The sequence below is a fragment of the Leptosomus discolor genome, chromosome 5 (genome assembly GCF_034619465.1).
Source record: "Leptosomus discolor isolate bLepDis1 chromosome 5, bLepDis1.hap2, whole genome shotgun sequence".
NCBI lineage: Eukaryota > Metazoa > Chordata > Aves > Leptosomiformes > Leptosomidae > Leptosomus > Leptosomus discolor.
This window is the reverse complement of record NC_141395.1, coordinates 50,244,253-50,388,431: the sequence shown is the minus strand read 5'-3', so window position 1 is coordinate 50,388,431 and position 144,179 is coordinate 50,244,253. Positions and strand designations below refer to the sequence as shown.

The following is a 144,179-nucleotide window of genomic DNA, read 5'->3' as shown; positions in this document are numbered from 1 at the left end:
AAGTTTCATTACTTCTCAGTTATTCAAGATTTCTCTCTGAGGCTGGGGTTTACTAGTGACGCCCAAGTCCAGAGACGCCCATCTCTGAGTGCTGGACTGGCTGTACCCAATGCTCCTGTCCTCGCTGGAGAGGAAGGGAAGTAGCAGCTGGGGTCAGAGCATTCCCTTCTGCAACCCCACAGTTACTCTGTGTGCAGTTGTTGTTCTTGCTGAGTGGCAGAGATGGGTAGGAACGACTCATACTGGTCCAGTGACTAGTACATACCTGCTGTGATCTTTGCTAAATCATCCAACCTAAATCTCTAGCTGTTTTTTTTCCAAAACCTCCCATTTAAGCTTCATCCTAGCCAGTCTAGCTGTAGGCCAGACTCCAGTTACGAGCATCCTAATCCCAGTACCGTCCCGTACCCAGTCTCCCTCATTCCCAGCATCAGGCCAGCCACCTGCAGCTTCCAGTTGCCCTCCAGTTACCCTGTAAGTCCCTTCAGGCTCTTTTGATATTTTGGTCTTTTCTCTCTGCCCATCCTCATAGCATTCTTATTTTTCTGGTTGTCATGCAAGGACAAAAGACCAGGGATCTGAGCAAAGCCAGATGGTCCACTGAAGGGAGAAACAAAGTGAGGAACAGCGAGATTTGCTCCAAAAGATTGAGGGACAGCGAGATTTGCTCCAAAAGATTGCAAGAAATCTTGCAGAGAAGGTTGCGTGGCTGTTAGTATGGATTCGTACATTTGGTCAGCCTGAAAATGTGTTTAAACACACTTTTGACGTAAAGGCATGTTCATGGGCATTTGTAGAATTTATCATATGAAAAATGGACAATTAGGGTGAGATTCAGCTGCAGATTAAGACACTTGAATGTCTGTTTGACTAAGACACTTGTCTACATATATACGTGGTGGTTATGGTCCAGTTATGATCAATGGAGAGACCTCGCCAAGGCTCGCAGCGAAGCCTGGCAATGAATTCAGCCCCAGCAGACACCAAGTGGCTGGTCGGCTCCATAGCTGTAGGCTCCTAACCATGCAGGCTAAGTCATCTGTGAGGATGAGAGAGTTTAGACACCCAACTAGCGTCTTAATCTGGAGTTTAATCCTTCCTTCAAGGTACAAGTCATTTCGTTGTACGAAGATCCCGTTTGAACTATTTTAGCAGATTGCAGAATGTATTTGTTAATACAGATACGCTCGATGGCGTTTCATATGTACTTAACTGCTCTTGTTGAAATCCAGCCTTTTTTAGATCTATCTTTCGGGTTCTGCCACTGCTCCTTGTTATGTCTCCGGTGAATTCATCCAGTTGTGCAATGGGAAACAAAACAACTGAAATCCATGAGAAGTATAAGAATATACTAAGCCACGACATCGACGAGCTGGTAGGTAATAGCTCTTGGCCTTTCAAAAAGTGTTGATTATTTTCAGATGATAGCAAATAATAATGATAAAAAGGCTCTAATGTTAGCATACAATAAAAGACCAATTTAAAATCACCCGCTATCCTGGAATGGTGGCTTTATTTGAGGGAGTGCAACAACTCAGTCTCTCTAAGAACCTCTGAAATCTGTGGGTGCTGCCTATTTGCATGTACAAACACTGATACAGTTATTTGTGCCTGTGCACTGTGTAGTTAGACACATGTACCATTTAGCCCTAAATAGTGTAATACATTACATTAGAATGTACTCTTTTCTGAAGTAATTTCGTTACTACTTCTGTTTATATCTCCTTATCAAGATAAGAAAGCATTACACAACCTGTAATTTGTTCTACTAATTGTAGACTTCTTGACTCAAGTTTTATGTTGCCCATTGAATAAAAATGCAGAGAGGCACAAAATTCAGACAACAATAAATGTGCCTTTGTATTTTACCTATTAATATATCTTGTTTAGCCAACAAAGAATCAACTTTTCTAGATGGCAGCAGAGAAAAGCTTAACTTTCTGAGCTGTAAATCTCCTCCGTTATGGCTTTATCAGCCAGATTTATTACAGCTTTGTGAAATAGTATCATAACAGTTTACCGGTCCATGCTCAAAACCTACCTTCCAAGCCTTCATCGTGAATTATTAACAACTAAATTCATGTGTCGAGAACAGTTTCATGGGAGAAAACACTTTCCATAGTTGGATTAGCAGACATTTCTACAAAAATGTGGTGTTTTTTTTTTCTGACAGTTTGTCACTAAATGAGAGCTTTCCATGTTGTTGCAGTCTTAAATCAAGATCTATTGGCATGAAATACAAGTGATATACAGTGCTTTTCCAAGGGTGAAATCAGGAGCTGTTGTATTTCTTCACACTTAGTCACCACCACTCTTCAGAGCATGATGCCAGTGGTTTCCAGCCTTTCTCTACCAACACACATCAGCCCTCATCTGGAATCACAATGCCTTTAGGGTCAGGGAACAATGGTGTAATCGTCAACAACATTCTGATCATGTTGTGTTTGTTGAGGTGATCAAGAGAGAAAGGTAGTTCTCCATAAATAAATGACCTTGTCCTGAACAAGGCACCAAAGTTGGAGAAAATATTCATGGCCGTATTAGAGCAGATAAGTAGCCCTTTTAGTTTGTCATCTTTTTTCTGTCAAAGTGTTAAAATATGCCCTCTCGGTGAGCAGTTGTAAGGTAGCTGACCTATAAGAGAAAACAATATGACCGGAATAATAGCCTCTGGGAGGCAGGTCCTGCTGTCTTCCTCTGATGGAAAGCCATGAGACACATCCCAGCTCTGCTCAAGGCTGGGGAAGCTGGTGGGTGGCTGGGGCTGGAGGTGGCAATGCCTTGCCACTGCCCAATTGCAGGATCAAGCTTGATGCACTCAGTGCCCAGGGTGTCGTCAAGGATTTGAATGGAGCAATGCTGTTCTTCAGAGCGATAGAGTGAGCTTTTTAAGAGACTGTGGGAACTAAAACTGTTATCCAATTAAATAAATTAAAAAATAAATAAAACCTTAATGAATTAATGTGTGTGAGGTAATAGAAACATACTGAACTCTGAAGCTTTTACTTCCTAGAACAGGCATGCACAAGCAACTACTGTGCAAGTTTCTTCATCTTCCTGTCTTTATTTTTCACAGTTTAAGAGAGATTCTTTTGTCTTGTATGTAAAATAATCTTGTCAGTATAACTCAACAGCAGATATTACAGACAGTGCTGTTCAAGTGACAGCAACTGCCCACTGCTCCTGCAATTGCAGAGCCAAAGTCAACAGCTTTCAGTCCCTCAGCCTGATGTGTGGAGGGAGTTATGGAGAGGACTAGTGGGTTATGTACTAGACCTTTATAAGTTAACTTGATTTTCACTAATGCCTCTTCGGAGGTCAGGATTTCCCTTAGGTTGCTTTAGCCGCAGCCAACAAACTGCCTTCAGAAATGCTTGTTGTAGGTTATACTAAAGATAACTTGAGGGACTCACTGAGAATGGGTGATACAGGCTGAAGAAGAAAGCAAAGATATTTTGTTGAGTTGCATTCAGTTGTCATCTCAATGACAGGATGAAAGTAGAAGGAAAAAAACCACTCCAGAGATAAAGCATTGATAAAAGATTATGGTCACACAAAGGGAGCAAGTGATACTGCTTAGGACATCTTCTGTTAGTGCACATGCAAAGTGAGTGCTACAATCTGTTTAGATGCCTGGGGCATGTATTTATTGAGACAAACATTGACAAACACTGTATTTGGTGTCTGTGTTAGATTTAAGTTCTTTTGTATGTTTTAAAATGCCAAAGAATCAAGTAATTCTATAGAATATGAAGGTTTAAAATTAATAGATTTGTGTCCAGTTCTGGCTCTCCAGTATGAGGGAAATATGGAGCTACTGGAGAGAGTCCAGCAAAGGGCCATCAAGATGATGAAGGGACTGGAGCATCTCTCGAACGAGGAGAGGCTGAGAGAGTTGGGACTGTTCAGCCTGGAGAAGAGAAGACTCGGGGTGATCCCATCCACGTGCAGAAACACCTGAAGGGAGGGTGCAAAGAGGACAGAGCTGGGCTCTTTTCAGTGGTGCCCATGACAGGACCGGAGGCAATGGGCACACAGTGAAACACAGGAGGTTCCCTCTGAACATCAGGAAACACCTTTTCACCATGAGGGTGACCGAGCACTGGCACAGGCTGCCATGGGAGGCGGCGGAGTCTCCGTCCTTGGAGATACTCAAAGCCACCTGAACGTGGTCCTGGGCAGCCTGCTCTAGGTTGCCCTGCTTGAGCAGGGGGGTTGGACCAGATGAGCTCCAGAGGTCCCTTCCTACTTCAGCCATTCTGTGATTCTGTGAATACCTTTAGCAATTGTAGCTGGATGGGGGTTTTCTTTGCCTGCTTGAAAGCTCAGAATTGTACACTGACCGTGCTACTCCTGAGGAGGTGCTACAGAACGATTCAAGGTTGACATCACCAGCTCTTGGATCACTTGATTAAAATTACTGCCATGTTTAAACATAACGTGCTATTTTACAGGTAAATATGTCTGCAGAGTATCGTGACAGGTGCTGCAAGAATAAAAACCCTGAAAATGTCAAAGTGTTTTTCTGCAATGATACTCAGGTAAAATTTAAATTCTCAGAATTTACAAACTCAAGTGGGTTCTTTGTACAGTCTAGTCCCTGAATAACATATTGGGATGGAGAGTGAGTGGTATTACCTTTTAATAGTCAAATCATGATATTCAGGGTTGTTCATTTTTCCGAATTTGAAATCATGCAATTTGTGAAGTAAATTGATATTTTTAAAATTAAAATATTAAGCAATTCCATACCCAAGAAATGCACTTTTTCCCCCCTGCTATAAAGATTCTTATATGTTTTTATATGTTATTACTATTTTCAATATTCAAAATAGTACAGAAAACTTGCTTTATTTTGCCAGTGGAAGTAAACAGAAAAATTTTCCAACATCTGTTTTCGTTTTTCTACAGAACATGATATTAGCTAAGCTTTTCACTTCAGATGCGAAAGCTTTAAAAGTAATAGTTTGGGCAGATCTTGTATGACAGAAAGCACAATTGTCAGCTGTTGCCGCTAATTCTACAATGACTTGATAAAAGGACTGACTCCAAGAATCACTCACTGTTTTCCTAACTGCATCAGCTGATTTCATTATAGCTGTGATTTCTCCCTAACATCCCTGCGCTGTTATTGTTATTACTACTACAAATTGATATTTCAAATATTTGAAGGGATGGCAGGTAGATCAGATTAGTCATGTGTTTTATTGAAAAAGATTGGCACTATGAAAGCAAAAGAAACTAATGGTAACTGATGGAGCTTTTTTTAAAAAAAAAAGACAAACCAACATAAAGAATCAATGGTGCAGAGATTTTTCATGATCTATTTTTGTTACTCTCTTTACAGGAAATAGAATCACTGCAGAGTATGGCATGCAACATGCTCAGATTCTTTCATAAGCAAAAAATCAGCAAAGACTTTAGATGGAAAGCAGCATTAGTCTCATGTAGGACGTTGCAGGTTCTACAGTGCAAATGTGAAAGACATAAAAAAGAAAAGGTGAGTGGCAGTGATGGTCTAAGTTTATTGTCAGTATGTGACTTATTCCTTAGAACTCTCCAACACAGACTGTCCTACCTACCTCTCAAAGGTACAACTGTCACGCACATGTTATATGCATGATGAATTTTGCTCCGTATAGCGTATGTCTTGTAATAGACATTAAGCCCAGTGCAAAGACAATGTAAGACAATGATCTGGAAGTCTGTAGTGAAGATACATACTCTGGTTCAGTACTGAAATACCTGAGTTAATTCTTTGGTAAAAGACAAAAACCACACTCATGTGAAGAAGACCTTTAACTTCTCTAGTGTATAAAACCATAGATGTTATTTCTCATTGGGGTTCTACCCTAAGATGAATGTTTCATTTGGTTTGTCTCAACAATTAGTGGGAGTTTATCTCCTTTCCGTAATCCCTTTGATCTTTATTTTAAGCACAGTATCTCAGACTCGATAAGAACAGTTAGATACGAAAATATTTGCTTTTTGAGTCATTGGTGGAATCTGCTCTTTGGTGCTTCACTGAAATCTAGCGCAATGATCTACAGACTACCCTAGCAAAGGAACAGTGCTCTTGTAAGTGTGGCTCACAGTTACCTGTTGAACACAAAAATATTGACCAACATCAAAAAGACTCCCCATAGGCACCAAAGGATAGAATTCTCTATGATTTGCTTAAGTAGTTGGATTGAAAGCTGCATTTAACGCATTCTTTTTCTCTTTGAAATGGAGAAACTCTTCTAATCTAGGACCAGATCTTCAAAGTAGTGTTCGTGTCTGTATCTTGCTTAGCCACCTGTGGTGAAGCCAACATTTGCCTTACCGTAAACAGTATCCCAGTTAAGTCACAGCAGTAGAGTGTCACCCTAGAAACTCCTGGCTAACCTCATGGATTCATGACAAATTACTTTAATCGGTCTAAATAAAAAAGTAATTTGTCATGAACAGTCATTGAATGTGGACAAGAACCACGGCCTTCTTGTCTCTGGGTGAGATCCTGAGTGTTAGGCCACAGCACCAACCCCTGGGAACAGGTCTCTCCTGTGTCCGCCAGTCTCAAGGTACCACATATGTAGTCTCATCCTTTGAAAGTTTGGCTCACCATTTCATTGGCTTTATTTTTCCAGTCCTTCAAATCACAGAGGATCAATTTTAAGCCCCTGCCAGAGGACGTACGTGTTATCTGTTGCAGACGCTAGTTTCAGCCGTCCCAGTCTGCAGTGCGTTAGAGCCGTGTTCTCCCAGTCTGGTGGGCAGGGGTGGCAGCAGGGCTGTGCTGGGAGCGCAGACACCAGAGTGATGCAGGCCATGTCCCAGCACGGCATGGTTTGTGAGCGGCCCAGCTTTCTGTCTTAATTACCATATAAGGTACCTCCATTATTTGTTGAGATGGAGTGGAATCGGTTTGTTTTAAAAGACGTCTATATGAAAAGCGCTTCTCAATTAACAGTCCAAACTGTGCTTTTTCAGGTTTGCACACAGGTGAATACACATAATAAAGAAGAAAGCAAAAACAAATGTAACCAAGAATTTTGTGAACTGAAAGAAAATATATGTAGCCTTAGATCCTGCTGGAATAAATTCGAAAAAATAATTTCCAGGTGATTCCAGGAGAATCCTGCTCTTCTCTTGCAAAGTGGCATTACTTGGTATCTTTGCATTTTATATGCATCCTTCAAGTAACTCTGCTCACTTAGATGAACACTTTATGCCAGAATTCTGATGGAAAGCTACTGTACCTTGTTCCTGGAGATGGAATAAACAGAAACGACTAAACCGAGCTGCTCGAGTCCAAGAAGCAGAAATAAAAGACCAGCGTTTGAAACAAAGAACTCTGCAGAAGGCTGTGTCCCACCTTTGTGCTCTGGAAACTACTTTGAATTTTTCTGATTTTCTGAGTGATACCATCCTATGAAAGCAATCTTCTTACAGGTCTACTGCCATTTATAAAACCGTCTTAAAAGCTGTAGGTGAAGAAAACAGTACGGGAGAGTAGCTGGTTTCTTTATATAAAGTGCATCAAGGACTGAAAGGAACAATTTACTAAAGCAGCAGCTGATTTTGGGTCCGTTCTGCTGATGCAGTAATGTTTCCAGCGTGGGTATCTAATGGGTCTGCAAACTGATTTAGGTTTGGAAAACCAAGGAAAAGGTTAACTTTTTGAAAGGAAGGGTACTGATCTTGGAGACACGGAGCACACTTCTGTTGGCTGAAGTAGAAGCAATACAGTGAGACGACGGAAGGCAAAAAAAGAAGCCCGAATGTAAGTTTGTTCAGCTGACTGGAAACAGCGCTAGCCTTACGTATCTGGTTATCCTCAAGGTAGCTGCAGGAGGAGCTAAAATTTCTTGCCTTCAGATTGTGATTTCTTATATGCAATAATTTTACATAACGTGTTTAACATGTTAGACAAACGTGACTTAAAATGTATGAATGTTTTCAGAGAATAATATATTGGCATTTAACTAATGAAGTGTTCATATTTAATTTTGGATAAATACAAGTATTTTTATAACTCTTTTGCAGTTTCTTACTTTGATATTATAACTCCTTTGATAATAAAATTTGTCTTCGGTAGAATTGGGCTGTTGACTTTTTGGGTGTCGTTACTCCTTTTTTCAGCTTTTTTTTTCACAGCTAGTCATTAAAAGCACAGCTGGTAATGTAACCTCCAGTTGCTTGGCACTTGCCATTAGGAAAATACCTATTCCTTAGTTGCCTATAACCAGGCCAGTTCAGGCATACATTTCCATATCAGGTATCCACCTTGGACTAAATACTTTGGGAAATCTTTAGTTAAGTCAGGCTGTTGTTTCCTAGTTCACAGTAAGGTGAACTATCGGTGCTAAAGAAATTTTCTGTGGAACTACTCTGAAAAAATATTGGTATTCAGAACAAAGATCTGAAAAAACAGTGGGATGTGCTTCAAAGAACTCTACAGATCTTTGACTGGAAGAAGATCGCCGTCCTGAATCCCTGAAACCCGATGTGCCCTAACGGTGAGGGAGGAGGTAAAGAGCAGAGCAAACACAGGGTTATGCTTTCCTGGAATACACCCCCTCCCACCCCCCATCTATTTATGGTAGAGAGACTTCTTGAAGTAAGAGTAGTATCTTTGTAAGACTGTGATTGAGACTTGCACGTATTCTTTTTAGCTCTGGGTGCGAGAGATTGCAACTTGAACACCAAACACTGAAAAAACCCACCAACCAAACCCAACCCATAACTCACTTAAGTAATAGGAAAGGGAAACAGTTTCCCAATACCATACTGCAAATAAGAGAATGTAACCACTATTGTACGGACTTCTCTGGAAATCCCTTCTGCTGAAAGAAGTCCCAGGAGTCTTGAGAATTACATTTGTCTCTGAGACCGAGTAGCAGCTGCTTTTTTTTTTTTTTTTTTTTTTTAAATTCAGGAGCAGTTGAAGGCCAAGATTCATTTCCCAATAACCACATGGTACACATAGTAAGGAAAGGTCAGTGGGAATGAAAAGAAAAGTACACAGATGCGGTATTAGCTAGTACAAAATGGAAGTTCAGTCAGCTTAAATGATTTCAGCAGCAGCCCACAACTTACATCTTGAGGCAAATCAAGCGGTTTCAGGCTTATCCTGGGGAAAAGACTGAGGTTAGATCCAGAGCAGAAACTTACATTGAGAGATTATGATTTTTTTTTTTTTTTCCCCTGATTGCTTCCCTTAATATCCTGCCTGCCTAATTCTTGCTGCCAAATTTCCTGAGTCACCGCTTACGTGCAAAGACGAATGGCTGAACGTAGTGATTTGTGCTCTTTGATTTGTTCCTCCCATTTGAGAACTTTCTCCAGTCCCTCCCGAAATTACAAATGTGACAACAATAAACTGCTCTGCAGGAATGGGCGAAGGGATGAAAACATTGCAGGGTATCACCACGCCTGCCTCCCTGTCACTTCCAGTTATGTATTTACATAGTTCTTTGGAATAGGAGTCTGTCAAAACCATGATTTAGAAATACATGGCACTCACGGGAAGGTGCCAAGGGAAAGCAACATAGGTATTTAAATTAGTAAAAAGAATTTTAGCAATGTTGTTGCAAGGGATTATGAAAAAGCAGAAAGGGGCAACTAATCGCTGTGAGCAAGATAATGCTGCACATTTCTAACGGCAAGAGCTTTGTGGTTTATAAGGAGAAGGAAGAAGTTCTGGTGTTTAGGAGGCCAGATCAAGGAAGGCCACTGGAAGAGAATGTTCCAATCTCACGCTACACCATCAAACAGCTGTTTAGAGCTGTAGTTCTTTAGCTAAAGATGCAGGAGTAAACCTCTCCGGGCTGGTTATGTGTTTCCTTCCAGTTCAATCTCTTCAGCCTTGTGCTGAGCAAAAGAGATGTTAGCTTCAAGACAGGTTTCATTCAGCAGCTACTTAGGTTTTTGTTGGTTTTGTTTTGTTTTTGGTGTTGTTTGTTTTTGTTTTTTTCTCCTGCTACCCGATGGGAATGGTTCATGGTGAACTCAAATAAAGAGGAAGCCAGCATAAGGAATATCATGGAATGTCAGCAATGACAAGAGATTTTGCAGACTCTTAGCATATAAATGAACTTCATCCGGCATGAAGGGAAAATGTATCTGCCTTTCTCTGAAGAGGGTGTGGTGAAGTAAAGAGAGCCCAGTAGGAGGAACTTTACCCTAAAAAGAGGAAAGAAAAGAGGAAATTGTCTCTACTCATCTGTATTAGCAAAAAAAAAAAATCAGGAACCCAAACCCTTATTACGATTTCTGCTCACATACATGAACTTTACAGGAAAAATACAACTTCTGCTTTTTTTCCTGCTTTATCATTTCATCAACCAAACAGTGCTCTAACCTCACGAAGGAGAAAACCCAGATCAAGCTTAGGTCATATACCTTATAGCCTTCTTAAAAAAAAAGAAAAAGAAAAAAGAACAATTTACTATAGGTGTCACAGTGATAGGCTCCATACAAACGAAACTCCATATAGTTGGGAAAAAGAAGATACGGAGTTAACTTTCTATAAACAGATAACACTGATTTAAATATCTGGTATAGAGTATTTTTCAAGGTCACTAAGGAACCCAAATGTCAATTAAAAAATGCTATCCTTTGAAACGAGTAACACAGTGGTTCTCTCCCAACCACTAGCAGAAGATAGTGGACAGATCTCACATCAGGTCTGGTGTACTTGAGACCAAAGATATCACAATATTCAGAAGCTGAAACGATGTTACCTATCCCTATGCTATTTTACTGAAGACAATTTCATATTTGGCTACAAAAACGTGTGCATCACAAAGTTTTATTGGCATATTTGCTTTATTGTTAACAAGTGGTAAATTAGCATTAGGTGGTGATTTACATTTATTAATTAAAACAGAACTGAGACTTTAAAATATACGTATTATATCAAATAAGACGCAAAGAAACCCAGAAATTCTGAAAAAAACCACTGGGCGGTCATAAATGCAAATATTCAATGTACTGAGGGGCAAGGCAAACAATAAATGCAATGCTGACAAAATTAGTCACCTCAAACACATGAATGAACACTTCATTTAAAAACGTGGAACAACAATAAATAAACTTATGAAGAGTCATACTAAGTATCATAAGAAGGATGAACATCAAGAGTCAGAGCAATCATCTAAAGTAGGTATTGTAACAGTCGGAGAACACTCAGCACTTTACAGATCAGACCCAAATCCATTAACACTTCTGCCAGAAATCCAATTACTACAGTAAACCATCTACTACTGCTTTGAACTTGAGTTCAATATTCAGCTATATTAAACTGAATATTTGATTTGCTGACTCAAAAGCTAACATTCACATTGGAGAAATATGAATTCTCTACTGATTATTTTTGTAAAGAAGAAACAGTAATTAAGAAAAAATCCAAATGAGCTGTTTTCTGGCAACATGAAACAGAATGGGACAAAGTAAGATCCTCCAGAAATGTGTACTCTGGAATGACATAACAAAAAACCACACAAAACCCCACCGAACAGGTATGCAAGAGTAATCTCTTGTATTATGAATACTGGAAAGAAAATACCAACCAATTAACTGCTGAACACAGCTAGAGAATCTTTTACCTAACATTTCTTCCAACAACACAATCAGGTAACTCAAACCTTACTCAGCAAGTTGGAAAAAAACACAACAAAACACAGCAACAAAACCATCACAAGTTGGAATGACCTGTACTTGAAAGGCAATAAAACTATTTTCACCAGAGTCACCAAAACCAATTTCACCAAAGATGAAAATTCTACCCTGCCGTATATAACCCATGTAATTATTCCTAGCTTAGTCAAACTGAAAAGAATTAAAGTTGCAAAAAGTGCTCTTACAAAACAGAAATGTCAGCCAAGATTAAATGAAAACTTGTAACAAGTTTGTTCTTTGCACATATACAACAAGGTCGACATGACGGAAATCAGCACTTCTGAAGAACTTTGCAATACATAGATAACGCCATTCCATGGCGTGCCCATGACGCTTGAAGATGGCGTCAGGTCTTCAAACATGTTTTGAAGCCCCAGGCTGTGCCGCTGGTTGCCGCCGCACCCAGAGCTCCATGGAAAGCTCCCCCCTGTGCCAGAGCCCTGCCGCCCCTCGGCCCAGGCTTTCCAAAGCCACCCCACGGGCTTAATGACTCCTTGGGTCTCTTTAGCAAATTTAAAATACTACGCCCAATGTTCATTTCATAGGTACAAGCTGAAATGGTGGTAAAGCACCTCTCCATGCCCACTGCCCTGGAGTGGTGTGTAAGACTGAGGGTGTCATTACCTACACCACCATACACTGAAGTTGCTGTATATTTAAGGATTCCAGTTCTGACACTACCTCGGGTGTGAGTACCATGCACAAACCTGCGTAAGACACACCACATAAAGATTAAGCCTTATGCTATATTGTTTTCACTACTCAAGCTGCTATTTTTCATAACTCCGTTGCACTTGTATCAGCAGAATTCCAATGATCCTGCACTCCCTTCTGGCACAGGGATGGCCCCTGTATGGCAGATATTCCCAAAAGCAGAATGGGAATGCAAACACCCTCAGGCCAGACCTCAAACCCAGCCTTCTCCCCGCTTCTTTATATGGAATTTTACCTTTGATTTTTTTTTTTTCTTTCCTTTTTTTAATTGAATGGCAGAACCTTAGTAAGCACATCAGGCAGATACAGCAGCAGACAGTAAAATAAAGTCTGCCATAAGGTCAGACATTGGTATCGAAATCATTAAAACAATCACATCACTAAATTTCACTTTAAATGGACAGTAACTACATTAGTCTACTGGCTGAGGCTTCACAGCCCTCCTCAGCATTCGGTCCTGTTTTGTATCAACTCTGCTTTACTGAAACAACTTTTTACATTTGTATAACTTCTCACAAAATACATGTGTGCTCATACGCGCACCCTCCTATGCACACACAGAGAGTGGAAAGCCAGATGCTAAATGAAGTAATCGCATCAACCTAATTTTACACAAGAACTCTAAGGAATTTGGCTTTTAAGCTAAATAGCTGTCAATAAGGTATCCAGAGGATGACAGTAGCTAAGTTTAGACTCATCAGTGAAGTGCATCAGCAGTGCGTAGTTCTTCTAGGGGTTTTATCTTCACAATAATCAATATTTTGGTTCTTGAGACATTTTGGAACACTCCCCTTTCAGTATGTATATCCATGTTTTTTCCTCCCATGAAAACCAAGGCATAAGGCAGTGGGAAAGGCTAGGGCAAGAGAGTTTGGACCTAGGTCATTAATAAATTAAATTCAGGAACTTCCTGACACATGTAATGTACCTAAAGATTCAAAATTCAGAGTCCATCTCCCTTAACAGTTTATTTTTTCTTTAAATATTCAGTTCTGCAGGGTCATTATGGAAACTAATCTATTATTTCCTAACAAATGTTCCTTTGAGACAGAATTACAGCAATCTGTGCTGGTAACCTGTGTAATGCAGTCTACAGTCTGCACCAGCAGAGATTTTAGGAACCCATGCCACTCAGTAACAAAACCAGCTGATAAAAGTGGAAACATATTAGGCCTCTGATAGTCTCACTATACAGTAGTAAACTGCATAGTCAATTATATTTTCATTGCCTGCTTATATTTATTGTAGATTCAAACACATACACATTATCCAATGTTACTATCAACAGTAATTTATGTTTCACTAGACCTTCTTGTAAGGCCAAATTAAAAGTTCAGGAAATCTTTTTAAAATTCTTCTTTCATTTCAGGTTAATCCCTTATCTAGTCCTTGCTAGAAATCATAGATGTGTCAATGAAGTAAATGACATGTCACTTGAATGATGTACTAAATGGTGTAATGGAAGCAAAGAGGTACACAAACAGCTAAAAAAAGCAGAAATTATGGTAACTGTATGTGGATTGATTTGAAACTAGGAAACCTGCCACCTACAATTCAAAGGACAAACAGTCACTATGTTGTTTCTACAGTTACAGCAATCCTGGGGAACCCAGAAGGGATTTATTTCCTTACTAAACTTTCCCTTTGTAGAAAGCATTCTCAGTGAACGGTAAAATGCGTTTTTCCAGCAGAAAGAAGAATGGGAACTTCATCAAGTCAAAGGCATTGATTCCTTAGTAGATTCACTAACTGATCAAACCTATTCTGGACTTGTATCTTTGTTGACAGACGCTCAGCTTGTAGTAATTCAGCCTGCAGGCCTCCATGGCCCAAGTCCAGGGCAAATTTTCTAAAGCAGGCTTATCTATGCAAAGGATACAGGATTCCAATTTTTCCAAGTGCAGATACGAACGTGCCAAAATATGGATACTAGAACCTAAACTAGCTAGAAAATAATTTGGCTAAGATTTGTCAGTTCTATTATTACCAGTCATCCATCCTACCGCGCCCAGTAGCCAGCTTACGCAAATTATAATGAAACAAGCCTACACTGGATGAAGGACAATTTCTAAAAATAATTTTGTATAAAAATTGTAAGACAATTCCACACCATTGAACTAACCCTAAAGCATCAATAGTTTAGTCTCTTAAACTTCTCAACTTCCAAGCCTGGTACCTGCTTTGGAGATGCTTTTCTTCAATCATGCTTTCTTCAAAATTGGCCTCACTGATGGTAATCACAAGTTTTGAGAATTCAAACAATGACCATAATACTATCATGGAACACTACATTATATTTTGCATAAGCTGCAAAGAAATTATATGAATTGATACTAATGGTGTTTGTGAGCTGACAGTAAGCATTTCTGACAAAAAGAGTGTATTTATTGTGGGAAAGGCACAATTAAGTTTTTTCAGATTGTCCTTTCATGCATAACAAAGATGGTGCCGGTACTTCAAAGCAAAACTTCACAAAACAAATGACTACATTCAGATACGACTTAAGTGTTTTGGCTTGTGAATGATCCTGTGTAATTTACTAAAAAAAAAAAAAAGAAACAACAACTTCCAGGGCCTGACCTTTCTTCCCAATGAATTAAGGTGAAGCCTATTACTAACTTCAAGAGGCTGCTGTTCAGAGCCCAAGAACACACAAAATGGAAAAAACCACATAAGGTGTTAACATATAAAGCTATGGAGCACAGTCACTCCATTATGCACTCATATGGAAGCTGTGCTATCTGCACAAGAATAAGAATAAAAACCAGTCACTACTTATGTCAAGTTCTGCTGCTCTAATAACATACATTTTTATGAATTTTTTTTTTTTTTTGTATTGGATAGATCAAGAAGGCTGTTTTTGAAGTAAGAGTTCAACATTTAGGTAGGATAAAAGCACAGGCTTTGACTCGCCTTCAGGAAATGAGGGGAGAGAAAAAAGGAGCAGGACCTTTGGAAACCTTTAAAGACAAAAAGCACAAAACTTAAATATGCTAGCGACAGTGGAGCACAGGAGGAGGAAGACAAATATTTCTGAACAAAAGGAACTTAAAATGATGATACCATATTTGTCCTTATAAATACATAAAAATATTCATATGTTCTTATTGGAAAACAGAACATGGAAAGACACACAAAAAAATCTTGCTTTTCTTCTTATATGTGAACAGAATTCTCAGGTAGTTTTTCGGCTTTGTTTAAAAAAATCCTGGGAAGTAACTGCCAAGTCCAATTAGGATAATAAAGAGTTGAAAGGGATCCAGACTTTTTGCACCTTTAACTAGGAATTTGTAAGGAGTTGCTCATGTTGTTTTCACTTGGAATACAGCATCCAAGTTACTGTCACATATGAAGGAAAACCCCCACAGAGAAACTTTTGAAACCCAAGCTCTTCATGGCTAGTTCCCTGTGGGTAAGTATTACCCTACACAAGTCATTTAAATAATCCTTTATCTAGTAGGATTCACAAAAAAAATAACATTGAACCACTTCTGCTACCTAAGTTACTTAACACATTTTTACCTTAATTTTAAATATTTCTGACAGAGATTAAAGAGTATTTCCTTCAATGGCACAGTTTTAGGTACCTGCTGGTTTTATATACAGTATATATATTTGTTCATAAATAACTGTGTAACCAGAGGATTGCACTCAGAAAATTACAATATGATCTTTCAACATGTTTGCAGCATGAAGTCTAACTGGAAGGTGTGCTCTAGCTTTCCATGCAGCAGTACATAGCAGATGCTTGCGATTTCTCAATTTCTTTCTTTGCTTTGAAGAATGTGTTCACACAACCATTCTTCGAATTCCACACTCACAGCAAAACTTCGCCCATTCCACTGGATACCTTGTTCCACATTCATGGCAGAACTTTGACAACTGTACAGGTGAATTTCCTTCACTGCTTTTCGAACTTCCTCCATTGACTGAGGACGGGTAGTCTCCACTGTCATAACCAATTTTACCATCGTACCTGAAAATCCCCAGATAAAGAACATCCTCTGTAACTCAGTTCAGTATAACTTGATACAAAATTATTCTAATCCTTGCAGTGCATTATTACTGATACTGTTACTGTCATTTTCATACTTACACTTCCTATTTATTTACAGTGGTATACCTTACAACTCTACCCAGACTCCCCTACTTATCTCCAGATACCCACCTTCCCTGCAAGAAAGCAAAAAATGCCAAAATTTTAGCAGCATGAAAACTTAAGATGTAGCTTGTCAGAACAAGAAAGGCTGAAGCAGCAATACAATTTTCATCCTACTCTTAAGAGGGCAGATGACAGACAAGTTGTGTGCAAATTCACTCGATTCCAACAGAACCACTCACTTCCCATTTAGAAGGCTGTTCACTAATTTTTTCAGCAGCTCCTAAGAAGTTTTTGACACTTCTAACACTGTCTTTTGTGCACCTTTGAGACAACTGATGACAAAGGTTTTCTGTTAGGTGATAAATACGCAAAATACATTGAGTATCTTAAACATGCCAAATAATATTGACCAAAAGTTATGCATTAACTGCAGAGAACGATATTTTCCCCAACTTCTTTTGTAGTAAGTACTCCCCTTTAAAGAAGGTTCTATTGCTGACAAAATCCACAAAGTAAAAGCTACCTTGAGTAACCGTCTGAATTGCCAGTTTTTCTTTTGTTTGTTAGAGCACCTGTGCTCATGGTTCTTGCCACACTAGGAGGGGTTGATGTCCGTGTTTTTGTTGCACCTCTGAAACAGAATAAGTATCTGATGATTTATACAAGCAGAGAAATATACACAAGAATATGCATTTACAAATGATACAAAAAAATGAGTTCAAGAATCTACACATCAATTAATTGCATGAAAAATAGAACTTATTTCCTACCAAGAGCAGACAGAAGAGCTTTGGCATGCACTTGTCTGGTTTGGACTGAATATGACTTGACTCTTACAACGATGAGCTAAATGAAATAGTAAGTCCCTTACTGTTCATGTTTTTCACTTGCTGTCACACCAAAATACAGGTAGATCCTGCACTACTGGTTGTTTAGTGACTACCTTGACAGACTACAAGTCGCTTCTTAGGACTGGCAGGGCTTCCAGAGAAAATAGAGAGCAGCTGACTGCAGGTCTTCATAGTTTAAAAAAAATGTAGAAAGGATACCATAGCCTCAATATTTTGTGACAAACATCATGAAATCTCAGTATTTTGTGACCAACATGTGAGTCACAAGACTTTTTCCTTCATAGCCACAGACTTTACTTATGATGCATACTTCTCACATAATGCTGTAGATCCTCTTTCTTCAAAGCATAAATATATCTATAAATGTAAATAGAAGAGAGAAAAGAAAGTCTAACCAGCTAGGCATTAGGGCCTAATTTTCTTCTAGCTTGTCACAGTGTTCTTAAAGTTGGCTTCAATAGTATGAACACGTAGCTGTGAAAGCTGCTTTCCTCAAGGTTTGTGGGTTTTATGAGAAGCCAGTGTGCAAGGAACAGCACACCCTAAACACACAGAACATCTCACTGCTTGCTTTGATGAGCAGAGAAACATAAGAATCCCCTGAAAAATATGAGTAGCACCAAGAAAGAGATAGGAAACCCACCAAGTTTTTCTGTTCTTGGACACCGATGCATAAATGAAATTTAATTTGGGACTGGCTCACAGACATTAAAAAAAAAGAAAACAAGACTCCATTTAAAAAAAATTAGTCACCAAGAGCACAATCAGCAACAAACACTCAAAGTGATTTTTTTTTTTTTCCTTTCTTCCCTTCAAATGAACCTAACTGCTCCTTTCAGAATTATAAATAACTTAGCCTTGGTTTGGTTTTCAAACTATATATAAGGAAATGCATTCAACTCCAGTATCTTCAAATGTCAACACTGACACAACCAAGGAACAACGTAATAACTCGTAGACATGTTGCATAAAACATTTCTTCCTCCATGTTATGAGCGCAGGCTAAAGACAGCTTTTCAGCTCCTTCCATCACTTAAACACTTCAGTGGAAAAGTGATCAAATGATTAAGCATAGAATTGGAAATCGGGAACTAAATTTAAGATTAAATCAAGTGAAACTATATCTAACTAAAGCATTAAGATTAACAAGAATGGTTTCTACATGCAACAGTACTGTGGAAGCATCAACAGTACTTTGCATCATGTCAGCCTGCTCCATTAGTCTTCCTGTCTGCCCTCTTATTTAGCAAAATTATAAAGATGGTTTTACTTTTTAAGAAATGCTGTGCAGATTGAAAACCACTACATAAAGTTATATCAGACTCAAAACCTATTAAAAGTTATGTCAGTCTTTCAGAAGTCACAGAACTTCAGGATAAAAATTCTAAATGTAACCTAAATTACACCGTTTCAAGTATGCACAATAGTACAGATGTGAAATACTCTATCTTGTGTTACTTCCTCCAACTTGTTTTACACTGAAGAGAGACCTTTGCTTGTAACTGAGTAAAATTCATTAGAGCTCAACAGTGGAAAGAACATACTGGACTGTTTACTTGTAATGGAAGCTAGAAAAGCATATAAAGAAAAACTCAGTTCTAGACACAGATGGTATGGATCATCAGGGATGATCAGACAATGATGCAAAGAACAGAATTGTGTCTCAATTCCTGTTTAGACAACTCCAACTAATTTAAAACACACTTTTCAAAACTATTACTGCCCCATTCTTTTCCTGGAATTTCAGCTTGGGACCAACATACTACTATTTCAAAACTAACAGCATTAATTTCTTAAACAGAAATCTCTTCAGGTGTAATTTGAATCAATCATTTTTGAACACGATGCAAGGAGTCCTAGATATTTGAAACAAATTAACATGAAAAATTGTCCGCTGTTCTCTCAAGCATGTATCTCAACTGTTGAGTTCTCTCAAACATGTATCATATATGCTCATCTCACTACGTACTCGGAAAATTCACCTGATGCTTTAATACTAGGTGTACACTAGAGAAATTTCCCAGAAATCAGGGTCTTAAACATGATTTGTATGGTGTCTAGTACACCATAGAGACCACTGGTTGAACCTGGCGGGGGGGGGGGGGGGGGGGGGGGGGGGGCAGGGGGAAACCACTAAAAGACCCCGCCAAAGAAAACCCTGAAAAGCCACAGTGAAAGTGCACTGCCCACCCTGTCTATTGAGGGAGGCAGAGTCCCATGAACAGATAAAACATCATTTATTAAAGGTTTAACAGACCATCTTAATTCAGAAGAGTTTAAACATAGCTTTCTGCATTAATTCCTGCAGATCTTTTTCCCCAATTAGTCTTCTAAAAATACAGAAAAAACCAAATCTATTTTGAGACTAGAAACTTCAACATGAGTCTTATAATTAACTGGAATGACTTCTGCCATTTTTGATGAGTGAATCAACAGAAGTAGCAGGCTACCACTGTCTGCAACTTTATTCATCCCAGACACACAATTAGCATCATGTTTCATGTGTATTTGATGACAAATCTTGAAATCGCACCCTTAAGATGCAATCTGATCTCTAGAGACAGATATCTTCCAACAAAGTCAGTCTTGATTATCTCAACTTTTGCCACCACAGCTTGGTCTCTTCTGATCTGTCCAACCTCTGCCACTTCTATCTACTCGTCCAGTTCTACTGGATTTTTTCTGCTTGGTTGCATTGTTCTGTTTTGTTTTTGCAAAGCCATATAAATCCCTGTTTTAAGTTGTATCACGTGAAGTATTAATGGAGCCTGACAGCAGGTGAGGCTGTGTACCAATGTCGCCTTGAACTCTTAAAATCTGGACATACCTTTAAAGACATTTATTACCCATTCTCAGTTTCAAAAGAAATGAAGACTGAAGCGGACTTCCTTTCCTAAAGCAGCTCATGTTGTACATTTAGTTGAATTACCACTGCTTGCAATATGAAAAAATGAAAGAAATTTGTAAAAGCAGCTTGTTTTTTTTCTATTTACACATTCACAATTTGGTTGGATTTTGCCATAAAATACTGAAATATCAAGCTTGCTTTATAGACAGGGAGTTTTCAGATATTCTTGATAGCTATCACCATCACCCACAACAGCTCATAGTTCTGTGCAAAATCATAAGTTCCTTATGACTAATGGCATACACGCCAAAGTCCAGAAATCTTTGCCATAAACTGTGACTATCCGCGCTGCTATGCTGAATTTAGCAATGGCTAGTAGCCAGTCACACTTGTCAAATGCTGCTGGCACATAACATATTCAATAACCTCCCGCAGGGAAGGCAGATTTAATTCATTAACTCAGTGAACAACCGAAAAAACCCAGTGATGTTACAAAGAGCAGAATAAGTGCCTATACTCTTAAAGCTTTAAGTACTCTCAAGAAGAAAAACCAACTATCACTGCTTTAAGGACAGGGGCTATTGTAAGCATGTTTAGTAACTCATGAAGCCAAATTCTCAATCTTAGTATTGGTATTATAAAATGAAAAATTGACCTAATTTTTGATGGTTCACAGGATGTATAGCTCTAACCAAACACGCAAAGGAACAACAACAATTCTGTTTGTCTAAAAAGAGCTTCGTCTCTCTCTCCCCGCCCTTTCACCCCTTTTGCTTCTTCAAGTAGAAACCCAAGTTCAAATATACCAGCCCTGTCTCAAAGGTACTTTGGCTTTGGTTGCAACACTAAAACAGCATTAAGAGATTTAGACACATTTCCGCTATTTAAAGCATTACATTCCATGTCCATGGATAATTCATTACTAATTTCTCCTTTGCAATACACTTTAAGGCATTGTTTATGAAGAATCAGCCCATTTGAATTTGGCATCTTTTACGTTATGTCAAAGGCTTAACTACAATATAGTATCTATTTCATTTTTGAAAGATTGGAATACCCTTTCTTCAAAATTTGGATCTTAAATTTGCTGAATATTCAGAAGACTTTACATGAGACAAGCTGGACTCAATAGAAGACTTTACCTCTCATTAGAGAGCCTGCCTTGCTTACATTCTTGGACCACAGCTAACTGATAGAAGTAGGAGATACATAAATATTTGACTTTAAGAGAATTTTTATTTAAGAGACTATATTTAAGACAATAAAATCACTGTGTCATAAAACTTTTGCCTGTAAGGCAGGTATTTGTACAGTTAGCAGGCTCAAATGCTTACTTCAGCTTTACATCATGCAAATTCAGTTTCATCTCAGGTTTACAGAGATAGAAGTTCATGACTCTCAGTCCACAATCAGTGACAGAAGAAATCAAACCTGAGAAAAGTCTTCATCTTTCCCATCCTACTACAAAGCTGTGTACCTAGCATGAAACAGATACTTATACTAATTATATCATATACTCCAAACAGCATTTATATTGAAGACATACTGGGCAGTAGATGCCTGTCAAGGTCACACTGTTCCTATTCCAATGCTCTGGAGGAACCTTTCTGCAAAACAGATAAACCCCGCTGATTTGTAATAGTTACTTCTTTATAGGCAACAACTCATTTGGTCTTTTGATGGTACTGTCTGTTTTTGTGTCAGTGTCATAAAACCTTTGCACATCTCTTCCAGTTCGCAGTGGTGGGCCTAACTTCTCCATCTTACTACTAAAATATATAAAGGGGTACTCATAAGGAGGTTGCTAGATTGCTATTCAAATTATCGCAAAAACCATTAAAATACTCACAATTAAATACTTATATTCCCAAAGAATTCCCATTGACAAAAAAAAATAAATGTACAAATCAGACTTTAATAATCCAAACAGATGATTTCATAGACTTTTGTTTGGATTATGTGTCCAGTGCATTTTTTTTTTAATTCTTTTTTAAACAGAACAAAAAAACTAATGCCAGTTATCATCACAATCTGCACAATGCACTCACATTTGGCCTTTCTTCTTTTAAGAATAGCTTTTCTAATGTCAAACTTATATCTAGAAAAGGGAGCTCATAATTAAAAGTCATAGTAACTTTATTAAGGTATTAGAAAAATAACAGAGATGTAAGTACAAGCCTCCTTAACTTCAGAATTAGCAAAAAGGAAAATTTTTCCTTTTTCTTTCTTTTTTTTTTTTTTTTTTTTGTAAAGGCTGAACACTGTTCTCAGAGAAAATAACATGCCTTGCATTCTCTTTTCTTCTATGGAGATGAGAAAAGAACAGAGCAAAGCCTGAAAGAAAAACAACTTTGCTTTAATATCAAAAACCCCACCCACAATAGACAGTACTATACACACCAGCAATTCTTCAAGACTTTTTTTATTATTATGGATAACATTTGCAAACCAAAATGAATAAATCAAAAATAGTATTTAAAAAACATTAATTAAATAAAAAAACAAACCAACAACAAAACATAACACCATCCCTCCCACACATAAGCACAACTGTAGCCTTTGAGAAATCACAACTTACATTAGAAAAATTAGGTCTTCAAGTAAAGTTCTGCATTTTTATAATCTTAAATATTACAGTAAAACCTGCAAAAAGCCCATTATATATCCACTCCTAATGTAACAGAAGTTGTTTCTTCTCAAAATAAGCCTAGTAACTTCACCCTGACACTTAAAGAGTATTTTTAGTGATCTTTCTGAAATTAAAGAACTATAAAGAAACAAACCAAGCAAGATTGATGGAAATGTCTGGGTAGCTGAAGCTTAACTCTTCTGTAAGCCTCCCACCCCTAAACAGAAGTCATGAGGAAAAAACAAACAAGCAAAACCAAACACACCCTCACACTGAAATAATTTCATTAAGTTACTGTGCACTTTTCTGATTCTTGATTCTTGTCATACAACCCTAATAAACTACAATGCCAGGAAAATTACTAAACAGTAATTTACAACATAAAATAATATGTCAAGGAAACATTACTTTCAATATAGCTTTTAATATATTGAAACAAAAGGCGTTTGTGTATCTCTAACACCCATATCACACTACTTTTCATACTCTTCCTACAATAACATCGTATTAAAAGGCAGAACCTATGAAGCTGGCTACAGAATTTGTTTTTTGGGAAGCTTCCGGTGTGAACCTTGCAATCCATGTTACATCTTTAAAGCATCAAAGGAAATCTGCCCATAAGAAACCAAAATTCAACAATGCTAAATGATGTACATTCACTATCAAGTCAGCAGGGAACACAGATTTTAGTCTTGACAATTTAGCCTCAAATAATGCAGGCTGTCAAATAAGCTCCCCTAGAGTTCCTCTTCCCACTCCTCTTCCCAAACAGATGTTATAGTTCAAACTAATTAACTCAGGAAATGCTTAATCAATTCCTGTTTGACGAAATATACACTCTTGACATATTTCCCAAGGACTGAGAATCAAGACTGAGGTCTTTGACACTACAAGTCAAATACTCCAACCTATCATGACTTTCTTAGCTCTTTTCTGAGCCTTTATCAACGTAATCTGCGAACTCCAGGCACCTATAGCGTAGAATACTGAAGACAATAACCTAGAAGCAGTCATGATACTGCCAAAATAAAGCACTACAGCATTCTTCCACACTTCAAAAAACAAAAACCCCAAAGCTGACAGCCTTTTCATTTACTAATAGAAATAAGCACAACCATACAAATCTTCTGAAATGCAAAGACCACCAAGACAACTTGTTATTTACCTTGATTTCACTGAACAAAGCTGTGTAAGTAATAGTATTAACAAAAAGAGCAAGCTATTTTAAAAATATAATGTTTTTAAAGGCTACACATTCTGTATGGCAAATATGTAAGTGGAGTTTAAAAGGTACTGATACCGGTTAGGTGTGCCATTCATATTGGATTTCAGCTGCAAGACAGTACTGCATGTGTCATTAACAGACATGACTCCCAAAAGGCGTAACTTTGATCAGCTTAACATTAAATAGTATGCTTTATCCCCAAAATAAAATAACAAAGTAATTTCTAAGGGTTCATTTGCTATATTGAAAAACATCATGTAATTTTTCAAGTCCCAGTAAAAAAAAAATTTAAAAATACTGTTCATAAATGAAGCATGCATAGACCATTAATCTGTACATGCAAAAGATCCCTGGCTGGCCACAAGCAGTGGTGTCACGTTCTGCTAGGCAGAAGAGTTTGCATGTAGTGGTGGAGTTTTGCCTGTTTTCTTAGCCTTAGGATAGGAAAAACCACCTACTAATATTTTCTCCTGAAGATCTGACAGCTTACTAAAACTGCCCTACCCCTCAAGAAATGCACTCTTAGAAAATATATATATCAAACTTATGATCTTAACACGATTTACTATCAAAACATAAGCCTAACTACAACTTATATAGAATTAATTTTCCTTTTCCCAGTTTTTCAACATCAAGATGATGAAATCTGATTTTCATGCAAGTGAATGAAGGTTTTCCTACTAACTACATTACAGTCTCACACGCTACTCTTGCACTCTCGCTTAATTCTCTAGGACTCAGAAATGATGCCCTTACGCTTCGCTTCCATTAAGACGTATAAACCAGCTGTGCTCTTACTCCACCCAGGCAGGAAAAGAAAACTGCCACAGCAGAGCTCAGCTGACACATCCCGATCTAGGTGTACCAAGTCAGCCTCCCTAACGCTAACCTAGTTTACGTTGATGATGCTGTGGTATGCTCTCTCAGTAGTCCTTTACTAGGGGAGCAGAATAGGAGCATTCAAATTAAAAAAAAAGCAACAGCATAGCAAAAATGACTTAAAATAAGGGAGTTCCTAACATTCTGCTCATACAAAACAAGAATGTATACTGCAATATTGAAGTTGAACTTCATATGAAATGAATTTCAAGAGTCTTTCTTTTCCAGAACCAAACACCTTAGAGACCCAGTTCGGTTTCCCCTTTGCCTTTAACACAAACGCAGGAACAGCTTCACGTGCCTGTCACTATTAACAGTTTCAGGCAGCAGCAGTTCAAGAGTGCCACCTGAAGAGCAAGAGGGAAACTGCACGCCTGTGCATTTTAATCACTTCTGGCTGTTAACATTAGCCAGCAGAGTCATTTCTCGCCCCTTTGCACATCCATCAGAGAGAACCGGTACCATTATTCTACAGAAAGCAGTGTCTGATTAAATCGCCCCCCTCCAACATACATATAATTCATCCTTGATATTGCACAATATAATTGTAATTCTACTATTGAGCTTCACTACCTCTCTGTTAAACCTGGAATTACAGCCACCCAGACAAAAATATATGGTTTTACTTAATCAATATGTAAAAACGCCCAAAATTTAGAGTTTCCCTTTACTGAAAACTGCAGGAGCTTGTTTCTTACAGCAAAAACTGGGATGTAACCCAGCCAAAAAAGTATGTAGGCTTTGAAATATTTGCCAAGGAAAAAAAAAAAAACTAAAAAAAAAAAACAACAACAACAAAAAAAAAATCACAGGATTGCTTAACATTCCATTCGAAAGACTGCCCGTAAAACAATACACGTGAAACACTGTGCTCAGTAAACCACTTCACTGACCACTCCTAAGGAAGAGCATGACATCTTACAGCACAAGCTCTGCCTGACTTCGGTACAACAGAATCCCAGATCTCATGCTATGGCTTGTCATTTTACTGCCTAAATTGTAAATGTAGCAAAAGAAATACATCTTGTTCCACCCTAATGAAGATTATTTTTATAAAATTTTAAAAGCACTTTTATTCTATAAAATAATTCTATCTGCAATTAGCTATAGCCTAAATTATAAGATGTTTCAATGCTTAAAATCTGTGTTGCTACAGTATTAACTATTCTCACTCTCTGACTTAGGATGTTGACTGTCAGTGTCTCAATCCCTGCTCCGATATAATTTTGTAGGTATTTCAATGGAACCTTACTTATTTCCCCCTCACACTCCAATACGAAGGCTGAGATGATTAAGGCCTAAATTGTCACTAGTGACCCATTTGAGGCACCTAACTCTTCCATGTTGCAACTGCTCCTACTCCTCTTTGCTTCAACGTAACCCCTGGCAAACTCCTCAGAAGTGAACGCAAAGTAGCTAAAAGAAAGAATTGCCAGGTCTCAGGTACAACACTTGGCAAAGAGACACATCTAACAGCCATCTGTGAGAAAACTGGTTATTATGACCAGCAAGAAATCATAAGGACCGGTTAGCAAAGATGAGAACACAAATTTGTTTAGAGCAGAGAAGTGAGAAGGACTGCAGGCGGAAACGCATTCATCACATCCATACTCTTAAAAACTGGAAATCATGTAGGCAATTAAGTGAGGTTATAAGCCAAGCTAACATTCACTGCCTCTCAGCAGATCACCACCTCAAAGCTAGGCCAACCAGAAGTCGTCCATTTGCAGCTGCCAGCACGTGTGAACAGAGAGAACCTGTGGAAACATCTCTCAACAGATCAAGTGCTTGTGGTACTATGATTCCGCGCCCCTTGGTACTTGATGTGATGTCCCCTCCCTGGGCCGCATACCAATCCGGGGCAAGTCAGGTATGGACTGTACGAGGCAGCACACCAGAGCGCTAAGGCTCCCCCTTCCCATGGCTGCCGCCTGCCTACCCTGTTATTTGAAGAACAACAGCGACCAACAGGCCTTGAACACCTGTACCTGGGTTGTAGCACAAAGGGAGAGATACCAGGACTCCAAGATCCAGTGAGTTCTGGGCCTATGCAACTCGTGGGAAGTATGAGAACATTACATCATCCAAGCAGGGCCGAGATGGAGAAGGACCTGACGAAAGTCAATTATTTTGGACCCTGTAAATAGCAACTCCAAGTGAGACCCTTGAGCTCTCCTGGGTTGCAGCGGGCTGTGGCCAGCACCTCAACCCAACTTGGGACACCTCTCTGGCATTGCTGACGACTGGTCTTTCTCAAGACTCAGTCATCGCCCACTGAGAGATGCCGATGTATTGTGAATACCTGAAACTCAGAAAAGGAAATTCTCACCATAGGCTAGCCTCTCGTCTCCACCCCTCTACCCATCTATGTGCTTATCTGTCTGTCTGTGTTTGTGTTTTAAGTTAGTGTGAATCTTGTCATTCTCAAATCTGTAATTAAGTCGCTGTTTTAATGGTAATATATTCTACTAAATTACCCTGTTAATCTTTAAATCAGTTAATGATTCAGTGCTGCTAAAACTCAACCTTTTGATCTATTTCACACCATTAATAACTTTTGAATTGCTGCTAAATCATAACTGTCAAAATATTTCATCCATGACACTGATATTTGGCTTGGTCATGTCACTATTCTTCCTCCAAGCTTCAGACAAGAAAATGGAAGACCACAGAATACAAAACAGTAAAAACAGTGAGCAACTGACTGGTAGAATTAAATAGAACTTTATTGTTAAGAAATGAAGACCAAAACCTGTGCCTCCTCACCTTATACAGCTTTCACCAATCTGATACTCATTTTTATAGGAATAAATCTTCAATCAATGTTATAACTGCAATCACCCTGTTATATTTTTTGTTTTCTCTCAGTGCTCCTTGGTGCTCCTCAAACTTCTCTAAAGTTGCACCACGTTTCTTCAATCCTTTTCATACATTTCTTCTTTGAGATAGTGCGCACTGACTGACCCCCTCCAAAATGTCAGTAACAGCCTTGACCACTTCAGCGCTTTCACCGAACCCCACTAATCTACATCTACCACTTCTTGTTGCTGTTGTAAGGCACTGGTTTCCATTGCCTTATTTGTTCTCATTCATTTGTTGTCTCTTGAGTATTTTAAGACAGGAAAGGGAAGACGGGAAGTATCTGCCCTTTTGTGTTAAGAAGGAAGATCCTGTCACAATTGGCTTGTGGTCTATAGCAGAGGCCTCTTACTTCCACAAATTGCAGGAAATTATGCCTAACGTTTTTTCCTTTTTTAAGTCTCTTCAACTTTACAATTAAAAAAAAAAATTATAGCTCAAATCACTTCTGCGTATTCTATAACTTTTTAATCTACTTTCTATTTTTATCACTGGACCTCCTTTGTAGTTACTCTAACATTAGAAAATGTATCCTTGCCTACTCCAAGGTCCCTTAAACATTAACTGTGTTTATAAATAAACAATAAATTCAAAACACTGCACTTCTGAAGCTCACAGGAAAAAAAAAAAAAAGGCAGCAAGTGAAACAGACCCAGAGACTTCTAGAGCTAGCACAACATCAATATGAAATAAAGCATAAATGACAACATTAAATGGAAACTTACCCTGCTTGTGGGTTCACCATTCCCAATGAGTTTTTATGAGCTGGTGACAACGTCTGAATTTTGCTCCCACTGGATCCAGACGAAGATAGTGCTTTACTTGAAGAGGCACCTTGCAGTTGAAAGCAAGTGTGGAAATATAAGAAAATGTGAGATATTGCTGCTGGAATGATAGAGTTCACTATACATTTTTTTATTGTAAAATTCAAAACAAGAATTTTAGAAATATCAAGATATGAACAAGTGTCAAGATACTAGGAAAAAGCAGACATTTCAGAAATTTACAGAAAACATGCAACTGAGACATCATGTTCTATTCTAACAAAACAGATCTCAATTACTTTCTTCAGAAAGAAAAAGGAACGAAAATCAGCTTAGAATGTTAAAGTATGTACAAACAGAAGATGTCTGATATCTGATGATATCTGCAATCAGGTTAAGACCGGTGTTTGCATAATTATAATATACATGGAATGACCATGTATTTTCACCATTTCATTATCATATTCAGCATACAAATTAGCTACAGAATTAAGCAACAGAAGAATCTCAGGTGAGAGATCAGTATTTGATACAATTATGCATTACTATACAGAACGATTTTGCAGGTTCAATGCAGAAAAAACCCTAATTTGACCTGATAAATAAACCAGAAGAGAATCCTATGTGCTCAAGAGTCTTGTTGGATAGATGCCAATCAGTGCCTCTTCCAACTTTACTTTACAACGGTTTTTACAAACTACTATATCAATTTCAACAATGAAGTACATAACCATCATGTGTAAGTAAGAAAAAAAATCAGGTCACATGCAAAAAAAATGTATTATGAAGAATAGATACCATCTTATGCACCCATGTATGTAACACTGAACTCCTCTTGTAAGTTTTTTTTACTTTGTCAGTTTAAATCATTGGGCAATGCTGTAGAAATCTTTCCAGCTATTAAAATTATACTACTTTTACTGCATAGTTTGCGAACTAATATTTAGAAAGGAAATGGAAAGTTCATAACATTCTTTTCATACCTACAACAGTTTTGCTAACGCCACTTGGCTGTGGTAAGCGTGATGATGATGATGATGGTGGCGCTGACCCTACAGAAGGCATCTTCTTAACTGCAGCAGGTTTGTACTGTAACAAAATACAACCTAGAAATTTAAGCAATTAAATCAAACTATCTATGTAACATGACAGGTAGTTATCTCGGGTAGTGTGGGAACAGACGACGATACCTACTAGGTAAACTGTTTCTGGTACAGGATCATGCAAATGCTTTCCGTTAGTCTGCTCTCCTATACGTACAGATGATACTAGCAGGAAAGATTATCCCAGTGGTTTTGTTTTTTCATTTACCCATATGTCTCTGTGTATTTTCTGCTTTTCTACAGCTTTTCTCATCTTTTTCCATAGCTGTCTCTTGAGATTCACATTATCACCTGATTACCAGTTAATTATAAAAAGAATATTCAAGGGCAGGACCATTTTTGTCTTTCAGATCTTACTTTCACCTGTGTGCTCTGGACCAGTCCCAGTACCTATTCAGAACACAGTGCAAGAACCACTAAGTAACTGCTTATGTCTGTTTAACTATTCACAGCTACCAGAAAAAGAGAGCATTACCAGCAAATGAACACACACGTATGCTTTAATCCTTTGTTTCCATTATCAGTTAACTACTACAGCTCTTACCTTAAAACACACGAATTTCTTTAAGCCTCTAGTTAGTCAAAATATTGCTGTCAGTTATCCTGTACTCATGTACCTTTGCTTGCTCACTTAAGGAACAGTCTTGAATTAGACTCAGAAGACTTGCACAACAGAAATCTAACTTTCTTTACAAATACTGCATCTCTACTTCCTGCTGCTACCCTTACCTGTCATTTTCACAAATCTCTGAATTACATTTATAACTGGTTTTGGCTTTGCAACTGCTGCCATCTGACTTAATGGATCTCTGCAACTCTCATAAGAAAGCAAAAACATCTTCCATGCTTAGTGTCTAATTTCAGCCTAGCACAAATAATAAAAATACAGAATAAAATAGTTCATTTCATTTAAGAGCAACACACTATTGAACAAGCTTGATTTGATGTCGAATGCAAGCTACAAGCTAAGAAAATGTTGTAGTTCACCTGTGTTCGAGTAGGAAGCTTCCCTTTGGTATCAGCTGCCAATTTCCCCTTATTAGTAATACGTGCTGCTTGTTCTTTACAGAAATTGATGTGTCTGTCAGCTGCATTTTCATTAAATCTCCTCTGACAATATGGACACTGGATGTAATCTTAAAAACATAAAAGCTTAACATTAATAATGTGTTTTAAACAAAAGTGTTTTAAAGTCTTTTAAGCACCAGTCCCAGCCCCACCCCCAGAGAAAATTAAGGCCTCTTAAATCTGAAAATGAAATACAGATTGCTGGAGAAAAGAATTTGTCCACATGTAACACAAAACACGTTGTTTGATGAATAAGAATGAGAAGAGTGGTTGAGGATCAGGAATAACCTAAGCAAAATCAGAAACACTTTCAGAGATGCTACTCAGCAGAGAAGGTGGCCAAAGAGGTATATGGACATGGCACAGGTATCAGCTGGAAAGAACTGGAGAAGAGGTGAGGTTAAACAAACAAAAAGATCACAAACACAGTTCAGTTTGTTCAAGATATGAAAATGCATTAAAACCTTTCACATACAAATAGCCGAAGACAACAAAATCTGTTCCCTCTGGCAATTTTGAAAGGACTAACCGTGCTACTGGAGAAGATCATTAAAAAAACCCAAAATTGGAAATCTAATAAAAAAACCCCAACAGAATCAGTGGAAATCCAGCCAAAATGAGGAGATAGCTATAGAGGCACGCAGAACAGGGTAATTGGTGGCTCTACTATTTTTCAAGATTAATTTAGTCACATTACAAACAGTACTACTTGCAAGAAATATTACAACTAACGTTGGGGGAGAAACTAGAAAGGCTATGTAAATGTTTAAGATACTAAAAGATCTCTCATCTGTATGCTGGGAATATACCCCTTAAAATACACTGCCCTGGGGAAGTAAACTCTTTGGACTGCAGTTTCAGATAGACATTTTAGTGCCTAGACATATGGACGCTGAATTCCCCAGATTACAGTATTCAAACCCATGTAAATACCACCTTCAGAAAGAGCTGGACACTGGTAAAGCAGGTTAAACTGTTATGTTCCCAGGTGCTTTTAGAAACATATTGAAAAAAAATGAGAAGAGATTCAACAGTCACTGCCTCCAAGATTATAGTTATACAATCCAAAATAAGATTTGGATTACATGTTACTACTCCAAATGCAGCAGATTTGGCTTAAGTAGTTATCCCTTTAAATTATCAAACAATTTTGAGTAAGTCAAATGAAGTAGTGGCCTCTGAACTATGACCCAAGAAGTGTGAGCAAAGGACACAGTAAGAACACAGGAATCCTTCAGAGAAGTGACAGCATGGGAACCTCATGTGATAATGACAAGGATTTATTTATTTACTCTACATAAACTCCATTACTGCCAGAATACTCAAACATGAACTGCACCTTAAGAGACAGACACTCAGAAGCAGAAGAACTATAATATCTACGTGGTTGAAACAAAATAATCCCAAACAAAGTTAAAAAAAAAAAAAGAAAAGTTAAAAAAAGCAAAATAGATTCATAAAGCAGCTGTGGAAGCCCCTAGATAATAAAGAAAAGAAGTTTCTAGCCCACAGCAGACTTTCAAAGCCCACTAAAGCAAATGCATCAGACCGTAGAGGATTAACATAAAACTCTTTTAAGAATTAGGGACTGTACTTTCAGCCTTCTGTAAAATGCTTGGCACCAGCCAGCCACCTGGCTATCTGGAAGTACTGTTCATACTGTCCAGGAGAACTGTTAGGATTCAATGTGAGCTTTATAAAAAACAAACTTATCAAAATAAGTATACATACGGAGTCCAGTTCAACGCAAATGGCATGACAAAGTCCTTCTTAGTATCATGAGGCTATTCCACACTTCTAAGGAAAAGGTGGAACAAGAGAGCAAAAAACCAGCAATACTGCTTGGTTGAAAACTGAAAGCATGCAATTAAGTAGGAAATATTAACACAGAACTCTTTCCTTTTAAAGGGAAAAGACTAGCAGGGACAGAGATAGGGTGTATTGAATGCTGAATAATACCACTTCACTTCTTACTATGAACGCACAGTTACAACCCTGATACTGGACTAACACGTTTCCTGTAGAGAAACAAGGTAGGGAACACCCACATCCTCACTTGACCACAGACAGGCAGAAGCAAACAGATGCTTTTTTCCATTTTTCCCAATCTTTCTGAAAATAGCCATAGGGCTGATCAAATGGTTTAGCTCTTCGGATGAGATGAAGAAATACATTCTCCAATCTGTTATCACATCACAGAAGTTAACTGAAAGGTGTATTTCCTTCTCCCTCACATCACACTGCTTCAACACTTTACCCAGCCTCAGTTCTGAAGGCAACCAAGGACCTTGTTAATACAAATCCCAGACATCTCACATACCTAAAACGCGAGTACGCTCACCACATGAAGAAGGATCACATGCACACTCAGGCATACACTGCAAACATGAAACTAAATGTGAATTTAGCAAGAAATGGGAAAGAATACATTTGAAGAATATTGAAGACCTGTATTCCTACAATATAGATAGATTGTGGGTGTCCAGCATCAGCAGGTAATTAAAAACGTAGCCTGCTCTTTCTGAGCACTTCCACTGCTGTAGACAGAAACAAGGTGTTGAACAGTTTGTCCAGCCTAGAGATTGTAAGATGGTAGCAAGCTGCTAGTTGGCCACAACTACCTTTCAATGCACTAAAAACAAAGTCATGGGCTTTGAAAGCTACAAAGGATGCTAGCCAGCCAGACCCACACTCCACAACCAGCATTTGCATAGGCATAATCAGGTATTCATCCTTCAAGAGCTTGCGAATATTGTATTCCAACAAATTCCTTTCCAACCCGATTTTTTACAAATTAAGCAAAAAAACCCCACCCAATCTCTAAAGAACTCAATTGTTTAACATACCAGGGTCATAAGATGGCGGAGGTGGTGGAGGGAGTTTTCCACCATCTTTAAGATTAAGTCCTTTGGCTGCTCGTATAGTTGCTATAAATTCCTCATGCTTTCGTCTCCAGTTGGAAGGTTTTTTTGGGGGTTCTGGCTAAGAAGCCAAAAAAGAAAGAATTTTATATGTTTTAAGCTCTTACTTCAAGCTAAGTACATGCCCTGTTTTAGTACACAACATTACAGCTAAGATTTCTTCCAGATCTTAGTTGACCTAGTTATCACGAATTGCCAGCAGAAATAAGCCTTATTATAATGCATACATAGTTTGCCTAAAATGTTCATATGCAGAGTAAATTATAACATACTCGTGGCTTAAGAGGTTTTACTGTGGGAATATCAGTTCCTTCTGCTCTCTGTCGGCTAGAATCAAATGTCTTCCTTTTCTTGGCAGAAGTTTTTTGGCAAATAGGTCCATGCTTTTTCTAAAAGCAGAAGAAAAACAGAAGGAGAATATAGAATTTAGTTTTGAAAACGTAAGTTATTAACATGTTATTTCCCTCTTTCTTGGTATGTCAATCAGCAAACAAGACCCAGCTCCCAATGAATAAGATCAGACTGCTTTCACTCAAACATTTATGCCAGTCATTACTTTTAAAACGGAACTACAGCAATTCTCAAATGCATACATACGGTCACAAAAACTTGGGCAATGAAGAAGAAAAATAGAAGGCACCTATATTTGTTCCTTGCAAATAAAAAAATTGATGGTAGGTAGGCAGCACTTGCATGGAGTGGCAAGACAAATCAGAGGTGTCTGAAATTCATATTCAAAGGACAGACCAGTTTCTATTAAGTCTGGAGAACACAGTATTTTGAAGGTGGCCAACAAAACACTTCATTTACTAGCTGAGACTGCATAATGCTAGGGCTTACATCTGCAGAAGCAAGGAATGATCCTGTGACCCTAGAGAAGATGCTTTTAGAAGCATGTATTTTCAGAAGGTGATGTGATGCTGAAATAAAATTAGCCTCCTTCTAAGGAGTTTCAAAACTGAGAAAACTGGAATCAATAATTATTTGGGGGGAAAAAACCCACCAAACCCGAGCATCTACATCTACTTTATTTAGCTGTAGTGACCATTGCTTAACTCTCATATGAACTTACCAGATCTAAAAGCCAACAGCAATGATACCACTTACCAGTGCTGCTGGAAAGAAAGTCCTTCCGCAAATCCTACATGGCAACAGATCTCCGGTTTGCACTGCAGCCTCACCTTAAGAAAAAACGTACTTCTGTTAAGAAAATTTGTGATAAAAATTTATTCCTAGACTGCTAACCTCATACACTGAGCAATAATAACAGTTATTACTGTAAAAGCATACAGCAACTGCATTCTGTGCAGTTCATAAAGGAAAAAGTGACACACAAATCCTCACGTACTTTTGGAAGCAGTCAGGCCCAGTAACATCACCATTGATTCTGATAATCTACAGTACGAAAAGGATGCCTGTATGTCAACACGCAAATGCAGATTCACTGTAAGTCACAATCACAGCCCAAACACACATAAAGAATAATGACATTTAGTGGGTACTGCTGTGTCTTTGGAAGAGGATCACCTGCTATAGTATCAAATATAAGTCACATCCCACCACTTATTTTTCTCTACTGAGTTAAACTATTCCACTTTCGCTTGTAAAGGAAAAAACCACAACTTTAACGCTACTTTTACGCATTATGGAATGGAGTCATGACAGAGATTAAAAACTCCAGAGGGCTTCCCAGTAACAGCCATCTATTGTATTTAATACCGAACCAGAGGGAAACAGGGATATTTTTGTATCACATATGCATCAATAAAAAGGCAGTAAGTTTGAATTAAGTTTGAGATTTACTAGTTGCCTCCTGTGTACTCAGTCTGACTAGTGCTCCCTCTATTTATACAAAGTTAAAACAAACCCACTTTGAATTGACTTTATTTTAGGCAAACTAGTGGCTTAAATGAACGAAGTTACGAACACAGCAACGTTCAATGACTTGATCGGGTTTTGTTGCCAGTTCCTCAGTGTAAAACAATTTTCCACCTAAACATACATACTTGTCAATTAACTGTAGGACCAGTCCCAAAGAAAATGGGTAATTTAACAAAACATTTCATAGCAAACAAACGTAGATTCAGGCAGCCACGGTTCCCACTGAAAACCTTTTTTTACAAATGTAAAGATTAAAATTGAGTAAGATTTCTAGTACATTTCTCTGGAATTTGAGCTTGTGTTTGAATTCAACATTAAAAGAAGTAGACTTGATAGCTGCTCACCTGATTGAGCAGTACTTCCATCGACATACCAAGCATAACAAGTGCCCATTAGCACTGGCTGCAGCTACAGTTACAGCGCTGGATTTCCGAACAGCATTCCTGCCCTCCTTTATTGCTGGCAGGTACTCCATCACATCTGCAAAGAGCGATTTCTACTGCCAACACCTCCTCCCCCGTAACGAAATCACTGACCCAAAACACAAAAGGAAGTTATTTTAAAAAATGAAAGTCCCTTAAGTTTTGTTGAACACAAGAAGCCTACAATCCTTTAGATCTGCACACATATCCCTTCAATTTCTTAATCATGCCTCTGTGTTTACTTTTAAAGTGAAAAAAAACCCAAACAAGAAAACAAAACTACAAAACCTTAACGTGTCTTTTTAGGAACCCACAAGCCTTCCCTTACAGAAGGGTTAGCAATGTCATCAACACGAAATCTAATAATTTAAAAATACGGGAATAAAGTTGTGAAAGTTGGAAGAGAGTCGAGTTTGGTTTGCTGTTTTTGTTTGTGGGTGGTTTTTCTTTTGGTTGGTTCTTTTTTTAAAGGCATTCATGCGTGATATCTAATGCAGTCAGTCATGGACTGACTGATTTTTTTTCCCTGAACAAAAGTTAACAGAAATGGTTGTTAAATGGGGTTGTATTGGGTGGGAGGAGCTTAAAAAAAGGGGAACACTCAAATCAAGAAACAGAAGAAGAAGGGTTCGCTTGGTAAATAAGCCTGAGAATAGAAACTGGTAGTAAGATGGTGTCATGGCAATTGTCTTCAGTCTAGCAACAATGCGGAGATTACCATCACTTTGGTTGTACAACCACAGAAGACCCATGACACAGCGGCTACACTTCTTTTTCCTTTTACCATCTTTAATACCATTAATCACTAGCAGTTTACATGCTTGTATTAAACATGAATGAATATAGTCAACTTGGAAAAGGATAGTCATAATTACTGTTTATCTAACCTAAACACACTTAGGGAAAAGAGAAATATGTTCAAAACAGCTATGTGAATACCAAGGGAAGTAGTAAGTTTTGGCATCACTTCAGATGAAATACATCATATACAGCTCTACACTTTATTCTCCTACTGTTTGCCTGAGACCAGGTCTCAAATAAAATCACAGAGTTCAACCTAGTAAGATGCTGGGTATCTGTATTAAACAACTAGATTGGAAGTTTTATTAGCAGCACGACAATAATCTCATCACTTGTGTTTCTAAACTGCCCCTGTGAGAGCTCCTCCTCTTCCAGCTACTTTCAGAATATACTCACCTTCCAAATTATCTTCTTTCTACCTACACAAAAGTTATTGCACACATTTCTTTTGAATATGGTTGCAATCTAGTTACCCATACTTTCTGACCTTGAAGCTGGAGTTTAGCTGTAAAACTTGGGTGGACCTCAAAGTCCAACAGCACAGCTATACAGCCTGTCTCACGGATGGAGCGCAGTGCTTTCGATACTCTTCTATGTCAGTTTAGACGTCATTGAAACCCAGCTTTCCAGGGAATAACTTTCTCTCCTCTCATATTCAAATGCAGCAACTGATTTACAGCGGAAAGCGCAAGCTGCCAGCTCTCAGATTTAACTTTCTCAGTACAACATGTGGACCCATCAATACACACACATTTGATCTGACACAGTCACAAGCTTAACACCAGCTCTTGCTGTCACATTTACAAATTAAGCAGTTGTATAAATAGACCCCACGCCTAGAGGGAGCAGAAGTCTTCAGTATTGCTGAACAGTTATTAACAGAAGTTTGATTAGTTTTCTCTTTCGGAGAGCTTTGTATGCGCAAGTATGCGTCTGCACTTAGATATAAAGTGCAGAATGCTTCAAAGAAACAATACTGCACTTAGTAACAGTATTTTGTCATGCTGTAAAATCTGTCTGACTGCCCTTCAAAGCCTTTTATTTATCTGCAGCAGTGACAGTACTAAAAGACTTGGGCCAGACAAATGTGGTAATCAGGTCAAGCCTCACTGAATTCAAACACAGCAACACTCCGGTACGATTTCCAGCCTTGAGACTAGGTACCTATTTGAAGCCAGCAAGCCACCAGCAACTGTTCAAAGTTACCACTTGGAAGAGCGCTTGCCAAATTCTGCTGCAACATTGCATTTATTGCTTTTAGCGCAACTCTGCTCTCATCTCCAAAAGCAAGGTATTTTCCACCTAAGAGTTCCACATACTTCAGGTATGAGAAAAAAAACGCAGTGCATTCCCCACATTAATTGGAATCTACATCATCAAGACTATCAGTCTCCAACATGTCCACTAATCAGTACTGACTGGGTGATATTTTTTAATCAACACATTAACTAACAACAGTCTGAAAAGACTAATGACATACTATAGATGTCATAAAGACATAACAAGATACCATAAATGTATAAATATACAGAAAAATTACACTAACGCAGTAACATAGGTAAGGTACAGTTCTTTGAACAGCCAAATACAATTTAGTGCATGAATTTTTAAAGAGCTGTTTTAAAGAACATTAAAAGATGAATTTACAGAAGTAAAAAAAAAAAAAAAGTATATCAACAATGGTGTAAGTTTTGCAAGTTCTCATTATTTTGCAAAAAGGAATTCTGAAATGCAAATGAAGGTCAGTGTCTTGGTTTGAAAAGACAGGTGTCTGTGGAAGAAGGCAGGAGCCTCCCTTGAAATGGAAAGTGCAACCCCCTTCCCTCCAAATTATTATAATTTTGAAATTAACGGGCCTTCAGGCAAAGATATGGGGAATAGGAATAACAGTTCTTTACTAATATATATATATATATAAAACACAAGGCAGGGAAAAACAAACAACCCACTGGTTTACACTGACAGAGTCAGGAATACAACCTGACACCCTGTTAGGGTGGCAGTAGCAGTCCGATAAGATGCTGGCTGCAGTCCTCCTGAAGCGATGGATGTAGTTCTGTGGAAGCAGCGATCAGGTAAAAGAGTCTGGTCTTCCTCCGAAGGTCCAGTGGTAGGTAGGTAGCTCTTGTCCTCTGGAACTCCAGTGGGGGGAAAAGCTCCTCTGGGAATCCAGTGGAAGAAAGGCTGCCAGGGTGTTCAAAATCTCCGTTTTTATTTGGCATGGACTGCTTGGCTCCTTCCCCCCCTCCCCGGGCGGAGCATCTCACAATGGGATGGGGAGTCGTGAGGCAGTTCCTTGATGGGCCATTAACAGGAGATAGCCCAGGAGCGAGTTATCGATGGGTCAGGCGATAAGGCATTGTTGTGCCCATGAACAGGAGATAGTCCAGAGGGGGGAGGCAGGGAGCACCGCCCCACCTGGTCTCAAAAGCTCCTGAAGATGGTAATAGAATATTTTTTTTTTTTTCCTTTTGGCACATTTTACACTGTAACCCAGGACAGTCAGACAAATACACTGTAGTGCTTAACAGCAGGCAGTATCTGCCATTCTTTGGCAACATCAACACATTCTTTTACTCCACCAAGCAATCCCTTCTCGCCTATGTTACTCAGTAGTTGGCAGGAAGAGTTAGAGAATGGAAGAGTAAATCATAGTAAGCTCTGTCTCTTAGTATTCAACTGTAATTTTGATGCAATTAGGTTATTTGTAATTGTCTAATAAATAGCAAACCAATCTTTTATCTATCTACCCCTAATTTTAGAGGAAAGCCTCATGAATTCTCTTCTACTTCTATATTGACAATGCAGTCTAATCTTGTATAAACCTGTCACTTCTGCTTCCAAAAGATAATAAAAAAGTACCATAACTTCCATTCCTTCAAGCTTAAAAGCTTGAGTAAGACTTTCACAGTACCTCTGCATGTTTTTATATCAGCTCTTCAGCCTGACAATGCAAGTGCCGTGTATTTGTCAAAATTACCGTTATTGTATTGAACAGGAGTCTGATGAAGCTGAGTTTGGTATTACTTCCTTGAAAATAACATATCAAGGCGAGTCCCATTGCCTCAAAGTGACAACCTGGAGGAGGATTCTGTGAATGTTTTTTTTGCAACTCAGAAACGAATTGCATGCAGTCAAGAATGATTGTAATAGCAGCACACGCACAATTCGCATCTTGGTGTACTCCCCTTCTGTTTAACTGTCTGTCCTTCCTTCCTCACATGAAGCATAACTTTTAATACAAAATTTTAATGAAAATATGCCAATGGCATACATTCCTAAAAATAACCAGCTCTCCTGGACACCTCTCTAGGGCCATACCTCACGGGATTCTTCCAAGCAGATCCTTAAACAAGTCAAATCCTGTTCTCCTGAAGGCCAGGGTTGCGATCCTGCTATTTGGCCAGCTCCCTCCTCTCAAGATCCTGAATTCAATCATCCCACAGTCACTGCAAGTAAGGCTGCCCTGACCTTCACATCTCAAAAGTTTGTAGGTATGAAGTCCAGCGGGAGTGCTTCCCCTTGTCAGTTCCTTGATCACCGGGGTCAGAAATTTGTCACCAGCGCATACCAGAAGCCTCCTAGATTGCATGTGCCTTGCTGATTTGTCTCTCTGGCAGGTAGCGGGTGGTTGAAGTCTCTCATGAGGATCAGGGCCTGTGAACACAAGGCTCCTTGCAATCATCTGAAAGTGTCCTCGTCTTCTGCCTGATCGGGTGGCTTGTAGCAGACACCCACTACATTTCCCACAGTGGTGTGCCTGCTAACCCTGATCCATAAGCTCCCAGTTGTCTCCATGGCAAAGCTCTATGCATTCTCACTGCTCTCCCACATAAAGGGCAACCTCTCCCCTTGCTGTCCAGCTGGTTCCTCCTGAAGAGCCTGTATTCATCCAACACAGCATGCAGTCCTGTGAGCTGTTCCCCCATCTATGCATTGTCCCAACAAGATTCTAGCCCTGCAACTACATGCAGACTTCCAAGTCCTCCCATTTGTTCCCACACTGTGAGTGCTAACGTATGGGTGCTTTAGAGATGCACTCAGTCGTGAAGATTATGCAGAAAAATCTATGAGAGCTTCCCCTCTAATGTGTACGGAAACACAACACGACCAAAGGCAAACAAGCAGCACTATTTGATTGACCCGACTTTCAGATACATTATCTGGTCATCTATTAAGGAGCTTTAAGATCAACTAAAGCCACTAGAAAGCATGTGACCTGCAAAATCTATGTACACATTTACACAATTCTACTTTGGCATCATAAACTCACTATTCTCCCGTATTAGGCTTACAAGAAGCATGGTGACTGTAAGCAGGCAGTCAAGCAAAGACTAGACTGCTCACACCAGCCTTAAACCAAGACTGCTTTGCACCAGTGACCCCCAAAGCAATTCTGGCCTTACATAATTCTACTACCCAAAGGCAATTGGACAAAGCAATCCCAACCTAAGTCTGCTTGCTGACTGGAATATTACTTGGCTAACAACAATGTGTTAAAAATAATATTGATACTAAACTTCATTTGTAATATATTGATACCTAGTTTGCCCCCCCCCCCCCCCCCCCCCCGGAATTTCTTTAGGAAGGAAGCCCACTCCACTCACTCCAGTCAACTGTCGAACATACTCCTGGAACTAGATTTTACTGAAATGCAACAACTGCTTTTGATAATGACCGCATCATGTGTGTACGCAGGTAACACACATTCATCTTCTCATTATATTCAACCAATTGAATTCAAATACTGGATCAATCTAATTCCTGCAATTTAAGTTTAAAATGCAAGAATTCTACAAAAACTACAGCAAAGGGTATAAAATCTATTCGTTCTAAGATGCTGAAGAACCTACTCTGAAACACTCAAATTCCTGTCTACATGCATTACTTCCTTTTGAGGCGAAACATATTCTGATAGAGCACTTCCCCTATCGTATCAGCCTAAACGTAGCTTTCAGTATTTTTCCTTAAGTAAAACATTTAATTTCGATTTCTTCCCCAAAACATAACCATTAATCAAAAAAACCCCAAATAACTACCTTTGGAAAAGTAAATACACTGACCACAATTATACAGTCAAATGATCTAATTTTGACATTCAATAAACAGAGGTGCAAGTATGCCTAGTGAAACTGCAGTTAAATGCAAAGTCTTATTTGTCATTGTGTTTTAATGGCTGCTGGAAACAAACAACTTCTCAAAAAGGATATACATTAATATTAGTTTTGCAATTCAACCTGTAATAGTTCCCAACTTGCTGATCTAAGAACAGCACTGTAAAAATAATTCTTCTTTCTCCTGAACAGATAAGATACCTTAATAAAAAAAAAAAAAAAGAAAAAGAAAAAAAGAAAAAAGCTGAAGTGTTGCAAAAAGGCAGAGGCCTCTCAAACGCAGCTTAAGAAAATGGCTGCCAAAGTAAGGAAGCTGCTGCATGCATCCAATGAGGTAAGACAAAGATAAACACTAAAGGGAAAGGAAGGCTCACATTAAGGTTATTTGTTTTCAAAACATAAATAATCTTCTACACTACTAGGGGAAAAAAAAAACCCAACAGAACAAATGACTGGGTATTAACTTACTCAGAAATTCTGTCAAAACAAGCCTAAGCACTTGCTTTCAACAGTCATGTTACTCATAGAAAACCCCAAACTAGAATGCTTGCACTGTTTGGGGCAGAGCAGGGTGCCTCGGACACTATCAGTGCCAGGGACAAATGCTGTTCAGCAGATCTTGGCTCTCAGCAGAAGATGCTACACAGCGAGCCTTATTCTCAGGAGACCTCAAGGGCACACCCAAACCGCTCCAAGTCTAAATGCTTAATCACAGTAGTCCCTACTTGGCCTCTGCAAGGGAAAGCTCTGGGTTTGAGACTGCAGGTGATTTCCCGAGCAAGCAGCCACCCATTCCCTTCCAACCACAACCAGCCTTCCCTGGCTGCTAGGGCGCAGGCTGAAGGAGAATGCTGGGGCTGGGTAAGCGCTGCCATTGCCTACCACAGTGAGCTGAAATTTTGCCCTCGGACACAGCTGTCCCTCTGCCCTTACTCCGTAGGCAGCAGCAGCAGCCCTGACCTGCTGGGGTGGGTTGCAAACAAGTGTGGGAAGCGGCATTTAGTCGGCTCAAGCAGCTGTTGTCAGCATCCTCCCAGAAAAAACAACAGACTGGAGAGAAGCCGATCAAACGCCACCATTGGACCGCTCCAGCTTAAGTGAAGTCAGGAATTCAGCGCTTGGATCCCCTCCTCCATCTCCTTCAAGCAAAACAGAGAGCAACAAACATGCCAATGAGACAGCTTTTTTCTTGCCACCCAGCAGCAAAAGCAACAAGCACATGTTAACCCATCAAAAATGGCCCTGAGATTCAGCACATGGGGGACTACTCAGGAACAAATTTTTAAACTCACCTTAAAGATCCCTACATTTTGAGGCACAGACAGTCTATTGCTCGTCTATCTATCTTCACCAGTAAATTAAATGAAAATTTTAAACCAGCCAAACAGCACACAGGGTGCAAAGTAACAAACCCTGAGCTAGTGACTTCAGATTTAACACCAGATTTGTCACTTGTAATGACAAGCGTGCACTGATTCCTTTTACAAAACTTTAAAGCTAAAAATTTGACTTCCAATATTAATTTATTTATATAACAATACTGATATACAAATAAAATAATGAAGTAACAGACTTTAAAAAAGCAATAAAAGTTTCTTCTAGAATTGACTTGTAAGTCACGCAGAATCCTAATTTGCCATTTCACTGAACATTTAAACTTGCCTATGGTGAGAAAACGCAACTGCAACACTGGAAATATTATTTAGCTTTTTAAATGTCACTAATGCAGCTCCACAAGCCAACTAATATATATTCAACTCTTCACATTATGGAAAGAATCATTATTAATGGAGTAGAGTTCTTTCTTATTAATAGCATGTTTAAATAAACAGAAACAAAACAGATCTTGCATCTGTAACACCAAGCTTCAGAAAAGCAAAGTACCACCTTCTGAGGGTGGACAGTCCAGGCCAAGCATCCTGAGCCCCAGGGGTCTCCCGCTGTCCTAAAAACCCACCAGCAGACTACTGCCAAAAGAAGAAAGCCCTGCCCTCCACCACAATCACGTCCCTCACACACACAACTGCTGTACAAATCAGCTCTGGGAATTGATCTTGCTAAGCACTAATACAGAGAGGGAGCAGGCTGAGCCAGATTTCAGAAGCAGCCCATACTTCCATGTTGGATGGATATGACTGTGCAACTGTGCTTCTAAACACGTATTTAATCTAAAATGGCAACCAGCAACGTTCTCCTGAGTTGCCAGTGGAGCAATGACTGGAAAAAAGCATAATACCAACTGAAATAAATTATTATTGTTATTGGGTTTGCCTACATGTTTCCTGTCTTTGGGACACCTTTCTCCAGAAACTTCACCTGAGCTTAATCTAATGCGCACCAAGAGAGACAGCTTAAACTGAAAAACTGTAAATAAAAGCAAAACCACTTGCTTCAAACGTTTTGAAGCAAAACAAGACATATTTTATGTTGTGGCAATTTGTTTACAGAAGGAAAAAACAGAGCACAAAGTGACCCACAAAAATGCAAAATACTATTCTCTTCAGTTTCAAGAACTTTACATACAATGATGCTGGATAACAGTGTGGGATGAGTGTTCATAATGCAAGGACATCTGAAGGTTTAGAAATGGCTTATTACCTGTGCTATTCTCAAATTAATCTCGAGTATTCAGAGGGAACATTTCACATCACAGAAAAATCCTTTGATAAGCTCTGACTTTTGAAAGTACTTCCAAGAAAAGGTTCAGAGAGTAAACATGAGATTTCACCTATGATTTAGCAGTTCTTCCTCCCACCACTCCCAGTATCAACTGAAATACAAAGAAAATGCCAACCATTCCCAGCAAAGTCAGAAGCTGAACAAATTCTACTGCAAAAATGACATGTTTTTTCAGGCTTCTGCTGTTATCTGTAAATCTACTTTCTTCCCACCCTCTGTTATGAAGGTGCTAGAGCTTATACAATGCAGCTAGCATGGCCAGCCTTGCTAAGTTAGCTCACTGCCAAATCAATTGATGGATGGGCTGCAGCTGATATGAAGTCCCAGCTGCAGTCAAACACATAGCTGACTCAAAATTAAAGCCAGCTTTGCCGTTCTGGACAGGCAACATACAACTGTCACAGGATTGTCATGAGAGTCGGAATATCTGATAAAGCGTTCTTGGACAAGCCACTGGACACCACCTTCCAAATTTAGAAGGCAATAATAGTCAGTAAAACATAAAGAATAAATCAATAAAAAGCACACCTCTTCAGATTTTAATACCAAATCATGTTGACCAAATTTGTGGTCTTCATGAAGTCACTAGGCACAAGAACAGAGTCCAGTGGCTGTGAAATCTACTGAAGACAGGTATTCAGTGAGAATTACTTTCCTTCTCCAACTGTGCTAGAAGGGACAAAGAACAAAGGCTATTTTGTGCTCATCCCTATTTAAGCACTCAGTTACTTCTAGTGAAGCAAAGCATGAAACACTTAGTGACTCTTTTGTGATAGTTACTCAGAACAGGTCTGTATTTTTTCTTAAGAAACATGATGAAAGCAGTTTGCAAAACATAGTAATGATATGCCTACCAAAATGCTCAGATAGCAAGCTTTAACTTCACAAATTCCGGGCTGATACCTATGCCATGATGGCTACTCTGGAGGGTGAAGGATACCTTCATTAACGCAACGGGCACAGAATAAAGTTGCCAATACTCTGTCAGCAAATAGACACCTAGTCTTCACTGCACTGAACGCTTCCATAGCATTACAAGCGCATCCTAACACCCACCTTAGTCATCTGTTTGCGAAAACAGCACGACTGCCAAAGATGCCCGCACGACTCGGTGCCGTACCCGCCCCGGGGAACCCACCGCCATCGGCGGATCCCTGAGCCACCTCCCCGCCCTCCGAGCGGCCGCGACGGGCAGGGACCGGCGGGGAACGGCCCCAGCCCTGCAGCTCCGCTGCGAGAGCCGAGCCGAGCCGCGCCCCAGACAAAGCGCAGCGAGGCCGGCCCTGCCCGCCCCACCCCGCCCGGCTCCGCGCAGGGTCCCACCGCCTCCCGCCTTTGTCCACCACCCCAAAAACACACTGCCGTCCCCCGCCCCCTTCTGCGGCACTCTCCCACCTCAGCCCCGACGCCCGCCAGCACTCCTGGCCGCCGAGCGAGGCGAGGCCGCCGCATCGCCTCAGGGCGCCCCGAGCACAGGGAAGGCGCCGCCCGGGCCACAGCCCCCGCCATGGCACAAAGGCGCGGCGCGACCCGGCTGCCCCCGGCGAAGGGCGGGGAGGGGACCCCTCGCCGCTGCCCCTCACCTTCCAGCCCCTCCATGGCGCACCCCTCCTGCCGCCGGCCCCGCCGCTGCTGTGGCAACGCCGCCACCTCCCGGCCCGCCAACAACCGCCGCTCCTATTGGCCGCGCGGCGCGGGCGGGCGGGCCCGGGCGGCCCCTCACTGCCACCTCCCCGCGGCCGGCCAGGCCTCCCCGGCGGGCACCGCCTGCCGCTGCCCCGCTCCCCTCCGAGCTTCCCTCCCTCCCTCCCCGCTCTGCCCCTGCTCTGCGGCCCGCAGCCCGCCCTCTCTCGGACACCTGCTGCCCCCCCCGGCAGCCTCCCGTCGCGGGGAGTCCCAAGCTCCGCACCTCCAGGCCGGGGGGTGCTGCCCGCCTCGCTCGGCCGGCGGTCCCAAGGGAGGAGCGCCCCGGGTGTGGGCGCAAAGCCCAGCCTTAGCCTTGCTCTGGTGCCGTCCGGCGGGTCGCGCAGTCCGGATGTGGCGGTAACACCGTGGTCAGGGTCGTCGTCTTCCAAAAGCAGCGCCTGTACGCGAAGGCCCTATCAAGCGAATAGGCAGAAGTCGTCGGGCTGTCGGAAAAGCAGCAGAGCCGCAGGCCTCTGGGTGGGCCCAGGCAGCCGCTGAGTTGGTGGCAGGGCCCCGCCGCCCTCAGCACCCGTGAGCCGAAAGGGAGGGTGCACCCCAGTGGGTGCGTGGCCCCAGTGGGTGCCCTCCTGCCTGCGGGAGAACGGTGGGCGATCACAGGAACGACATGAAGAACGATTTTCGGGTTTGTGTCCTGAAAATAATGGCAGGCAACGGATTCTTCCCCCTTGTTTTCCTCCTGGTATTTTCTGAGCTGAAAGAGATGCTAATAGAAGATTAACCTCTGAGGGTATCTCCTGCTACAGGATAACATTTGACTAATGTGTGTTTTTTGGAAAATAGCACTATGAAATTGCTGTTGACTAATGAATACGAATAATGTTTGATGCATACTGAAATTCTTTTGTTCCTTTTACAAGAGCCCTCCACATTTTTAGCAACAAAAGCACTTCAAGATGGTTTTTTACATTCCTTTAGAACTGATTCTTAAGATCTTTTATTTGTCTGTCTTGTAGCAATATGCTGTGAGCAACTAGTACATTTTTTCTGTGTAAACTACAATAAATCTTACAGAAATTACTACTGTCTTTACAGGCACACACAAGTAGTTTCTCCTCTTATTCTAGACAAATTGGTTGATACAGATTTGCTTGTCCATAGATTCACAGTTACTGTCCCCATAACAGTGCATCTGGGAATGCAACTCAAAGCAAACCAAATACATAAACCATAAATTAAATCGGGGATTATGATCACATTGTCTTCTCTGCATCCCCTTAGCATGGGAGAAATAGATCCAGATGCTGCATGCCAAACAGCCAGCATGTAAACCATGATTAACATATGATTAAAACCATCCTTTAAGACCAAAATACATGGTAATTCTAGCTACAGTTTTTCTAGATGATTCGGAACCATACTAAAAATACATTTCAGATTTGCATTTGATCTAAAAAGTTTATGCTTATAAAATTACAAGCCATGCCAGAAGGAAGTTGTTTGCCACCATGTTGCAGAGTCCTAAACTTTGCAAATCATCCACTAAATCTGTGACATAAGCCTGAAATGAGCCTGTAGCTAACAGGCATTTGCTGTTTAACTCACCATGAGGGTCACGTATCAGAAGTGCACTGCGTTGCATGGTATTTCGGTACTCAGACTGCAAACTCAAAAACAAGGCCTGGGATAATTTCATCTCTCAGCAGGCAAATCCTTTGTAAACATGATTCTTATCTTGTGTTCTCAATTTAGTGGAGGATTTACTATTAAGAGGAGCATTTGATTTGGTTTGGTTCGTTGTTTCTTTGTAATTTGTCGTTATTTTTGTTAAAAACTGGGATAGGAGACAACTTCACCTCACCTGTCTTTAAGTGTCTGCAACGTGGTGCTCACATCTGAGCCACCTGACAAGTTCCCTGTTACAGTCTGTAGAGGTTTGTCTCTGAAGTTAATAGAGTCTCTGGGATTGAGGGTGTAATCTACCTGGACAAATGGAACGCCCATTTCGGGATAAGAGACAAGTAAATAGTCAACACCAGCATTAGAGGAGCCAAATCCTACTCTAGATTTCTTCAGGCTAAATCCTCTACTGAAAACAGACTTAATGCTTGGTTTTGCTCTGCAAAGGAGCCATTGATTGACTTTGTCATCCCATTACTCATCGAAGAAGTGAAAGAAGTAAGAGCTGGCTTATAAAACAAATGGGCAAGTGACCATTCTGCTGCAGAGCTAAAAGGCTCTCTTGGCTCTTGTGGCTGGTGTAGGAACGTTAGTTGTGTAACTATGCATATGGATATTTCTTCGCCTCTGCTGGGAATAGTCCTACTAATGTACCTTAGGTTACGTTTGTTACGTTATCGTACGCTTGTAGGCACCATGTATATATTTAGCTCCTTTTCCATATCAGATGTTTTGCAGAGGCAGCAATGATGACAGGAATTTTTGCCACTAAAGAGTAACACAGTCTGAACACCTTCTGCTCAGAATCTTCAGTATCTTTGAGAAGGACCAGGTAAATATGGCCCTAAATGCAAAAGTCGCATCTTCCTTGCTCACACTTGTTTTAAAGAATTGAAATACAAAACTAACATCGACTGACTACCCATGACCAATTTCCACAAGGAATTCCAAAGAGGAGAGGTAAAAGGTAATCTGTGGTGAGCTCAGACATAAAGCAGGAGTATAGAGACCACAGAATCACAAAGTGGTTTGGATTGGAAAGGTCCTTAAAGACCACCCAGTTCCACCCCCCTGCCATAGGCAGGGACACCTTCCACTAGACCAGGTTGCTCCAAGCCCCATCCAGCCTGGCCTTGAACACTGCCAGGGAGGGGGCAACCAAAGCTGCTCTGGGCAACCTGTACCAGTGCCTCACCACCCTCACAGTGAAGAACTTCTTCCTCACGTCTAATCTAAATCTCCCCTCTTTCAGTTTGAAGCCACTACCCCTCGTCCTATTTCTGCACTTCATGGTAAAGAGGCCCTCCCTGCCGCTCCTGTAGCTCCCTTTAAGTACTGGAAGGCTGTACTAAGATGCCACCTTCAGGCACAGTTTCCAGAAAGGCTCAGGTCTCTTTCTGCTGGCTAGTGAAGAAACAGTTTTTCAGTTTTAGCTGGTAAAAAAGAGAAGTCTGCCCACAGGGATAAGTTGTGAGTTTGTGAGAAATTACGAAGACCCGTTTTCCCTGCTGTTTGTGGGCATAGATAAAAGTTACAGCTTAGTCTGGATCTTTGGCTGTGTGGGACAACATTGTTGAAAGTGCCTAGAGATATGGAATTTCTGTCTAAGGTTTGAAAGGGTCCTGAATTTCAAAACGTGGGAAAGCAATGATACCAAATCTTTCTGCCAGAATCTGCCAAGGCCTCTTGCAGAAGAACTGGAGGACTGTACTCGCAGGTCCCAGGTGTATTACTGATACGTGGGGTTGTCTCTTTCCCTGGGCATGATGCTTGTGACTGGCAGAGCATGACTGGTCACACAACGAGCTCAAGCCATCTCCTGTGTGTAAGCCCTGTCTGTCATGCAGCTCCAGATAGAGATATGTGGATTTTGATCACCTGAAAGGCACATATTCGTCACGGGATATATTTAGTAAAATGGGGAGAGGATTCTGGCATTTAGAAATGTTCATGTGGCCAGCAGTCACCCCAGGTGCTGTGGGAACTGGGCTACGAATCTTATAAACAGTTTAGACTGGGCAATAGGAGCTGTGAAATAAATATGGCGTACTGTATATATATATGTAGGCTGAAGTGCTGCAGGTCATTAGTCACTTTAGAAAGTGACTCTGGGATCCAGAGCTTGACAATACCTTGCCCTGGATCTTTGCAAAGCTGTGCAAATCCTTCATTTGAGGCAGAAGTATCATAAAAGGACTAAGTCCTGTAAAATGATCAAAATTTCATTAACATTTCAAATGCTCTTCTTCACCATTTGAATCCCTGCCACAATGACTAAAATCTGTATAGAAAATCAAAATCTGTTCACTATCTTTCATATTAATTATGAACATTGGATAAAGAGGGATTTTGAAAGTGGCATTTTAATTAACACACTTTGCACTGTAACTACCTTCTGGGAATTCAGATATGCTTGCACAGGGGGACTTTAAAATTTAAATATTTCTAATAAGCTTTTTCTTACAATTAACACTAATTGAGGACTATAGACAAGAATGATTACTCTCCTACTAAAAGAATTCCTCGATTGTATTACTACAAGGGTGCCTTCTGTTCTTTTGTGGATTATAGTCCCGATTTATACTCAGGATTGGAGTATTGTGATTTTGCTATCAATCTTTTTAGCAACCCAGGCTTTGCCAGTACCCTTTTGTGGTTTTGTTTGCTGTGGGACTCCCAGATTAGACAGAACAAGACCAGAGGCCACGATGAAAATTGATGAGCAGTGCTGGAGTGAACAGGTTTTGCTCCCTCCAAGCATGAATTACTCAATTTATAAAGCTGAGTCTATGTCTTGGTTTGAAAAGACAGGTGTCTGTGGAGGAAGGCAGGAGCCTCCCTTGAAATGGAAAGTGCAACCCCCTTCCCTCCAAATTATTATAATTTTGAAATTAACAGGCCTTCAGGCAAAGATATGGGGAATAGGAATAACAGTTCTTTACTAACATATATATATATATAACACAAGGCAGGGAAAAACAAACAACCCGCTGGTTTACACTGACAGAGTCAGGAATACAACCTGACACCCTGTTAGGGTGGCAGTAGCAGTCCGATAAGGTGATGGCTGCAGTCCTCCTGAAGTGATGGATGTAGTTCTGTGGAAGCAGCGATCAGGTAAAAGGGTCTAGTCTTCCTCCGAAGGTCCAGTGGTCGGCAGGTAGCTCTTGTCCTCTGGAACTCCAGTGGGGGGAAAAGCTCCTCTGGGAATCCAGTGGAAGAAAGGCTGCCAGGGTGTTCAAAATCTCCGTTTTTATTTGGCATGGACTGCTTGGCTCCTTCCCCCCCCTCCCCGGGCGGAGCATCTCACAATGGGATGGGGAGTCGTGAGGCAGTTCCTTGATGGGCCATTAACAGGCGATAGCCCAGGAGCGAGTTATCGATGGGTCAGGCGATAAGGCATTGTTGTGCCCAGTAACAGGAGATAGTCCAGAGGGGGGAGGCAGGGAGCACCACCCCACCTGGTCTCAACAGCTCCTGAAGATAGTAATAGAATTTTTTTTTTGTTTTGTTCCTTTTGGCACATTTTACACTGTAACCCAGGACATAATCCACCCCTTATTCTATTACCATCTACACCATACCCAACCCAATGCCCCCTTACAGATACATATATACATATATACACAATGAAACCTTACACAGAGTTCTCACTTAAAATTAGGTCTCCTTGTGGTACACAACGGGTTTCCCCATTTTTCTGCATTACCCACCAAGTGTAACCACGTCCTTGAGCAAAAACAACCCCACGGAGGGGTGTGCCTTTGCCTGATGTGGGATTAATCCAAACAGTCTTTCCTAACATACCTCTCGTATGTACCACAGGGACTTTATCTCCGTCCACTGTGTGCAAGGGTCCAGACTGGGCGGGACCAGCTCGATTGATGGACCCTCAGGTATTGACCATCCAGGTGGCCTTTGCTAAGTTCAGTTCCCAATTTTTGAAAGTCCCCCCTCCAAGTGCTTTTAGGGTAGTCTTAAGTAGCCCGTTGCACCGTTCAACTTTCCCGGCAGCTGGTGCATGATAAGGGATATGATATATCCATTCGATTCCATGTTCTCTGGCCCAAGTGCTTATGAGGCTGTTCTTGAAATGTGTCCCATTGTCTGACTCGATTCTCTCAGGGGTGCCATGTCTCCAAAGAACTTGCTTTTCCAGGCCCAAGATGGTGTTCCGGGCAGTAGCATGAGGCACAGGGTACGTCTCCAGCCACCCAGTGGTTGCTTCCACCATGGTCAGCACGTAGCGCTTGCCTTGACGGGTTTGGGGAAGAGTGATGTAGTCAATTTGCCAGGCTTCCCCATACCTGTACTTCCACCATCGTCCACCGTACCACAGAGGCTTCACCCGCTTGGCCTGCTTGATTGCAGCACAGGTCTCACAGTCTTGGATAACCTGGGAGATACTGTTCATGGTTAGATCTACCCCTCGGTCCCATGCCCATTTATAAGTGGCCTCTCTGCCTTGATGGCCTGAGGCATCATGGGCCCATTGAGCTAAGAACAACTCTCCTTTATGTTGCCAATCTAAGTCTATCTGGGACACCTCTATTTTTGCAGCCTGATCTACCTGTTCATTGTTACGATGTTCTTCATTAGCCCGACTCCTGGGAACATGAGCATCTACATGACGGACCCTCACAGGTAGCTTCTTTACCCGAGTGGCAATATCTTTCCACTCATCAGCAGCCCAAATTGGTTTTCCCCTACGCTGACAGTTGGCCTTTTTCCACCTTTCCAGCCAGCCCCACAGAGCGTTGGCTACCATCCACGAATCAGTATAAAGGTAGAGCTTTGGCCACTTCTCTCTTTCAGCAATGTCCAGGGCTAGTTGAACGGCTTTGAGTTCAGCAAGTTGACTTGATCCACCTTCTCCTTCAGTAGCTTGTGCAACCTGTCGTGTGGGGCTCCATACGGCTGCTTTCCACTTCCGGTTCATCCCTACGATGCGACAGGAACCGTCAGTGAAAAGAGCATATCGTGTTTCCTCTGCTGGTAGTTGGTTGTACGGTGGAGCTTCTTCAGCCCGCGTCACTTGTTCCTGCTCCTCTTCGTCAGTGAGGCCAAAGTCTTCACCTTCCGGCCAGTTCGTAATTATCTCCAAAATCCCAGGGCGATTTGGGTTTCCAATACGGGCGCGCTGTGTGATGAGGGCAATCCATTTGCTCCATGTGGCGTCGGTGGCGTGGTGGGTGGAGGGAACCTTTCCTTTAAACATCCACCCCAGCACCGGTAGTCGGGGTGCCAGGAGGAGTTGTGCTTCGGTGCCAATCACTTCCGAGGCAGCTTGGACTCCTTCATAGGCTGCTAGGATTTCCTTCTCTGTGGGAGTGTAGTTGGCCTCAGACCCTCTATAACTTCGACTCCAGAATCCCAGTGGTTGGCCACGAGTCTCTCCAGGCACCTTCTGCCAAAGGCTCCAGGACAAACCATTGTTCCCGGCCGCAGAGTAGAGCACGTTCCTCACCTCTGGTCCCGTCCTGACTGGGCCAAGGGCTAGCGCATGAGCGATCTCCCGCTTGATTTGGGCAAAAGCTTGTTGCTGTTCAGGGCCCCAGTGGAAATCGTTCTTCTTGCGGGTAACCAGGTACAAAGGGCTCACAATCTGGCTGTACTCAGGAATGTGCATTCTCCAAAAACCTATGGCGCCTAGGAAAGCCTGTGTTTCCTTCTTGCTGGTTGGTGGAGACATCGCAGTGATCTTATTGATGACCTCGGTGGGGATCTGACGCCGTCCGTCTTGCCACTTTACCCCCAGGAACTGGATCTCTCGGGCAGGTCCCTTGACTTTGCTCTTCTTGATGGCAAAACCAGCTTCCAGGAGAATCTGGATGATCTTCTCTCCTTTCCCAAATACTTCCTTTGCCGTGTTCCCCCACACAATGATGTCATCGATGTACTGCAGATGTTCCGGAGCTTCACCCTTTTCCAGTGCAGCCTGGATCAGTCCATGGCAGATGGTGGGACTGTGCTTCCACCCCTGGGGCAGTCGGTTCCAGGTGTACTGTACGCCCCTCCAGGTGAAGGCAAACTGAGGCCTGCATTCTGCTGCCAGAGGAATGGAGAAAAAAGCATTGGCAATGTCAATAGTGGCATACCACTTTGCTGCCTTGGACTCCAGCTCGTACTGGAGTTCCAGCATGTCCGGCACGGCAGCGCTCAACGGTGGAGTCACTTCATTCAAGCCACGATAGTCCACAGTCAATCTCCATTCTCCGTCAGACTTGCGCACAGGTCAAATGGGGCTGTTGAAGGGTGAATGGGTCTTGCTGACCACCCCTTGACTCTCCAGCTCGCGGATCATTTTGTGGATGGGGATCACGGCATCTCGATTCGTCCGATACTGCCGGCGGTGCACTGTCGAGGTGGCAATTGGCACTTGTTGCTCTTCCACCTTCAAGAGTCCTACTGCAGATGGGTTTTCTGATAGTCCGGGCAAGGTGTTCAATTGCCTAATGCTCTCTGCCTCCACAGCAGCTATCCCGAATGCTCACCTGAGACCTTTTGGGTCCTTGTAATAGCTGTTCCGGAGGAAGTCGATGCCCAGAATACACGGGGCCTCTGGGCCAGTCACAATCGGATGTTTCTGCCACTCCTTCCCAGTAAGGCTCACCTCGGCTTCCAACAGAGTCAATTGCTGCGATCCCCCCGTTACCCCGGCAATGGAAACAGGTTCTGCCCCGACATGTCCCGATGGCATTAGGGTACACTGCGCACCAGTATCAACTAACGCTTTGTATTTTTGTGGCTCTGACGTGCCAGGCCATCAGATCCACACCGTCCAAAATATCCGGTTTTCCCGTGCCTCTCCCTGGCTAGAGGCAGGGCCCGTCTAGCACTGGTTACCATTTCCTTCCTGGACATACATACTAGAGGTTCCTTCAAGGGGATCTGTCAGATCATCCTCCCTTCTGTAATATCTGGCAGCTCGGTCCTGGGAGGTTGAGGCTACCTTCACTTTAGTGTTACTCCCCCGGTTAGTGTTTCCCTCCTTGAGTTGACGCACCCGTGCTGCCAGGACAGAAGTGGGTTTCCCATCCCACCTTCCCATGTCTTCCCCATGGTCGCGCAGGAAGTACCATAGCTCAGCTCACGGGGTGTACCCTCTCCCTCTAGCTGGGGGACGTTGGGCTCCGACTTTGGGGCCTGTGACTTGTACCAGTGCCAAATGGGAACTGCTCCTCCTCACCTCCTCCTTTATTTCCCTCATCTCCTCTTGTAGGCTCTTAATCACAGCAGAAACGTTAGCCTGCATTGGGCCATTGATCATGCTTTCAAAATTTCTAAGCTTGCTCGTGACAGAACCCACTGTCTCTCGGTCGTTATCTGCATTAATCATTGCAATGAAGGTGGAGTATTCAGGTGGCCCTAGATTTGCCAGATTCCACAACATTTGCCCTGTGCACCTGACTTTGTCAGGGTCATTACCATGCTGTCCATCCCTCCCAAAGAGTACCTCCAATACTGCCACTTCTCTCAGCTGCTGGATCCCTTCCTCAAGGGTCTTCCAGCGCATTCTGTGATGGTGCTCCTGCATTCTCTCTCTGTGGACAAACCTCTCTCTCACACTCATTAAAAGCCGCTCCCAGAGGGAAAGGGTCCCTGGCTCCCTTACAAATACTAGATTGACACCTGAGTCCTGAGTCAAGGGTCCCAAATTCCTTGCCTCACTGCCATCCAGTTGCACACCCGTACCCATAAGATCCCAGACCCGAAGTAACCAGGTTGTAAAAGCCTCACGCCCCCGCCGTACGATGTCTTTGTGCAGATTACGGAGACTGTCGTACGTCAGGGACTCTGTGATTATCTCAACCACTGGCTCGCCTGCAGGTTCTGAGGGCCCTCCTTTCTTAACTGGGCGCTCTGATTTCATCTTAGATTTCCTCGTTTCCACAGGGGCGACTGCTGCTGGCTCTGACTGCCCTTGCGTTTCAGCTGGAACCTGGACGGTTGTAATGTCTGTGGGCTCTACTGCTGCACCATTAGACTCTCCCTCTTCAAGGCAGGAGGAGGGTTTCCCAGCAGCTGAGAGAATGCACTCCTTCAGCATCTGGCCCATCTCACGTATCTCCTTCACCCAATCCGGGTGGTTCATTTCTGATGTGAGCTGTGAGGCAGGGTCAGATTCTGGAGCAGCGTTCCTAGTCAGGGTGGTTATCCAAGCCAATCTCCCCTGATCTCTGAATACTGAATAAAACAGGATTATCAGCAACACCAGCCACTGTATGATATCATTAGCACTTAGGAAAGATCTGAATCCTTCGAAAACTGGTGGAGTAGACCCAAAGAGCTGGGTTAGGGGTTGGGAGAAAGTTTCTCCTGGTGTCATTTCCTCACAGTAGGTACCATTATTAAAGTAACCCCAAAAGCATACAGTTAGTGTGTGATAGCTCCGAATCCATGTGCCCGCCTTCCAGAGGAAGTTAATAAGCCATGAATTCCTCACCTTATTAATCCATAAAACAAACTGGATAACAGTCACAGTAGCCTTAGTTATAGGACCCATGTTTAGATAAGGGCCTGCAAATGGGAGAAATACAGCCACCACCACATGCCACACGAACCAGGATAAGCTAGCCCACATGATGCCACCTAACAAGGAATCTATATCCAACGCACAAGAACCGTTATTCCTTTTATCTCTCAATGCCCTCGTGCCCCACGTTGGGCGCCAAAATTTGTCTTGGTTTGAAAAGACAGGTGTCTGTGGAGGAAGGCAGGAGCCTCCCTTGAAATGGAAAGTGCAACCCCCTTCCCTCCAAATTATTATAATTTTGAAATTAACAGGCCTTCAGGCAAAGATATGGGGAATAGGAATAACAGTTCTTTACTAACATATATATATATATAACACAAGGCAGGGAAAAACAAACAACCCACTGGTTTACACTGACAGAGTCAGGAATACAACCTGACACCCTGTTAGGGTGGCAGTAGCAGTCCGATAAGGTGATGGCTGCAGTCCTCCTGAAGTGATGGATGTAGTTCTGTGGAAGCAGCGATCAGGTAAAAGAGTCTGGTCTTCCTCCGAAGGTCCAGTGGTCGGCAGGTAGCTCTTGTCCTCTGGAACTCCAGTGGGGGGAAAAACTCCTCTGGGAATCCAGTGGAAGAAGGCTGCCAGGGTGTTCAAAATCTCCGTTTTTATTTGGCATGGACTGCTTGGCTCCTTCCCCCCCCTCCCCGGGCGGAGCATCTCACAATGGGATGGGGAGTCGTGGGGCAGTTCCTTGATGGGCCATTAACAGGCGATAGCCCAGGAGCGAGTTATCGATGGGTCAGGCGATAAGGCATTGTTGTGCCCAGTAACAGGAGATAGTCCAGAGGGGGGAGGCAGGGAGCACCGCCCCACCTGGTCTCAACAGCTCCTGAAGATGGTAATAGAATATTTTTTTTTTTTGTTCCTTTTGGCACATTTTACACTGTAACCCAGGACAGTCTAAACAGGCAGTATTGAAATAAAAGATATAGTAATGCCAAAAACACAGAGAAAAGTTAAATTCCAGGGTGCCATGCTATTAGATGTATTTTCTCAAGCCAAGTAGCCAGTAATAGGAGGCAGCCAGGGACTGTGACTTTATCCATGGCTTCAATTCTCCCGTTGGATAGCAAACCACAAAAGGAAAACTGCTGGTGTAATGCCCTACCTTTATGATCAGTAAGCCATCACTGCGGCTGAAACTGGTTGTCCTTTTCTGATGACGGTGGTTTCTCAGCTCTTCGCTCTGACCTCTTCCTCCTCCTTCTTGTGCTGTCCCAGATGTTCATGTGCTCAGGTGGTTTGGGGACTTACTCAGCTCCAACCCCCCCATCCGATCTGTGCACTTTGCCGGCTATGCGAGCCGCTGTGCCGGCACAGGGAGGGGTGTCTGCATCGAAACCAGAATGGGTAGCCAGAGCCTGTGGACAAGACAGGATTGGCACTTCCATTAGCAGATTGTGTGTCTTTAAAGAGCAGATAAAATTGAGAGTCACTTCAGCTCAGCCTGTTGGACACAATGACAAAGTCCCCTGTACTGCCCACAGGAAAATGGGGAGAAACCAGAGCTCCGGAAGAGAATGAGGCCAAATCCTTCTTGTTCAGGGTACGATGTCAGTCTCCTCTAATTAGGGTAATGGCTTGCTTCTGTGAACTATGCTGTCCTTGTGGTACTTGTGAAGCCAGTACTGAGAAGCCGAAGTTTCAGGATTGAAGAAACAGGAGGATTATTGAGTGCTTTGCTTACGTATTCCTTTTGTTTTACACATTTGCTTACATTTTCTCTTTTGTATCAGGATTGCTTTTGTAGCACCACCTCACTGCCCCAGCTGCACTTTTCTGTCCGAAGGAGGTTTATTTACTTTGCAAGATCCAGAGCTCATAAATTCAGTAATTCCAAATTTATACATGAAGACTAAAATTCTCATCTTTTATGACTTTGCATTTTTATGCTAAACTTTCAATTTACACAATACATGCGTTCTGTATAATCTGCTTCCGAGTCCTGATTAGAGACATAGTTAAAGTTTCACGTCCTGTAGTACCTCTGCTGTTTTCTAATTTCCATATATTGGTGTTTGCAACCTGTATAACCATCTTCAAATGTTGGAGTGTTAGTTTTCACAGTTCTACTAGCAGGTTAGTTCTTAAAAAATGACTGGGAAGATCAGAGTACAGAATATGTAAACCAAACAGATTGACTTTTAGTAAATCCCCTGCACTGTTTGTGTTTCATTTCCAACACACTTCTGCTCTTCAGCTTGTTGGTTTAGGACACGATCTTGTTTTCTAAGGCACAGCACAAGCCAGAGCTGAGAGATTACTAAGAAACAAAGCAATGCTTCAGAGCTGATTTTGCAAAGCCGTTTGATATGAGAGAGTTCCACAAAACGCTTTATATGTTTCTCTTCCCTGAGTGCTTGCTTAGAAGATGGACTTTGCTGGGGTAGGCGTGTAAAAACTGGTTGCATCTGTGTATTGTGCAAACAAATTGATCCCACAGCTGGTGAAATATTCTACTCTTTTGGAATTCTCCAAATGCTTTGCATGGCAATTAAAATTATACATATGTACTGTGGTCCTGTGACTGGGGTGAGGTGGTTTCACCCTTTTAGGAGGTTTTTTTTTAACTGAGGAATCAAAATGGCGTTACAATGTAATCTGTGTCTGTACTGTAATTTTATAGTGTTTGTCCTCACTGTGCAGAAGAAAAGATCATATTAAATCATAGTAAGGGTAAAATTTATTGACTGAACTTAGATTTTGTTTCAGGATAAAATATTCTGGTTTCCTATTTTATTACCACTTAAGGTACTCATCTTCTTGGCTTCTTTCTGTCCCAGAATGTGATCTTGTGATCTTTCTATTCTTAGGCAAAAGCCTGGACAGATTATGCCGTGCATGTCATCCCTTATCACCTTGTGAGATGTGACTAAATTTACACATCTGCAGTTCTTCTGTTTGTGAATATTTAGCCATGGATATGGTGGTAAAAATCCTTCTTAAAGCAATTTTACGTAGTAGTTTGGCAAAGAAGGAAAACATTAAAGTTTCTTCTAGTTTTAGATGAGCATTTATTTTCATCTAGTACAAGTGTCATTAAATTGGATGTGCTTTCCTTGAGTTCAACAAAAAGAGCCCAATCAATGAATTCTCCAGGCCTGTTCTAGTTGTAGCTGATCTCCCACTAATTGTCTCACAGTATTTCCTTCTAAAGCCACAACCTCACTCCATGTGTGTCTTTGCCCTTTCTCCCTCTGTCTCCTTTCACCAGTAGCATTTGGTACATGGCCATGGTGAGAATTCTCACTGTCTCATAATGATTTGTGATTACTTTTTTTCCAAATGCCAGATATCTACATGCCCCACATTGTTTTCCAGTATTAAGAAATATCAGTGATTACATATACTTATGGTGCGAGGTGAAAATTTGCTCTTCAGCCTCTCTAACCCCCAACTCAACAGGGTATTGCAATAAATGGCTCTTTAGGTATAGATCAGTATACTGTAAGTTATCAACAAACTGAAAGTGGTTGTGGTAAAAGTGGTGGCTTTCAGTCTGAGCCACTCCGAGGTAGTGCTGTCTGTACAAGTTGGTTTTGCTATGTAGTTAGATATTTGGATAAGAAACTAATTTCACCATCTGATACAACTCCACTGATACTTCCAGATTCGTGTGGATGCTTACGGAAGAGTCTTGTCTCATTTAGCACAGACTGGATTGTAAAATGTTATTCGTGGTGATGAATAGTTGCTCATGAGTGACTTTAATAGTTATTCTAAGTTCTAATATAAAGAACTTTTTATTTTTTAATTTGGATTTACCATCTGGTGCAAAGTTTTGTTTTCCACATCTTTATAAAAAGTCATCAAATATACTTGGGCTGCAACAAGAAACACAGAAGTATTAGTCAATGCTTTCACTTTGTGCAATGGGCTTGTCATACCGATGGCATTATACTGCAGCAATTCCACAACTGGGCTGTGACGTACTTCCATTTTTAATCATAGAAATCAGAAATGTAGGGGACACAGGTCAGCTCAGCATAATTCTCACAATATATTCTTAAATACTCAGTGTTATTTGATCAAACTGTAGAATTTAGAAGTGCAAAAATCTTTAATTACTTGATTCTTTGGAGTATTTGATTAGACATAGCTTAATGTTTCAATCTCTTCTTTGGTTAACTGTGAAATTTCATATTGATTTCAGTGTGAAACTCTCGCTTTTTGTGGACCTAAATTCCTTAGCAATAGAACAGAAAGACATTGCTTAGCAATGTCTTGCAACCGGCACTTCAGGTGGAAACCCCACTGAATTCTATTACTCCTTTGAATGCCTTAAAATCAGTCTCTGTGTTTGTTTCTGGGCTTGACTTTCTCTGGATCTTTCAGATTGTGCTATTTCCTAAGTCCTCTCCCGAAATTTTCAAGCTTTTCTTTCCAAAGCTTTGCTCACAAGAATTCCGCTGACCGCCTCCATTTCTGTTCCTGGTTTTCACTTCTCTCTGGTTATTATTCCACTCACCGATTTCTGTACTGTAAGCAGAACCAAATGAGGCCAGCTCCTCATTTGCATCTCTGATCTGGCTTGGTTGACTATGTCTATATAATCCCTTGTACACAATTTATACACCATAAACAAAATTTGGGAGAGCAGGATCAGTAGAGACTTGACTACTTGTCCCTACTTTTTCCTGGGAACTAACTTAAGCTAAAGCTGCATATAAATGTGGTTTGACCTTGTAAAAGGAGATCCTTTGACACCTCAAAGTACCCCATGTCTGTCCAGTGTCAGACAGAAAATCACCATGTGCAGTTGGGCTAGATGGCAGCTGTTCAGGCAGGCTTCAGGAGCTGGGGCTGTTTACACTTCAGATAAATATGTGACTAAATGTATCATATGCAGACAAATGGAGTTTTGCTTAGGGCATCGTGGCTGAGTCAATGTAAAGCAAGTGCTATTTGTGTCTTACAAGTCAGCACTCTGCATACCTACCGAATTTAGCCTTTAGCCCATATTTAAACATAGATGTGCCCTCCCTACTGACCTGTCCTACAACATTGACCTCCCTCCAGGCTTGGTACATTTGCCCCTGCAGCAAAGAATGTGAATGTTGTCCTGGGCTGCACTGGACAAAGTGTTGCCAGCAGGTCAAGGGAGGTGATCCTGCCCCTCTGCTCAGCACTGTTGAGGCCACACCTGGAGTGCTGGGTCCAGTTCTGGACTCCCCAGTACAAGAGAGACATGGACGTACTGGACATAGTGCAACATGAAGGGGCTGGAGCACCTCACCTGTGAGGACAGGCTGAGAGAGTTGGGGTTGTTCAGCCCAGAGAAGAGAAGGCTCCAAGGGATGTCATCCATGTGCAGAAACACCTGAAGGGAGGGTGCAAAGAGGACAGAGCTGGGCTCTTTTCAGTGGTGCCCATGACAGGACTGGAGGCAATGGGCACACAGTGAAACACAGGAGGTTCCCTCTGAACATCAGGAAACACTTTTTCACCATGAGGGTGACCGAGCACTGGCACAGGCTGCCATGGGAGGTCTTGGAGTCTCTGTCCTTGGAGATACTCAAAAGCCACCCGGACGTGGTCCTGGGCAACTGGCTCCAGATGGCCCTGCTTGAGCAGGGGGGTTGGACCAGATGAGCTCCAGAGATCCCTTCCCACCTGAACCATTCTGTGATTCTGTAAGTCATTCCAAACATACAAGTTCAGTGCAGTTCCTGGCAAAGTCTGAACATCCCCTTGCACTAGTATTTCAGCCCTGGGGCCCCCAGCACAAGAAAGACGTGGAACTGCTTGAGCAGGTCCAGAGGAGGCCACGAAGATGCTCAGGGGGCTGGAGCACCTCCCCTGTGAGGACAGGCTGAGAGAGTTGGGGTTGTTCAGCCTGGAGAAGAGAAGGCTCCAGGAGACCTTATAGCAGACTTCCAGTGCTTAAAGGGGGCTACAGGAAAGGTGGGGAGGCAGAGGGGTTGGACATTTAGAACAACAATGTGTTAGAGATGGGTGGATTTCTCTTTGGTCTTTCCCTACATTCAGACCCCAAACTTTTTGGACCTTGGATTTGAACAACCATTTTAGCTCTTCCCAGTTCTGTGCTTCCCTATAAGTCCTCCATAGAAATCCTGCATGTCATTTCCATCAGCTGATGTGTTTAATCATCCATTATGTTAATCAGTCATCTTTTGTGTATTTTATCCTATAGTTGTGTGAACGCCAGTTCAGATAATATGCTTGATGCGTAAACATCTGGTAATTGCTAACAAAACTATTATTATTTTTGCCATAAACAGAAACAAAAATTAGAAGCAAATGCTGCCGCTGACATTCTTTGAGGTAATTGGTTCTTGCCAATGATAGACAATTACTGTGTAGCTATTTTTGTATATAACAGATTTCTCAGTTCTAGTAGAAGGGCTGAGGTCTCTGTTTCATATCTATGGAGATATGGATCAGCATGCAGTATCCTACTTGACACAGTAATTTGCAGGAGCTCTGCGTTGTTTCTATTTGCACTGTGAATTCAGACACCTGTACATGCTATCAAAATAGCATATGCACACCCTGCAAGGCAAATTCTCCCCTTTTTTGTTTGCTTAAGAGAATGTATTTCTTTCCAGGTCCCATGACACAGTTTGTGTTTGCGGCTCTAAAACTCCAGCTGTTCCCAGTTTGAGGAAATGCCATTTTAATGGAGAACATTGTTTAGTTATGAAACATCCCCGCTACTCCTACGGATCATTAAAACACTCTGAAAACAGCGGAGAGGCTGAATTTGCATGCTGCTGTGGTACAGCTGACTGATGTCCTTGTCCTGCTATCGGTAACTTTTTGGGGAGTGATACTGCCAGAAACAAGGCTTTTTACAGGTGTCAACCCACCGTCTTGGGTGCCAAAAAGGACTGTGTTGTGTTGGCCTTGGCTGGACACCCAGTGCCCACCAAAGCCGCTCTATCACTCCGCTCCTCAGCTGGACAGGGGAGAGAAAATATAAGAAAAGGCTTGAGGGTCAAGATAAGGGCAATTTAATAAAGCCAAAGCAAAGGCCACACATGGAAGCAAAGGAAAACAAAAGATTTTATTCTCTACTCCCCATCAGCAAGCGATGTCTGGCCACTTCCCGGGAAGCAGGGCTTCAGTACGCGTAGCGGTTGCTCTGGATGACAAATTGGAAAACAAATGGCCTCCCTAACAGAACATTATGTTAGCTCCGTACAAAAGAACGAAGTGTGTTTATATACATAGTATGACTAATGTAGAAATGCTGTGGGGTTTGGTAAATATATTTGTTAGAGGTTTTTTTAATTTCACTTGCTAAAGAGGTGAATGAGAATATTGATCTATTATTTGGCTCTGCCTTTCGTTTTGCAAGGTGTGACTTTTTTCCTTACTTAACAGTAACTGAACAAGTGGTATTGCTTTTTAAAAGGTGCTGACCTCAGTGCTTGATGTTCTGACTGAAGGAGGTTACACCCACATAATTGGCGTAGAAAAAATGTGACCCCTTGTTATTAGTAGATGCTAAAGCTCTCTTTTATCCTTTGATGTGTTCAGTACATGCTTCCAAAACCATAAGCCTGAGATCTGACCTCACATTCTTACAGTTTCTTATGTTATTCTTTCTGCTTACAGTTACTATGCAAACCTCTGCTTCATTTCAAAAAGGATTTCTCCTGAAGGAGTTGTGCAAAAATGCCCCTATGCTTTATTCAAAGGTGACTTCCTATGGTTGGGAAGGTTCAGCAATTAGGAGACTTACAGGGGTAGAGAGTGAAACACAGTGATGTGGTCAAATGCCATTTTAAAAACAGTAATGCTGTTTACCTAACAAGCGTCCTAAAATTCTGGGCAGGCCCTGATACAGTACTCCTTTTCCTTCTTGTGCAAGCTCTTATACAACAAGAGGCACGCACTTCCAAAGCTTTTCAGTAATTGTCCTGGTTTGGCTGGGACAGAATCCCAGCCCAGCCCTGTCGGGCAGGCTGTTAGCAGTTCTGAGTCAGCCAGGGCAGCTGCCCTGAGTGAGCTCCAGGTGCAGCCCGTCCCGTAGTGTCATGGTCATTATAAAGGGGGAGGTTTGCTGAGGAGAGGGAGCTCCTGGGGGGGTTGCTGCTGAGGTTCTGGCTGGTGCCCTGGTAGTGGTCCTCTGGCTTCTCCCCTGCTCCTGTGGACTGCTCTCCTGTTGTTTGAGATAGCTGGATATTCATTTGGCTGAGTATAACTTCATATACTTTTGTTGATATTGGTGCTATTTTGTTAAATCTGTTTCACTTCCAGCAATGGGGTTTTCTTTCCTTTTCCCTGATTCCCCTCCCTGACTGGTGAGGAGTTGTTGGGTGATAGAGTGACTGTTATAGTTTAGACCTGAGTGCTGGCTAAATGTAGACAGTAACTCATGAAGGGGTTGCTGTGTGGTCTTCTCTTTCTACATTGTTTAATTAACCAGTAGGACTTAATGACTTTGTAAGGTTCAATGTTCTGTATCAAAATCTCACTAAAGACTGCTGAGAAGCATACATCACCAATTACAGTTATCATAACTGTAATAACTTATTATAGCTTTTTCATTTGTCAGTCCTTCCAAATTTGTTAGCCTGTGACTTCCTCAGGATGTGTGAAAACAGCTCTCTCTGTTAGGAGCCTCTTCTGAATGAGACTTTCCAAAAGTGATGATAGTAAAGTGTGTGCTGCCACACGGACTGTGGAGTCCTCTGGTGTCTGAGAGCCTCTGCCCAGAGATGATGTTCTCCCTGACCAGCAGTGCTACCTCTTGTTTGTACTCTCTTCGTCAGAAGTGCAAGTTGTGATTGTTTTGAGTACGGAGCCCTGGCTTACAGGAGAAGCTTTGTAAGTGTTCTTTCCTTAGTGCAATACAGTCTAGCCAAATGCTTGAGAACTTTGGAAAACAGTCCATCTGCTGTGTGACTACATAAGATGACTACAAATGGCTTTCTGAAACTCCTAAAGAAAAGTGATCTTGCTCCATAGCTCAGCCTTGCAGGACTGTAAAACATGAAATGGGTAAGGTGAAGTGTAGAAGAGGGAAAATTCATCTATGATTATTCCAGAGAACAAAACTCTGACTTGACTGTACAGTTCTTGGAAGATGCTTCAGGCTGTGATGTCTGGCTGCTTCACACCTACCAAGGGGCTGCAACAGAAAGCCAAAAGCCTGTGTGCTGTTGGAGAGGTCAGTCCCAGCTGGAGCAGAAAGGTAACATGTCCTGTGACCCCTGAGGGTTGGCATTTCTAGAGCTGGAGTTGCTAATGGCACACTTCAAAAAGAGCCACCAGGCGGGGAAAGATGTTCACAGAAGTGGTGAATAAGACATGTCCTTGCAGAAGAAATCTAACTGTCCTAACCAATTCTTAAAAATACTGCTGTAAACCAGAAACTGAACCAGAAGCATGGTGTGCATTGGGTTTTTGCTATCTCCGTGCACACTGTCTGGCTGTCTACTGTGCTCTCAGGCCTTGTCAATGTTTTAATTTCCAAACATCCTCTGTCACTTCTCTGAAAGCATTCAAACCATGAAGAATTCCTCCAATAGATCTTGCATGTGTTAAGTAATTATGTTTAACTGGTCAGTGTATGGTGTTGACAAAGTTACCTTCCTCTTTACATACTGTGAGTGAAGAAAATGTTCTATGATGTACCAGACATGGTATCTTAGGAGCTGGTTTGTAGGGTCTAGCAAGCATGCGATGAACCCTCCTGGGATACAGAACTGAACATCTAAATTGGAGGACCCAGGCTTGTGCCTCTCAGCCCCCTAGGCAAGGAAAAATTTTATGTGTATCAGTTCACTGTTCCCACTCACTCTGATGGTTTCCATTGGAAGGGAATTGCATCTGCTGGCTTAAAAAGCCTCTGTTTTGGACTACGAGGAAGTCAGATGTACTGAAGACAGCACTTGACATTGGCAAATATAGTTAACAAAAGCACTGTGTCTCAGGTAAAGGGGATTTAGCATATGAGACCTTCCCCTTTTCCCCTCCCAGTAAAACAAGGTGAGGGTCAAGTAGAGAGGTATCATCACACAGCTTCATGGGTGTGTCAGTCACCAGGGTGGATATGTTCTAAGGATGAAACCTGGAGGCATGTAGATGTCTGTTGCTGATACATACCATTATATTAACTTAATTACTTGCCATGTATGAAATATATGCATGCAGTGATTTTAATTTTTACCCTCATGGATGACACCATGTTTCTATTTGTGTGACTGTTTTGTGAGAAAGTCTTACAGAGCCAAGCTATGATGGAAAACAAACTCAGTATTTTTTATACCTAATAACAATCATCATTATCATCCCTCCTTGTGACTCCTCAAAGCTGAATGGCAAATAAATGAGGGGAATAAAAATAATCAAGGTTTTGTTTGAAGGGTTGGGGTTTTATTTGTGTTTCAAATTTGTTGTTTGGTCTTCTGAACTTTCAGAACAATATGCTGTTCTGAAAGGCTGCCATACAGCTCTGATGCTGTAAGCAGTAACAATATTGTATTCATATGTTCAGGGAAAGAATTGAGCCCTGAAATATCTTCACTGGATTTTAAGGATAATTTTTTAGGATAAAGTTATTTTGCATGAAAGGAACTTCAGTCCAATGTTGGAACCCCTCTGGTGGACCTGAAATTGCAATTATGCAGTGAGCATGCCCTAGGAATGAATAAGTCTATACATGGATTTAAATCCTGCTAAAATATGAAGCTAACTTACAGCATGGTCTTGATGAAGAAATTATAGGGTACAGTTGGTTCCTGCTCTCAAAGCCAATAAATAAGTGTAGTATTCACTTCATCTCTGTTACTCTAGATTTACATCATAGGAATGAATTTGCCCCGTCAGTCTCGCATCTACTTGGGGACAATGTGTTATAGGGATGGAGACATGGGAAAACTCCCACTTGTAATTTTCTTTTTTTTTTAGATGACCACTCAACTTCAATGTTGGACTTGATTGATTTCTCTGTTCATAGTTATAGATTTATGGTATAATTTTCTATCATATATATTCCTATTTCTATGCATACCTGATATACCTTTCTGTTCAACACAGCTGTATAAGCTCTATTGTTTTTTCTATTTAAGTATATTTTCTTAGTGAAGAATAGGTCTTTAGTTATAAAATTCTTGTGAAAATATTTGTTTGGAATACTGTAAAAGCAACCCCCCAGGTCAGGAAAGGACTAACTCCAATGATTTTTTTAGACTTTTTTCTTCCTCTACCCCCAAATTGTATTAATCCAGTTGTATATTTCTCTTGATAAAGGATATTTTGGGTTTTTTATGAACTAGCAACATCATACATGAGAAAGGCAGGTTGTGTTCTAAAGGCCCTAGGATGGGGAAGCAGTAGTTAACTGAGAGCTTCAAAGAGCAGCTGTTCATCACTAGCCTCTCTCCAAATTAGCCTGGACTATTAATGCCAGAATGAAATCTGCTCCTAGATGCCCCGACTGGTTGAATAGTTATAGTGCAGGGGGCTTTTATTATTCTTGTTGTTGGAGGGAAAATGTTGGTTATGCCTAGATTTCAGATCAGTGGTGGTTTTGATGTCTCCTGTGAGAGCTGAAGAGAGTTAACAAATGTTGGACTGCATTCATAAGGAGGATGCAGCTATTGCATCTTTCTCCCTTGAGGATACCTAGACTGGCTCTGGGTTATGGGCATAGAATTGGGACCTATGGAGGTTGTTGCATGCCTGTAAAGAATAGCACAAGGTGGTTAAGACCTGCTTGTCAAGGATGTAAATCTCTCCCTTTGGGCTTGTGGGTGCCTTTCTCTTCTCTGGCTTGACTGGTGTTATTAAGCATGTAAATCCCTTTGAGTAGTTTCCTTTTGAAGATGAGCTTATCAGTCCTACTCTTCCTTAAAGAAAACAATTGGTGTAGTTTGGGACCCATTGTCAGGTAGTCTAGTGGTTAGGGCTTTCACCTGGGAGAAGGTAAGGCCTTTAATTTCTTGTTACACAGTGGAGAAATGCTTTAAAAGGGAGGCTTGAGAGACTCAGCACCAGAATACTTTCTTGCCTAGAAGGTAGATGATGGAGACTCAAAGCCTCAGTCAAAGGATGGGATTTATTCTATACCTTTGTCACAGATCAAAGCTTTAATCTTCAAACTGCTGTGGAAACAGGCACTATTGCTACATCATTTGATAAAGTGGTGTCCTAGGAAGGCTAAATATCAGTCTAAGGCACAGTGTACTGTCATGATCATCTGGCCCTTGTTTTGTTTTGCATATGCTTGAGGTACTTTCTTTAAAGAATAAAATACCCTGAAGTTTCTATGGCTTTCAACAGGAAAGGGGAAGAGATATCACCTTCAACCACAAAAGGGACACAGTGTCTAGACCTTGAGTTATATTTAAGTCCCTTATTTAAGGTTTTGAGTTTTGACGTTAAAAGGTCAGCTGACAAAAGTGATGAATAGCTGTCTAAAAGCAAAGGAACACAACTTTCTTGAAGAATGAAGGTTTTAGGAGGAAGTTCTGGCCTCAGTCTCATACTCGGTGGCTGTTGTACTCAGAGCCACTACATGAGCTTAGTCAAAAATGATCTCTGAGGGAGAATCCTCCCCTCCAACATTTGTTTCCATTTTCTGGTACGGATGAGTGAGCATGTCAGCTTATGACTAAAAGATAACTGAAAGAAAGGGCTAGGCTTTTTCATGTGTGAAGCTTCAAGGTTATATGCTGCACCTTCTCTTTGTGTACAGTGCACTTGTGCTTCTGTGTGATGCAGCCTGACAGTCTGGTTCATAGAAATCCCAGGTTTCAAAGCCCCAGCTGTCAAACTACAGCATAAAAGCTTTTAAGATAAAATTGCTTACTCTTCCTGTGATGTATCTGCAAAAGGCTTGGTGTACTATCTTTTCTGGAGCATAAATACTAATGTGCCATTACATCTCTGTAATGTACATGTGATCAAGCATACAGCTTTGAGTTAAATAGTTCATCTATTTGAACAAAGACAAAAATAATCTCAGCCTGCCTGGACTAGTTAAGTGTTATAATGCTCATGAAAAATGTGTTCTGTTTTTCTGATTGCTGAAACTGAAAAAATGACTGACTTGCCATGTGGTTGTAGTTGGTGAGTCAAGTGTTTTTTCTGCTTGAGGAAATTGTACTGTCCTACTCATTATAGAGATGTCATACATATCTATATTATCTGTTTCTATATGGATATATCTGTATAAATGTAGTTAGTATATCTCCACATAGCTGTATCTAATCCATGTGATTAGTTGGAGATACAGATGTAGATACAGATATAAATGAAGACCTATAGGTATAGATGTTATTGATGAACTGCATGGTTCAAGAAATGAGTAGTAAGAAAGGGAGCCTTTCACTGGTCTGAACTCATCAGCTCTTAAGTGGGCAAAACATATTACTTCTGGCTGAGTAGTGGAATGGATTGATTTTCTTAGTTGCTATGCCTCCATATTAAAAAAAACCTCATCAGGATCTTCCTGAAACCCTTACAAAGTGTTCCCTGGGTTGTAGACAAAACAGCAGAATAACAAAACCTGAATCTTCACCTTGAAGCTGATAGCTACAGAGTGCACATACTTCTCTGAAGCTGCATGTTTCATATGTAAAAAAGTTCAGAAAGCCTTTTTATTTTACTTGAAGCCAAAATTGGCCTATCTTTAAAGTATTAGAAGTAGATTTCTTGGGCTTAAACACTATGTCCAGTCTTCAGAAAGTGGCAAAATGTACAGAGATGTCAGTATATGGTACATAAACAGTGAAAAAGTAAATCAGCTTACTATAGGTATGAAACATTGGTAAAAAAAGTAGTGGATTGTATGTAACTAGATTGAATTATATTGAACGTCATGTTCAGTTCCAGACACCACCACTAGCCTAATTTGTCTTGCTAGTTCTGTTATATTCACTTTGCAGCATTATTCAAAAATTAAAATAATTAAAAAATGGTACTAGATGGAAAGGAAATATGTTTCAAGGTGATGTATATCTCTCCTTTTACTGTGTAAGTGCAAAGGAATATGATAATATGAAATACAGTAGTGTCATTGTGTTGCTTTAAAATAGTCACTGGCACAACCTGGTCCACAATGCCTTTTTCATATATGAAACAGTTTTCAAGTTTTCATGTAAGAACAACTTTCAAATTCATATCAAGTATCTCTGAAGGTTTAAAAGTGGGTCCTTGTAGCTGTCTGTTGCCACTGAAGGCACCTAATGGTCTTGTTATACACGTTTATGGGCAGTCTGGCTGCTGAGGTGAACAAACTCTGGGTGCCTGTTGGTGGGGTTATTAATGGCCTCTCTTTAGAACGCTGCATGGTGGGACAGCTTAGTGTCTTTTGGGATACTGCTTTGATTACCACTTCCAAGTTGGTATTTTTCAGCTCAGTAGATTATTGTATGTTGAGTAGTAGTGTTGGTGTGGTTATCAATTGCAGCCTCATTGTGAATCATTGACTGGTGAAAGTGGTTTCTGAAACATAATGGTATGTATTTTTGAAACAGCTCTTCCACTCTGGATGTGAGCCCTTGCTATCTCACTTCATGAGAGAGGGCAAAATGAATAGAAAATAAAGATGAAAAGACAAGTTTGAGTCTTGATTCTCCAGTGTGTAGGAGTAAGGAAATACTTGTGCTAGAAACTGAAGGGGATTGTCTAACTAAGCCAGGTAGTGCCCCCCCAACCCTTTTTGTAGGGGGCAGTTCAAAGAACCTGGACTAGGTTGTGCTGCTTAATCATTCCCTGGAGAAGTTTTTCTCTATAGACTTGATTTGCTATGGGCATAGTCAATGGCAGCCAAAACCAGTACACTTGGTTAGATGAGGGACAGGAATCATTGGTTGAAATTGGGCCATTTTGGTGAAACCTCAGGGCAAAAAATACTCCATTAATTGTCCTTGAAAACCCTCAGCAAAAATGTGTAAGCTGAATCTGCTTCTGGTAGTCAGTGTACCTCCACATGAGTTTTGTACTAGTCCAGGTCTATTGTCTTCAGTGAAGGGAGTCTTTATGAGATTGCTCTATCAATGTATAAATCAGATCCCCTCTTTTTAAAACTGTTATTTTTGCAGAATACTGAGCACAGTGTTCTAGTTATTTGTGTATATGTAGTGTGGTGCAAAACTCAAAGTAGTTACTAGCTGCTCTTCTAGCTTGAAATTAACTGCTCAGCTCTCTACATTAACTTACATTCAGTATTACTGTGAAGATGTTTTGGAAATGGGAATATCTACTGGATAGCCTCACTTGCCCTAAAGAAATAAAAACAGCAGGGATAAAATAAGTGTTTAAATATGGGAGATAAAAGTAGTAAGTTCTAAATATTTTCTTATGCCACAACATGAGTAACAGTCACTGAAGTATTTTAGAGAAACAGAGCAATGCTTCAGAGAACAGAGCCTGAATATTTCATGGGAGACAGTAGGGAGAGACCAAAAAGGGGTTGTGAACTCTTAGGAAGAGGTTCACTTGCCTTCTGGGTAGCTGACATGAAAGTAGGTCTCCTGCAGGTCAAACACAGATAAAAATATTCTGATGCATCTGTGTACAAGCTTTGCATCAACATAATTGATGGTAGAATAAATAAGCTATTTCCTTTTTTGAAACAACAGTGTCTCCAGGTCAATACAAGTTGACATCAATCAACATCAGATATCTTATGGCCAAAGTTTTGTAGAAGAATATTTAGTAAAAGGTATGGGTTTTTCTTTCATATTTAATATGGGACCTTGTTTTGCTTTGACTTTCATAGGCTGGTAACTAGTACAAAGCACACCAAAGAAAGGAACTTCTGTCTATTTTTCCCAGTCCTTGAATATTCACATATATATTTTGGGAAAGTACATAGTTTTCATCAGGGAGATTTGGAAAGCTGGAAGTGATAAAACAAGGAAATTCTAGGGACAAATGTATTCCCAAACAAAAGCAGAATCCACAACTGCTAAGGTTCACAGGTGGCTACATGTGTTTAGGTTTACCAGTAACCCCACTGGAGAAAGCTGTACACATGGCAGAGCTGTGTCTGGACTAGTTGAGTAATACAAGCATAACATTTTTGCTGTTTGGGAGTACCATTGCACAAGAACTTACCATCACTGTCATAATTCATAATATTACAATGTTCTGTAGACCCTGAATTTGTGAAAGCATAGTTAGGGTGCTCTAAAGGGAATGTAATTTCTGTGTGTGGCTTTGTCCCATGCAGAACTGTTTCATGATTCTAAAAAAAGATTGGTCTCAAGACATTATTTTCAAGAAGGAACATATTAAAGATAGCATAATGAGAAAGTTGCTGAGATAAAATGGAACTCACTGCAGCACTAGGTTGCTTCTCTGGCATCAAGAAAGAAGGTAGAAACTAGGTTTACTCACCAGATTTGTGGCAATATTATGTGTTATCATAAGCAAACATTATGTGGTTGAGGTAAATGGACCAGCCTTTATTTTGGCAAGTATTGCCTTTAGAAAGGCAAGTATTTTACATCATGGACTTTTCCAGGGCTTCTAACACCTGCTAACCTTTTTGAAATGTGGCAGCATTAACACTGAAAGAGAGCAGTAACAGAATATCATGGATTAAGAGGGGTACCCTAGAGAGCTATTTTGAACTGCAGACAGTATAAAGCTTCTGTCCCCTTAGCTGTATGTATATAAACATGCACTAATGTTGGTGGAGTGAAGAAGGTTCTTGCAGAGTTTGTCTGCTCTGTTTTAGGCATTTCACATCCTATCTTAGGACTCTTTTGTAAAAACATGTTGAAAAGTTGTATTTCTTTGAAGAAAAAAAATTAAAGCCTAGATGTGAGACTGTCAGCCACAAGATGCAATTTGGCAGGCGAGGTGGAAGAGGTGATAGGACTCTAATTGCTGCATGGTATTGTTAATCTTCAGGAAAGAAGCTTTCTGAGACTTTGGCACTTGTATAGCACAGTAACATGCATCTTTTACCAGCCTTTCCTGCTGTTGTGCCTGGGATTAGTGATGTAGTTTAGGAGCATGTTATGTCCTTTTGTATTTTCCATCACTAACCCTCTCTGTAAGGAGATGGCAGACAGTTTAAAAGATTACTAAAATGAAATGGCTTCTCATCCACCTTTCCATATGATCTTTTTCTGCACTAAAAAGCTGCTCTCTTGTGTTTCTTTTCTTTGAAACATCTTGGGCTACTTGCAGTAATAGCCACCCAATCCCTTCATTATTGGTCTCTCTAACATCTAGTTGCTTGGTCCTGGTCATGGGATTAGCACTCAGGAAAGCAAGATCTATCATGAGCACCCTGTAATGCTTTGGAATATCCCTTCTTGTTTTTCTGAATTTGCCTTGATGACATTTCTGGGAGGTTTTTTCAGGAATTCTAGTAAACACAAACTTCCCACAAATATCAGAAGTAATCTCTGCATTGGCTATGCTGACTTATTTTAATTTAAAGCCTATTTAATATAATCAGGTTCTTAATTTCCTGACAGTAAAAGTCATGAGGAAGGTATGCTGGTTTGACTGCACTGTTGGACTGGTGGATGCAGGCTGGGATTCTGCCAGCTGTCCACTTAGCAATCGGAGTTGGTATGAAGACAGGTGAATAGTGCATTTCTAACTTCAGTTCATCTACTGGAGTCAGTCATAAAGGCCTGCTTTAAAACCCTGGTTTTATTTCCAGATGTTATGGACATCTTATTGCAGGCTGTGGATGCAGACCCTGGGGAAGCTCTGAAAAATAGTAGGTGTGTTAAGAAATTAATGGTGAAAGCCAAGCCTGTAGTTCAGTCATGTAAGAGATGCATTTACAATACTTTGGTCTCTTGATTTCCAAAGAATTTCCTCAACACCTTAATAATCCTGGATCCACTGTGGTTGTTTGCACCTTTGTCTCTACAGGTTGGTTTAGTTTCTAAGCCTTCTATTTCAAATCCTACCCAGTGCCACCAGGAGGTGTCCGTGTGCTATATATTGGTTACTTCCGGGGTGCTTGCTTTTCCCCTTTTTTTTGTGGGGGAGCTCCATAACAATGCCTCAGTGGTAGCAGTTTCTATAGGATCATTATTATCATAGTGTTTGTGCTTGCACCTCCAAACAACATGAGGATGTTGTGTTTGTGTCTAGAGAAGGCCCTTAATTCTTTGCCTGGATGAGAAGAATTGCAGATGAAACAGACCTGTTAAGTTATCCATCATCCTTCCTTACAGCATGCCCTGCTCTCTGAAGTATACTGTATAATGTATTGAGTGTATCAGTCTGTTGCTAGGGAAATGATTACTATAATCAGCTGTTACACAGTCTACATTTTGACTGCATTGCAGGATCAAAGATGAAGCTGTGTAAATGAAGATCTCTTACTGAAATGCAGAAGTTATCCTGTTTGCACCTGCATATAACTTCCAGGGTTAGTAGAGAGATGAGTGTATATGACAAGCTAAATATCCCACAGTATTTTTCTGTTGCATATTCCCATTTGGTCTGTGATATTTAATTGGAAAATATCTGGTGTATTTTCAGTGTAAATATAGGCATAAAGTATGTACAGATCCATAGAACAGTACAAATGACTACAAGATATCCTGTTACACTACAACCTAAAGTAGTGCCATGTTTATTACCACACAGATCTTCAGAAGCATACGTTAGTGTGAAGAGTAAATCTGACTTCATTTGAACATCAGATAGGAAGAAATCAGTTGATAAAATATAATCAGCCCTGCCTGGTGGTATAATGTATGTTCAGATGTATTCCACAGGGTCTCTTGAAAATCCTGGTCCAACCAAATTAAAATGCAGTGTGTTGCACAGTCACAAGCACTGCCTGCAGATGCTGTATGTCAGGGAGGGTGATATGCAGGAGTGACGCTTTTCATGGTTCTACAGTCAGCTTGACTATTTCTGCTTTCTGTTGTGTCTTACAATCAACATGTGTTCATAAAGTGCATGCAGTCCTTTTTGAGGAGAAATCACTAGCCTGAAAAATTTCCAAATACAATGGTGTTTTGTATGGGTTCTGGCCAAACTTCTTCAAATGTTGAGGTTTATAAGTTTGCCAAATCTAATATAGTAGTCACATGTCACTGAGGAAATGGGTTTTAGGCTACCTGTGTAAAACTGAGCTTAATTGCCCCTGAGCCCTCCCTCCCCATATGTACCCATAGTCTTGGTCTTTTATATTCACCTGTGACTATCACACCATTCTACCAAAAACCTAGTGTGGCGTCTTCCAGGAGCAGTTACTGGATTCCCACCAGTGATGGCAGTCCCAGTCTGTTTGCATAGTTCCTGACCCCAATGACTTGTGTATGTCATTCTATTGATAATGAGAAATATTAAAGCAGCAGATAGATGCCATGAGTTTTTAACTTTTACAGTATGTGTTCTTGCATCAATGGCCAGCTGAACTGAAAAGAATGTGGACAATAAATCATTTTACAGGCAAGTGAGCCAACTGAACTAGTAGGAAACAGTTAAACTCCACTGTGAAAATGAATAATAAAACATTCCTACATCAAAGGTATGGCTAATGCATTGGCTAGACACTTGCCACTTCAGGTCTCAATTAATCACTGAACTCTGAAGACAAATACATGGGTTTGCTGATGTGCATATTGTGATACTGGATTTCTTTGTGCAGTCACACCCATGTTTTTTAGTGAAAAGACATAAAAATGTAAGCATGTAGTAATGAAATGGATCTTTCAGTATGCTATGTGGTATCTTATTTTCTCCTTTGCCTCCTTGGAAGCCACTGTTTACATGTTCATACTTAAAAGCTGCATTCTGTGTATCTGTTTGCAGTATCTATTTAATGAACACAATGAGATGTAATTTACATGCTAATGCAACAAACCAGAAACAGAATAGATCAACTTGTCTGAACACATGCATTATTTGGGCCACACTAGTGCTGATTGAATGACAGGTAGCTTTGTTCCCCTACTACTGGTTTGCAGAGCTGCTCAAGATTTGATCTCCCTACAAGTATCTCCCATCATCCCTCAGATATGTCACTTTCCTATGAATTACTGCTGAGTTACTCTTTGATTTCACTTCCCATCCTTTTGTATGTTAGAAGCCGATTATTTTTTTCAGGATCAAAAAGTATTTTTCTATGAAAGTGGATCTAAGCATTAACTATTAACTGTTGATACAGTGGGTTTATTTAACAAATGCTAAACACTGTTACCATCTGTCTTTGCTAGTGCAAGAAGGTAGTGTGGATTTCTTGCAAACACTTTTCTCAGGTATTTTGAGAGCACCCAAGAGGATCTGCCTTAGTCAAGCCTGTCATCTATTACACTACACTTCTACAAGGGTAAAGCATGAAGTCCTGCTGCTTTCAGAAGACAGGGATGCTTGTTAGCATGTGTGCTATATTTGTGTTTAGCTTTACTCTCTGCTTTTAAGATTTGTTTTAATTTGCACTGAGATGTATTAGTCACACACAACAATGAGAACTGATTCAGTACCATGTTATCCTATTTGTCCAGACCATTGTTTGACTGTTGTATTCTCCCAACAGACATTGGTATGTTACACAAAAGAATAGTGGAAATGTACCAACTGTCTGTATTGACTATCTCTGTCCTTATTCTCTTGTAGTCTGAGCCTAGAGAGAACAGTGAGCATGTTTCTGCTGCTACCTTGGTTTCTATCATTTTCCTAGCTGTTAAAGTTTCTGCTTTGCAGAGAGTATCCTGTATTCTAAGTTCTCTAAGAAATCTCTCCTCTCTTTCATTACAGTCTGGTGATTCTCATGGGTCAGGGTCACAGACTTATGCATGCTTCTGTTCCAGGGCACTGAAAACCTGAGGTTGGTTCTGAAGCCAAAATATCACCCAAGTTGAACAATTTATCTTTGTTTTAGCTAAGACCAGCACATCCTGCCTGTCCATCTTATGATGGAGAAAGCTATTTCCTGTATTGGGCTCCACCTGCCTTACTATTAAGAAAAGATATCCTCCTTGTATTGCTGGCCTGTCTTCTTGAACTCACATGTCCTTCCTGCCTCTATTGATTCTCTTGTGCTGAGAACTTTGAATCAGATTCCCCTTTGTGCATTGATCAAAAAGATGAACAGAAGCAACCTTTCCACTACAAGACTTCAGACGGTTAAACATATGGAAAATCCACTACAGTGTTCCATACCCATATACTTCTAGAGTATTACTTTACATGGGGGGAAGCACAGGACAGAAAAAAACCCCAAACCAAAAAGAAATGGCCAGGAAGAGAGGCAGAGCATTTTTACCTCAGCATTATTCCTGTTAAGCAAGCTGTGTCAAAGTTGAGGTTACATTACTGTGCCCAGTCTCAACAGCAGCTCTCATTCTTCCCTCTGCACAAAAATCACTGTTTCTGAAACCTAAAATATAAACTTTAGACACACCTGGAATTCCTCACTGTGTTTGTACTGTAGCAGTTCCAGCTCAATCACCTCAGTAGTTGCTTCCCTTGTGGGCACCAGATCATTTCATTATCCATTTGTAGGAAATCTAACTCCTCAGAACCCATCACTCACACCAGTATACACTTTTTCCCACTTTAAAATTGTGGGGAAAAAAACCTGGCAAGGGAAATAACAGGAATGCATAGCAGTATACTGTTTTTTAATATTTATTTAATTGTTATATGGAAGGTCCTGGTGAACTTTGGCTTAAAATGATAGTTTTAAGGAATGCAGGTATGTGCATGCTTGCTGCTGCCTTTGATTAGAAACTTTTTGAAGCATGTGGGCAACATTAATGGAAATGAGCACAAGAAATGCAGCTATTTCTGTCTAGTTCATTATTGTTTCAAGTGGATGAAAAATCTAAATCCTGCAAGTGCAATGCTTGTGAACATAGTCATAGACTTTATTATGAGAAACAAGAATGTGAGTACAGAGACTATTCTTTGAAGTGACAGGGTGAAGGAAGTACTGAAAATGTGCAACTAAAGAGCAAAAAAACCCCACCAAAGCAAAAGCTTTAAGGAGTGTTCTATTAAGCTGATAGTCTAGACCTAACTTTGTTGTGTCCCTGCCATGGCAGGGGGTTGGAACTAGATGATCTTTGAGGTCCCTTCCAACCAAAACCATTCTATGACTTTGTATAGCTTATGGAGCAATCTTTCTAAGATAATCTAGGCTTAGACAAACATTTAAATATTTTATCATGAGAATGATAATATATAAAGACAACCCTGGAACAGAAGCCAGAGTGGCAGGGTTACTGAAAAAGATAACAAGCAAAGGGAAAAATAACCCAGTCAAAGTTTGGTTCTGCCATCAGTGTCCCTGTTTTATGATGCAATTACACAGAAGTAAAGGTGTGACTATACTTCAACTAGTTCTTCCATAATTGCTTGGTTAGTAACAGTACTCAGGGTACAGTGCTGTGATTTGGCACAGGCTAACCATACATTCACATCACGTGGGGCCTGCTTATAGGTGATACAGCAATACCCCAAGTAAAGAGAGCAAGCAGAGTTCAAGTGATAAAGCAAGCACACTCATATGTTTTTGGGGAATAAGGAACATAACCAGATTTTTACTCTGCTAAAACTAACAATGCTATTTTCCATCACTAAGATGTGGTTCAAAAACCAGCAAAGGCATCTGTAATTGCTTTAAAACCAAAAGAAAACAAGAGGAGAAATAGAAGAAACAGGTACAAAAGAGAGGAAAGGCTGAAATGAATTTTATTTCACAACACAGAAGAATTAAGGAGGAAAGTATATTGAAATAAAGAGCACTGAAGGAAGATAAGGAAAACCAGCAGTTTAGTGTACTGTAATTAGTTATTCCTCTATTGCCTGTTTCCATGACATTTTATTGATGATGTTTCATGGATCATCAATAAAGTAACACTACAAAAAGCCCTAGAATCTTATTTCCTTCTGGTGGTGTGCTAGATTGACAGTAACTAGTCCATGACAAAAGGGCAACCAGATCAGCTTGAAGACTTGATGCAGGACAAAAAGGGTAAAAATAACTAAAACCAGATCAATAATAGTGTGTTAACTTTGAAAGGAACATCAAATGAAACAAATGAATAAATTAGTTTAAGGGTAACAGTATTTTCAAAGCAAATGGACTACTTCTGTTACCAAGAAGATAGGGCATTTGACAGCTAATAAGACAGCAAGGCATTCAGCTTACAAACAATAAAAGGTGAGTTAATATTACACTAATGAGCCACAAGCATACTGCTGGCTTGTTTTTTATTAACACTAATAAATGAGCTCATAATACTGATCAGAAGTGGTTTGTTTTTTTCTCCACACATATCACAAAAGAATTTTAGGTGACAAGTACTATGATATATATGGTAGGAACAAACAGCTGTGGCCACAAAGATGTTTTGTTAACTGATGATTAATATATTCAGGAAGCAATCACACTATTCATTAGTAAAAGTTTACAAACATTAAAAAGTGCATAACATCTTAAACCAACAACAACACAAAAATATATATTATATATACTATATATAAAGAAAGTGACATCACCTCCTGTTAATAAAAGAAAACAAATCTCCTGACTTTGTGATTGGTGCTTATGTGATTGCCACATTACTCACCTTAGTCACACAGAGGTGTGGCTGCCCCATTTTGCAGTGTTCAGCCTCATGTGTGGCCTGGTCTGTTGGGGTGGGATGAGGGGAAGGAAATAAATCTGCATAGCTACTGCAGAATAGGATATTAAATTTGTAGATTTTTTTTAAGTAATCCCTTAGATGCACAAGCTATCTCGGTAGTTCAGTGAAGGTCCAGTTGGGACTGTCATTTTGGAATAGCTGAAATGGGAAAAATCTAGTTGTTTGGGGTGCTAGATGCCAAGTCTCCCACTTCCCTTTCCACCTCTGATCCAAAAGGCTGCTGTAGCATCTTCTAGTGCTTGGCTGTGCCTGCTGCATCAGTAATAGGCTGCTGGCTGGGCAAACTCAACAGCCTGATCCACTCAGGCAAAGGCAAGGCGTACAATAAATAGTCCCCCCAGCTGGATCCAGCCCATGATCCACTGGTTGGACCAGCCTGCAACCTAAAACTCATCCCAGAACATGTAATTGGCAATAACTTAGGCCAGTTACTCTCCTGTGTGTAAACAAGGCCCATCTTTAACAATATGAACCAGGACAATCTCTAGCACCACGGAATTTATTTGAATTTTAACCCATATAAGGTTATAAATGTACTCTTAAAACTACAATAAAATATTTGGACTAACATATTAAAAAATATCTCAGAGAAAGATTAAGAAATTGGGAGTAAAATTAGAAAAATGGGGAAGAATAACATAAAAGATTCAATTTGAGTCTCTGTTATGCAACTAACTACAGGCAAGTGGCAAAACTGTACCAAGGACACAAAACACACTGAAGTATTCACATTAACGAATCGTTTTGAAGGCTCCTCTAGTAACAAATTAGGGTGTTGCCGAGTCATTTAGGTTTAGGCATAATCAATTTAGCAGTTGACTTTTAAATTAATCATGTGCACATCACCACATTATGCAAAAAACCAGCCCTTTCAAAACGCGTGGTAGAAAAATTCACAGTAACAGAAATATTCTTCATAAGCAGTTGAGAAGGGGCAGTGTGGAGCATCTAAGTCGTACAATACAAAAACCATTGTAAATAACAGAGCTGTAAAACAGACACAAAGTTCTAAAAACAGTGCTTTCTTTACAGTTCTTTTAATGGGTGAACACTTTGGCCAGGGAATTTTAAACTCTAAGGATCACACAAGCCTTCGCTTAAGATACGCAATTAGATCCTCTGACGTTTCAAAGGCCATTTGCTACAAGATTTACCTGTTCTACTTTTAAAAAGTGTTCCCATCAAGTAGTCATTATGGAGGGATCCATCTGATGACACTATCCCAAGAAATCAATACACGTTCAACCATTGCTAATGACAGAGGTAGAGAAAATTCTGTCTTCTGCCACAGCTTGTACCCCCATTTTTAGCATCATGTTGAGTGGGTTCCAGCAGTGAAGACACATGCACTTTCTTTTCCACCAGCTTGCGCATGGAAACAAATTTGTTCCAGCATGCTCTTGTAGTCTGAAAACATCCAGCAGCTGCCCCAGTCGGTCAAAGTCGGATGTCAGCTTTCTTGCTTTGCTGCCTCCCCTTGGGCCTCCCCGGTTTGCTCACTTGGATTTCGTTGTGCATCTCCTTCTCCTTCTACAACATACAAGAAAAGGATGAGTGATCCAACCTAAAACAAAGAGGTCTTGCTCCCAGAACCCCGACTGTTCATCCACTGGTCTCAAAAACAAAGTAAAAAGAAATTGAAGCGGAAATCTTGCATTAAATATGAAACCTTTTACTACTAAGATAGCCATGCTTTGCATCTCAAGAGGCACCTTCAAAAACAAATCCCTAGCTGCAATCACCACTATAATTTTAAGCACAGACCTAAACTATCTAGAAATGGAAGAATTTGACAAAAATAGTAGGGTATTTTAGACAATTTTTTCACTATGATATGACAATACAAGAGGAAAAGCCTCACTACGCAAAGTCCAAGCAGAGTTTACCCTAAAGAGATGCAACTTCAATAAAAGCAATAGTTTGTTAAAGCTCTGTATGTTCTGTGCATCCCTTTCCAGTACAATGCCCCACAGCGTGCCGTCCAGCTGCCTCACTGCAACCACAGAGTGGCCCGAGGAATAGAAAACATCGCACAGTGAGCAGACAAGTCAAAGCCTGACTAAAGAAGGCTGAGAGGTGCACTGACAATGGTCTGTTAGTACCCGTAGGCAAAGCATTGTGTTTCACCTAACAATTAAAGACCTAACAGATTCAGACATCTGGAAGCTAAATGCGAGTAAGACAGAAGTCCCTGAACACTGGACTAATTAGCTATAGGTACCTGATAAGGAATAATGTGAGGTAAGGAATAATGTTAAGACATAAGTTGTCTCTTCTATCTTGCAAGGATTCTGAGTAATTTGTATTGAACTAGCTTACACAGTAGTTAAGAGAAGAAAATTCCATGGACTACATTGTAAAGAGGTCTAAGTAGAGGTAGTAGCGCCTCTTAACTTTAATCTATAGTTGTTTAGAATAAAGGCAGGGTTCTCAATACAGATATTTATTGTTCCCCTATTTCAAATCACACTGTACATCTGCAGCTTTATTTCTGTTTATAGAAATAATCAGCATGAACACCTTCTCTTTTCTGTGTAGAAGAAATGGCACATGGCCACTGGAGATAAAAAAAAAGTTCTTTGCATGGCAAAGACTACTGCAAAAAGCTCAGACCTGATAGCTGTTTTGTGCAGGCACTGAGTATTTAGGTGGCAAAATGCCAGAGGGTATTGGTAATTGTCAGTTTCAACCTGATGAGGTGTATGGAAGATTGATTAACCTATTAGACGGTGAGGTTTGTTCTGTTCATTATGGGTTGAGTAAGAAATAAAAATTTGTTTTTGCAAGGCACTTGTCAGAAAACTCTTTTATTTCTCAGTTTTATCTCCCACAATACAAAGGATTCCATCAGGATAGATCTACATGCAATTATTTCCTATTGGACAGAAATTCCTTTTGCTCATGTTGTCCAAACAGTTTCTCAAAACCTCCTATATTTGTTCTGATACTGTAAAAGTCATATTGAGTGGGATCTGACTTTTTTAGACCTTTTTTGCCTGCTCTGTACTCCATTTGTTCTGACTACTAGGAAGTCTTTAATATCCCTCATACTATCCGGGCAAGTCAGGCTTTCCTGAAACAATTCTTATTTTTAAAACAAATAAACAAAATTGAAGAGAGAAAAAACCTTGCAAAGAAAAATCATCCTGGACACGAAACCCAACCATTTCACTACCTCAATGTAACACACAGCACACAAAGATTCAAAGAAAGATCACTGAGGTTCTGATATACCACTTAAAAGATTTTCTTAGCTTGCTGAAAAAACTCACTAGTCTAAATCCATTTAATCTATAATACACGGTCTTGGTACTACAGACTTAGTCTTTCTGCTGGCAGAGCTCTCCTACCGAAGGCCTTAAAACACGTTTACAGAAATCATTTTGCTTCTAAGTTCTGAGAATCCCAAAATTGCCTGAGAGCACTCTTGAACCATTCTTCCTTCAAAACACAATAGCTATAAGCTCTCAAGAGTTGTGATTTTTACACAGCATTTTGAAACGAACAGGCAGTGTTAAAAAACCCCCAAACCAAATAATATGATTCTGTAAGCCATAACACAGTTGTGTGAGTTGGTAAGCTAGCAACAGTTACTAGTTCTGCTAATGTGCAGCTTTTACCTCTTTTTTTCTTTCTGTAACATTACTGACTCTTCTGTGTCTCTCAGTGTTCCCAGTGCTTACACCTAAAACATTTCTACCATCACTAAAATCACTTTTAATCACAAATCTCTATAATCAGTCCTTCATTCCAGTTCTGTACAATTTCAACACCTCTACTATCCCCAGTTCTTTGTAGATGTTTGGACCATTACAGTGTTTACAAGGAGGTCTCCTTTGCGCTTTGCACTGAATCTGCACTGTTGCACATCTGCAGACACCTAGAAAATCAGCAGTGTGTTTTGGAGATTACACTTGCAGAGACTGGTCCTCATTCTTCATTGTATTTTTTCCTTACTGTTTTATTCAGCTACAGTCATCCATAAGATGATCCGAATATAAAGTTTTGGATTTGTGTTAGTTAGTTTGAGAGAGTTGAGTAGGTGAGATACCTGCTGATTTTCCTACTAAAATCTCCCTTCTGCCTTCTGTCTTAAGATTTCTGTTGCAGTTTTCTACTTATCAGATGTAAATGGTGTTGCTTTTACTAAATTTAAATAAAACACATTGCCACAAAGTACTGGGAACCTATATTTTGAAGTTTGGTAAATACATCCATTCCATAGATACTAGCAGTTTGTCAGCTTATTACGGACAAAGAACTCTGGAGCAGTTGTTTCAAAGGGAGGTTATTAGACAGTAATTATATGCATTATACATAATTATGCAGTAAACTCTTGATTATCTGTGCTTGGCTGGTCGGTGAGGGGATTAACCAGCACTCACTTCAGGCATCAGATAGTGCATGATGGAAAACACGTGTGGGCTTTGCAAGAAAATACATATAGCTATAATAAGAATAAAAGAAAAAGAATAATCGAAACTTGATGTCTATATTTGTATAACCAGGTAGTACTTGGCATACATTGTTTGACATGCACCTTGAGCGAAATAAGATAACCTCCAAACATGTGTTTTCCTCTTAATCCGGTCAGATATGATGCATGTATGCATCCTGCAAGCACTAGTATATTCTGAACTGGAATTTGGGATGCAAAATACTTTTTAGCCTCTCTTTGGTTTGGAAAGACGTAATGGGATAATACACTAATACGAATGATAATACAGTGCATTTTCCAATATTTGTGGTTTGGAGGCTTTTATCTAGCACCTAGGCATACTAATAATATAAAATTTAAATATATTTTCATTGTATCCAATTCAAACTTCATAACCTCCTGAAGAAGTATGCAGGCATTTTTGTGTATCTACTACCTAAGGTAGTTTTATGAGCAACTCTGTACACTTTTCTGCAATGATTAAGTTACCCAAGCCGCAAAAACCCTAAACAGACTCTGAATTATGTATTAAAAATTAGGCTAACAGTTATTTAAACCATTCTTATCGCTACAGAGCTAACTGCATGCACAAAATACACACCAACATATATTACAGGCACAAAGTCACATTCTTTTTATAGCTGATAGAAGAACACAGTTCTGGCTTACAACCACTCCAACAGCTTAACTTAAAAATAGGGATTGTTTATGTCTTCTAAATGGACAAGATCAAAGACCATTTTGATAAGTGTAAATTTAAGACTGAAGAAAATTAAAGCAAGAAGGAAGGTTGGCATTATGCATTTCAAATGCCACCTACTTTATATTTTTCCAACGTTTTACATGTATCCCCACATTAGAATAAATAGACACACCTACATACATATGAACAAAGCTTTTATTTTTAAATAGAAAAAAAATTAAAGGCCCTGCCCAGATAGAATCACATGCATCTAGAAGCTATAGGCCCCAAACTGGCAACTGTAGAAGAAATTACTTAGGATATACATTAGTCTGAAAGCCAAAAAAATAATCCCTGCGCTCCAAAGAGCACTACAACCACCCAGACATCACGCTGCCCACATCTGATGGTCCAGCAAGGAGACATCCTCACAGAACTCTTGCCCTTGTCTCCAAGAAAAATACACATGCAAACAGGGCAGGTGCTTATCAACAGTTTGGTCTTTGCTGTCTTTGCTGTCTTCTGCTATTATTAAAATAAGCATAAGACCTCTTATCTAAGATCTGAAAAGAGCTTTCAAATATCTGTAAGATCCACTCATTAGCCCCCACCCACATAACATGAAAATAATGACACAGATGTATTAGTATTTTTATTTAACGTAAGCCCTTCAGCATATGCTGTCCCTCCCTTCTCTCAACTGAAGATGAACAACTAGCTAAAGATTTTGGTAATATTGGAAGTGAAGTAACATGTAGGATTGCATTAGTGCTCATCACCTTAAAAGAGGACAAAATATCAGCAGAAACGGGAAAAAGAATTTACCCAGAAACAAAGATCCAAGTAAAACAAACAATGCATTGCTGTTGCCCTGTCCTCTGGCAGCTGAAAGCAAAATCTCCTCAATAACCTTTCAAGCAGACACATGGCTACTCCTGCAGGCTTCACACCAGAGAGTTTCCATTAAAGGGTATTATGAAGAGTTGAGTCTTAATAGACTTCTTTATTTTCTTCCTTATACTCAATTTTCTATAAAATTTATCCTGATACGAACCCTGACACTAGGCACTCCCTGCAGAGCGATTTTTCTCTTTTCAGTAGTGTGTTGTACTTGCAAATAACCACCCTTTCCATTTCTGATGTCTGCGCTTCTTATTGCGGGCAACCCCTGCTGATCAGAAAAAAATGTTTTTGTTGCTGAGGGACAAGGGAATAACGTGCACATAAACCATGTTTTGGGTTAGTTTTAAATAAATATAATAAAAGACCAAAATGTACTCACCTGCTTTGTTTATATCAAGCTCTGATAACTTTAAGGCTAGTTCACTAGAGTTCCCACCCGGAGAGGACACAAGTATGTCATGTAACGCATTTCTTCTACCTGTTCTTCCTGAAGCAATAAAGTCTGCATATGTAGATTCCACATCAGTCATTGCTAACAAATATCCACATAGCAGTACCTGGATGGGAGAGAAGAAAAGCCAAACAACACTCAGACCAAAAGAAAAACAGATGACGTTATGGAATGGGAATAGAAGAACTAGAGGGTTCTCGTTGTGGAGTAGATTGGCTAAGCAGTGAGCAGCAAAAGAAGATGCCTCAAAATTTGGAGAAATTAGAGAAGAAACAGTGTAGAAAGCAAAAAAGGTGTGTGGATTTTATGCAATCTGTACTCAACAGTATTTTAAACAACTTCATTTTTCATACTTCATAAAGCGCTAGTGAGTACTTTATAAAAGCAATGACCTCAGCAACATAATTTCTTTATAGAGCTGTCTCTGCTTTTAATATTAGCTGGAAAGTAGGAGGTAGGTAGGGGGTGGAACAAAGTTCTTTTCTGCACAAAAAGCAGAGCGTAAGGAGTAAGAAAGTACAAATCGATAATGCTTTTACATGCAGAACACTGTGCTCATGCACAGGCACAGCTGTGTTCTATGTATTTTCCTTTCTGTTAGTATGATTAGTTTTGGCATTGTATTATAGACCGCTTCAGACTCTACTCATTTATTTTGGTGTGGTTGTTGCACCAAAGCAAATGCATTACCATAAAGTCACTGAAACAAGTGGAGACGTGCTAACAGAGCAAGCAGGATAGCTCAACTAGAACGCAGAGGTTAGAAAGCAGTGTGCGCTGTAAGCTAAATCTAAACTCGGAACTTCTTTTCATTAGAAAATAATTGTTACTCATGTTATGTGATGATGTGCATTAATGTAAGATCTGCCAAAGATTCAAGGAAACTCCTATTCAACCTCACTAAGAGACAGGCTTGCATCCCTCCTGGAGTATCTGCTGTAGGTCTAACCTGTTAGGATTTTTTTTTCCTTTTTCTTAATTTATAGACTTGTAACCAGAGACAGAGGAGGTGTGGGGAGGAGGTGCTTTCTCTTGCTGATCACACTGCTATTACTGCAGTTCCATTTGTACTCATCTAAGGTTTCCTTCAAAAAGCTAGGCAACCAAGCTTCAAGTGCAGCTTCCCTCACATTTTAAGTCTGGGTGTAGTAGGGGAATCAGGGAAGCTTTCTGCTAAAGCAGGATTCCAAAGAAAAGAAGCACTAAGGAACTACCACACAAAACCAACACCCCCAGAGTTGTATGCTTCCTTCATTTCTACACAGTTATTTCTGTGGGTTAGCATACTGCAGAGAGAGGACATGGCCATAAGGGCAACAGTACACAGTTGCATACAGAGAGAAACTTTTATTACTAAAAGTGGCTGAAACTTCACCTTTGCACAGAGCGTATGAATGTTTTTAATCAATGCCTGCTGCAGTTGCTGGACACTGAAGAAGCCCCTGAAGTCATCACAAACACTATCAGCAGCAAAAGATTCAGCTTTCTCTCTTTAAATAGAAAGAATCCTCATTTTTTATAAGTGCTTTTTATTTTAAAAATAGATACATAAAAGACAACAGCCAACCCTTCCCCACCCTCAACTCAGATTTCAGAGAAGAATATTCTTTTGCTACTTTGGAAGCTGTGTATCAGCACATCAGGAACAGAATAAGCAGACAAGACTATGACTGAGCTGGAACAAGCTATAGGGCTGTATGGGTGGCAAAATGAGCAATGTTGTACTCGATGAGCAATTCCCTGGACTCTACAAACTGCGCTCCACAGAATACTCTTCTGTAAGACTGTATTATTCTTGAAACATTCCATAAAACATGGGGAGCACCATGGGAAATCTTAAGCTTATCTAATTTTAGCTGTGAAACAGGCTATAAAGCCATAGGAAAACGTGCTTGTGGAGAAATTGATTTTAAATGTTCTTTTTCTATAGGCTCAATATGGCATTACTAACAACATTCTGATCAAAAAAAAAAGAATGTTACCAAACATACATTTATTAACAGTTCCAAGTTTTCCTGTCTGCGTCGTTTCCTAAATATCAAACACCACTCTGTTGTGTATTGGCATTATCCTGAGACATTACTGCATAAATACAGAACTCCACTGACATCACCCGAGCTCTCCCCTTCCAATGAATGGCTCCGTGCCCAGCAGCCTGTACTTATTCCCTGAACCAGTCATTAAGGAATTACCGTTCACTCCAAAAAACCTTTTTTTTTTTTTCCCCACTTCAGTTCCTGTGGAAGGAGTGGAATTCACTAATAATTCTGTGAAACATAATTTGAATTTCCTAACTAACATATTTCTGCATTAAAGATTGTGGTCATAGTCCCTCTAGTTCTACTAATTTTTCTTTTTTTTTTTTTATTAAGTTGCAAAACCAGTACTTGGCTACATGGTATTAAACTGAAACACGAAGGCTGCATACCTCACTGCTTCTGCCAACTGAACCAGGAAACTAAAGAAAACAGTTCTGCAAGCGTGAGGACCAATGAAACCTGCTGTCACAGGACTGGATTCCTTGGTAACTGCTAAGATACTATCCCATCTGAAGTCTCCCCCAGCTGTGCTTTGTCTTCCTCCCCCATGTAGTCACTTTGCCTGATAATGGGTTAGAGTTTGCAATACAGCCCTGGGGATTCTCATATGGCATCTTTCCTCAGCTGCTTAGCTTCATAAAACTTCTAGAAATGGGGGTGTCTTAGACTTCTGTCTCTTTCCCCTCCCAACAAGGAAATTGTGCTGAAAATCATTTGAAAGCACTTAAAGAATTACAGAGGATGAGGAAGGTAGATAGGCATAGTTGCTACCTTCAATTTTAGCCAGTGTAATAAGACATCTCTGTATTATTCATAAATATTCTGGATAATATATACTGCTACGCCTGCAAAAGGCCTACTTCTATATCCCATGCAAATGAAGAAGTTTTACGGGTAAGCATCATAAGGAGGAGAATTAGTATCCAGAGAATGCAGGAGGAAAAAAGAAGGATGACAAGAACAGTGTAATTTAATAGTTACAGAAAGAAGCAGTATTTGTGTTTTCAGAAAGTTCCCAGAATACTCCTTGATCTCCACGATCCAGTTTGAGTTAAATTTTCCAGTTCTATGCTATGCATAACACACATTATCCCCCAAGTTTCTGAAGGTCACTGTCAAATTTCTACAACTGTTTTCCTCCTTCTACATACTTCAGTTTTATTGAAAGAGCTCTTAAAAATCCTAAAAAGCTAGTGACAGCTTCACAAACGAAATTCCAATTTGACTGCATTCTGTAATCATTCAGTGAAACCAAGTGTTACACAGGGCCATTGTTCTCAAGAGTCTGGAAGTGAAAGTACAGAAATTATGTGGCATACCAGCATGGATTAAAAAAAATCAGTGTCTATACAGCTTATGGGCCAGAAGTACCTGGGGTTGTTGAATTTAGCCTGTTTAAGAGACTAGCTACCTAAGAGAAGCCCAAATGTGTTTAAAGTACCTTCACTAATTAGTATTTATTATGCAAGGAAGACAAAATAAGAACGGGCACTTGACACATGGCTTGTCTATAGGATTTGGCATATGTTGGTGGCTAGCACAGGAGAGCTGCCATTTTCATGGCAAACCTGCAGTGTAAGACTAAGAGGTACGATTCTTCAACGTTTACTCCCCCTCTTTCTCCATATATGCTTAATGATGGCATTGAATAAGGGATTTTCAAATGAAACTCTCCCAGGCTTTGGCTGCTAAACGTTGTATCACGATCAGCACGTTATTTACATATAATTATCTATATTCAGCTTTAGAAGGGAACAAAAAAAAGAAGAGAGAACTTGTCATTTAATAACATGTCTGTTTTAGAGAAGGTGTATAATTACGCTTTTAAAATAAATTTTAGTTCCAAATCTAGCCTTAGCTTAGAGACAGGGCTCTTTCCAGTGAGGAGATAGCTCTATTCCACAGCAACCTGTACATAGATACCCTAGGTTCTCATGCCTGGTCTGCTATGTTGCAAGCAGAAACAGAGGAACAATTTAGCAAAAGTATACTTCTTCCACAAGAGATTGTATCTGTTGTGCTATACAATAGTATTGCTTTTGCACAGATACAGATGAGCAAGAAAATACCATTAACTCTTGAAAGCCAGTTATGGGAAATAAATGTCCGTGACAGCTAGTGAGCTGGACAGCATTTTAATCTGCATTTTGAAAATCCCTTACGTAGCTTTGTCTGTCTGACGTTTATGAAGTGACCACATCTATAAAATGATAATGTAGAACAGGTCATTTACCTTTTTGACAGGTAACATTTTTACTGTGAACATAGTACATGTAGTAGTCCTAGTACTAATAAGATCTTAATGGAAATTAGTGGGCAATTCAACTGGGTAAACAATGAAACAGAATAAAAAAAATGACCGCTTGAGTGTATTTTTTACCAGAAAAAAAAATTAAGAAGTTGTTTTAAATCTGCATAAAAAAAGCACTGTGAAGTTGGATATCCTTCACCTCATAAGCTATACGAAGAGATCATTCAATAAGACAGTTAATAGGTTCTCCTTCCGTGTTACTTAAGTTATATTTTACCTAGACATCTACAGAACTAAAAGCCAGATAGTTAAATTCTTGCTATGTCCTTGCTCAGGCAAATTTCATTATGTCCACGCCCATAAGGATTTGGTCTCTCATCTACCACAATTTCAGTTCAAAAATTCAGTTTTGTCTTTCACTATTCTGTAAAAATGGGCAGTGAAATAACAACAGCAGATTAAAAAAAAAAAAAATTTCAAACAAAACAAATGAAGCAATACTACAGAGACTTCGGTTCTTTGCAAAGATACAGCAAGATAAGCAAGAAAGATAAAGATACAGTTGTCATTCCCACAGACAACTACTGAGGTTATTGGAGGTATTTATAAATAACAATAAGAGTTTTGATATTTTGAAATTAGCATCCTACGCAGGAAACAAATCACAACATATAAGTATCCACATAAGGACTCTATGTTAGGGACTGGAAGAGGGTGAGCCATCATCTACCATCATTAGTCACTGCTCAACCTAAAGAGAATACTGAATGGCAAACAAAACGTGTTTGAGAAGAGAAGTCTATTGCTGTGTGGCTTTTTTACTTGCAGGTGGTGAATAGACCTGTTGGCTTCTGAAGGGAAGGACGGAGTTAAAGCATCACTTTTCAGGATGCTCTGATACTCTCCATGAACAATAAATCACTTGCTATAGCTCCTTGTAACCATCAGGATGGAAAAGGGCCTCAAACAAGGTGGGAGCTGTCAAGCTCCTCATGTGACACGCATCTGGCAGCCCTGCTGAGTGCTCCCACCTCCATCTGAGCTGTGGGCAGGTTGATGTTGTAAGGCTCTGGGAGGATGAGGCCAGGTATGCAGCACCACAGTTTATAATGGTGTGGTGCTCTGAACCAAGGAGCAGGGTTAACACCATACTGAACAAACACAATGTTTGGTTCGAAAGGAATGGTTTCAGCCTTTGGAGAAAGCCTGTGCACTGGGGCCTCTATATGGCGATCCAGCAGCACGGCTTTTGGAATAGAGAGACAACAGGAGAGGCGAGCCCACAGAAGAGTATGAAGACACAAAATACACCCCCTTAACAAGAAAGTGGAGCTCTTCCTCAGCCACTGGATTACTGGAAAAGACAGGTCTATTGAGGATCCTAATAGACTTGCAGCTTGGAAATGCTTAGTGCAAAAAAGAAAAGACTTTGCAGAAGCGTAGAGTAGATGTCTGCTTACCATCAGGATGTTTAGTAAGAGGGGAGGGGGAAAGTCATGTGGGCTTTGCTCATGAAGCATCTCTGTATCTTCCTAACCTTGCCTCTAATTCAGGATTCATGCTATAAGCAAGTTTGTTCTCTCAAACACTTCCATTAAGTGGCCAGCCTGCACAGCCAATGCTTCAAAGCTATTGATCAACACAATCGTCCCTAAAAAACATAGCTGAGTGTGACACCTATTCTTTAGAGAACTTGCTATAAGCACTGTAGTGACTATTTTTGTGACAGCCATGTATCCTCTAGTTACCGCTACATAAAACAGCGTGTATATGGCTTTATGGGGGAAAACCAGAACACTGAACAGTCACGATCAGCAGTCTGCAAACATTTTGGGCCAAACTGCAGTGAACCACTGCAATCCTTATAGACAACTTTCTGCTGAGAAAAATTATAGGTTTAGTCAACTTTTAATTGAAGGTCTGATAGCAAAATAGTTCTGTGAATACCTGCAGACCAGTATGAGCCTTCTAAACAATCAGCAGTACAAAGGCAATAATGTGGAAGCCACTCAGATAAAGGGTTTTCTATCAAACATATTTCCAATTTTTGGCAGAAGCTTAACACTATGGAAGGGGCTAAGAATGAGATTCACTAGACTGATTTTAAATACCTGTATACACATACGTAGGTAGGTACCTATATGAGGTGATTCATCTGATCCATATTAAGCATTTGTTTTAGAATGAATGCAACAAGCATTTTCAATGTGCTTATTGCTTCCTACTGAATAGAAAAAAAAAAGTCTAGTAGAGATCTTTATTATACATGCATTAAGTTAGGTGACATTAATCCAACTCTAGATGACCTAAAAGGATTGCAGTCCACTGAATTTTTAAATTCACCATATATAAAAATGTTTATCCACATAAGACCTATTCCCCTCAGCATCCTTTTTTCCCCTGCAGATATACAGCTTGCTAGATATTACTGTACAACTACTACTGCTTTTGAGGTCAAAGCAAAAAAAAGATTTCATTCTCATTAAAAAAAAAAAAGTCAAACAAGAAGTGGCACACAGTATGTAGTACATTGCTGTATACTTTTCCAGTTAAATGGGAATCAGCTGTGTTTTTTAAGAAATAGCTCCATGGTGCAAGACAACCTCCATTCATTTATAAGGGGTGAAATACTCAACTGAACTATAGATTTGAATGGCTAAACATCCTTAAGGAATTTATCATAGTTGATGCAACGTCTAACAGTGAATGAAGAAACTAACATGAAGATTCATACTCTTTAGCTAGTTACAAGCCAAGAAATGTAGACAATCTCTTCTATATTAATATGTGCCAAATCTGATAAAATACGTAGTTTTGTTATGCTAGTGTAAGTACCAATGCGAACCTTCCTCTTCATTGTTTTAAAATGTCATTAAAGGTAATGGTTAGTAAGAAGGTATTAGCTAGCACTGCCAAGACATATCTATGCGTGTGCTGGGTTGGAGGAGAGTGATACAATTAAAAAAACACAATATGGGTGTCAAGAATCAGATTTCAGGTGGGGGGGTTATCATCTAAACGAGTACTCTGTCTGGAGGACAAGACCAGGAATGAAAATAAAGCAGATGGAGATGGGGAGGAAGCAGCAGTTGCCTTTGAGAACTGAGAGTTGGGTTAGAGAAACCAGTTAAGGCTGTACAACCAGAAAGACAGCTTCGATTGTGGTGGACCCCTCCAGCTGCTCTACCAAGAGGTACCTGGTGGGCTAAGTTGACTCAAGGACTTCACACAGGGCCTTCAATCTGAATGAGGGGTTTGGCTCACTGAAAAGACATTTTCCTGGGAGGCGGGGCGAAGCCTCAGACATCTTACAATGGAAAGATAACCTGTGCTTAACAATATTTTATACTAATTCTTTGTATTTACTCATCACTAAAAAGACTGCTTTTAACATTGTGGAGCCTATTCACTAAGAAAACAGATATCACTTTCCTCCACCTGGAGGTTTCCATCTTAAGCATTTCAATTTTCTGTCCTTGGAACACAGTGTGTTTTCACCGCTTACTGCTGAACCAAGATCTAACACAATTATGGTGCATACTTTGTGTCCAGGCAATACTCATTATTACAACACCCATTTTCCTCTGAAGTTGCAATGCATGAGGTTGTCTTAGAAGACCTTCTTTCTTCTTGTCTCACTGCAAGAGATCTGGCTTAATAGCATTACCCTTCCTATTACACTGCTCCCATTCCCAAGTTAATGATTTGCATTTTGTGATGTTCTGCATTCTGACAATTTGATTCCCTTTGAAATGTGTAGGTAACAAACGCATTTCAAAGGGAAAGCATGCAGTTAGAACAGCAAAAAGAAAATATCTAGATAATAGTATCATGACAGCATTTAAAACTTAGGCTGTACATTGTACTGTGTGGACAGGAGGATGCACCAGCATTTTCACAAGGTTTCTTGCAGACCTATTTGCTAGGCTTCTTCAACATTTCAGTACAATGTGTAGTCTAGGTATCTAAATGCTCCACAGTTTAGCTATTCTTAAAGTCTTCCTTAGTATTTAAAAAAAAAAATCTGTCCCACTCCAAGACCCTTTTCTCAAAATTTTAAGGCATTGTAAACTACTAAAGAGATGCAACATTTGTATTACGAGTCTTTTCAGCAGTTCCTGGTGGAATAGCTCAGCTGTCTGCATGTGACTATCTTTTAAAATCAGGCAGTCGTGACTCATCATGAAAGTATGTGTTGCAGCATCCAGAACAGAAGAGCTTGAGCTTATTACTGTTTCTTGGGCAGTGGCAAAAACAGTACTGGAAGGAAGGGAGTTGCCTTTTTGGATAGTAAGATCAATGAAATGTGTTACCAAATATTAAATATTGGTTCCTACATCTGCTTTTAATAAAATCAGTTACCTCTTGCAAAACCAAAGCTGCTATAGTATAATATGTTTCTGTTAAGATCTTACATTCCACATGCAAGCTTGGAGCTTGCAAAGAATACACCCAATGGCACCATACTTTTCAGTATTTGCAAAGATCAATACCACTGGGCCAGCCTGGAGACATGAACATGAGACAAGTAGCTTTTTAATAATGTGAGTATTTGAACCACTTTGTGCCACAATACATTACTCAGTATTTCATTCATGGTATATTTGGTCAAGTTCTTGGCTCATCAATGATAAATGAAGTTTTCCATGCAATTTTTTTCCTGTTGCAGGCATTTAACATCTACTTTACATTTGAATTAAGTTTTCCCAGCCACCAGACATTCTGCCTTTCTTTTGATTACTATCTAGAAGCTACAAAAGAAGCACAATTCAGCTGACAGTATTCAGTTTTTGTCACTTAAAAGCAATTCAATTTATTATACTTCACACTCCAAATTCACGTTTTATATCGCATATCGTTTCACTTTGGTTTCTCTTAGTCTCAGCCTTACATTTTTTCGAGGTTTCCATCGTTTTCACATTCTGTTCCCATGTGTACACTGACTACTTTAGAGTCTAAGGACTGCCTGGCTCTGTTGCTATGCAACAGCATAGCCTACTTAGGGCTTCCTGAAATGTCTCAAATGTGCTTTTTTTAGACTTGTTTCCAGCAGGAATACATTACTGTTTCTTTATAATGGACCACTGATATTATTACCACAGTATTAGACAGTGGTCACCCAGAAAGTTTTGGTAGCTACCGAAGATGACAGAAAACAACGTTACTGCTTGCAAAATTCAGGACATATCTCCAGCATTGGCACAGGGAGGTAAATATCTCAAATAGTGCTGTATGTTTGCCAGATGTTCTCCAGATATATAAGCGGCATGTATTTATCAGGAAAAAAAAAAATCTTAATTGTTTTTTGTCTCCCTCTATTTTGTTCAAGGGGAAAAAAGTTCTCTATTTGATGTAGAATATGCCACCAGTCAGGAAAAAATAAACCCTCTTTATATGAAGGCTATTATAAATTTAATCAGCTCAATGGAAGGAACATATATGCAATTATTCCATGTTGCAATTCTTTATAAATAAGTTGGTTTTAGAACTCTTTAGGACAAGGTTCCACATTTTAAAAAGCACATTACAGAAGGCAGGCTGCATTTGCTCTTTGAAGTACCTTCAAGCAGCCCTTGAGAAACTGCCCTGTGAAACATTCAATCTTTCCAGCCTCAGACTGCATTTTTCTTGTTATAACCTGCTAGTGCTACTGCTGCAAGGGTGGACCAATGTGTTTTGTTTTCTTATTGCTGGCTTATTTGGGAATCTTAATTCATTTCTGTTAACAATATGTAGAGCAATGTAAACACAGGGCTCTGTGAAGCATCAATCAACTCTAGAGGGCCAAATGCCTTACTATGCACCAGGCGGAGGCATCAAAGGAAGGAGGTCTAATGGTACAAAAGAGGTTTTAATGAAAGGGAACATTTCACCCCATATTCTTTTCTTTTGCTTGTCCACCTTAGTATGCTCAGCAGCATTTGTGTCTCTGGAGAGCTGTGTGTCAGTCCAAAATTGAGGTAGAGAGAAGTAGGACCCACAGAAAACAGGAACAAGGTTTAAATTAAGGCCCTTGCAGAGGCAAGTCCACCTGCAGTCTTTTAAAGGAAGAGAGGGGAGAGAGCAGCAATTTCCTATTATTTGCAAGATCCTGAGTCTTAAAGATGGCATTTTCTTAAACAGAGTAGACTGTGGGAGGCATAGGAACGGGCTTCTCAAATACAAATGCATGTGGTGGTATAAAGAGGTAATTTTCCATATCCATATGTGTAGTAGCCAAGCTATCCAAGAATATGATTCAGCAAGGTTCAGTGAGTGTGACTCTCCCAGAGTGATGCATTGCAAGCCTCCAGTCTCACGTAAAAAGTAAAGCTCAGACTCAAGTGGGTATCAATACTGGTTTGAAAGAAAAGAGCAGCAACATTTGGAAGGATCTCCTTTATGGTAAGCAAACAGTCTGAAACCTGAAAATGATGCATCATCAGCTGGACGAAAGAAAAACATTAATAAGGATTAATCTTTTATAATGGGGAAACCCTTTAGTAAGTTCAGTTTGCATTTTATACTTTGAAGTATTTATGGGCATTTAAAAGACAGGTCAAATAATTTCTAACATAAAAAGACAAAAAGAAAGCCCTCACATTTGCCATGATAAGTTTGAAGGTGGGAACCTTATTGACCTCTTTTGCATGTCTACGTTTAAAAAGATAACCTAATTAAGCAAAGAGGGGAAAAAGGCAAAACAATCAACAGCTCTTCTTCCTGATTAATCCTTTGTGACCTAGGATCACTTTGAACACTTGGGATTGAAAAATCTGCACTTTAGAGAGCTGTCCTTAACAATGCTGACAAGTTTCCATGTGCTGGTAGCAGATGGAAGCTAAAAAATGGCTTGCAAATACTAATATTTAATTGGCAGTTGTGCTGCATTACACAATCTGTCCTGGCACTCAGATTTAAGACACGTTTCTAGATGCAAACCCAGGTACCCTGATGCATATGATACCCAACAGCAACTGAGGAAGATACAGGCTTTGCAAACTACAGCTACTTAAAAATCAGTGCTAGGACAGCTTTGAATCTGAGGGTCAAATATTGATTTTTATCCCCAATTTCAGGCCAAACTAAAGCTCAAATACTAAATTTTATCCCTTTAATGTCCCAATTCTTTATCTAAAAGAAGAAAGGGCCAAACAGAGGAAGACAACAGAGCAGGCAATTTACAAGAGGGGGTGGTGGAAGCATATGAACAAAGCAGAATTCCCTTGACTCTCACAGAGCTCATTGATTTCCGGGAACCATAACAAATTGCTCAATCACTTTAAGAGATGGCCTATTAAAAAAAGCATACAGTAGACATTTTATGCTTATGCCAAGAAAGCTTATCCAACCAAACAAAAACGTATTTTCTGCAGCTCAAGCTCTTAACTCTAGCTTGCAACTTTTCATAGCAGTGGCTGAGTGCTAAGAAATGGTAGAAGAGCCTCAGAAGAGTCTGAACATACAGTTCTTCCTACATGCATAAAACCAACAAAATGCAATGAAGTGCCAGCCATGTTTTCTGGATATGAACATAAACACACAGCTACGAGCAGAAACATAAGAACTCACAGAAACCCTTACTACTGTACAGAGTTCCTGAGAGGAATTCATGTTGTCAGACTATGCAAGTAGTTCCATACTTGACTTGAATAGCTGACCTTCAGAGGAGGCCGTGCAAAGCACAGAATCCCTCCTTTTTTCTACCTGCTGCTGTATTGTGAATAACAAAAGAAAGTACCAGCTGTCTGCTTACAGTAAGAATGCATTAGTGGGCAGAATATTTCCTAAGACCTCCAATTCTGAAATCCTGGTAAAGGGAAAAACCTCTCAAGAACAAGAATCACCCACAGATGGGAGTTCTAGATACCATTTTTTTCCATAAAAGGCAAGCTGCAGGTATAACCTCAAAGAAGAGGATAACTATATAAAACATGTTGCTCCAAATGTAAAGCAACAGAAAAACACATGCACATCTCATAGTCGCTACAGAAGTGCCTTGTTCAAGTAAAAACTTAACTTTAGAACTAAAGAGAATAGAAGAATTAAGTAACAGATAAGCAATGATGAGAAAAAGACATATAGGCAGACCACAGTAAGAAAGTGCCTAAAAATACACCAAACTGGACTAGTAAGACTGACCAGAAAGAAACAAATCAACGTTAAGTGCCTTCTGGCAAAGAAGAGAAAGAAACCTCCTTTATAACTTATTCCTCCTGGCAAAGAAAGCTAGCTGTAATCCTCTACCCCATCCCAACTAAAGCTGTCCACCTTCAGACCTAGGTGAACACAGGAAGGACCATAACACCAAAGAAAAATAGTAGATACCAGGAAGGTTTCCTGTACAACAGTTTGAGTGTAGAGGGTCAGGGAACTTCGGAAATTACCTCATCTATCCATGTAAATATACATAGGTATACTGCCAAGATGGGTACCCTTAAATATTCACCTCATCTGCTAAATACTTGGATCTAGATATACTTACCAGTATGGTCTGTGAGCTTAGTAGATTTTCTACGAGCTGTACAAGAACTGCCTCATATTCCAAATGTCTGTCTAATTTAAAGAATTATCTGTTGGTACCAAAAATAATTAGCTTTGAAGAACCACCTTGGTAGGCTGACTTTGGCTGGCTGCCAGATGCCCACCCAGCTGCTCTCAATCTCCCTCAACAGGAGAGAAGAAGAAAATAAGATGAAAGAGCCAGTGATAAAGACAGGGAGATCTGTTACCAATTATCAGCACCGGTAAACATACTTGACTTGGGGAAAACGGATTTACTGCCAATTAAATTAGATTTGCATAGTGAGAAACAAAGCCAAGTTAAAACAATACCTTCCCTCCACCCCCCTCTTTTTCCCAGGCTCAGCTTTGCTTCTTCAGTTCCCAACTGCTCTACCTTCTTCCCACCTCCCAGGGGGATAGGGAATGGGAGGGTGCAGTCAGGTCAGTCCATAACAGTTCCTCTCTGCTGCTCTTTCCTCCTCAGTTTTCTGCTGCACTAGCATTGGTCCTTTGCAAGGGCTTCAGCATGGGCACTTCCCAGGCTGCAGTTTTTTTCAGGAAATATCAGGCAGCTCCAGTGTGGCACATACTGGCAGAAAAATACCTGCTCCACTGGGGTCTCCTCAACAGGCTGTAGGGTAATCTCTGCTCTAGTGCCTGAAGCACCACCTCCTCTTCCTCCTTCTTCAACCTTTGTGTTCCCTTTGCTGTTTCTCATTCTTTGTTTATTCCTCCTGTACCTGCAAGGTGGGGGTTTTTTCCCCTTGCTTTTCCAGAGGCCCCACCATCATGGCTGAGTGGCTCAGCTGTGCCCTGCAGTGGGTCTGTGGAGCTGACTGGAAGCGACTGTGTCCAGTGTGGAGCAGCCTCCTCACTGCCAACATCTGGACACCAACATCCAGTATACCCACCAGTAACATGCCTATTCAACACAAGATACTAAGTGGATATAAATGGCCATGAGAAGCACTTTCTATACCTTCCACTGTCTTCCTTAAACTTCACTGGTTGCTGAGACTGCTCTTCTGTCACTTTCTTTCACTTGAGACTGGGAAATCACATCCATTACACATCCCTGATATCTCACAGCTGATAGGAGGCAGTCTCTTTCCAAGCAAAGGCTATGTGGCAAGTATGTTAAAATCATGACAGATAGATAATAAGGCACTGTTCTCTACTCACCAGACTTTACCATCACAGACCAAGAAAATCTCAGTGCTCTCAAAGATCATGATCATTGTAGCTATGACATTTATAGACACCAGATGCAATGTTCTTTCGCCACGACTGAAGCCCTTGTTTTACATGAGAGAGGACAAGAAATCTTTTATCTGTTATTTTAAATAACTGAAACATGAGATTAGCTTTGACATTTTTAGGTTCCTGTACCAAGAAAGGTAGAGGAGTATATACCAGCTTTTCAAGCCTATAGGCTACTTCCAAGAAAGCATTCACTATAGAAACAAGTTTTTTTAAGATCACACCATGTTATTCAGTTGAATTAATGCCTCTCAGAAGAGCAAGAAGTGCCAAGGATAAAAGCACGCTGCAAGAGGCAACATGTTTCTTTGTGGGTTTACTCTAAGCATTGATTAGGTTGTTAAAAAGTAAGTAACTCCACAAGAACAATAGGTAAAAAGAAGACACTTGCCTATATGCAAGTAACATGCCAAGTCTGGGTGAATGAACACAGTGTGCAGAGACTTGTATTTTCAGTTTCAGGTGACCAACATGAGATACTACAAAGGACCTTATGCTTCAGAAATTAGTAACAACCAACCTTTTTAAAAAGTATCTTGGGATAAGTAGTGAAATAAACTAGCAAACCCAAGCCACTTTTCACTGCTGAAAATCTGACTTACTGTAATGTTGAAATGTAGGGGATCACCTATGAAATTGGAAGATACAGAGCAAACTTCAAGACCTGAAGTCAATGAAAAAAAACTCCTTTGATTTCAGGAGAGTCAGAAATTTGCCCATACTGTAAAAAAACACTAAGAGAAGAAAGGGGGGTGGGGGGGAGAAGACAAAGACAATTTTCTTTCTCTTACTAAGCAATTAATGCCCACATTTTCTAACATGACTATTTATACTGGATTAAAAGCTTCCCTGAACATGTGCTTCACAAGCAACCCTTAGGTAAGTAAATCTGAACTTTCAGTGCAATGTCTTTGAAATTTATCATCCCAACCACCAAAAATTATCTTTTCTACCCTTCCCTTGAAGAAAAATTTCCATTGCTACTACATACCTTATACCTACAGCATCCTCATGATCAAATAGAAACAGCACCAGTATTTTCAAACAAACAGTGCTGATATTTGCACAACAGATAATATTCCATATTTCGTTTCATCATAGATTCCAATGAAATCAGAACTGAGCTAAAAATGGAAAGACAAGATGTATCTTCATTTCAGAATAGATTTTCAGTGACATCTGAGTGAAATAACATTCAGATGAGAGCGATCTTAACTATACCCTGCTCAGCCTTGTGTCTTTCTGTTTTAAATCTGGCTTTGCAAAATGCTCCTCCTCCTCCTCAGCAATTTGCTTGTTAACCCTTTGTCAGGAATATCTTTAAGTATGGCTTTCAGAATCAAGCAATATTTTCCCCCTGTTGTATTTTGTCACTCTTCTTCCTCAAGCCCCTACAGGGATTATTCAAATATTAATGCTCAAATATTAAAATCACTGAAATTTTTAAAGATTTCATTCTATTATTAACTATCAAATATAAACTTTTAAAAAAAGTTTAAGCATGCAAAACACTGAAAGTAAAAAAAAAAGGAATAAAAATCAAGAATCTGGAAGGCTAATTGAAATAGAAAACTATTTTGCCAAAGCTGATCTTTGGATGAAGACACACACTCTGGGCACTTCACTTCTGTGTGAAGCACTGCTGAATCCACATGTCTTAACATGAGTCCCCTCCCTTCCACAGAGCTATTCTGCATGATGTCATTACTGGATTAACACATTTGTATCCAGACAGCAGCGACCTACATGTGCCAAGATGTTTTTTGGGAATCACTATCTTTTAGCCATTTGACTTGTACACTAAATGAGGAAAACTTATGTGTAAAGTCAAAGGGAATTAGGCTATTTGCCTGCAACTCCATTATAATACGTAATGTGATGATTCTTAGGTCTATTAAAGCTATTTTAAAGCAAATTATTCTCCTATTTGGCATACCTCAGCATACCATTTAAGGGACTACCAAAGCTAATGGGTCCAACAGAAAGTAACCCCAAATTTAATCAGATTTTCCCTGCCAAAAAATAGGTACAGAAGGACTACCTTCTTTTTTTTTTCTTAAAAACCATACAACTGGACTGCAGAGAGCATATAAAGGTGTGCAGATTCTCCAAGTCTGACAATTGAAAGAGGATGTTATTTGAAGACAGGATTAAAACGAAGAGCTGTGCCATCCTCATGACAAAAACAGTAGCCCAGAAAAAGGCAGACACCATATTCACCTTAGGTATATAAGCAGAAAGGGGTTTGTTTATTTTTAAAAAACAAACAAACAAACCCCCAACACTCCCAGGAAAACCACAACCATAGCTCTCCCAGTCATCACACACACCATCAAACAAATGCCTTTTACTCAATGAAGCTTATTTGAAACATTTTCAGTCAGCTTCCCTGTTAAACAATAACTTTAAGAAAAAAGAAACAAACTCAAAAAGACCACCACAAAAAAACCCCACAGAACCCAGATAAGCTAAACAAAACAAACCACCACCTCTCATTTGATTAAATACAGATGGTGATTACACTGCCAACAAAGGCAGGCTGTTTTATGCTGATTATTAAGCGTGTAATCAAATACTCCAGTGAGCTCTAACATTACTGTATAAAGTTTTTATGAAGCTGCATAGAGTTATGTCTTTCAGATATTACAATGGTAACAATCAAGTATTTCAGAGCTAAACCTTATGACTCAGACAATTTTTGTTCTGTTCAGCTTCATATTAGGTCCTTTCTTCTGCATTCTTCCTATTAATCTTGGGTACAGTAAACCAACAGCAATAGGGCAGAGGAGCTCCAGAGACAGCACTATGCCTGACAAGGCGTAAGAGAAAGTCATCCTTTCTCCAGACTTCCTCTCTTACCTCCAGGGTCTGGGATTCCTGAGGGACAGCTTTAGCAGTAAAGGCTGAGGCAAAGACAGCATTCAGTAACTCTGCCTCCTCTGTATCCTCCGTCACCAGGGTACCTGCCACATTCAGCAGCAGGCCCACATTCTCCCTAGTCTTCCTTTTGCTACTGATGTACTTGAAGAAACCCTTGACATCCCTTGCTGGCTTTAATTCCAAGTGGGCCTCAGCCTTCCTTGCTGCATCCCTGTGTACTCTGACAACCTTCCCATAATCCTTCCAAGTGGCCAGTCCCTTTTTCCACATTCTATAAACTCCTTTCCTCCAGTTGAGCTTTTCCAGAAGCTCCTTGCTCATCCTGCCTCCTTTGCTTGATTTCTTACTCGTAGGGATGCACCGATCTTGAGCTTGGAGGAAGTGCTGCTTGAATATTAACCAGCTCTCTTGGGCTCCCCCTACCTTCATGGAATTGCTCCAAGTAGGTCTTTGAAGAGGCCAAATAGCTCTCCTGAAGTCCAGGGTTGTAATCCTACTTATTGCCCTGCTTCTTCCATGCAGGATCCTGAACTCCGCCGTCTCATGGTCACTGCAGCCAAGGCTGCCCCCAGCCTTCACATCCCCAAACAGTTCTTTGTTTGTTAGCACAAGGTCCAGCAGCACACCTCTCCTCATTGGCTCTTCCACCACCTGTGTCAAAAAGTTACCATCAATGCTCTGCAGGAGCCTCCTGGACTGTACGTGCCTAGCTGTGTTGCCTTTCCAGCAAACATTAGGGTGGCTGAAGTCCCCCATGAGAACCGGGGCCTGTGAACGTGAGGCTGCTTCCAGCTGTCTGTCGAAGGCCTCATCAACTTCCTCTTCCCGATCCAGTGGCCTGTAGTAAACACCCACAACAGTGTCACCCATATTAGCCTGCTCCTTGATTCTTACCCATAAGTTCTCGTCTTGTTCTTCATCCCACCCTAGGCAGAGCTCAATACATTCCAGGTGTGCCCGCACATAAAGAACAACTGCACCACCTCGCCCTGCTGGCCTGTCTTTCCTAAAAAGTACGTAGCCATCCATGACAGCATCCCAGTCATGCGAACTGTCCCATCCTGTCTCTGTGACTGCAATAAGATCATGGCCCTGTGACTACAGACACATCTCTAGTTCTTCCTGTTTATTCCCCACGCCATGTGCATTGGTGTCCAGGCATTTCAGAGAGGTAATCAAGCATGCAGGTTTCCCTGGAAAAGTACAATAAGATCCACCATAGCCATACACACTCTTGAGGTGGTTGTCCTTCTGATTCTCATCTTAGAAGGCAGCTAAGGAACATTTGTCACTGCTTTGGTTGGCCTGGCTTACTCCCCAGTTGCATGTGATGGCATGAGCATTGCCATTCTGGATCTGACCCCCGCCCAACTCCTTCAGTTTAAAGCCTGCCTCACCAAGTTGTCCAGCCTACTCCCAAAGATTCCTTTGCCTCTTCTAGACAGGTGGATTCCATCCCAAACCCAGTTCCCTCAGTCCCTGCTCACATATCATGTGCTTCAGCCTCATAATGGTTTTGGTAGCTTCCACTAAACTTGCATTGGTCCATCAATATCCCATCCACATGACTGCACTGGCACACTGCTGCCTCATTCTTAGTGCATTTAGGGTCAGATAGTCCTAGTTACCAGGTCATAAACAGTCTTAGGTGAGAGACAGATGGTATGCACATAGAAAGAGTCTGGCCAGCAGTTCTAGATGCTTACACTTTTAAAGTAAAATAGGAAAGATTAGCATCTTGAATTCAATCTCCTAAAAGGTACATGTAGTTCCCAGATATTTTCTTGGCTCAAGAGCCCAGTCTCATTAAAAGCACTGTAGAACCAAAGGGTACTGGTTTACATTATGTATTTAAGATAATTTAATCCTTGATTAGCGAGTTTAAAAAGTTCTCAATATCACCACGTCGAGATGAAAAACAGCCCTCAACTTACACACACAACTGAGTATGGCAAGATGATTCCCTGACATTAGTTTGGTCTACTCTAGACTTTCTTGTTCCTGATATATAATACAAGCAAGTAGATATTTTCCTTTTAATCACTCATCTGCACAGGGTTTATAAAATCAGATTTTAGCTCTCTACTTGCTGGAAGATAACAGCCAAGGTTTAGACTACAGTTGATACTTGTCTGTATCCTGGAACAATTAAAAATGTTAATATTAGAGGCCAAATCCATTAATCTACAGAGAATTAATCTACAACACTAATCCACAAAGGATGAGAGTTCTAACTCTTCACAATCTGTCCTCTCAGCTTGTGGTCTCGGGCAAAGACCACCTAGATGTCTTCTCACAGGCCTAAACCTTAAGCAGACTGCCTGCATGAACCAGGCACTGAAAGATCCAACTGTGAGATCAAGACAGCATGTTTTAAATTACAGTTGGTGTAATTAGGCATAGTAAAGGCCACCTTCTCTTCCGAAGAAAGACCTGTTAATTACTTTCCTGTCTGCCTTCTGCTGCCATTTCTTGTCCTGAAGGACAAGCTGCCCTTTACCTCTTTCTCTTTCCCCTGCTTAGACTTCAGATTCTATTTCCCCTTTGGAAAAGGGGACCAATATCTACTCCTGCCCTCTGCAGATACCAATATTCAATTAGGAACATGCCCCTTGATATTTTTTAAGACCAAAACAGTGCTACAAATTGAATAACCATTAAGATTTGATTAATTAAGGTTGCAGAAAGCAGAAGTATAATCTGATACAAAATTAATGCAAAGTGTTCTCAGGATACCAGCTTTAATTAACTTTATTGGAGAATTTTCACTGGTGGAATTCTCATCAGATTCTACCTATACAGTCAAAAATATTTAATTTCTCAAGAGAAGATGAATATTTGCATATATAATGCCTAAATGTGCGAGAACACGCATTCTTTGGCCTTGAGCTCGATGATGGCTGAAACATCACTATGTATGTACAGTCTTACATGTATCTCTTCTCTACAAGCTGGGTAGCACACTACAGGAGGCAGAATAACGATCTCTGTTATAAACTGGCACAAAAGGGAAAGCCTTAGGAATACACAGGACAAGCAGTCATCGAAATAAGATCTTATTTTAAAATCAATTTTCAAAGTGGTAAGAAATAGTAAGAAATTCCATCTGTTAGGAGCACCTGGAAAAAACCAACATCATAATGCACTTTTGCAGTGAGATTTTCTCATTAGTATATTGCAATTATGTACTTTTAAAGCCTTTAAGTGAGTTTGGTTTTAAGCTATGAATTTGTAAAAGCTGCTACAAAAAACCCCCAACACAATAGATGTATAGTATGAAGCAATCACTTAGACACATGGTCCTGAGCACAGCTGACCTTCATACCTCTCCTTTGAGTGAAAACCAAAAGGAAGGGGAGGAGTACAAGAACAGAGTGAGCTGGAACTGCCACAGGCTGAAGACAAAGGGTTCTACAAAGGCAACTCTCATACAGAGTTCTGGCCACAGCACTGAAAAATAAGTAGTTTACAAATTAGAGCTTTTTTTGTTGTTTTATATTTTTTAAGGCTGCTTCTCAGCGATTCCTCAAAAATCCTATTCATTATAATTGGTGACTTTTTTTGCATTTCTTAGTCTTGTGTTTCTCATGCCATTTTCAATAATTAATTTGAAAGACCCAGTCAGAATCCTCTGACTGCAACTTATACAAGAGGTTCTCTTCAGGCTACTAGGTAACATGCATGTGGCACAGCTGGCAGTCTTCTGTTTTCGCAGCAGTCAAGTCTTCATTATATCTACTGCAAGAGAAGCAGGGAAGATAAAGTGACATTAAGCCCGCCTCTTGATTTTTAGGCAACAGATGTCTGGAAGAATCTTACCCTGTTGTAGATAGAAAAAACAGCTGTAATGGAGAACAGGCTGTACAAAAGTTCAAAACGCAAAAAGACAAATAAAACAAAGTTCATATTGTCCAGTACAAACAAAGTAGAAAGAATCAGGACACACAATGTAATCACAAAGAATTAATGAGGTGTAAAACATTTAAATGAGGCAAACAAAGCAATGAGTCACATGGAAAGAAACAGAAATGCCGGGTTTCAGTGTTTCAACAGCTTCATAGTTTTCCAGCAAAGAAGTGAACATTTTGGTGGATTTAATACCTAGATTTGCAATGAACATGAAGACAGATGTCTTACATACAAATAGACAAAAAAGCACTAGTCATACAGGTCTTTAAGATGGCCTGGGAAAATTTGTGATCCTCTTTGTGCAGTCTCTGAATTCATCTAACAAACATGCTTAGCGAGCCTTATGAAGAGGTATTTTAGGGTACCGTTGACAAATTTGTGATATTTAAACATCATTCCAACCACCAACACTTTCGAACAAGTAAACTTAATTTGCATTTCTTTGGTTTGAAAGTTTAATTTTAAGAGAAAGATTGAATGTTTGTGTGCCAAGGTAAGTTATCAATAGGAAAATAAATTTTTCCATTGATAAAATAGGGAAGCTGTACAAAATCACGTAGCTTTCCAGATATTCACATCTCTTTAGAGCATTTCTGCATTCCATTCCTACTTTCTGCTGTAGGAACAACTTCCCCTTTGCTTTTCTCACTTGTTGCGGGGGGAGGTCAGGGAGGAGAGAGAAAGGTAAGGGAACACTCACAAATATTGCAGACCATTGCAGAGACTGAGCAAGAAAGGGAAAACCAGCTACTCATCAGATAGATACACATCGGTATTTTCTGAGCAGGTAAGATCCTTGTAACTATGCCATCTTTTAGAAATCTTTTCACAGCGAACCAGAAGCAGCTGCTTACCGTCTTGGCCAGTACTGATCTAAACACCACCATGAACTTGCTGGGAAGACATTCATCACACCTATACGACAGATACAAAAAGGTTCTAGTGGGCAAGACATAGGTATGAACTTAACACATCACATGTTCTACTCTATCTACCGCTATGTTGCCTGGCATCTGGAACTAACTAGCAACTTGGCAGGGAACATACAAGAGGGGTTTGAGTTGGCATTAACTTCAGTTTTCACTAAGTAAAATACGCTATTAAGCCTATTTCCTTTAGCCAAACTTGCAACCTCCAAAATATATAAAGCCAGCATGTCAGGATCTCTTTGACAGGATCTTTTTTCATTAGCCATCAGTCATTTGCATCAATTATAATCCTGTCCTTCAAAGCTATAAGTGAAAAACGTATCACTTTTCCTACTGTTTCACCTGGGACACATATTAGATCAATAGACTTTGGTAACTAAGTCATTATATTTATCCTTTATTACAAGGGATATTGTATTAGCTTCCTTTTGACTCCTGTCATTTCCTTACTGTTCCAAAATACTTGAGCAAAGAGTACAGGAGCATTGAAGAAGGAATGGTGAACAGTTTAATTTAAATTTAGGTGGCAGTGCTGGGTTTGGGGTGTTTTTTTTGAGCAAGTTGTACCCAACAATGTGGGACAAATAAATTCCACTCTTTTTAGTAGTTTATATAAGCATAGTAACAGAAACAGCCTAGCAAATTTGTCACAGATGTCATTAGAAGATGAGAAGGGTGCCATAGATGTTCCATAGAAATAAATGGAATTCAAAGGCTTGTAGAAAATTCTGCCTTGGAGATAAAAATTCTTTCTTGCCTATGTCTTCTCCTAAGAAGCTTGAGGAAGGAGTCAAAATTATTTCAGTTATTATATTAAGTATCTTGTCAGAATGACACTTCAAATAATGAAGACTAAAATTACAAGTTGGTAAACTACTTTCTGAAATGGGCTATTCAAAATAAAGCAATTTTAGCTTCCTCAAAGCACCTGACAGAACATTTGCATGTTGAGACAAGCCTCACATATGTAAGGATGTACTTTTCCTTCTGCTCCAGATCAGTGAGAAAACAGCAAGCACATCCTCTTCCAAGCAATTGTGGAAATAGAAATCACTTGCCAAAACAGCTATTTTCATCAGAAGGCTAGGGCTAAGCCATACTCTCTGATAGATCCTGCTGGAGTGGCTCCAGAAAATGAAAGGGCTGGAGTATTGCTCAGTGCTGGTAGTTGAGTAGCTTCTGTCTTTTTGAAATGAGAAGAAATTCCAAAAAAAAAAAAAAAAAAAAAAAGCTTGCCTGTAGAAAAAGCAGCAAAATATGCCAGCCAGTGAGACAAAAAAAAATAAGAGAGATCCTGGTTACGTTAAAGCTGCACGTTTCACGAGAACTTTGCAGACCTGTCATGGTTAAATGTCAGGATGAGACCTAGGCATTCCCATTTTCTGCAACACCATTCCAGTTTCCATGGAAAGGACATGTACTTGTGCATGGTCCAAGTAGGTGTGCTGTGGATGATCCAAGTACAGATGGTGAGGCACTCAGCTTGACATTTTAGAGCTTATTTCAGTCTTGGTTTACTCCTCTTGTGTTCAGAGGCAGAAGGATTTTCAGAGGATGACAAAGGATCCTTCAGGAGTAACAGGCTATTGTCAGATATAGTTGTATGAAGATTTCCCCGGTGAAACCAAGCAGATGACTACAAAAGTCAGAATGTGTTTTCATTAAGTTCTACGTGAAGCTCTCAAAGCAGTCAGTAAATAGGGAAGGAGAGACACAAAGAGACAGTGACCTATGTTCTGCTCCGGTTAAGTTTTGAACAATAAAGCATTTGAAGGAAGAAGACTTGAATTAAACTTGTGAATAGTTAGCCCCTTCAGTTAACAGACAAGCCAGCATACAGCAAGGCCTTGCATGCAATCTTATTTACAGAAGCACATGGATACTGACTTCATCTATGTCTCCCTCTCAGATGTCATCCATTCCACCTTAAATAACCAATAATTCTGGTCAAATATGTCTAAAACCACACTCAAGGGTAGGAGAGAAGAGACCTTTTTCTCAGACAGCTGGTTACAGGGGGGTACAGAACAGTAACTTCAACAATTTTTCTTTACCCTATCCTTAATAGGCTTCTTTTCTTTCTTTATACTTGATCACTTGTAAACTAACGACCTCTGATTCAATGCTTTCAGTAGCTGAAAGGATTTGAAGAATCTTCTCTTCTGATTCCCATTGTACGTGTTAACTTCCCACAATTAATGCCTCTTTCTTTAGCTTGCTTTTAGCTTTCAAAGGCTGCTCCTGCATGGAATAAACCCTTATGCATCGCTATTTAATCTTTTCATGCTTCCCTGAATTCTTGTTCATTTAGCAATACATCAGCTGGGTTGAAGATAAACATGCCTCCATGCCAAGTGTAAGATTTTAGCTTTAAATGAGCTGGCTAGTTGGAGAGAAAAGTAGGAACCTAAAAGAAAAAAAAGCAAAACAAAACCAAAAACCCAACACCCAAGCTTTTGTTCCTTAGCTTGTAAGAAGTCTTTATGCCCAAACTGTAAGATAGGAGCACCTGACTACCACCCAAATACATACGCATGCAGAAAAGAAAAAGGAGAAGAAAGTTCAGAGTAGAGATCACAGCTACCTTTACTTGTGGTTACTCAAAATTTGGTATTACTAATCTTTATAAAAGTTACTACTTCTTCCCTCATATTGGTCTCACACTCACTAGTTCCACAGACAAGGCACTTTGTGTGGAGGAGGAAGGGAAAACTCACCCACTGGACAAACAACTGACATATCAACATTAGTATGGGTATACAAACAAGTTTTTAAGTCCTATATTTGACTTATCCAGAAAGACCCTCACTAGATCCACCCTCCCATTCTTGTGGTGACAGTTAACTTCTATTTATGTTACAGTTTCCAACCCGTCCACATCTATGTCCTTACTTACACAAGAATCTCTTGAGAGACAACACTTGGTGAAAATAAAAACCTGGTATTTTGGCCACTGTTATCAGAATGTTAATTACTTTTATTAATTACCACTACATAGGGAGAATCAACAAAATTGAGGTGCTAAACTACGACTGCTCTTGGATTTTCACATCACACCTTAACACAAAGTAAACACACATAGAGAGTAAAACTATTGAAAGCCTCTACAACTATTACTATGAAAGCTGTGATACTCCAAATTATTTCTATGTAGCTGCATTCCTCCACAAGGCCTTCAGATGTGCTCAGAGAACAGAGATAAATCAGAACACTTCACTGGAATTACTGCTCTCGGAGCAGGACAGAAATATTTCAGAAAGGGGGATGGAAAGTTGAAATTTCTTCAACAGAACAACAGAACAAGTGGCAGGTATGATTAAGTAAATGTTCAAGAAGAGTGTCACAGAAGGAACATCAGTCAAAAGATGACATCACAGGATGCACTGGAAGCTTCCACTGTTTTCATCAGTTTGAACAGAGAAAAGCCATACAAATTAGCTGAAAATCTGACCTGCTTCAACAGCAACCACATCAAGAGAAAGTCAGATGAACTAAAGGCTTCTAATAGGAGAATTTATTTTCTAAACAACATTCAAATTACCTACTGGGAAATGGCACGCAACCCACACCAATTCCCAGACCAAGTTTTGAACCTGTTCAGAAGAACAAGTTGACACAAGCCAAAAAGGTACCCAAATCCTTGGCAACAGTTTAATAGTCATATATGAAACTGTTCTAGTGCTCTGCAGTATTTGCAGGCACTGTTCAACTTAAAGCAAAGATTGCAAATCTGTGCCTACTGATACCCATTCCATACAAACAAAACCCCCTCAGAAACCCCATACTTGTCACTGAAACTCATACAATAGAATTATGAAACAAGATGCTGAAGAACAGCCCTGAGAGGAGCGTGTAACGAAACACTACTAAGTGCAGAGACACAGGCAACTGGTTGTCTCAGGAGGAGCTGGATAGAAAAGCTTACTTGCCAAAAGCACTCCTAGACACCAAAGTGAGATGCTCAGGTGCTGCCTAAGGCTCAAACAACACACAATGGCCAGTACTTGGCTCAGATCACACAGCCTGGAAAGCAGGGGAAACTTGGAATGTTTCTGGCACTTTTTCCTCCCACTGCTATAGGGAATTAATACAATGTACTACCACAGGAAGACAGGCAGCCATTTGGATGCTAACCTCAGCAATGCTCAAATTCTCTTTCTAGAAATCTGCCTTTTAGTTTGCTTAAGAAATAATTCGTTTAAGGTATGCAATCTGTTAGTCTCCAAATAAAGGTATGAGAAAGTAGTTAAGAACCCATATTTATAAAATACTCTGCTACCAAGAGAGACACAACTCTAAACTCAAAAGTTTTACTTACTGACAAAATTCAGTAAAAAAATACACTTGCAAAACTTGCAAAAGGAGTACCGGTGCCTGGCTTAGCCAGACCAAGAAGACTAAAGGAAGATGGAAGAACAGAAATGCTAACAAAGAGTGGCTTGAAGAATCTAGTAAGCTTACCCAAAATACATTTGCATAGTGTGTTGCCCCACTAGAAACACTGCTTAAGAAGCAGGGCTGCAGTCTGTAACGGATGAATGGCCTTCAAAAATTGCTTCTATGAGGCACAAAAGTGATAGGAAAAAGAATTTTCTGCTTGGAAGGAAATAGCATGGTTCAGCATGCTGCAACAGTCACCAGAAATCAGTACTTTTTTCTGGAGATTAGCATAACTAGCATCCTGATCTGCAGTCTGATCAGCTATACAACTGTGGGAAAACAATGTTTAAACAACAGCTTTCATCCCTTAGTTACAAATACTGTCAATGAAAATGGAAGTGCTGTGAAGTGTTTCAAGGTCTTGCCATGATGAAAGGTGCTATGTAAATAATACATTTCCCCAGTATCTGAGAAAAAGAAGATAACAGAAATGCTGCTTCTTGCCCTTTGGTCCGTACAGCAACTGTGTGAATGTGCAGCGTACAATTGAAAAGTACCTTCTTCCAGGGCAACAATTAGCTAATGCATCATACCACGCAAAATTATCTTCATGACGTTCCTTCCTTATGTGCTAATGAAATCATTCCCCATTATTAGCTTTCTATATATTAAAAGCCTATTGTTATATGAACATATAACGACTACTCAGGTATCAGTGAGGAAGTGATGTTACATGCTTAAATTTCCTATACAGTAGCTGTGTTCTTCCAGCTGCATGGCTGTCACATCCATCTTCTGTAAACACCCATTCAAACTTTATTTGTTCTGGAGATGCTCTGTGCATGTGTTGGGGATGGGTAAAGTCTTTGCACCTGTTTTTCACCATTTATCAGTGGGTTTGCTTTTGTAAAATTAAAGAGAACGTTGCCTCTGGTAGTACCGCATTAGGTATAGATCTAAAAATTACACTCTAAAAGGACACAGAGGTGGTGGCATTATTTTTGCACATTGTCACTTAAAGTGAATGACATTGGCATTATACAATTCTTTACTACTTGGTAAATGCAATGCAACAGATCCACACCTGAACTCCCTGCAGGCAAATAAACACATCAAGAAAAAAAAAAAAAAAAAGCGTTCAGCAAGGCCTCTAGCTAACTTAGAGGACTCTGTTCAGGATAAATATTCTGCTTGGAAAAGCTTTTACTGTTTGTCTAAAAACTGAATGTAAGCATTAGTAGCCTGTATATAAACAAATACATGATAAAATGGGATTGCTTCACTGACAAAAAGCTGTGGTTTCCTTCAGCTGTTAAGGCATGCTGTAATCAGTTTTGATAAGCTATGTCTCTTTCGCAAGTGATGGAGTTTCTATATCCATGCATACTCCATTCACATCTCTTATCACGCTTTGACTCCATGAGACCTTACAAATAACAGTTACTTAAAATGCAGCAGTCTATTTTTAGTTTGTTTTTTTTTTTTCCTTAAATAGAGTGTTTCACATTATGCATGCCTTTCAGAGTCTTAAATTTTTTTCACATGCTCCAATTCTTTTGTGCACTAACAAATCCTATTCTCTCTTATTTTCTGCTTGCTGTGTCTGAGCTCACAAACATTAGCTCAAATCAGTAACACTGCCATCAGCCCACTATTTTAAAACAAGAGTAATACCAAACAAAGGAAGGGTTTATGACTGAATCTCTCTTACTCTACAAGGTTACACACTACAGTTTGTTCTTTCTTGCATTTAAATACACATTTTTGATATCCAGCTATCAGCTTTTATGGCTCCTGCTAATGGCACCAGTTCCTTCCAGTCATACATGTATTGCTGCACTGTTCCTACAACAAAAGTGAACCTAACACACAACAGATCAGACCCAATGAAACATGTAATTAGTAACTGGAAAAAAAATATGCTTTGTAAAAAAAAACTGGGAAAGGAATGAAATAGAAATAATCATGCTACTAAACAGAGTTCCTAAGTTCTGACCATTGCACATCACAAAAATCTGCAGGAAGTACATAAAAAAGTGACAAAGGATGAATGAGCTATGGAACAGTCTATACATACAAAAAGAGTAAATAGACCAGGACGACTCTGTTCTTGAGGAAAAAGAGAATGCAATAGATACGTGAAATGATGACTCCTGAGAACAGAAAAGGAAATAATTGTTGAACCTTTATCACATCATGACAATTGAAAGGGGCCCCAATTAAATCATTAGGCAACAAATTTTACGGCAAAACAAAGACTTGCTTCCTCATGGTCCACATGCACTGAATCATATAACTGCCAAAGGATACTGCGGAGGCTGAGAATATAAACCAGATCAACCAAATGCATTCAGCAAGGACACGATGCCCCCTGTGACTAAATGTAATAGCGCAAATATTACTTTATGCTCATAGAACTCCTAATCAATGCTGAGCACCAAACACTGGGAGACTGTAGCAAAAGAGGGTTACTCCATTTAATTTAGGTGTTACTTTAAGCATCCTTTACTGGAATTTTGCCAGTGGTCTTATTTTAATAGCCACACAACTTCTCTGAATAAGAGGCGGCTTTTGTCCATCCTATACAGTGTGACCAGGCATCTGACAGTCACCGTTCCAGTTTGAACAATTATTTTTTAATTTACTAGCTGTACTAAACCTGACCAATGTCATCTGTCACGCAGCACAGGAAAAAAAGTCTCCATATGTATTTCATTAAAAAAAAAAAAAAAAAAAATCACTAAAAAAAGGCACTCACCCCAATAGTTCCTAAGAGCTTTTGCTATACTTAAATAAGACATACCTTTCATTCCTTTTTTTGTTATGTATTTTTTTGCAGTGTATAATAGTGTATTCTTGGACTTCCCTAGTAACATGCAGATATCAAGAACTTTCTGTGCCTCAAGCAAGGACCTTGGGAAGTTTGAAAGTAGCAGTCTGTTTAGCCTGATTGTCCTTTTAAATGTATATCTCAGTGAAGTGAGAATGATAGTGAACTGGCACTTAACATTGGTTATTTTTCTTGGTCCACTTGTGGATAGGTGATTTCAAAGTAGAAATAAGTTTTTACTTTCTACTTTGACCAGGTTAGACAAACAAAAAATAAATACAAAATTCAAAAGACAAATCTAGAGAGTTACAGACCAAAAATATTAGGCAGATCTCTGGAAATTCTTTGAAAGCAAAGTTGAGAATCCAAGTCACTCATTAGATTGGACAAAGACAACAGGGAATTGATGGAACATTTGTTTACCTAAAATGTAGTTTAGTCAGTTTAGAACTGACTATTCCATGAAAAAAAAAAAATTACCAAGGCTCAAGTTCTGCTATTATTTACTTCCCCTTGAGCTCAAGAGTTCTGAGTGCAGAGAACCTGTGCACTCATACTTTTTGCAGTGCTTTGGGTTGATCAGCTATCCGAATAGCAGCGGCCATTTTCACAGAACACCTTGTACAGATTTCACTGGCAGCCTTCCCATTGAGCATCCTGGCTTTGAGTCTTCTGTGAAGTTTACCTCTCTCCTGCCTACGAACAATCAACAAGTTAAGTAGAGATACTGAACAGGAACCAATTTAAGGCTGCTGATGAAGTAATAATATCCTTTACCAATATGATCCACAGTATTTTAAGTGAGGTTTAACATGTACTATAAACAGTATCATGGAAGGACCATTAATAAGAATCTGTGCTATTTTAAAACAACAGGTGGTGAGATCGTTTCACCACAGTTATGCACTCACCATATGTGTAAGTGGAAATTCTGTAGGAGGCAGAAGGCAAATGAGTGAATAGTTAGCAAATATGTATATTATATAATATATATGTATTATATAGATATATTAAGATGTATATGAGCTCATTAAAGCTGTAGCACATTTTACAGGCTCACTAACAGCTGCCAAGATGACTTTGACATACCTTTGTGTCTTCTTGGGAATAGTCGCTAGAACAAAGATGTAACAAAAAAAGCAGTCAGAGTAAGAGAAACTAAAATTGTATGCTGGAGTTAGACCTATTTGCCTGTAACATCTGATGAATCACTGTGACATTAGTGAAGAAAGAGATGCATAACTGTGCAAAGACCAGCCAGTTGCTTTAAAGTACTTCTGACTCAATTGCCTGCGAGTCCTGTAAAGCCAAAGAACCCCAATGTAGCCAATTTTTAAATTAATTTTAATAAAGGTTATAAAACAAAACAAATTCTACTAGAGAGAATTACACGACATGGAAATTCTTCCACTGCTGCTCTTCTGCAGAATTCATGTTTTATACTTGGTTCACCCAGGGAAGAAAGGCAGAGATACCCTGGAATCATTTTACCACTGCAGAAATGCAGCGTATCTTCAGTATGTTACGGAGGACAAAAACCACTATCATATCTTACTGGTTCTACCATAAGAATTAAAGGAAGAAAAATGAAATTATTTGATCTGGCATTTGGCTGGGACATTTGCACCAACTGTCCTGTGACAGAGTCCATTTTGTGTTACCTTCTCCTCTGGTATTTTTATATTTAAAGACAGCGATATATACTGGAAGCATACAGTCCTCGTACAATCAGATCCTTTCTTTCATCATGTTGTTTTAATAGAGTCACTTTGTAAGAGCATACAATACGAAGCCTTTCTTGGAACTAGTCTCTCAATGCGTCATGAAACTAATACATATAAACGGATTCATGCTTGTGTTGCTGTGACATGTAGTCCTCTTCAAGAAAAAGGCTTAAATCAGCTTGCTTTTGCAAGAAGCATACATGAGCTCTGCACTTCTCTCTCCATATTTCAGCTATTAAACCCAGGGGCTCTACCTGGGTTGTAAAGTGCTGACTTACTTGATTAGTTTGAATTCAAATAAAAAGATGCTTAAAGCCTGTTTTCTTCCCACCACTAATATATCACAAATGGATAAAAGTGACTTCTCCTTAACAATTACTACCTTTGCAGTTGACTGTCCACTCACACAAAGACCTTCTATTGACAATAATTAGAGTCCAACATGAAATCCATTTCAGGAGAAGAGGTTTTAGTTTATGCTTGGCATTTATTTCTCAGAAATTTTTTCTCACCTAGAAATATTAGCTACTGCACATAAAAGGTGTGGATTTGGAAAGTGTCATTACATTTGTTCTTCAGAACAAAAAATGTATCATTACTGTTAAAATGCTCTTGATTGCTTGTACATGCTAAAGTATGTAGTTTTAAGTTCATTGTAAATATCTGTCCACTCACACCCTGCCCAAGCCTTCCTTTAAGGAATTCTTAATTTTGGGAAACTAATTCAACTCAAAGCCTCAACATAACTGAAAAATTACATGCTTGCTCTGGAAAGTGGTTATTTCAGTTAGCTCAAACAGCACTTAAAAACATCAGCTTTAAACAATGTATTTTCTATTATTATGAGAATGTTTAACTGAACTGTTTCATTTCGGCTCTTGGAAAACCTCTGTAACTTCAAGTGCATTCAAGGTTACCGGGTTTTCCAGTTTATTCTTCTAAGGAGACAAGCCTTATGCAGACATACCCATCTGGTCCCCACTAATAAATTTGGTCAAATGAACCTGCTGGTTCAAAGGCTGACTGCGGCCTAGAAATCTCAGAGATAATTAAGCTCTTAGAAATTCAAAGACCTAACCCAGATGAAGAGATCCAAAATAGCAGACCCTCTGAGGAAAAGGCAGCTAAACCTCAGCTGCTACCCAGTCTGTCTGGCATCAACCAGCTGGCCAACTAGGCTGTTCTTCCAGTCAGCGGGGCTGTGGCCCCAGATTAACCATAATAAAGATGCTTTTCTTTGCTTGGCAGAGGAATGGAAGTTACTGTAACAGAAGGAGGAAGGGGAGTTCTGGGAGAGAAGTTGATAGGAAGTAGATTTACATCAATTACACCGTTGAACTAAATTCACACTGATAATTAGATATACATTTGTTTCTATGGACAGGTGCGCATGCGCTTTTGCATTTTGCACGATTGGACCATCTGTCTTTGGAGTACAGATAAGATAAAAACAAAAGCAGTGTCAAACCAGTCAAACAAACATCCATGTCTATGTCAATGTATGGCTCTTGGTCAACTACTCCTTCATCCCTGCCACCACATTGTTTTTAAAAAATGCTAACTAACAGTCTTTTGAAAGATTATTTAGGTTTCACAGGAAGCTCAAACAGCAAAATTTACTGTGCTAACATTGTGTCAACATTAGTGAGTACTCATGCTACCCCATACTTGCAACAACAGAGTGGGAGAACTGTATCCATGCTCTCTTCAGTAAGGAAACTGACTTTGTATTGAATGGGTGGACTAATATGAGAATTATCTGAACTCAGCTACATCGTTTCTTTTTCCCAGACAAAGGCAATTAGAGGAGAAATTAGCAAATGACTACAACATTGCAACCGCTGAGACAGCCAGACATGCTCTTTTCTTAGAAAGGAAAAAACAGTGAAGATGTTGTAACCCTGATTCCCAAGTGTTTTAGAGCAACAAAGTAAATGACTGGTAGACGAAAGATACAGGTTCGATGGATTCAGATTTTTTTTCTAGCTTGAAATGCATACATTGGATGTGCCATGCTTAAAAGGAGCAAGCTTATATTGGGTCATAGTTAATGACTGTTCTTCAGTGCAAAGATTTGGCTGTTGAACTGATTTCTGATGCTACAATTCACCAGTTGCTCCTTGTTTCAGCCTTGTGAAGCCTCAATTGTCCTTCATACACGTTTCCTGTCTCTGCAGCCATCATTCAACTTCTGAGCACCCAGCAGCAGTACTGAGGCAGTACTCACATGGATTTAAACATCTTCCCTATAATAATGACAACAGACCAAGTGACTGCCTGTTACCTCTCTAAGCATTACTTCTATCCCTCTAGCACACGACCAGAGGCTTCAGCCACAACTGGGGATCCTACAACTGCGTAGCTGCTCCGTGAACACACAGGAGAACAGGTTCCTTTAAGATGAACGCACAAGTCAATAGACATTGACTAAAATAACCTTCAGCTTCCAATATCCTGCTTCCCTTTGTCATTAAGAACAGACTAATACCTTATCCTTTTCTTCCCAGAGGCACAATCATCATTTTCTTTTCCAAACTAAACCACATAGAGCCGTTAACCTCTGCTACATGCAGATAGCGCTCATTCTAATGATTACACGCCAACCCTAGCCTCCTGTATTGACATGCCTGCTTTAGAGCAACCTTTTTCAGAGCAGAACAAATTAAAAACCAAACTAAAAATCACCAACATAACAGAGACATAGGCCAGGCAGATTTTTTTCCCCTTCTACTCAATTCCAGAAGACCATTCCTCTGACGTTAAGGCCTCTGTACATACCACAAACAATGTGCAATGTCAATGGCCAAGCTACAACACTGCGTGTACTCTTGCTTTTCCACTTCTACAGGTGATAGAGTGGAAGAGCAACTCGCTAATTCGTCCATTTAGCGAACAAAGGCATTTGAATTTTGCTGAATTTTGTCCCAAACCTTGTGCTAGATGATAAAAAAGGGGAAAAAAAAAAAAAGAAAAAAAAAAGAAACCACAGTCCCCGTAAAAGTCCACAGAATCCATTTTGGTGTAAGGGCTGGTTCTCCAACTTCTACACTCCCTTTAGTTCTCTGTGAGGCGGTTTCCAAATCCAGGAATGCAAACGAGACGACATCCCTTTTAGGTTTGCCTCCGTTCCCCTCAAACCCTCCTGCCCCAAGATGTCTTCCCCGTCGCTCGAGGGACGCGCACCGGGGTAGCGAGAGCGGGAGGGCCCCGGAGCGCGGCCCGGCACCTGCCGCGGTGCTCCCCACCCCTTCCCGCCTCCGCGCCCCTCTGCCACGGACAAAACGCCCCCTCCGGGCCCGCGGATGCCCCTTGACAAGGGCACGGGGAGCAGCCCGGGCTGCCAAGCAGAGGGCTGGCACAGAGCCACCGCGCAGCCTGGCAATAACAAATATAAACGCGACGCCGTGGCGCTCCGGAGAGGGCAGCGCTGCTGCTCTCGGAGGGAGCCCGAGGAGAAGGGGGCTACGCGTCCAAGCACAGCTCCAGATACAGCGCGGCGGCTGCTTCCCGGCCCGCCAGATCGGCCTTCCCTGGGCGGGCAGCGGCCCCGGCAGCTGGGCCAACCGAGGCGAGCGGCTCACAGCGGCAGCGTCGCTGCTCCCCAGCCGGGCAGCGCCGCAGCACTCGCCGCCCGCCCCCACACACGCTCCCGCTCACCTTCCCAGCGATCCGGCTCAGCGCATCTTCCTCCCTCCCTCCCGCAGCGACTGCTGGTCGTGGTAGCAACGGCGGCCCAAAGCCCTTGGGCCCGGCGGAGCGGGGGGTGCCCGGCGCTGCCCCTCCCTCAGCCGGCGGCAGCTCCCGCTGTCACTTCACCCCCACATCCCGCCGGCGGTGGCAGCGGCGGCGGCAGCTGCTCCTAAATTCACGGCGCTCCGGCGGCATGAAGTCATCCTCCCCGCCCCCTCCACGGGCCGCCGCACTCTGCTCCCGCCGCGGAGGGGGAGACGGTCCCTCCTCCCGGCCTCCCCAGCCCCTCGGGGCCCTGCCGCTCCACCCCGACCCGAGGCGCAGGCGCTCCCGAGGTACCACACGCACCCGCTGCCCCGGTAGGCAGTGAGTTGGGGCACGGTTCCCCGGCAGCGCGGCTGCGGGTCGGGGGTCCTCCCCGGGCAGGGCGGCAGGATGGGCCGCTCCGCCCCGCGCCAGCCTTCCCTTCTCGGGAGTCCCTTCAGCGGGCTGCGGGGAGTGCGGCGCTCCCGCACCCCGGCCTTGGCGATTGCGTCGTGCCATGCTGAGCGGCGAGGGACGGGGCAGGGCAGGCTCCCGCAGCGCTGCAAGGACGGAGCCGAGGGAGAGCCTCTGTGCGTGGCTCTGTTTTGAAGGAAAATCCGCTGTAATACCTCGCCTGGGGACGCCCAGCTCTCCCTCTCCCCTCCCGGCCTAAGGGCACGCAAGCCGTCTGCAGCCCGTGCACCTAAAAATGGCGCCTGTGCAGGGTGAAGGGGAGCTTCTTCGCCAGGGGCTCTTCTTCTGTGGTGGGGAGGGGAGAGTGGAGGAAAGGCACTGCGTTCAAGGTCACCAGGACACCCTTCTCCCTTACCGAGGGCGTCCTGATATTTTTAAGATCCAGCAGTAGGCAGTGTGTCTATTTTTGTTACTTACAGGGTGCTGTGCACATACTGGATATCTGACAGGCTCATACTGGATTCCTGTCACAGTTTACAATCCCATGAACCCATCCCATGTGCAGGACAAGCACGCCCACGTTGCCACATAAATAACACAAGGCAGTCCTGTTCAGATACACATGTGTGTCACCAAACCATCGTTGTCTGCGAGCTCTTTGTATTTAATAAGCAAGATGAGGTTAGGCCTGGTCAAGAAAAGTCCTGCTGGATGAGCTCCCAGGAAGACACAAGTGGTGTGAGCACGGGTGTTCCCAAGGCGCTGCCCCTGCTCTGATACCTGGGTAGTTGAGTGGTGCCTCAGCATGGTGTGTGAGTAGACCTGAGCTGGAAATGTTGATGTTTTCCACAGTGGTGAGGTCTGAAATGGGAGAAAACCTTCTTCAGCAGCTTGAGTATAGAGAAGAAAGTTGACTGTAGTGATAGAGGAAAGCAGAAAACGGGAAAGGAATCTCATTAAGGTAAGGTTCTTAATGAAATGTAAAAGCTCTGAGCCCAAGTTCCCTTTTGGAAATTCATTGTGTGAAATTCATTGTGGAAGTTCACAATTTTATAGTGGTTATGGTAAGGCTTTGAACTGTGCCAACGGCTTTGATTTCATACCCTGTACGTGTATGATCCTGCAGTTATGCTAATTTTGGGGCTGCTCCTGTTTACTCCCTGCCTTGAACCTCTTCAATTGACTGACATTGCAGTCCTGAATGTGCAGCACTGGCAGCATTTCAGCTGTGATATTTAATCTGTTTACAGTGTGTTAGGTTAGGTGATTAAAGGCTCATCTCCACATACATAGAGGAGCTCAGGGGCACGTGGGCAGGTGGGGGAGCCCCAATAACTGTTGGTGCTACCTGTGTTGGAGTGTTTGCATCTGTGTCGATCTTTGTGATTGGCCATGTGCATATTTATAGAGATATTTTTGTATACATACATTGTGTGTGTGTGTGCCTATTAGGAATAGGTGCTCAGACTTGCTGCTGACTAGACCTGGCAGTAAATTCCAGAAGCAAAAGAAGTAAATGCTCCTGGCCCAAGAGTATTAATTAATTCAATGTACATAATTACAAATAAAAGGAAGCACATGTGGGCAAAACAGTTACAGAATTCAATTTTAGTAGAAAAACATATGGAGATGTATCATTTAGCAACATTCAGAGACCCTGTTCCACTCAGAGAATATAATCTTTGATTTAGTAATCATGGATTCAATCAGTTTAAAATAAATGCAAATATAAATACAAATTGATTGAAATCTAAGCATTTCAGCTTTAAAAGGGTACGCTGTAGGGAAAATATAAGGAACTACTCAGTGAAATCAATTAACAGATGAATATGGGGAAAGCTTGGAAATATCTTTAATAAGTGAGAAGAACAACATGTAAGGAAGAACTCCAGACTTAACTGCAAAGGGGTTGACTTCAAACGAGGTGTTAGAAGTAGGTTGTCAACCTACAAAGGAAGAGAAAGTTGCGGCTTAGAGGTTAGAAACAGCAAGGGTGAGGTGAGATTTGCCAACACTGCCAACAAATTAAATTAGATTGTGAAAATGAATAATAAATAGTGAAAGGATATGGAATATGAAGGATGGCAAAAAGTTGTCCTGTTAAGGCAAGAGGCAATTCTGGAGAAAAGTTAGGGGTATCGTTTCGAAAAGAGTAATCTTGGATTTGATTTTATTTAGCATTTTCAGTAGTGGTCTCGGCAAGTAAGTACTAACAAATTGAATTTGAATAAGAAACACTATCAGCATACAGGATGTTTGGAAATACATACTAATCAGATGAGGAGTAAAATCACAGAACCGGGATAAAGTTTTAGAGAAAGAAAAACCAAAAGTCTTAACAAGACACTGGAGACTCATCAGCTGGAAATCACAAAGGAAAAGAAAGAAAAAATCATAACTATTAGATGATCATAGAATGACTCTAAGCTAGCGGTGTCATAAGTTTTGAGAAAGGAAAAGGTGTTTTTATCACTTATCAACTGAGGCTAGTATAGAAACAGAATTTGGTGGACCTGGCTGCATCTCTGCTTACCTGCCTGAGTTTGCTGCGGTGATACTTCTCTGCAGAAAGTGCGTTACGATTAACAAATAGCTTTACAGAAAGCCATTTCTTCTTTGTGATTAACCACCGACTTGCAAACACTTAGATCAGGTGGCCAAATAGTATGTGCCCCACCATATGCTGATTTGAAAAGTGAGAACAAATGGCAAGAATCAAGTCCATTCACAGAATAATTTGTAGGAAGGGTGTAAACAAGACAAGTATGCATGTATACATGAGCTGTGAATTTTAACAGTAAACTGGAGAATAAGATCACTTCATACATTGCCTCTGGGTTTGATTTCAGTGTCTCTAACTTAGGGAATGTGTGTGTATTTCCTGAGTTCTCGGCCTATGTTCAAAGACAAAGTAAGGCAAATTCCTATGAGCCTACTTTTCATTTCAATTTTACCTAGGCATTTAATGCATCAAAAATCTATGCCGTAGCAGTATTTAACAGCTTATCACAGAATCACAGAATGCTAGGGGTCGGAAGGGACCTCGAAAGATCATCTAGTCCAACCCCCTTGCCAGAGCAGGACCACCTAGACTAGATCACACAGGAATGCGTCCAAGCAGGTTTTGGATGTCTCCAGAGAAGCAGACTCCACAACCTCTCTGCGCAGCCTGTTCCAGTGCTCTGTCACCCTCACAGTGAAAAAGTTTTTCCTTATGTTAATGTGGAACCTCCTATGCTCCAGCTTGCACCTGTTGCCCCTTGTCCTGTCATTTGCCATCACCGAGAAGAGCCCGGCTCCATCCTCCTGACACTCGCCCTTTACGTATTTATAAGCATTAATGAGGTCACCCCTCAATCTCCTCTTCTCAAAGCTCAAGAGACCCAGCTCCCTCAGCCTTTCATCATAAGGGAGATGTTCCACCCCCTTCATCATCTCTGTGGCTCTGCGCTGGACTCTTTCAAGCAGTTCCCTGTCCTGGAACTGAGTGGCCCAGAACTGGACACAATATTCCAGATGTGGTCTCACCAGGGCAGAGTAGAGGGGGAGGAGAACCTCTCTTGACCTACTGACCACACCCCTTCTAATACACTCCAGGATGCCATTTGCCTTCTTGGCCATGAGGGCACACTGCTGGCTTGTGGTCATCCTGCTGCCCACCAGGACCCCCAGGTCCCTTTCCCCTACACTACTCTCTAACAGCTCAGTCCTCAACCTATACTGGTACATGGGGTTGTTCTTTCCCACATGCAAGACTCTACACTTGCCCTTGTTGTATTTCATTAAATCTGCCCAGCTCTCCAGCCTGTCCAGGTCTCGCTGAATGGCAGCACAGCCCTCTGATGTGCCAGCCACTCTTCCCAGTTGTGTGTCATCAGCAAACTTGCTGACAGTGCACTCTGTTCCCTCATCCAGGTCATTGATGAATATATTGAATAGTACTGGTCCTAGTACTGACCCCTGAGGGTCTCCAGTACTCGGGTTTTCAAGGCTGGCACTGCCAATGTTTCCATTTGTAAGGCACTTGCAAAATGCACTGATGATAACCTACAACATTTGCGTCTCTACTACGATGTTTTGACTTTTATGTGCAAGACGCGGTTTTACCCTAAGTTACAGGTTGTTTTAGCTGAAGGTAATGGAAGTTGAATGCATGTACAGGAGTAGAGCCTGGCCCTTAGCCTCCTAATGTCAATAGGAACAGATGTGTTCTCCTTTTTTTTTCCCTTGGGACTTCCAGCATTGTCTTAGTACAAAAGAGTGATTTTCTTAATGCTTTAATAGCAACCTGCTTGGGTTTTCTCATTTCCTACTGTCAGCCTCGTTGCTTGCTTATACATTTTCTAAACTTTGTAGGAATAATAGCCCCATAATAGCATTTTCTGTGCTTAAAAATACATTACTAACATTGTAATATAAAGCATCCTTCCAAGTGGGAAAAATAGCTTGTAATAATATAATGCTGTTATAATGCATATTCTATAAGGGGAGAAATTAAGATTGTACTCTCATTCTTAATGCTGGCGTTAGCCATAATGTTTTCTGAGAGCTTGACTTGTCAAGCTTAGGTTTTTCTCATTTTTAGATGTAGTATGTGGAATCTGTTCTTTTTAAAGAAAAAAAAATACTGTCATGTGACAATTCTCACATAGGTCTTCAGTACATTTACTTATGTGACTGGATATATAGTGATGTAGTGAAAGCTGTCCCTGCCCATGGCAGGGGGTTTGAACTAGATGATCTGTAAAGATCCATTCCAACGCAAACCATTCTATGATACTAAAGTGAGATGTAGTACTTCAGCTCTTGATTCCACAACTATTTGTCAACAATGGAAAAGCAAAAATGGGAGAAACTTGACATATGTTGTTCATGACCTCTTCTAACTCCATCTTTTCATCCTCTTGGATCCAATTCAGGTTTCTCATACTAGTCCCGTTAGTTGTTCTTCATTCTTTCTGCTAGTATTCAACACAGCTCCTCTCCAGATTGTGGGATTTTCCACTTCCTAATAGCATACGGTGGAACAAAGGAGTTAGAGGCTCTGGAGTTCAGTCTCATTCCCTCTTCACCTATTCACAACTGCCAAGTTTCGTTTTGGCTTGTCACCACATCCCTTCATCTCTGAAAAGCCTGAGCCGATGTACTCCTCTTAGCAGGATCCTTTCCTTGCTCATGGCTCCTTTGCATGTGAACTTTACATCTTTCTCTTGTATGCAGTCTGGTGCCAGATAGAGTGAGCTGGCTGTCAGAGAACAAGAGAGGTGAAAACCTCAGGTTGCCAGAGATGGTACCAGGTAAGCCTGACTGAGAGTCCTGCTGACTTCGCTCTGGAGTGTGCTTTGGGAGAGTGGGACCTTAGAAGTGGTTGTTGCTAAAACCCCAGTTCTCTCTGAGCATGTGTAGTTTTCAGACTTTTAAGGATTTGGATCTGTTTGAATTTGAGTAGTTAGTTTAGTTCCTCATCTAAAGTGTGTGGACTAAAGAGCTCATCAGATTAATTTTTATTCTGGTTGGAGAAAAAAGAAATTTGTGACGTTGAAGTACATTTTGAAGCTCGCACAATTCTGAAGTTAATACGTCAAAGGGTTAAAATTGGTAAAGTTACAATCAAGAGTAAAAGAGTCCAGTTCAAAGTGGCGAGTAACTCCTACAACAGATAGGCTGTTCTCAGTGTATATCTGTGTGCAGTGTCCACGTTTCATTTTTAGTTTGATGCCTTTCTGTCTTGCTAATACAGCCAGAAGTTCAGCCTGCAGTCATATTTAGCATTTAATGTACAGCCTGTATTTCTTTGACTGTCATTGATACAGATTTAAAATTCTATAAAGTTTTAATCCCGATTTTCTTTCAGATTTCTTCCCTTACACTTGTTTGTTTTAGTGGAGGAACCCATTTAAGTCTGGAGTCAGTTAGCCCAGGTGCTTATTGTTATGTATAAGCCTCTAAAAAGAGATTTGTCCAAAAGGTTGTCGTTTCCACTCTTTGTTTTGCAATGCAGCAGAGAGTATCTTGCAACATAGATAAGGTGTTGGATTTAAAAAAAAAAATTAAAAATTACTACTAAAAGTTTTAGTGCATAACAGGGAAGAGAGAAGCAAAGAGCGTGAGAGCTGCCAAAACCCAGTGCCTTTGCAGATGCAAAGAATTTGACAGCAAAAATGTGCCGCAATGATCCTACGCACTTTACGTTATCATTCACTGCCACACCAGTTACAATCAGGTAAGAAACGCGAGAACCCCGTTTGTCTGACTAGAGAAAAGACATCTTTCCCTAATCCCGAATCTAGCATAACCCATGAGTTAGGTTTTAGGCAGATTTCTCAGTAACATGCCAGCACCTCTCAAACTTTGTCTAAAGCAATTTCTCAATCTGAAGAATGCCTGGTTTGAGTCTGTGTATTAGCTTTGCTTCCTGCTTCCCTTTCTGTATCCCTTTCTGTTCAATATTCTTGGGCAAAAATTTTCAGTTCAGAATTTGAAAAAAAATATATATTCGGTTTTGGATGGTGGCTAATTTTAGTTTTCTAAATAACAGAAGCATCTGGGTTGCTTGTAGTTTTTTAAATGTTGGTGAGTAGGTGGCAGTTAAACATATGCAGTTCTCCTGATTTTCAACACATTTGCAGTTCTCAGTTGTTTCTTTGGGTACCACCTACTGAAACTTTCGTTTAGGTCCCTACTCCTGCCTTTTCCTGTACAAGTGTGATTCCTGACTTCAGTGTAGTCAGGAAAACATTGGACATTTGGAGTTTGAGTTGGTTGATAGTCATCTTTAGGAATATTTTTGCATCAGTGAAGACATCTGCCTGTTTAATGAGAAATCTTTTCATTGTTGTGCAGGTGTGTATATTTCATGATTTTTTTTTCCCCAATAGAATAAAAGAAGCAAATTCATTACTGACAAATGCCATGCCCAAAGCTGGTCAGTGGTTTTGGTTAATGCAGTTGGGGCTTTCTGCTTAAAAATAATTTCCCAGACATAGTACTTTAATGATTCTGTATCAATGCTAGTGAATCTTTTCCTCAAAAACATAGTTTTATAAAAAGTAATTGACTTGAGTTTTTTTTTGTTTACTTTCGCTGTTTCATTTCTGAATGTGTATTGGAAAATTCTGTAGCTGCTCCTTGTGCCTGCCCAATCACAAGCTCAATGCCTCCATAGGAGTCCCACATTCAACCCAATCTTCTGTTGTGACTCTGGATTTCTTTGAGTCTCTTTATGTTCCTAGAGCAAACTGTGTCAGTCATGAAACAGAAGGAACAATGATCTTTTGGAGATGACTTTCTCAGCAATAGGTTAATGGGATGCTGTTTTGTAGGATGGGAAGAAAAAGGAGACTAGAAAAATAGTATGAATGTCAGCAAGAGCTGAATGGATGGTACAGCTTTCACAAAATCCTTCTGCAAACATTTTTTTTCTCCAGCCAAAAAAGAAAGATTGCCAGGGAAGAACTTGTAAGAGATTTAATTGCTGTTTGAACGAGCTCAGATATTATTATGATAAACAGGGGAACAAAATTATACAGTAGGTTGTACATTGACATTTTATGATGTGTGGAATTTCATTGTACTTGTAGAGATGTGAACACTCAGACAGATAAAATTATATAGAAAGGGTCTTGAATATCCAAATATCCAATATACAAAATACTTCTGAATATACAAAAGGCTTGTAACTTGCAATCTGTAGGCCAAATGTGTCTTACTTTTAGTTTTGCTAAATCAGACCTCTGAAGCTGATGCCCGAAGTTACAGTTGTATTCACTTATTTCGTAAGCAACTACAGGTTTCGTTGTTCTTTGAACAGAAGACAATCAGTACACATAATCCAAACTACCCTCTTTTTGAAATTGGAATTTTGCTAGAAATGTCACTAAAGAACGTGATTTGTCTGACCATAGCAAAAAAAAAAGCTTTGATCCTGGATCAGGATCTGATTAGGCTAGGCACAGTGCAAAACCAGCCACAAAACAAGATGTTTTCCTGTGTAGCTTACCTTCAAAGGATCAAGGCACTGGATCGTAGGATACAGTTGGATAATTCAGTCCCGGTCTTCCCCAATGTGCAAGAATCATAACACAGGAGCAGCCTAAGTACTCATTTTTTAAAGACATCATAAAAAGAAAGGGAATAGGGATGGTAACAAGACGACTTGTGAAGATGTCCCATCTCAGGTCTGAAGCTTTGCATGTGAAGCCACACATACAAGGAGGCATGGAAATGAACGCTGCAATCGGAGTCACGGAATGGAAAGTTCATTGTCGTAACAGTGCTCTGACTTTATACAAGCAGGGCATGTGCCAAAGCCAAAAAAGGGCATTGTGGTAATTAATAAGAGCATAAATGAGATTTTTGATTGCATGGCTAAATAGGAAAAAAAACCCCAAACATATTTTAGAGTTGTTTTGAAGAGAGACCATGGAGCCACGGTTGAAATAAGATGTAGAAGGACAACAGAAGGAGAACAAGGACAGAACAGTAGGAAGGTGAAGACAGGAGTTAAGAAAGCTACTTTTAAGGCCACCCTAAAAGAAGTGGGAAGAGACCGAGAACTCTGCTTCACAAAAATGAAGAAAGGACAAGATTGCGGAGTCAGCAGGTTAAAAGTCAGTGATGGGTAGTAAGTAATCCTGCTTCTAAGATTTTGGTAGAGTGGTGGCAGGACAGAGCAGGAGCTTGGTCTTTCCTAGGGATTTTTCTTCAATAAGTTCCCTTCCTTTGGTTTCTTAGAACAGGTACTGCATACCTCAACAATACTATTAATTTTTTAGCTTGCTCTAGAATCCGAGTTTTCAGGGATTTAGCAGATATATTGACACTATATTGCAGGGCTTTTCAGCAGGAAGTTGTCCTTAGATGGGGAATAAACTCTCAAATTTTACACTTATTTTATTTCAAAAGTCTCTAAGAGACTTTGGATTATGATCTTCCATTTGATTATTGTAGAAAACATTTTCTAAATTAAAACTACATCCAAAGTGGAACATTTCTTTGTAGTATGGGCTTTGCTATACTTCATTACAAAACGTCAAAAAAATTTATCAGAAAATGAGACATTAAAGACAATCCTTTTACAAACAGCGACAGCAACATTTCTACACCTTAAGTGTTTAGTGTTGGTTACCTGTGAATGTTTTGCACAGATTAAGTCCTTTTGTTAATTTTGCAGCTACAACAATCTTCATTAAGCTAGATGGTTAGTTGTACTTTTAGTATTAAAAGAGATGAAATTGATAGACCAAGAGATTTGTCATTGTTGCTGCGATCTTCATTGAGAGAGAACTTCGCTGGGCAGACTTTGAGATTATTGTCTAAAACTCGGGGTAGGCAATGTCTCTATTGAATCTATAAAACTAAAGCTATAAATTTCATTCCCTGGCGTGCAATAAAAAACCTCCACATATTCATAATGTGAGTTAAAATATGCATCAGGAAGTAAAGGTATATTGATATTCTTTGGTAGTGAGAATAATTAACTTCTTGCATCATGAGGAGTTCTTAAAAGAAGTCTGGACCCCACAATGTCTTGGATATTGTACATACGCATAATAATAAAGCTGAGATCTACGTGACCTGATTCTGCCTTACCTTGACCCTCAGTATCTAAGTTTTGCTCAAGTCCGAGCAGGGGTGGCTCTCCAGAGACCACTTCTCCTCCTTGGCTCTCCTTAGAATTCCTTGGATAGCTAAAATTAGAGCCTGGGAATACTCAGGAAAATACCCTGACTGAGCATAGAGATCCTTGGCTTTTACCTAAGCCCTACTTAGTCTAGAATTTGTGTCTGCTTACTTAAGCCCTAAAGTAATTCCGTCTTACAGCCTGGTGAACAGCTAACTGATGCTGACAGCACTGGCATCACTAAAAAGCATATCATGGTCCTCACCTCAAGCAGCTATACAAAATGATTAGTGTGTATCTGGTGTATACATAGGTGTATAGCTCAGATATCTTATAGTCTGAATCATTAATGCACAGTGGAGAAGGAGAAAGGGAGAAGGGATCTTTCGTTTCTGCTTTACAAATGGAGAACTGGAGTGCACAAGGTCAAATAAGAAATCCGTGACAAAGCTGGAAATTGATCTGAGAATTTTGAGTGCCTTAACCACTCTATTTTCTGTTAAATGTGTGGTGTTTTTCCCCATCAGAAGATGACTGTTTTTTTTCTTCACCCTAAATTCTATTTGCATTACTGTTTAAATTCAAGTTTTTCAACAGCTGCTATTTTTGCAGCAATGAAAGACAATATTGTGGAGCTGGTCTTCATTTCCAGATGGAGAGCAGTTATCAAAAGACTGTTGAATGCTTGTTCCTTATGACATACAAAACTGTTCAAACAGCATTCTGAAAGAGAGGTGATAGCTTTGGGAGATAGTTTTTGTAGAGGAAATTTAGAATGTGTTGAACCAATCTCATCTCAAATTTCTAACAATTCACAGAAAGAAGGAAGAAGTAGGAACTGTATTCTCTTTTACTAAAAACCTAAATTTCATGGATCCTGTAATCACTTTTTTCACCACACACATCAAATTTCTCTATTGGCGAGACTTTTGCTGTGAACAACATGCCCTCCTGTATTATACGATTAAGTAGCAGAATACGTTTGTATCAACTTTATTTTAAGGAAAAAGCAACCAAACCTGAATATGTGGCAAGTTCATTCATTTTACTTAGCTTATGTTATCCAATCACGCACAAAGAGTTTTAGTTTTAGTTAGTAAAGCTTAAGAATTAGATAATTGTCTGATTTTCTTTGAAGTAATGAACTTCTGATAAAGCATAATGTGACTGTGTTATTTCAAGGCACAGCAAATCAGAAGGAAGGTCCTCATTTTACCCCTCCAAATGATTGCTTTTGCTAATGAAGAGTCTTCCATAATTCAAAGATTTTTTTTTTCAACAAATGCATCACTTCAGCATTGGTGTAGATCTTTAAGCTGTCCCAGGCAGTAAAGACAAACCAAAATCAGTCTTTATTTTTGTAGAAGGTAACTGGCATTCACATGTCTGCTGTGTTTTTGATAAGGGTTTGGTCCCGAAAGGTTTGGAATCTGCTGAGAAAGTCTGCTTCAGCTTGCCATTCTAGATAGATAGGATGGCTGCGTGTGATTTTAAAGTTTTTCCTAAAAGTTTTCTCAAAGCTTCACCAAAAATAAAATAATGACAAGGCAAAAATTTATCCATCTGTGCCTGTCCCTGTCAGGCCTCTATTGACTTTGCATTATTCCAGTTCTAAATTGAATGTACCCTCAGGGAAGGAAACATTTATGTAAGAGTGTTACATGGAGGGATCTCTATCCTAATCCTGCATGTGAAAAACAGGCCTTGGAACCAGTGTGTCTTCAGCTAGTTAAATGTAGCCGTTTCTCCCTCAAAGTTACCAGGGAGCTTTATGGTGTTCTCTTTGTCCTCTGTCAGAGAATGCCTTCAACTGAGGAAACTAAAACTAAGCAAGTAAAAAAATAGTCTTGATAGAAGTAATATTATGCGATATTTGTGGGCATGTACATGTGAATAATTTTAAACTGAATTTGTGTAGGGAACATTCCCTGATAATGTTATTTCTCCTGCATAGCCAGGTTTGTCTTCTTCCATTTCTCTGTTTACTGTACAGACAAACAGTCCTTTGGAAAGGACTGTTTCTCCTGATTTTATAGGAAAGTCCTAGACTATTTTAATAACGGCAGTGACATATAATAAAGAGACTCAGAACACTGGTATTTTCTAGGCTGTTTTGAATTAATTTATGCTGTGTCATATTCCATAAACATAATTTCAGTGATGTCTGGTATCTCAAATGATGTTGATTTGAAGCAGCACGACATTAAAAACCTCTCACTTGTTCTAGAATAAGTAGCTGCTGCATGTGGCTATTCAAATCTACATAATGTGAAAGAACATCATGGAAGAATTAAGGCAAATGTTTAATTACAAAGGTTATTTGTATTATGATCATGATTTGTATGAAAAACATCCAGCTGACTGTTAAAATTCGGAAATACAGCTGGTGCACTTAATTATACAAAAGCCAAGTTCATCACTTATTCAGCATTCTTTGTCTCTAACAATGCCATGGGAAAACAATAGCATGTTTTTTCTCTTAGAATGGACTGGGCAGCTCTATTTCTTTTCTCCCTTGTTTGGTTTACAATATATATATTGTCTGAACACTTTGCATGAATATTTTTACAGTGGATGCCTTGTCTGTCTTCAACTCTGTGGATCCAGTGCTTTATTATTCTGGTTTTACGTGCATCAGAATCTACATTTTATTGCTAAGCTTTGTGCGTAAGCCTCAGGAAAAGGAGCAAAATAGTCATGAAAACCAGACCTTCCTGTCTGGTAGCAATGTGCACTATTGTTCATACTTCGGCTAAAGATATATTTTTTTTTTTCCTTGGGACATCTAGTAAAGGAAGAAAAGCTGAGTTATCAGTCTGTTTCAAAGAAGTGTCTAACTGTCACGGGTGAATTATTGAGAGAAGTCTTTGTTATGGGATTAACTAAAAAGGGTTTCATTAATGATCGAATCATGATCAAATGGTAATGAGTCGATGACTGAATGAAAATCAAATGGTAATCAAATGGTGATTAAGCAATAATTTAATGTTAATTAAACAATGATTTAACAATGATTTGAGAATGATTTGTCAGTGATTTAAATGATGATTTAAATGATAATTTAGATGGTAATTAGACAATAATTTAGACAGCAGTCAAACACTCTACTACTTACTACACTTCTAATAATTAAGCTATAGCTGGATATATCTAAATGTCACTAGCATACAATATATTTTTAGGCCTAACATAAAATGTCATTTACCTCATTATAGCTACCAGGTGCTGGGTAAGGGGTGTCTCAGCCTCGAGGAGTAACCTTGAGAGGCGGCCCCGCTTACAGAGGAGGTGGAACATTTAAATGAAATATATGGATAAATATAATATCTAAAACATAAGAAAAAATAATGATGAAGAAGTTCAGTGGTGGGGAGAAGTAGAGAAACCCAACTTTTAGAATTCATATATGGCAACCCCTTTTTGGTCTCATTAGCAGGAGATGCTTTAGAAGGCTAAATAAAGACAGCATAGAGGTGGGCTAGCTGCTTCTTAATAACATTTGCCGCTTTAGAAAATTTGCTAAATTATTCTAGGAAGTAATATTTGCTTGCACAATAGAACAAAAAGATGTAAAATACTACATATTTTACTATTGTACTAAAATTAACTTTCTAACAAAGCAAAAGCCTTAGCAGTTCTTCTGTCACAAGATTTCTTTCTGGTGGGTTAGGCATATCCTGAAATGCCTCTTTTTAAACCACATTCTTCCTGGCTAAGCCCTTAAAATATCAATTTATTCCCAGGCAATTCATTGATGTATATATTTGTAAACTAAAGTCACCGGTTATGTATCTTGTACCACATTTAACAATCCTTAATCTGTTGATAAACTTCAGTTTCATTTCTCCTTTGTCAATATGCATGTGGTATTTTCAAACATATAGCTTGTGAAAATTAATAAAATTTAAAACTTTAAAACCCCCAAATGTTTATTAACTTATATATCTAGTTGAAATTAGTTTGATGTTCAACCTTAACAGAATTAATATTTAGCAAGTTTCTGCAATTTTTCCAGGAATATTTACTAGGAAAATAGTTATTTTGAATACGGCATGTGAGGTAGGAATAGTTTTTGTTGTTTTTTAGTTTTAGGGGTTTTTTTAAGGTGTATTAAATTTATGAAAAATTAATTTGTCATCAACTTTCCTTTGGTACTTAACCATCACTTAATGCATTATGTCATTAAAGAAATAGGAATAGTTATCAGTCATGGAAAGTTTCTTCTAATCCATCTTCTTCATCTTTAGAGAGACTAAAAATTGCAGTTACTTCTCTTAGTACAAATACAATATTGCATAATAAAGCATTTAAATCTATTTTCAGCTGCAGAGATAAAGGGACATGCACAACGTTTCTAAGCATCTAAAACTAACAGAATGACATAGCTCCCATTGTCCTGAAATTTTGGAAGATGAGAAAGGAAGATGAAATGTGTTATTACATCATTGGCAGGATCATTTTATGATCTACAGTGTATTTTGCTCGTTAGGAAATGGACAATTAGCTGGAAGTGAATATTTGGTTTTATTGTCCATTAATTTGCAGAGTAATCTCTCACAGAGTTGATGTTAACACTATCAGCTGGAGATGATAATTCTCTGTCAAAGCGCAGACCAGTTGAATGCATTATGCTTTTTAATTGTTTCAAAATTTCAGCTGCAGTTTCATTGTTTTTTTAGAAAGTAATCCATCAAATAGTGGATTTAATTTTTTTTCTTCAAGTATTAATAAGGTTGGGCTATCAGAAATTATTTTGATAAATATATCAAATCAAATATATCAAAATCAATATTGTTTGAAGTACCAACAGCCACGAAGGAAAACAGGTTTTTTTTTCAACTATTCTTAATGAATTTCTTAGATCTTCATTTCTTGCCAGTTTTCTTTTAACTATCATAGGCAGAGGTAACATTTTAGACATGGGTGCTCTTAGAAAACCATGCTACTTTATTATTACAATCAAATCATTCCTGTGAATGACTACAAAGTATATGGCGGTATACTTAGTTGCTTTTGTGGCAGCTGCCTTGTGAGCTTCTGCATTTTCATATCTGTTAAGAATTACCAACAAAAACACAAAACCAAGAGCTTTGTTCCTTGATGCTACGTTAGAATTATTTGACTTGCATTGCCTGCATGCTGTTCTACTCCAAGCAGTCCCTGTGAGCAACAGAGAAACTGTTGAAGTGTTGAAAAAATTTTATCATTTTCTCCTTTTAAGCACCTTCTCATTCAAATAACTACAAGGTGGGAGTGGTAGGAAAAATTCTATTCCATTTGCTAGTCTTGAACTCTGATGTTTAGGTATAGCTCACAATGACAGCAAAGGTGTGGGTTTGGATGTTTTCATTTATTTTGCATGTTCCGTCTTAATTTATTTTTATTATTCCATTTCTTCAAGAAAATGCCTACTTTTAGTTTTAAAAGAGAGGAAAGATTCTACTAACTTTTGTTATTTTTTTTTCTCTTTTTTTTTTCCTGCTGAGTCGGAAGAAGCCAGACTGAAAGAATCCAGTTAGTTACATCTGTGGTAAAAAACAAAATCCAGATGGGACTTCTAAGCTTTTTCACTGCACGTTGCTCTATGTGGCTGAACTCTTCCTCCTCTTGTCCCCCAAGCAGGGTCATGCACTCTGTCAGCCTGGCTTATACTGTCTCCTAAAATAAGTGTGGCACTTTCTGGGAAAAAGTTACTTGGTTGCAGCCAAATTCATGCCGGGGAGCGTGCTAGTAGCCAGGCACTCTGGGCTGTGGCAGAGCAGCATCAAAGCTGTGCCTTGGTGATGCTGTATTCAACAGCCAGCTTAACCTGGAGTGGGCTACTTTCTTGCCCAAACTGTTTACCAGCCTGAATAATCAAGACAGGCAAATCCTGACTAAAGAAAATGGTGCAGAGTCCATTGTACAGCTGTGCATCTGAAGCATCAAAGACAGCGAAGCTTGTCTTATGAGCAATTGGCAGCAGCTATCTGAGCTCAAAAGAGGTTGCGTTGGGCATTGTGTAGCAATATGTGGTGTTTCTGATTCAGCATCAGTGGAGGTCTTGGGTGGATGGGGAGGATGAGGCAGTTTTCACAACTAAGACCATACTTTCCTATTTAGGGTTGGGGCAAGTCTGCAAGAGCTATCCTTTGGTAGCAAAAATGAAGGGTAAAAAATTTGGCTGTATCCAGGCTCATTCCTTGCAAGGGCAAAAGACACTTATACGTATTTTATTCAATGTTTTATGTTAGTTAAGGTAAAGATAAAAATAAGTATTATAAAACTTGAGATGCTGGTAGATTTCACAGGAGTTTAATTTTCAGGTATGTAATGAGTAATTAACTGCTGATTAGTCTTTCAAAACCCTTGTTTTCTACCACAGCTGCTGACACTTGCTGCGACACGGTGGTTACATCCGACCACCTTCCTCACCACCTCCCTTAATCCACAGTAAAGGGACAACAGATGTCACAGCAAGGTGATGTGTTCTCAACTGCCTGGATTCCACTGTTCATGGAAAATGCATTTTCAAGTGTGATCTGTATTGGTATATTCAAATGTAAAAGAGAATGATTTATAAATTTGAGGCTAATGGGTTTTTGCATTCTCTCATTGAGTTCTGTTTTTATCCCAAACTCACTAGTTCTTCACTAAAGCACAGTTTAACCTAAGAATTGATGTCTCTTGCAGTATATAATTTTCCTCCCACTTCAGCATAGTGAATGCAATAATTTATTTCTTCTTTTGTTCATTATTTTGTATGAAGTTCTTAATTATTGAATTATTAGACTTATTAGAAATGCAAATATTTTTTTCTCTCTGAAACTGTTTTGATTGACTTTCTATAAGAAGTATGTGGTCTTACTCAGATAGCGTAAACTACACTTTTCTTTGAACAATGTATAATTTGCCCATGTTTGCTTGATATTAGATCATGCATGCCTCCACTTCAGAATTATTGAATCCCATCCTGAGATAGTATAGTCTTACATTAGCTAATGATCTAAACCAGTCATACAATATTTCTTGAAATATCCTGGAGAGGGAAGAATGCATTCAAATTGTTAATGCTAATATATCCATTTTACTAAAAACAATGATGCATTTCTATCACACGACATACAGCTAGCTCTATTTCTTTTGACTATACATGCTGCCAATAACCCCAAATACCTTAAGAACTTGTGATTAAGTATTTGATTACATTCCTTTAAAATGTCAAAAAGCATCATAATTTGCATCAAATGTAACTGCAAAGTAAATCATAATGAAAATTACAAAGGTCATAAAATAGCCCTTTTTCGATACTATGGAGATGTTATTAGCTCTAAAATTTTAGACACCTGTTCCAACTATTCCATTGGATTTTTTTTTTTTTCCAAGTTTAATACTAACAGGATATAATTCTTTGGGAGGCGTATCATTTAATATTTCATAAACTAAATGGGATTAAATCTATCTACTCAGTAGATGAAACCAATGTTGAAACATGTTTCAGCATGTTAGAAAGGACCATAGTTCTGCCCAGGAAAGATTTCACTGATAGGTTTATTTGAGCAAGTATTGGAGAATCAGATTCGTAAGTTATAAGAAAGGGGAAATGTATTTTGGGGCAACGTTGTTTTGTAATTTAGAGTCTTTAAGAATAATTATCTGTTAGTGAATGCTTATTTATAATGCAATTATAATGAAATATAAACTATTATTCTCAGTGCTATACAGACACCTTTAAACACCCTTTTCTTGCAACAGTAGTTAGCTGCACCATTGCTGTGGATGAACTCCAGCATATATTAATGATATATACTACACTAATGCCAGGCTGACTATCTCTGTTCAAAAAGCTTTCCCATCTCTTTTCAGGGCTTTCAGAAAGCCTGTTCCTAAGTTTAGCAGTCACTCTCCTTCATCTCAAGGAAGATTGCAAACTATATATAAAAACACTTTGAGCCGCTGAGCTCTTCTTTTAGCAATGAGTCAGTACAACTAGGTCAGCTCAGAAATTATAATTCTTCAAAATCTCCTAAAAAAGAGACATGCCTGGGTAAGACAGGAACATCCAGCCTTTGCTGGGATGGTTGGCCTGTCCGGTGTACTGTTAAAACTGTGTAGCCCACAGTCTTATGCCTAGATTGCCTGAAATTATTTTGCAGTTCACTTTGGTGTGGGACAACAACATGAAAAGCAAACAATGCTTCTTTTCTCCCTCCCTCCCAATGTCCTGGGTAACCTTGATAGTCTTACCATTGCAAATACAACACAGATTTTAATAATATTCCTACTTCGTATTAAGTGGCAGCTCTAAATACAATATGAAACCTTATCAACCTGACCAGCATTTCAGATCCCTGGATCCTTTTGAACAGTAGATGCTGCAATAGATGCTGCCTTCAATCAAGAAGAGCTGCCCAGCCTTCCAGAGACTTATGGTGCTTACACTGCCACAAGCTTTCCTTTGTCCTTTCAAAAGAAAGGAGATCTCTTAGATAGATTGTCTGAAGGTCATTTAAGAAACTATAAAGGTAAAGAACCTGAACACCTTCTCTATCTTCTGATGTTTCGTATTGTAGGGTCTCATATCTCTGATGGAAGACAAAACTTTTGTCTTGTCTTTTCAATGCAGTGTTAGTATTTTACTGAATTTATTACTATTCTTCATTCAAAACCCACTTTAACTAATATAAGAATCTCAAGGTACAATTATACACAGTTTAAGACAAGTAACATGGGTTCATAGCAAATGATGTTTGTTCAACTCACTGTCAAGATATGCAATAAGGTTTGTGGAGTTTGAAATACAGAGACAGTAGGAGTGACTAGGGGAAAAGAAGGGTTTTTTATTTTTTTCTGTGAATGAATGAGTCTAACAGTAAAGCAGAAATGGATTTTCAAAAAGAAGCTGAAAGTGTAAAGTGTGGGCCTTGCAGTGTAATTCAGGAAGATCGTGTGGCTGAACTGGCTCTGTGAGGCGGTGGCTGGAGGGGACTTTGGAATGACAGCAGAGTAGGAGTGTTGAACGGAGTGGCAGAATCAATGGGAAATCCAAAATACAAAGTTTATTAAGGAAGAAAAGGTCTATAATGTGTTTTGAATGAACTCCTGACTGTGATATACAAACCCTTCACCTCACCTTCAGCCTCATATCCTCTGCAGATTTAATAAAGGCTGCCTCTGTCCTACTGTTCAAATGTTAAATTCTTTGATAGATGTTCTTTACTTACACATTTGCAAGCATGTTTTGTCTAACTATGTCTTTAGCTAAGCCATTATTTCCTAACTTTCTTTCACTGAAGCTATCTGAGCTATTGTCAAGATGTGACAAAGGCCAAGATATGACATCCACTTCTCCTTCATTTTGTGTGAGACCCTGTGTTTTATCATAGATGACAATTAACATGGTGTGACAAGGTTTTTATCTTGGCAGCCCAGGTTGGCATTTGCTTATTTCCTTTGTACCTTTCAAAAGCTTTCCAATTTCTTTATTATTTCAGTATTTTACAGTTCTGAAGTGAGTTGGCTACTCCATAATATTTTGGCTTTTCCCATTTCTGCCCTGCTGTCAACATCTCCCACATTTTTCATTTTTCTCCTGTTTTTTTTTTTAGGGACATCACCCATCGTCTATTCATTTTGTTTAGCTACAACAGCTGACAATGCTGAGGTCACTTCAGCAAGTGCCTTACATACTTCAGGGCAAATCCTTCGGGCCTAGATGATTGAAAACATCTAATTTTTCTCAGTATCCTTTGAGCTGTTCTTTTTGATTTCTCATTTGAGCAAGTATCCCTTGATCACTGATTTTGTCATGTCTTATTAGCTCCCTCTCCCAAATTGACTGAGATGAATTTCATATCGTGTTGACTATTCGGAAAAGTTAGTTTGTGTTTGCTTTCTGTTTCTGTATACCAGTGACACAGTTTGTTTCAGAGCAGCTTAACTGCAAACATGAAAAATTGCTACCGAATGTCAGCATTTTATTAGAGGACACGAAATGACTGCCCTCAAGCGGCAAAATGAGAGAGATACCATTTGTGGTATGTCTACATAATCGTTTGCTCCAAACAAATTTTTATTAAAAGATCCAAGGATTTCAGTTACAGCATTAGTCAGGGACCGACAGCTAAGCTTCCCTTTTGAAGAGAACTGAAAGGACATGTGTTTCTGAATGGGTGAGTTCTCTGTAAAAGCTGCTGTTTCTCACTCAGGCAGGGTTTGTTACAGTTTTTCTGTGATAGTTCGTTTCCTTTTATACAGTTTATTGTGATGTTTTAAAATGGCTGATGAATGAAATGATTAAAACCGGTAAAAAACCCCTCTAAGATCGATTAAGAAATGAATACCAACCCAAAACAAGTCTTTTTAAAATGTAAATGTGTAACTTTGGATTCTCCTACATACTATTTGTTATCACTGGAAATTCAGAGCAGGGGGGCAACATTAAAATCTTTTTCTCTTTTCAATCAGATTTTCTTCTACAATAGCAAAAGCTTTATGCTGTTGAAGAAAAATAATCTTCCAAGGGTAGCTGCACTTCAGCCCTGTTCTCCTAACTGGAGTCCTTCATCCAGGAAGATTTGAAACACTGAGAAGCAAGCAAACAAATAGCCACTGAGAAACTTATTAAGTGTATCCCTCTATGGCTTCTTCATCCCCTCATTTTGGAGCTGCTGTGATCCACCGTTAAGCTATGAGCCACAGTTAATAGCAAAGAGAACAGAAAATTCAGGCAGGGCACACTGGGAGGCTGGGATTTATACTGGTACTGAGTAGTCTGGGGAGTACAGGAGGTTGTGGCAATGACACAGCGTGTCCTTGTGAGGCGAGATATAAATAATGCATACTGATGGGCAGTGTAACTTTCAAATGACTTTCTCCTTGGCATTTGGAATGGGGTGTTTTGTCTATGGATGTGTGGGAGTGAGGCTGGGAGGTAAAGTCACAAGTTTTTTATTGTCAGTACTTGTTTAGGCTTAGGACTTAATGTGACTAAATGTTCTTTATTTAGAGGAATTATGTAGCTGAGGTAATATTAGGAATGTATAGGCAAAGTGAGATCTGCCTTAACCATACCAGAGAATTTTCTCTAATGAGAACATCTGAGCAATGTTTTGACCAGATATATAATGCATGAGATACGTTTTTCTTTTCCGCCTATTCAAATGTCAAGCTACAAGAGCAAATAACATTTTCCAGTAACTGCAGTTTTCCCTTATAGATCTATAACCCAAGCAGGCAAATACTGTTCAGTTACTGAAATGGCAATTACTGCCTTATTTTTCTTGGGCACAAATCGTTCTGGGGCAGAAATGATTTTGGATTGTAGACCTTTTAGTTTCTCCTTTTGTGACAATTATTTTCTCCACCGGACTGTCAGCCACACCTTCTCAGTCTAGAGCACTTGGTACTTTCCCGAGCTGCCTGGAGTTTTTTCGCATGAGGTGATGGAGTGGCGCTTCCCATGGGGAGGTGAAGGGTGACCCTGTTTGCCTGTAATATCTTGGACAATCAGATCTGAGTTAGCAAGTCCTGTGCGGTGGTTTGACTGCATGCTGCCTATCTGCAGTCAGTCTGAGGTGGCTTTTTTAATAGATTAGAAGCCTGCTTCAAAGTAAATTAAACTGATAAAGGGAAGAGACTATGCACAGATAGAAAACAAAAAGCAGCTGATACATGGTGAGTTACCTCCAGTATGTTCCTAGTTAGTGAATCAAAGCAGTATTTGGATCTTCAGCCCCTGAAAGACCGCGTAAAATTTGACAGAACCTGGAAAATGCAAAGTGCAGTCATCCCAAATAGATAGAAAATCGATTTAGGATCACCTTATATCATTGTGTTCAGGAAAATGGATCTACAGCTGGTTTTATCTTTTGAAGATGATATCTTCTGCCTCTAAGGTAAGTCTACTTGGGTGCTAAGGGTCTAGTTATAAATAGGCATGAAGGACAAAAAGTAGAATTCATAATTGTTAGGAATATCTAAAAATTACTCAAACAGCCCTTCATAATGAGTAAAGTTAATATTAATGACATCAGTTATTAATATTAATAGCTGTATATTGATTCGGACTGCAAACCTTTGTATTCTTCCTGGAAGCCAAAAAAAAAAAAAAGCCAAAACAAATGGTAATTCTCATTTATACTGCTTACATGGCATAGAATACCTGATTTATGACTTGAAGTGAGGTCAGAGCTAAATGCTGTCCATTCTGGATGATGCCAAGCATAGTTTTGGGGCAGAAATTCCCTGTGTGGGAGTGAGACGGAAAAAACACATTTATCTTTCCTTTTTGTTTGAAGGAAAAACAAAAATTTTTTTGATTCTTCAGAATCTGAGGATGATTGAAGCATCCTTGGCTGAGATGGACTCATTTGTGGGTTCCTGCTGGGGCAAGTCAACACGATGCAAGCAGTTTTTCATAATGCTAATTATTGCTTTGTATTTTTGGGTGTTTGTGCATTTGCCCATGTATCATTATATAAAATATGATGTTGTAATTGTAAAGTGTAGGCTGTGTAGACTTGACCACAGGGGCTGCAAAAGTTAGGATGATCTAGCCATAGAAGTAATGGTTCCCAAAAAACCTCTGTTCTATTGAGTCAAATCTTAAAAAGGAACAGAAAGTCAAGATAAAGTGTACTAAATCTAACTGGCTTTCTCTAAATTGTCTAGAGACAATCAGTATGCGTGAAATTTGATATATGTGGAAAATTATATTGTTGTAAAGAAGTTGGAGATGCATTTAAGTGTCTGTATTGTTTTCTCACAATAGTCTGTCCAGAGACACACTGGGCCAAATCCATTTGCCTTTTTCTCGTGAGAATTTCACTTACAGTCAATGAAACTAAGTGCAAAAATAAACTAAACAATCTGGGGCCTAATATATCTTTCTGCTGGCATCAAAATGAAAACAAAAAAGCTTTTTAGCCTTTTTTTTTTTTTTTTTTACTTGCATTTCCTGACTTTGGATAGCTTCGTTTCTGAATGTTCATGCTGAATTAATTACAGCCTATGTCATGATATGTGCTTGGAAAGAAAGACTATAAAACGTTATTAAGCTTCTAACGTACCAAAGCAGGTAAGTACCTCTATACACCTCACAGTGCTCACGTCAGTCTGCTGCATCCACTTCTGTCTGCTGCATGAGAAAAAGTACCCAAGGAAGACCATATCTGTAACTTATATGACAGATTTTCCTGATCTGTCTTTCCCAAAATCTGACAAATTTCTTTTCTTAAACTCAAGAAAGCTGCGAAGACCAATATGTCATAAAAACCATCTTACTGGAAAATAAACTATGGCTACAAAAAGTCCTGTGCATTATTCAGTAAATCAGATG

General features: G+C 40.1%; 3 protein-coding genes across 4 annotated transcripts; 1 reads left to right on the top strand and 2 right to left on the bottom strand.

Moving 5' to 3' along the window:
* The first annotated feature begins 915 nt into the window (after positions 1-915).
* On the top strand, positions 916-7,136 carry IL7 (interleukin 7). Its single transcript, XM_009958773.2, has 5 exons — positions 916-1,009; positions 1,233-1,375; positions 4,455-4,541; positions 5,348-5,500; positions 6,973-7,136. Exons 1-5 carry the CDS (start codon positions 916-918, stop codon positions 7,105-7,107), a joined length of 612 nt encoding a protein of 203 aa, XP_009957075.2. The 3' UTR covers positions 7,108-7,136.
* Positions 7,137-16,167: 9,031 nt separating this feature from the next.
* On the bottom strand, positions 16,168-37,992 carry ZC2HC1A (zinc finger C2HC-type containing 1A). The gene is made up of 9 exons (XM_086466013.1): positions 37,896-37,992; positions 34,735-34,808; positions 33,900-34,016; positions 33,553-33,688; positions 30,626-30,774; positions 29,519-29,624; positions 28,497-28,605; positions 17,004-17,111; positions 16,168-16,354 (listed from the first exon to the last, which is right to left on the bottom strand). The coding sequence occupies exons 1-9, from the start codon at positions 37,972-37,974 to the stop codon at positions 16,168-16,170; spliced, it is 1,065 nt and encodes a 354-aa protein (XP_086322139.1). The 5' UTR covers positions 37,975-37,992.
* A 41,424-nt stretch (positions 37,993-79,416) lies between these two features.
* On the bottom strand, positions 79,417-120,865 carry PKIA (cAMP-dependent protein kinase inhibitor alpha). Of its 2 annotated transcripts, none has more exons than XM_086465514.1 (3): positions 120,769-120,865; positions 86,354-86,531; positions 79,417-81,481 (listed from the first exon to the last, which is right to left on the bottom strand). In XM_086465514.1, exons 2-3 carry the CDS (start codon positions 86,502-86,504, stop codon positions 81,402-81,404), a joined length of 231 nt encoding a protein of 76 aa, XP_086321640.1. In that variant the 5' UTR covers positions 86,505-86,531; positions 120,769-120,865; the 3' UTR covers positions 79,417-81,401. The 2 variants fall into 2 exon arrangements, with proteins under 2 accessions (XP_086321640.1, XP_086321639.1); XM_086465513.1 differs by lacking the exon at positions 120,769-120,865 and adding an exon at positions 108,103-108,120.
* Positions 120,866-144,179: the final 23,314 nt, after the last annotated feature.

Bases quoted from the DNA above. Each gene is read 5' to 3' on its own strand.
- IL7 (XM_009958773.2), top strand. From the start codon at position 916: ATGATCAATGGAGAGACCTCGCCAAGGCTCGCAGCGAAGCCTGGCAAT. The intron at 1,376-4,454 runs GTAGGTAATAGC...GCTATTTTACAG, and splicing joins GCCACGACATCGACGAGCTG to GTAAATATGTCTGCAGAGTA. The intron at 4,542-5,347 runs GTAAAATTTAAA...CTCTCTTTACAG, and splicing joins TTTTCTGCAATGATACTCAG to GAAATAGAATCACTGCAGAG.
- ZC2HC1A (XM_086466013.1), bottom strand. From the start codon at position 37,974: ATGTTGCAGCAGAATTTGGCAAGCGCTCTTCCAAGTGGTAACTTTGAA. The intron at 28,606-29,518 runs GTATGAAAAGAA...TTCAACTGCAAG, and splicing joins CGTTAGCAAAACTGTTGTAG to GTGCCTCTTCAAGTAAAGCA. The intron at 16,355-17,003 runs GTAGCTTTTACT...GGGGATTTTCAG, and splicing joins AATTCAGACGGTTACTCAAG to GTACGATGGTAAAATTGGTT.
- PKIA (XM_086465514.1), bottom strand. From the start codon at position 86,504: ATGACTGATGTGGAATCTACATATGCAGACTTTATTGCTTCAGGAAGA. The intron at 81,482-86,353 runs GTGAGTACATTT...TGTATGTTGTAG, and splicing joins GCTTGATATAAACAAAGCAG to AAGGAGAAGGAGATGCACAA.